General features: G+C 39.5%; 4 protein-coding genes, 1 long non-coding RNA gene and 4 pseudogenes across 7 annotated transcripts in view, besides 2 other annotated features; 3 read left to right on the forward strand and 6 right to left on the reverse strand.

Moving 5' to 3' along the window:
- Nucleotides 1–8,956, reverse strand: part of MMP10 (matrix metallopeptidase 10) — a 10,127-nt gene extending 1,171 nt beyond the window's left edge. The window contains exons 1-9 of the mRNA NM_002425.3: nucleotides 8,815–8,956; nucleotides 7,832–8,073; nucleotides 7,541–7,689; nucleotides 6,952–7,077; nucleotides 4,940–5,104; nucleotides 4,608–4,752; nucleotides 3,516–3,649; nucleotides 1,175–1,334; nucleotides 340–443 (exon numbers count right to left, since the gene is read on the reverse strand). Of these exons, the coding sequence (NP_002416.1) occupies nucleotides 340–443; nucleotides 1,175–1,334; nucleotides 3,516–3,649; nucleotides 4,608–4,752; nucleotides 4,940–5,104; nucleotides 6,952–7,077; nucleotides 7,541–7,689; nucleotides 7,832–8,073; nucleotides 8,815–8,919 (1,330 nt within the window). The 5' untranslated portion in view covers nucleotides 8,920–8,956. The remainder of the gene's footprint in view (nucleotides 1–339; nucleotides 444–1,174; nucleotides 1,335–3,515; nucleotides 3,650–4,607; nucleotides 4,753–4,939; nucleotides 5,105–6,951; nucleotides 7,078–7,540; nucleotides 7,690–7,831; nucleotides 8,074–8,814) is intronic.
- A 3,047-nt stretch (nucleotides 8,957–12,003) lies between these two features.
- On the forward strand, nucleotides 12,004–65,094 carry WTAPP1 (WTAP pseudogene 1; annotated as a pseudogene). Its single transcript, NR_038390.1, has 8 exons — nucleotides 12,004–12,392; nucleotides 21,473–21,589; nucleotides 23,476–23,552; nucleotides 26,352–26,450; nucleotides 59,060–59,138; nucleotides 59,796–61,234; nucleotides 61,780–61,892; nucleotides 64,766–65,094. The product of NR_038390.1 is annotated as a WTAP pseudogene 1 (transcript).
- MMP1 (matrix metallopeptidase 1) lies at nucleotides 18,247–26,488 on the reverse strand. Of its 2 annotated transcripts, none has more exons than NM_001145938.2 (10): nucleotides 26,427–26,488; nucleotides 25,584–25,787; nucleotides 25,342–25,490; nucleotides 24,992–25,117; nucleotides 23,780–23,935; nucleotides 23,502–23,619; nucleotides 20,933–21,066; nucleotides 19,661–19,823; nucleotides 19,031–19,134; nucleotides 18,247–18,849 (listed from the first exon to the last, which is right to left on the reverse strand). In NM_001145938.2, the coding sequence occupies exons 2-10, from the start codon at nucleotides 25,733–25,735 to the stop codon at nucleotides 18,740–18,742; spliced, it is 1,212 nt and encodes a 403-aa protein (NP_001139410.1). In that variant the 5' UTR covers nucleotides 25,736–25,787; nucleotides 26,427–26,488; the 3' UTR covers nucleotides 18,247–18,739. The 2 variants fall into 2 exon arrangements, with proteins under 2 accessions (NP_001139410.1, NP_002412.1); NM_002421.4 differs by having other exon boundaries at nucleotides 25,584–25,828; nucleotides 26,316–26,488.
- CSNK1A1P2 (casein kinase 1 alpha 1 pseudogene 2) lies at nucleotides 35,077–36,654 on the reverse strand (annotated as a pseudogene).
- Nucleotides 61,217–61,422: a silencer, noted in NCBI's record as "fragment chr11:102703620-102703825 (GRCh37/hg19 assembly coordinates)". NCBI's record gives its function as "represses an EF-1alpha promoter that drives an FKBP-Casp9 reporter gene in an ReSE screen in K562 erythroleukemia cells {active_cell/tissue: K562}" and the evidence as "EXISTENCE:reporter gene assay evidence [ECO:0000049][PMID:32094911]".
- MMP3 (matrix metallopeptidase 3) lies at nucleotides 64,129–71,937 on the reverse strand. The gene is made up of 10 exons (NM_002422.5): nucleotides 71,770–71,937; nucleotides 71,000–71,244; nucleotides 70,759–70,907; nucleotides 70,482–70,607; nucleotides 68,757–68,921; nucleotides 68,436–68,580; nucleotides 67,438–67,571; nucleotides 66,879–67,038; nucleotides 65,626–65,729; nucleotides 64,129–64,554 (listed from the first exon to the last, which is right to left on the reverse strand). Exons 1-10 carry the CDS (start codon nucleotides 71,872–71,874, stop codon nucleotides 64,454–64,456), a joined length of 1,434 nt encoding a protein of 477 aa, NP_002413.1. The 5' UTR covers nucleotides 71,875–71,937; the 3' UTR covers nucleotides 64,129–64,453.
- Nucleotides 64,798–65,299: an enhancer, noted in NCBI's record as "NANOG hESC enhancer chr11:102707201-102707702 (GRCh37/hg19 assembly coordinates)". NCBI's record gives its function as "activates a minimal SCP1, AML or CMV promoter by ChIP-STARR-seq in primed H9 embryonic stem cells {active_cell/tissue: H9 hESC(primed)}" and the evidence as "EXISTENCE:reporter gene assay evidence [ECO:0000049][PMID:30033119]".
- On the forward strand, nucleotides 80,801–94,727 carry LOC124902741 (uncharacterized). The gene is made up of 3 exons (XR_007062868.1): nucleotides 80,801–82,639; nucleotides 83,960–84,111; nucleotides 93,526–94,727. It is a non-coding gene; the product is annotated as an uncharacterized LOC124902741 (long non-coding RNA).
- MMP12 (matrix metallopeptidase 12) lies at nucleotides 91,064–103,310 on the reverse strand. Its single transcript, NM_002426.6, has 10 exons — nucleotides 103,164–103,310; nucleotides 101,193–101,440; nucleotides 100,132–100,280; nucleotides 99,922–100,047; nucleotides 96,236–96,397; nucleotides 95,598–95,721; nucleotides 94,643–94,776; nucleotides 94,104–94,263; nucleotides 92,474–92,580; nucleotides 91,064–91,528 (listed from the first exon to the last, which is right to left on the reverse strand). The coding sequence occupies exons 1-10, from the start codon at nucleotides 103,263–103,265 to the stop codon at nucleotides 91,428–91,430; spliced, it is 1,413 nt and encodes a 470-aa protein (NP_002417.2). The 5' UTR covers nucleotides 103,266–103,310; the 3' UTR covers nucleotides 91,064–91,427.
- BOLA3P1 (bolA family member 3 pseudogene 1) lies at nucleotides 108,812–109,366 on the forward strand (annotated as a pseudogene).
- Nucleotides 132,220–132,281, reverse strand: RNU7-159P (RNA, U7 small nuclear 159 pseudogene; annotated as a pseudogene).

The following is a 144,179-nucleotide window of genomic DNA, read 5'->3' on the forward strand; positions in this document are numbered from 1 at the left end:
AGCCATCAGTAAGCCTGGCTCACACAGATTGTATTTTTATACCAACATAGTGACCTGAAAGATAATGGCTTCTGTGTGAGGAAGTATCCTTTGATTTTATGTGCGGATATGAAACAGAGACTAGGAAGTTATTCAGGAAAACACACACACACACACACACACACACACACAAATTTAAACCCACTTTGCATAAATTGGAAAGTTAAGATTTTCAGGAATTTGGAGTAAAAAAGATATCAGACTGAATGATTTAAAAACTGTTTTGATTCTGCACTTTATTTTGAAATCATAAAAATGCCTGGAGATTCCTGCATGACAATGAAATAAGGGTCTTCTTACCAAATGCCTGTAATACAGCATCAACCTTAGGCTCAACTCCTGGAAAGTCATCAGCTATTAGTCTAGGGAAGCCTTGCTCCATGGACTGGCTATTTTCATCAAATCTAAACCAAATGAAAGAAATACAGTTCAATGATGTGCAGTAGTCCCATTACACACAATAGTATAATGTGATGTTAATTTTCCAGTGTGGAATCCTAGACAAACTTTTTAAGTTGTGTAAAAAAGTGTTAAACATTTTTAGAGCTACAAGAATAGGTTACTTTCCTGGGCTTACAAGTTTAACACATAAAACAATATTTTCCAGAAACAGGAACATTATGCCATTTTACAGAGGTTCCATACATATGTCTGAGGTAAATTTTCTAAGCCTGGACACACAGAAACCAAATTTCCCTGTGTCTACTATAAATACATAAAGACTGTGTAGACATAATGAATTCATAATGCAAAATTAATTAAATCACTTAGCTAAAAATAAACCTCTGGTTCTCAGTCACACTGGGACCCTGTAGATCCTGTCTCCAAAGCCTGCCACACCTGGGCTTCCTATGGCAGCCACATGGTGACTGGAAATGGAATAAGAGGTGAATGCCTTTGGACCTCAGCTGGCCTCTCCTGATGTCTTTTAGTGTCTGAGTATATGGCCCAGTGATCACCATTCTGAGAGGCCTTTGTATCCGGAAGGTAGAACAATAAGCTGTCTTCCTCATAATCATAAATTTTGAAGTTAGAGAAAGTTAGAGGGTGGGTGTAGGGTAGGGAAATATCCTTAAAGAAAGAAAATAATTTTCTTAATCAGGCTTCATAGAAAGTCATTTCTCTTGCATCTCACCTCCAGTATTTGTCCGCTGCAAAGAAGTATGTTTTCTTCTTTTCCTTGTCAGAAACAGCTGCATCAATTTTCCTTATGGTTGGAGGAAAACCCAGGGTATGGATGCCTCTTGGATAACCTGCTTGTACCTCATTTCCTCTGATGGCCCAGAACTCATTTCCTATTGAAAAAATAAATCCAAGACATTTTACTTGAAGCCATTGATTTTAAAAATAATTATAGTGCATTGTTGTGGTAAAGAGGAAGGCTTGGTTTTAATTCCAACCTAATAATGTCCAGTTCACAGCCAGTCCTTAATAAATACTCCCTGAATGAGCGAGTGAATGAATGAATGAATAAATGAGTAGATAACTCTGATTCACTGCCCTTTCTGTGTCTTATATATTTGTATCTATATGTTATAGTTTATTTATAGATCAGTTTTAGTTATTTCTTATAATTGTTGGTAAACTTTTAACCTGAATTTCTCACCTAGACCTCTCTCTCTTAAGTTTCATACCAATAGATCAGTTGCTTATTGGACACTTCCTTTGAGATATTTCACAGTCACCAATTCCAATCTGTGCTTCTTGTGAACACTATCGGAATTCATTCAAATTCTAGTGAGTTAGGACAATAAAATCCCATCAATCTCTCTGCATTTACTTTGTTACATCACTCTCCCAGACCCCAAGCCTGAATTCCTTCTTCGCACTCACTGCCAGATTCACTAATCTAAAATGTCCATCTGTTGTTTATCTCTCTTGCTTCGTCTGAACCGAATGACTTGTATCTGTCTGAGCAGTTCCAGATATGCTCTTACTTGGTAAAAACAATTTCTTCTTTCTTAAAGACCTTTCTACTTTCTGTACACCCAGCCCATCTCTGCACAACAATAGAGAACTTTAAGACCCATCCTAACATCACCTCCCCTAAGGGATCTTTGCTGAGTCCTGGGTATGAGTCAGGTGCTCCCATGGCACCCTTCCTTCTCTCAGTCCCAGCACTTGTCATATGTAGGCTGCCAAAGGCTTCATCTCTGCTGCCCCTTCTAGAATATGAGCCCTTTTCAGTCCTGACCTCCACCAATGAGAATGGCGTCTGACACAGTGCAAGTGATATGTAAATGTGAGATACATTACTTGATAACAATACGTTAGAGTTATGTAATCCTTTACAATTTCTACTGCAATTTCACATTCATTTGATCTTCACATAAGTGAGATTGCCAGAAATAAATATTTTTAAAATCTCCATAAAGCTTGACATTTAAAAATATTCCATTATCACCTATGAGTCTAGGGAAAAAATAAAAATGAGAAATTAAAGAATTAAAATTGAACAAAATGAAAATACTGCATATCGAAATTTGCTGGATGAAACAGAAGAAATGGTTATTTATAGGTATAAATGCTTGTATTAGAAAAGAAAAAAGTTACAAGTTAATAAGGTAAGTATCAAACTTAAGCTATAACAATAATAACAGGATCAATTCAAAGTAAACAAAAATTAAGGCAACAATAAAGATATGAACAGAAACTAATTAAACGGGAAATCAAAATATAATATAGAGAGTAAATAAAGCCAAAAGTCAGTCCTTTGAAAAGATCAGTAAAATTATTACATATATTATGAGATTGATGAAGAAAAAAGAGAAAGGCAAAAGGATTCAGTATTAAGAATGAAAAAGAAAACAAAACTTCAGCAATAATTCAAATTACAACAAAATAATTTTCCAAAAACTTTTTCTGATGGATTTGAAAACAGACAAAATTGGCAAATTTTTAGAAAAACATGTTAACAAAACTGACTCAAGAAGTAATAGAAACTCTAATAGCATATTACCAATAAAACAAATTGAAACAGTAGTTTAAAAGTCTGATAAAGAAGCCTCTATACCTGAATATCTCCATTAGTTAATTTATCTCTCCCTGCACTGATACTACATCTTACCGATTAAAGTTTTATAACACAGGGCTTTTCTCCTCATCTAATAAGATGGGTTCACCAGGAGCATCCTGGCTATTCTTGGCCTTTCCTCTGCCATATAAATTGTAAAACTAATTTGTCAAGTTCCATGAAAAATCTTTTGGCATTTGGTATTTGAAATGAAAATGTCTTGTATCTATAGATAAATTGACATTTTTACTATCTTGCATTTTTTATGAATATGGAATGCCACCTATTTTCTTAAGAGGTCTCTAAAATAAAGTTTATAATGTTCTTTGTACAAATTTTATTTAAGTGTTAGCACAAGGTCTTTCAGTAATCTAAACTTTAATATAATGGATAAAACTCATGTCAATAAAATTTTTGCAATAGGATTTATTCCAGCAAGTTGAAATTCTTATATAGTACTCACCTTTAAAAATAAAAACGGTGTCCCTGCTGTTAACTTCATATGCAGCATCCAAATATGATGGAAGAGAGGGCCAAAATGCAGAAATCAAATGAAATTCAGGTTCAGGGTTCCAGTGGGATCTTCGCCAAAAATATCTGTAATACATAAAATTACTTGCAATTGTCTTTCTCTTTTAGATATGTGAAAAAAAAATTCTTTTTTTTTAAATCCATGCTAATTCACCCATTCATAGAAGTCTGTATTAAACCATCCTCCTGCATGTGATTCCAGGGTAATGAAATCGATGGCAGGACTTGTGACTGGTTCCAGTAAAATTATTTAGCTTGGTTCCATTCTAAAAGTCCATAAACAGTGTGCATATTATGTCCTAATATTTTAAAAAATATTATGTGTATATTGATGCTTGTATATGAGTAGAACATTTTTGTAAAGAGTCAAAGGAAATTGGTAGCAGTGGTTGCACATATGAAGGGAGCTGGAGGACGGTAGGCCAAAGACTGGAGAGAGATTTTTTAACTCCGTATCTTTTGGTAGTGTTTAAATATTGTGCCACAAGCACATATCACTTTTTTCCAAAAGTAATTAATTTAAATAGTAGCATATATTAGTAAATGGAAAGATACCACCCTGCTTCTAAGGATCCACCAGTGCTTTCTGAAGAAGTTCCATGATATATGATATTTTAAAAAAATGAACGAAACAGATATAACTCCCTGCCTTAATCAAACTTACAGTCTAGGGACCAAGAATCATCCCTTATAAGTCTGTAAAAAATGATCTGGACAATTCTAAGAAGATGTTAAAAATTCAGCAAGAACTAGATCTGAATGATTTTAAAATGTAGAGGAAATTTTATATTTTAAAAAATCTCTGTCAAGCAGAAAAAGTAACTACTGGGTACTAGGATTAGTACTGGGGTGACAAAATTATCTGTACAACAAACCCCTGTGACACGAGTTTATCTATATAACAAACCTGCACATGTACCCCTGAACCTAAAATTAAAAAAAAAGCTCTGTCAAGTTTCTGTTTTTCTTTCTAAGCACTGTACATCAAAAGAATAGATAGGAAAATATAATTTTCTGGTCTGACCTGTCTTTAAAGAACAGATATTCTCCCCTCAGAGTGCTGATGGCATCGAAGGACAAAGCAGGATCACACTTGGCTGGCATCTCAGATCCCGAAGGAACAGATTTTGTGGGCACCAGGGGTTCCTCAGTAGAGGCAGGGGGAGGTCCTAAAGGAAACAGATTTGGGGATGCAAACATTAAAAAAAAATGTGATGCATCTGTCAATTTGTGTGCCTTTCAAACATTCTCAAAGTGCTTCAGGCCAAATCAGAAATACTTTAGGTAGCACTGGAAAGCTTTCTGGAGGACTGTCATTGTAGATCTGCAATGCCTAATTTTTCCAGCATCACTCACCGTAGAGAGACTGAATGCCATTCACATCATCTTGCGAAAGGCGGAACTGGGCGAGCTCTGTGAATGAGTTGTAGAGTGGGTACATCAAAGCTTCAGTGTTGGCTGAGTGAAAGAGCCCCAGGGAGTGGCCAAGTTCATGAGCAGCAACGAGGAATAAATTGGTGCCTGTATGAAAATCATAAATGTTCAGAATTCACCAGCTCTTTCTTCCATAAATACACATACAGAACATATGCCAGCTGTACAGGCCATCCTTGAAACCACAATGTCTTTTCAGTATTTGTGGATTGGTTCATTGATTGGCACATTCCATACTTTATAGAAATTAATGTGTTTTTCAAGGTTGACTTTAAGTCAATATATAAGACAGTTTTTCACCGTATCCCTCCCTAGATCCCTCCTTGGTCAGGAAAACTAAGACACTTTTCCTATATTGACAAATGAGAAGCATTATTTTCAAAAGATTTTTTTTTGAAAGGACAAGACTAATAGCATGTCAGTAAATATAACTCTTCGTTGTCTAAAAATAAAAAGTCATTGTTCAAATTTAGGAACACTTGCCAGTTGCAACCTTGGTTAAAATTAATCATATAACATTTACGTTCAAACTTTTAAGCCAGAAGACTGTGGTTATTTCTTGTGGGGTTTAGTCTGATTTTCTCTTCCTCCTCTTCATCATACTCAAGTAATTTTTTTTTTTGAGACAGAGTCTCATTCTGTCGCCCAGGCTGGAGTATGTGTCCAAGCGATTCTCGTGCCTCAGCCTCCTGAGTAGCTGTGATTACAGGCACGTGCTACCATGCCCGGCTAATTTTTGTATTTTTGTTGAGATAAGGTTTCACCATGTTGGCTAGGCTGGTCTCAAACTCCTGGTCTCAAGTGATTCACCCAACTTGGCCTCCCAAAATGCTGGGATTACAGGCATTAGCCACTGGTGCCTGGCCATAATCAAATAATTTTTGATTGTCAAAAATCTTCCCAGTAATAGGTGCCATTGGATGTGTACAATCTTTAGTTTAAAACAGAAACATGCCCAATAACAGTTTTCTGCAGCACAAACACAGCTAGATTCAGCTTTTTAAAAATATTATAAAAAGGGTTTTATTGAATTTAGTAGTAGATATTATTTAACCAAGGCTCCAAGAATTGTGCAGAAAAGAACAGTTGTTCAAATAAAAGGCAATCATTTCATGCAACACAAACTTCAGTCTCGTGAGACAGAGTCTCACTCTGTTGCCCAGGCTGGAGTACAGTGGTACAATCTCGGCTCACTGCAGCCTCCATCTCCTGGGTTCAGTGATTCTCGTGCCTCAGCCTCCTGAGTCTTGTACTCAGGAAAGATGTTCTTTGCATTTACATTAAAAATCCCAGGCACTGTCAGAAATAGTGATTATTTCAACAGTGTGTTTCTAAACTTCAGAAGCCATTTTAAAAATTAAATAGCATACAGTTAATTTTAGTCATTATGTTTAGATGTAAAGTGTTTCCAAGCCAATTTAGGGCGAAAAAAACCCATCTAAGCTAGAGACAGTGACATGTTTATTCGAAAAGATGACCTAACAGTTTTTTTTCAGTTCCTGGCATTTTCTCCTGATCTCTACTTTTAAGTAAAAAGGAGGCCAATGAGAAGAAAGAAAGAAAACCTGAGGGCAAATGTTAGGATTGGAACTGGTTTAATGGAATTCATTCTATCCTAATCATCTATCATTAAAGTGATGAAAAACATTATTAATTATGCTGATCCTCAAACCCCCACAAGATCCTGAGTTGTGGAGATGAGGTTGAATGGTTTTTACAATATTGTACTTGGTGGGGGCAAACATGAAAATACAGACATTTTATAAAATTCTTCAATAATGATTGAAACAAACAGTACTTCTGTTTAAAACTCAGGTAATAAAAAAATTCAGTTACTAGTATATTCGATTTATTGCTCGTTCTAGATAATCCAATTATTTTTGGGTAGGATTGGACATTATTCCTGAAATGTTCCCGAGAGGTTTACGACCCACCTGATGCATCTTCTGTCCATTTTTCATCATCATCAAAGTGAATATCTCCATAAAGCCCAGGTCCAGGTGGGTAGGCATGAGCCAAACTGTGTCCTGGGCCATCAAAAGAGTAAAAGTCTCCATGTTCTGATAGGGAACAAATTAATGGAAATATAAGTGTTCAGAATTTCTTTTTACCCTGTTCCAATTAAACAACAGTAGATTCTATAGTCTGAATGTTGGTGTCTGCTGCAAATTCATATGTTGAAACTCAATGCCCAATGAAATATAGTATTAAGAGGTTAGGTCTTTAGGAAGTGATTATGTCGTAAGTGCTCTGCCCTCATGAATGAGATTAGTGCTTTTATGAAAGAAGCTTGAGGGAACCTCCTGGCCCTTTCTATCGTGTGAGGACACAGAAGGTACCATCTATGAGGAATAGGCTCTCATCAGACACTAAATCTGCTGGCACCTTAATCTTGGACTTCCCAGCCTCCAGAATTGTGAGCAATAAATTTCTGTTGTTTATAAATTACCCAGTCTAAGGTAACTTGCTATAGCAGTCTGAACAGATGAATACACCAGATAAATGGATGCTTTATTTGATTACCTTTAACTGCAAAAGAGATCATTATATCAGCCTCTCCTTCATACAGCCTGGAGAATGTGAGTGGAGTCACCTCTTCCCAGACTTTCAGAGCTTTCTCAATGGCAGAATCAACAGCATCTCTTGGCAAATCTGGTGTATAATTCACAATCCTGGAGGAGAAAAATTGAAGAGGATGTTATTTTCTCCTGCCTTTATGAAAAATTGTTAAAGAAAACTTTATGTTACTTATCCAAATATGACGAGTAACTTATAAGGTTTCAATATTATGTGAAAACTAATCTGAACCATTACCTGTATGTAAGGTGGGTTTTCCTCCACTTCGGCATGCCAGGAAAGGAGCTGAAGTGACCAACGTCAGGAACTCCACACCTGGGCTTGCGCATCACCTCCAGAGTGTCAGTGTCTAGCTTCCCTGTCACCTCCAACCCAAGGAACTTCTGCATTCCTTGGATTTTTTTAACAATGAGATTACTGTCCTTTCTTCTAAACTGTTTCACATCCTTTTCGAGGTTGTAGTACTTTTCTAGGTATTGCTAATGGAAAATAGAATTTTTAGGGCATTTTTGTGATTTTCCATCATTTATCCAACTTTTATAATCCATCGTAATTTTCCTCTAGTTTCTTAAAACAAAAGAGGCTATCACATTTAATTTGATTTTTCATTAAGACTCCCCATTTCATACAAATTTTTAAATTTTATTGCAATGTTAGTTTGCTAGTCAAGTAAGGAATTGGGGATTGAAAATTCAAGTCTAGCATTATTTTTGTTAGTTTTTAAAGAAACCCTCTTTTAACATAGTTTTGTGAAAAGTTAGAATACTAACCTTTTCTACTTACATTGTTATTATAGACCTGGTTTAAGACTGAAGTGTGGTAAACTCTTTTGTCCAAATATGACAAGTAAAAATATGAAAACTATTACCTGATATGATTTAAAGATCAAACTTAGCATGCTCCCCTCCCCAATAATTTTAACTAAATAAATTCTAAAGCCAGAGGAGTTTCATATATTCTCCATATGTTCTTTTCACTTAGCCACAAATATACTGCTACTATTTTATTGTAACCTTGAGCAGTTATATTCCCTTTCTGAACCTTTCTTTTCTTCTCTGTTAACATAAAAATAATTTCCACCTCCAGCCTGTTAATTATTCTCTGATGCTACAGTTTTCTAACAAAGTGATCTCTAGTCTAATCATTCTGCTTTGTATTGGAAGACCAAGTAGACACAATTGAGCTGGCCAGTAGCTGCAATAGATGCCACCGTTAATTACCTGGGCAAGATCCTTGTTGGAGTCCTCCTCTTTTGCTGCCCCACTCAGAGGATAGGCAGAGCAGACTGGCAGACACAACAGCACAAGGAATGCAAGATGCATCATTCTCACTGCCCTTACCTTCTTTGTCTACTGGGCTTCTAGCTCTACCCCCTAGTGGCCTTTCTTTTATACAGAGACAATGCTGAGATCACCAACAGTATGATTCATGCATGTGTTTTTTAAGTCTGAATGTTCACAAACATTTAATGTAATGGTGATACAGCCTACATCAGTATTTTCCTTCAACTTTCTAAACTTGAAAGAATGATTAATCCCCAGGAAATGATTTCTGTGTTTGTAAAGACGAAAAAGAATTGGCTAGATAATTCACGTCTCTGTATTTACTTAAAGAGAGCTGACAAGCTTGGTAAAATGCCAAATGTTTTGACATTTTAAAATCAGTGCAATTTTCTTTTAAGAAGATTATGTTTTAAACTTAAATATAAGCAGGTAAGAATTAAGTAGGTCAACGGAAATAAATTCCAAATATAGTCGTGGTCTAAATGTGGGAGTTGTTATTTACAAAGATATTAAAACAAATATTTCACTTCTTGAGTCCTTGTTTACAATAGCTATTATTGATTTTCAGATGGATTTACTGGCCGTGGAGTAGGGGTATTGTGAGAAGGACATGGAGCATGTAGAGAAAAGAATCCAAAGAGAGAAGCTTTGGTGTTCACTCATTCTCCATTTCCCAGTGTATAATTATGTTCAAAGTAACTGCTCCATAAAACTTGTTAAATGGAAAAAATTAAATTGCATGTTAGACTGAAATGGTCCTCCTACCCTCTTCCTCTTCTTTGCTTTTAAAAATTCTTTTCCCCCTTTCTTTCTCCTCTTAAGGTACAAAGGAGGAGATGGATTGAGATCTGTAATGGGAAATGATTTCAAATCCTCCCTTTCTTTCACATGTCTAACGATCCACCCCTGCCCACAAATAGTATTTTCTTTCTTGTTTTCTCAGCCAAATAAAGTGCTTTTTACGCAGTAACACAGTAAGTCTGCAATAACTGTTTTGTCAAATTAACCTGTTAATATAAAGAACCCTGAAATTCTTATAGTAAAGAACTATATTTTTCTCTCACTAAAGATAAATTAACTCTACCATGTCTGAAGTACATAATTGCAAAGTGATGAGAGATTAAAATAATAAGTGTGTAGGAATGATCTTTTCAGTATCGCCCACCATCCCCACCCTACTTAAGGTAGCCTGGACAGGTGAGACTTCCAGGAACCAAGAGGCTCTGAGACTTCCAAGCCAGAGTTGGAGAGAAACTGGGATATACACTGAGCCAGCCAAGTCAACTTGTGACTTACTGTTGCCAAAGAGTTTGCTCTACAGTGTGGTGACATCAGCTTGAATATCAGAGGGAGAAGGACTGACAACTAGACTCAAATAAAGTCAGCTGGACATTGAGCAAGTACAGTCAGGCACTGTATAATGTTTCAGTCAACAATGGACCACATATATGATGGTGGTCCCATATGATTATAATGGAGCTTGATATGGTTTGGATCTGTGTCCCTGCCCAAATCTCATGTCGAACTGTCATTCCCAGTGTTGGAGGTGAAGCCTGGTGGGAGGTGATTGGATCACGGGGGCGGATTTCTCATGCCCATTTAGCACCATCCCATCGGTGATGTTCTTGTCATAGTGAGTGAGTGAGTTATCATGAGATCTGGATGTTTAAAAGTGTGTAGCACCTAGCCCCTCTCTTTCTTCTCCTGCTCTGGCCATGTAAAGTGCAGGCTCCTCTTTTGCCTTCCGCCATGATTGTAAGTTTCCTGAGGCCTCCCCAGAAGAAGGTGCCACCATGGTTCTCATATAGCCTGCAGAACCGTGAACCAATTAAATCTCTTTTCTTTATAAGTTACCCAGTCTCAGGTATTTTTGATAGCAATGCAAGAACAAACTAATACAGAGCTGATAAGCACCCATCAGCTATTGTCATTGTAGCCAACATAATGTCATAGTACAATACATTACCCATGTGTTTGTGATGATGCTGGTGTAAGCAAACCTACTGTGCTGCCATACGAAAGTCTAGCACATGCAATTGTGTACAGTACATAATTCTTGATAATAGTGATAAATGACTGTTTATGCATTTACTATACATTTTATCATTTATTTTAGAGTGTACCTTTTTTTTAAAAGTTAACTGTAAAACTGCTTCAGGCAGGTCCTTCAGAAGGCATTCCATGGTTACTGCCCTATGCAGGCATTATTATCATAGGAAACGACAGCTGCATCAGCGTTACTGCCCTGAAAGACCTTCTAGTGGAACTTGATGTGAAGGTAGAAAACAGTGATATTGATGATCCTGATCCTGTGTAGGCCTGGGCTAATTCGTGTTTTGTGTCTTCATTCTCAAAAAATAGTTTAAAAAATAAAAAAAATTAAAGATAGTAGAAAGCTTATAGGATAAGGATATCAAGAAAAAAATATTTTTGTACCTCTGTGAAACGTTTGTGTTTAACCTAAGTGTTATTACAAAAGAGTCAAAAAAAGTTTTAAATTAAAAAGTTTATAAAGTAAAAAAGTTACTACAGTAAGCTAAGGTTAATTTATATTGATGAAAGAAAAATGCTTTTATAAATTTAGTGTAGTCTAGGCATACAATGTTCATAAAGTCTACATAGTGTACAGATTCACTCACCACTCACTCACTGACTCACTTAGAGCAACTTCCAGTCTGGCAAGCTTCATTCCTGGTTAGTGCCCTATATAGTTGTACCATTTTTTATCTTTAATACCATCTTTTTATTGTATTTTTTAATGTTAAAATATGTGTAGATACAGTAATATTTATTATTATGTTACAATTGCCTCCAGTATTCAGTAGAATTTCATGCTGTATAGGTTTGTAGCCTAGGAGTAATAGGCTTGCTGGGCATGGTGGCTGACACCTCTACTCTCAGCTACTTGGAAGGCTGAGATGGGAGGATAACTTTCCCCAAGAAATTTTTAAAAGGCTATACCACATAGTCTAGGCATGTAGTAGGCTGTACCATAGAGGTTTGTGTAAGTTTAATCCATGGTGTTTGCACAATGGATAAATTGCCTAAGGACATGTTTCTTAGAATGTGTCCCCATTGTTAAGTCACACATGACTGTGTGTAATTAATTCAGGCCATTATTTTGTCATCTGTAAAATGGGGTGGATATAACCACACTCACAAAGTTATTTTGTATGCTTTATGCTGGGGAACAAATCTCTTCTTATTTCACTCCAACACCTTTAACAGACAAAGCTTGTTGGCCTGACAAATCTGTGACAATGCCCCTAGGCCCTGATTTGACAAGCTGTGAGATGCCCATTTTCGCTTGAGTCATAACTTTATTAGTGTTGACACATCCTGTTAATGGATTTTATTATGTGGTAATGATACAATGAAAGTTTACATTGTAGTAATAGCTACGACTATAATTGGGAGCCTATAGGGTAGCACATGCCTCACAGAAATGATGTTAGTGTTTAAACTTGTCCTGCATTAAACCATGACACCTGGTAGAAATTAATGCCCTGGAGCAGGTGAGTCCTATGTTTGTCTTTATATAATTCATTACTTGTTAAACCTACTGAAGTATGTATAGGGTCAGGCAAGGAAGCATACAGAGCTCATACTTAAAGAAAGGTGAAACGCCTGGTATTGAGCTTCCACTGTAGTCAGTTCTTAAATGTGAGTTATTTTTAAACTTCAGAACAACCCAACAAAGTTGAGATTAGAAAAATTGAATAATAAGCTCACGATCAAAAGCTAACAAGTGGGAAGAGATTATTCAGAACTGCCAGAAGAAACCTTCATGACTACAACTTGGATGTTTATCAAAAACTTCTTGGCTTCATTCCATATCTTTGCTATTGTGAATAGTGCTGCGATTAACATACAAGTACAGGTATCTTTTTGACATAATGATTTCTTTTCCTTTGGGTGGATATCCAGTAGTGGGATTGCTGGGTTGAATGGTAGTTCTATTTTTTTGGTCTTTGAGAAATCCTCATACTGTTTGGAATACTATGCAGCCATAAAAAGAATGACGTAATGTCTTTAGCAGTAACATGGATGGAAGTGGAGGTCATTACGTTATGTGAAATAACTTAGAAACAGAAAGTCAAATACTGCATGTTCTGATTTACAAGTGGGAGCTAAATAATGTGTACACATGGATATACTGTGTGGAATAATAGACACTGGGCACTCAAGAGGGTGGGAGGGAAAAGAGGGATGAGAAATTATCTAATGGGGGCACAATGTCTTCTGTTCCAGTGAGAGTTACACTAAAAGCTCAGACTTCAACACTATGCAATATATCCATGTGACAAAACTGCACTTGTACCCCCCAAATATATTTAAAATAATAGTAATAACAAAAGTTTTAAAACAACCTCTTGGCTTGGACCTTGGTTCTTCCCCAGCTTTTTTTCTTTTATGTCTTGACACTGTTCTTTATCTCTCATTCTTTTTTTTTTTTTTTTTTTGAGACAGAGTCTCACTCTGTCTCCCAGGCTGGAGCGCAGTGGCGCAATTTCAGCTCACTGCCAGCTCTGCCTCCTGGGTTCACACCATTCTCCTGCCTCAGCCTCCCGAGTAGCTGGGACTACAGGCGCCCGCCACCACGCCCAGCTAATTTTCTGTATTTTTAGTAGAGACAGGGTTTCACCGTGTTAGCCAGGATGGTCTCGATCTCCTGATCTCATGATCCGCCCGCCTCGGCCTCCCAAAGTGCTGGGATTACAGGCATGAGCCACCGCGCCTGGCCTATCTCTCATTCTTGAACTCACCCCTGAACATGCCTTCAATTTATCTCCTTAGCTTTTGTTCTTTTCTCCCAACTCTCTGATCATCCTGCTAACACAGCTACTTCATTTGATCTATGTTTATCTGTTCTGTCACTTGAAGTTCCTCTTGGCCTGTGCTGCACTGATGTGATCCAGACAGAATGCAGGTCTACAATCCATTGCAATTTCAGTAACTAAGACTGAGAAATGCCTAACGGTTTCTCACTTCCAGTTTATTCAATTCTTGGGAAAACTGGTTAGCTATTAATTTTCAATACCCAAAGACCTCTGATTTTAAGGTTGTACACTTATACATATAATCCTGCGTCAACCATGGCATGACATTGACTTCAGTATTTTGCAACTTCTTCTTTTGTTGGAAATTACTGGTTTTTACACAGACTCATAACAAGTGAAAAGTTGATCTCTTTCCCATGCTTTTAGTTCCAATTTGACTGCTTCACAATGGGAACACAGTTTATTGTTAGATTTATATTCATTCTTTTCTCTATTCTGATAGTTTAGTCAAATATTGCAGGCCACTTGTGCTTGCTATAGAAAATACTATCAATGGAAGGAGGCAAAGTATCAAAGTAGGGGTTAGACGGACCTCAGAATCATGACTTCAGTGTTGTGAATATTAGAAAGCATAATTTTATGTTGTGTCCTATAATGGCCATTATTATTTTAACAATACCTAAACACATAAAATAATGCTCTATGAATGCAGTTACTGTATTTCCAATGTGTAGGAGATACAGTAACAATGTGTTAGGTTAGTTGCTCTGTTGATTCCTTGGTGCAGTGGGCTTTTCTGGTGGGAAGACCCTCAGTGAGGAGGAAAGAAGCACTGAAGAAAAATTCTGGCTGTAGGGGAATATGCGAAAGAAAAGGGCAATTATCATTTGTTGAATATTTTCAACATGACAGGCACTGTGCTAGGTGATCTAACCTCTTCTATCTTTACGACAATCCTGGAAGTTAGTATTATTTTCCCTTTACCATAGAAAGGAAACGAAGATTCAGAATGGTCAAGATCACAAAGAGTTGAGTGGCAGAGCAGATCTTGCAGCTTTGCACTGCAATTCATTGGCCAGAACACTGCCCCTTTAAGACATATGGGCTAGGTCTGGAAAAAAGCTACTACTTCCCCTTAGAGTGGTGTTTGGGGTTAAATTCTCTAAAAGGATTCAAACTGGAAGGCTAGAGCCTCGTTTAAAACCCAAACAAAACCCAAACAAGCAAAACCCCTACTTTCTAGTGCATTTGTGGGCTCAAAGACAGCAGGGGAAATCTCTAAACACTCCTCTTGAATCACTCTGTATCATGTTTCTGAGGCTGTGTTAATTTGCTCTAGTAAAGAAATCATGTCTGAAATAGTAGCTGTGATGATAATTACCCACTAGGTAAGTTACCTGCTAGGTAGTTACCCACTAGGTAAGGCCACCGTCATGATGTATTGGGTTTATGCAAGGGCTCCAAGGATTCATTGAGTGAGGCTGTGAGAGGATTACCCTCCTTGTTGCTTTTAAAACTCTGATAGTGTAACCAGTCTGTGCAATCCTCCCAGGATGTGACATTGGTTTTTTGCTGCTTTTGGTTTACTATTTTGGCCAGAGTTTAGGAGGAGCAGTTTCAGGGGCTACTAGTTGGCCCTTCCTACCATAAAGATCTTATTCCAGAAGTCAGGGAACAACCACAAGATGGTCTGTGGGCCCGCTGGGCCCACTGTGAGATGACCTTGAGTCAGAACCCTATTTATCACTTTCCCTCATATACCTCCTTTCTAAACTGGAAGGCCTTAATACCATGTTGGGACCTCTGATACCAGCTCAGTTCAGATCTGGTATCCAACTGTCCTTGCCAAATCTGAGTACTCTTCTTCCCCAGTGCACGGTTACCCTGGTGGATGGCCATAGGTACCTTTATGAGGATAATTTAAAAGACATATGTAATCCTTGGTATGTAGTGGCATCACAGTTACTAAGATGTGTGTGTGTGTGTGTGTGTGTGAGAGAGAGAGAGAGAGATAGAGAGAGGGAGAGAGAGAGAGACTAGGTCCCCTTGAAGGAGGATTTCTGTCTCCATATATACACATACATATATATATACACACACACATACATATATGTATGTTTTTTATGATTTTTGTATACATATTATAACATATACATATTATGCATGTTTTATATTATTTGTACATACATATGATAAGTATGATTTGTATATACATATGTATATGTATATATAGTATATGTGTGTATATAAATGGAGAGATATATGTATGCATGTGTACATACATATGTATATATATGTATATGGATATGGATGTGTATGTATATACATGTATATACATATACATCTGTATGTATGCACTTTTACCATTCTGCTATCCCATCATCTTTAATGATACTAGAGAGGCCAATTCCCCAGAAACACCTCATATTCTTAACCCACCTCACAGAGAACAACCACCACCAGGTATCTCTGAGACACCAGTGTGCACCCTCACCAGTGTGGTCCTTATGGCTTCAATGAAAGCCAATGAAAAGAGTGCCCTCTGGGCCTTCCCAGGCAACAGAGTATGATGGTGGGTTCTTCAATTTCATGTAATAGATTCATTTTAAGGTTCAAATCTCTCTGTGTCTTCTGACTTCTTCCTCAAAATCATGCCACAGAAATTCTGGCATCTCCACCTCATATGCCACAGGACATCATTGTGTCCAAGATTTGAGAATCCATGTCAGCAGAGTATTAGACAAGCTCCTGGTTTCCTTTCTAGGAAATTGATTCCCAAGTCAAGAATGTGTGTATCGATGTCAATAAATTCTTCTCTCTTCAGCCTTACATCCCCCAACTTAATCTGATGCCTTTCAGATTTACTCCCATATGTGTTTCCTTGATTTCTGATGATACTTAATGCCCAGGTCCTATAATTCTTTTGGTTAGTAACCTATATTTCCTACCATAGCTAGGATCTGAACTATGCTGAGACCTGATCTTAGTCATTTGCCTGAAAATAATGAGCAGAGGGAAGATCAATCTGGGATGAGGGCAAGCACTATCTTGTGAGGTTTTTGTCTCAAATGAGGTCTTTATCAATTCTCCATGCAAGCATAGTTTGTGCTCCTCTGGCAAGAGGGAGGTACTACTTCTGCCTGTGTAGAGCTTGCTTCTGCCTGTGTAAAGCTACTTGCAAGACTCCTGCCTACATAAACTTTCCTCCCAAATTAGTCATGATAAACTAGTGATTATCTTGACAAACTATATTATGCAGCATTAATCAAATAGAAAATCTTAGTGGCTTAGGAAATAAAAGTTGTATATATGTTTAGAGACAAGAATCTCATTCTGTAACCCAGGCTGGAGCGCAGCGGTGATATGGTTTGGCTCTGTGTCCCGAGGCAAATCTTGTGTGGAATTGTAATTCCTCAGCGTTGGAGGAGGGATCTGGTGGGAGGTAACTGAATCATGTGAGTGGATTTCCCCTTTGCTGTTCTTGTGATAGTGAGTGAGTTCTCACAAGATCTGGTTGTTTGAAAGTGTGTAGCACTTCCACCTGCTCTCTCTCTTCCTCTTGCTCCAGCCACGTAGGACATGCCGGCTTCTCTTTCACCTTCTGTCATGATTATAAGTTTCCTGAGGTCTTTCCAGCCATGCTCCCTGTACAGCCGGTGAAACCGTGAGCCAATTAAACCTCTTTTCTTTATAAATTATCCAGTCAGAGGTAATTCTTTATAGCAATGTGAGAACGAACTAATAAAGTGGTGCGATTATGACTCACTGAAGCCTCCAACTCCTGGGCTCAAGTGATCCTCCCATCTCAGCCCTCAGAGTAGCTGGGAATACAGGTGTGTACCACTATACTCAGCTATTTTTAAATTTTTTTTTGTAGACGTAGAGCCTTACTATGTTGCCCAGGCTGGTCTCAAACTCCTAGTCTCAAGCAATCCTCCTGTCTCAGCCACCCAAAATGCTAGGATTATAGGTGTGAGCCACCATGGCCAGCCTAAAATTTGATTTCCTGCTTAAGCAAAGTCTACTGAGGTTTGTGTAACTATTTGGAGCATTTACCTCCAGCAATTCAGCTTGTTCTGTCTTGTGGCAACTCTCTCATGATGTACTTCTACCACAGGACAGAAGGAGTAGACTACTAGAGAAATTTCCACCAGCAATTAAATGTTCCAGTCTGAAAATGATATTTGTCACTTCTTCACTCAACCCTCTGGCTAGAAGTAGTCAGATGCCCCACTGCCCACCACCCAACTCTGCAAGGAGTTGGACTGTGGGAAAATGGAACCCTCCCATATGTTCAGAAGAGACAAAATGACATACACCTAGAACGCTCTACCATGATGTCACTGATTTTACCTAAAACCACTTTTGGAATCCATAAATGGGGCAAGGGAAATGGATTCCCCTCCCCCACCCCAGTTTATATGGTATAAATTCCATGTGAATAGAGAATAGTTGAGTTTTTTGTATATCCTCATTTCCCACATGAACATTTTTTATATTGTCTACTTCCCATTTCAAATTTGAAAAGCAGTCTCTGTAAGGGTGGCGTTGTCATCAGAAAGTAACAATAATAAATATAGAAAGTGTATAAAACAGTAGAAACAAGGTTGACTTTATTCCAAACATAAAACACTTATTTTGTGTTAGAAGAGTTATCCCTTGCCTATCCAGGGTGACACCAGTGACTGCACATGTGTTCTTGAGCTGCTTTTCCTCCGGCAAAGACTCATGTCTCCTGTCTCTTTCTGTCTTGAAAGGATATGTTTGTCACTGAAGCTGCTCTCTGGGATCAACGTCAGAGTTGCATACTCTGGAAAAGATCTTTGCAACTCTGGCCTATATGAATCCATAAGCCACAAACTTGACTTTTTGTACCCACCATTTGTGGAACTAAATTATATCAGTACAAAAAGGGCTACATTCTAAATAGTAAAAAAATATGCAAACTGAGGTATAAATAAGATTATATTCTGTGTATCAGTGACTCTAGAGGTTAAAAATGACTGAGAAAATAGACAGTTCTTCAGGAAAACACCTTCTTTGGACTCACACCATGTGTTTTCCATTCAAATTAGTAATGTTCAATTTTTCCTGCAGTTGAACCAGCTATTAGCTTTCTGGAGAGTCAAAATTCTCTTCGTTTTAGGATCAAATTTGTATTGTCTTGTTCCATGAAAGAAATAGAAAAATCCTAGAAACAAAACAAAAGAGACTTACTACATTATACAAGTAGTTTCTAGGTTTAACTTGAATTCTTGAGAAACCAATTCATCTGTGAGCACAGATATTTTTGGCATTTGCTGTTCCAACTAACAATAATGATGTTATTGCTACGGCAATGAAATGGAGGAAATACATGTATATTCACTTACCATCTTTCATGAAAACTGCATCAACTTTGTGGCCAATTCCAGGAAAGTCATGTGCTATCATTTTGGGATAACCTGGATCCATAGATCGTTTATATTCATCATACCTGGTCAGAAAAGAGTTAAGAGTGTCAGACCTTTTGCTAAACATGTGCACTCTGAAAATCATTACAGAAAATACACAATGAGGAATTTAACCAGAATATTTCATTTTATAGATCATTTGTGAAATGGGGAGTGGATGGGATAAGGTGGAATGTTGGGTGAACTAAAAGGCCTTTAAGGCCCCTCTGAAATCCAGCATCGAATTCTCCAGTAGGTTCTACGCTATGTCCTATCGAGGTAACATACTATGGAAGATAAGTAACTTTTGGCCAAAGTAGCTCCGTTAAGATGAATGTCCTCAATTCTACATCCTTTTAAAATTCATCCCCCTACATTCTCTGGATTCCCAGTGCAGGCATTGTGTGATGATTATTGGTCAATAGACTAAATAGATGATAGATTGGCACCAGCCATCTGAAGGAAAGGATGCCGGCCAAGGCAGTTTGAGACTCACTTTGAAATGGGCTATTCTAGAACTTTTTATGTAGAAAGAACTGAGGCCCTAACATTCTCTGCACTTAAACTTACCTCCAGTATTTGTTAGCAACAAAGAAGTAGGTTTTTCCAGTGTTTTCCTCAGAAAGAGCAGCATCGATATGCTTCACAGTTCTAGGGAAGCCAAAGGAGCTGTAGATGTCCTTGGGGTATCCGTGTAGCACATTCTGTCCCTGAACAGCCCAGTACTTATTCCCTGCCAATCAAGAAAGAGTGATAAAACACTTGCCTAAGACTTCAATAGGCAGTAAGTGAATTTTCAGCTAAGTTCTTAGTTTCACATGCTAGTGCAGTACCCTGGCTGCAGATTAGAATCATCTAGGGAGATTTTTGAAAATACTGATGCCAGGACCCTATCCCAGACCAATTAAATGTGTCTATCTTTGGAAGCTTCTTAGTTGATTCTAATCTGCAGCAAGCTTTGAGAATGACTTGTTTATGGAGTTGGGGGCTTCTTTCCACAGTCAGATGTTCAAATGACTAAAGAGTTAGTTATGCCACCTTGGTGATATAAACTTCGGTTCTCCAGGTTTGCTCATGGACTGTGGAAGTTCAAACCATTTGTATCATAAAGGGTGAAGTGCTGTAGTGACTCATAACCTGTAAGGGTTTGCAATCCTGGATTCAAATCACTGCATTTGACTAGAAGATAGTTCCAAATACTTGAATTAATGCTGTGTCCAGATTCCGTGTTTATACTCAGTAAGCCCCTCATCACATAAAGCTGGTCTCATATACTAAAGCCAAGATTTCTGTTACTGTACACACGTGCTATTTACCCCTCATGAAAAAGGAATTTGAAACTTTCTGTCTCTAACATCCATTTAATTTCATAATTTAAAGGCTAAAAATCCTGTTTCAAAGCGTTTGGCCCATCTGACCTGCATTTAATTCTTTGCCTTGAGTGTATGGCTGAGTCAAATGTCTTACTCATTGTACTACGTTAAACACACGTTTGCAAAAATATTGGTGCGTGGCATAGTGTCTCGAGTTTTACTTTGAGTACTCCCAGGAATATGGAGGGGGTTTTAAATACATAGTTTGTGCAGAAAATATTTTTGTAAATCTAGATTCATTAAAAAGGCCAGAACGTTCTATCTCCAGTCATTTGCCTTTTGTTTAAAATGACTCCAAAATGCGCTACGCACCGTTTAGTTAAGTTGATGGACTTTCATTGATTTGGTTGGTGAGACTGAGATTTTCAAAAGTCCCTGGAGAGAATGTAGCTAGTAACCTTATATCTCAGCCCCAAAGGGAATGAAAAATTGATTTATTAAAGCAGTGAAAAATAATTAGAAAGATTACCTTTGAAAAACCGGACTTCATCTCTGTCGGCAAATTCGTAAGCAGCTTCAAGCCCATTTGGCAGTTGTGGCCAGAAAACAGAAATGAAATTGAGCTCAACTTCCGGGTAGAAGGGATTTGTGCGCATGTAGAATCTGATTAGAAAAAAAGCAAGAAAAGTTTCCATCTAATTTCTGGTAATCTCTGGCAGATATCCAGCTCCAGCTCCTTCTTGTTGCTGGCACTAGTGGTGTGCTGGTAAATGTATAACATTCAGCTCTCCAAAGAAGGGTTGGTTTATAGCATTTGCTGATTTCACTAGCTTGAAATACTCCCATTATGATGAATTTCAAGAGTCTCAGTGGAGCACCATTGTATAGCATACAAATAAAATAGGCATAAGTAACTTTAAGAACATAAATAAGTAGAAAAATGCAGTAAAAATTATGACAAACTGATGAATTTTTATTATTTTTATTACCTTTTATTTTAATGTAATTTAATTTTGTTTATATAATTTAAGTTTTATCTCTTTTTTATTTATTTACTTTTTTGAGACAGAGTCTCACTCTCTCACCCAGGCTGGAGTGTAGTGGTACAATCTTGGCTCAGAGCAACCTCTGCCTCCCAGATTCAAGGATTCTCCTGCCTCAGCCTCCTGAGTAGCTGGGATTACAGGTACAGGCCAACACGCCCAGCTAATTTTTGTACTTTTAGTAGAGACAGGGTTTCACCATATTGGCCAGGCTGGTCTTGAACTCCTGATCTCAAATGATTCCCCCGCCTCCGCCTCCCAAAGTGCTGCGATTACAAGTGTGAGCCACTGCACCTGGCCTATAATTTAATTTTTAATAATGGCTATGGTTCACAGCTAGCTTGCAAAATTCTTCAAAATTTAACAGTCAGCTTTGGTGAGCCATTAGGGATCGGCTGTGCACATTACCAACTGGACCATGACTCTAATATCCTATTATTTAGTGATTACTTACAACACACCAGGCCCATTCCTTACATCAGACCTTATCACAAGGACACTACAAGAGAGTATTTGAGGATGAGAAATTGAGGTTGGGGAGACTAAGGGAGGTGTCTAAGGCCACCCAGCTGGTAAGAGGCTAAGGTTGATTTTTAAACTCCGCTCTGGCAGCCAATCCCTTTGTTGTCCCTTGGTTAGTAGTATTTACACAAAGTGGATTATAGAGCTTAATAGGGACTAGGGTAACAGCACAGCATAGACTGTTATGTGGGCTGACACAGAAGAGCTCCAGATTCCAGGCCACAGGGAAGCCTACGGCCTTGGCTGTCGGAAACCTGACTTCTAGGTCCAGTCCTTCCTCTGCCTGGCTGTGATGCCTTAGGCAAATCAGTTACTATCTCTATCTCTAGCCTTTCATGTCTCCTCGACATGGCGACATTTAAATGATCTCTGTGTCCTTTCAATTCTGGCAAATCCTCAAATTGGTCCTGTTCCATCTAGTAATATTTGGTTTGATAGGTGTGTCCTGTTGTACTGAGAGGTTTCCTTTAAAACCATGTGTTTTCTTAACTTGTCCCAGCATTGAACCACACCCTGTATAGTTTACCTCCAGCCTTATCTTTTACACTTAAAAAGTAAAGAGAGGGCAGAAAGAATTATGAGCCAGTGCCCTGAATTCTAGGAGAGATGCGACTACAGAGTAGTAAAACAGTGCCACAGCACTTGAGAGGCTGCAGAGAATGAGCCTTTCAGGCCACCCTGAATTTCTATGTGTTGATCTTTCTGTGGACTGCATCATTCACCAAATGCGGTGTGCAATAACACACCAAAAGAGTGTGTTATTATTTTGCCTGATCCTTTAGGAATCACTATGGTACAGAGAGCAGGCCTCCTCCTTGCATGTGAGATGACCCCAACTTTTTGAGTCCACATGCTGCAGAGGGAGTTCTAGGATTCTTCTTTGAAGAGGGAAGCACCATGTTGTGGCTGCCCCTATCTGTCCCAGGAGGGATTTCATCAGTTCTTGGGGACTTTCCCAGCATTGGTGCCCTCTCTTCTCTTCTTCTCTGGGCCTCCAGGGGGCAACAGAGACCCTTCAAGTTAATAGGCTTTGGGAGGGCCATTTTTCCAGGATGGCAGGGGAGATAATTAAAGGATGGCTATGCAACCCTCATCAGTGAGATGTTGCTATGGAAAGGACCACTTTCTCCTAAGAAAGTCCAATGATACTTATCACCATAAAGAGTGGCATAATGAAAAGAGACCTGAAATAGGGAACAGAAGACCAATAACTGCTCTGCTACCAATGAGCTCTATGCCCCCAAAAGATCTCTTTCCTTCTCTCTGACTTACTTTGCTAATCTGTAAAAAAAGATCATACATACTGATTTTCAAAATCAACTATATTTTCTGAGAATCAGTTGACCTAATACATGTAGAAAAACAAAGTTGTTACAAGTACATTATGTTGCACAAATGCATGTGGTTGCTACCATGTGATTATAGATGTAAATCAGCATGAAATAAGTAACATGTGAAGCATAATAGTTAATCATAGTGGTGAATGTTGTTATTATTACAAATGCAGATCACAAAGAAGAACTGACATCTTACCTGTCTTTAAAGAACATCACTTCTCCCCGAATCGTAGTTATAGCATCAAAGGTTAGCTTACTGTCACACGCTTTTGGGGTTTGTGGGCCGATGGGCTGGACAGGATTTTGGGAACGTCCTAAGGAAAATAAAATACCTAGAGTTAGTTTTGCCTAGTATTAGAAAACTACATAAACAATGAAGACAGCTTCTTCAAGGATATCGCTAATGGCTGTTTTATTTGAAATACATATAAAGACCACCAGGCCCTTGTCCGTAATGTTTTTCCCCATACTCACCATATATGGCTTGGATGCCATCAATGTCATCCTGAGCTAGCTGAACATCACCACTGAAGGTGTAGCTAGGGTACATCAAAGCCCCGATATCAGTAGAATGGGAGAGTCCAAGAGAATGGCCGAGTTCATGAGCTGCAACACGATGTAAGTTGTACTCTAAAAAGGCCAATAAATCAATTTGTAATTATTTGAAAGGTATTCAGTTTTGAGGCATTTAACTAATAAATAATTTACAACTACAAGGACTCATGTTACTATTTTATCAGTGACTTTTGAAATATATGCATGTATATCTTTTTTCCGAAGGCAGAAGGCATGCATTTATTAATAACGAAGAGACATGTTGAAACCTAAACTCTATGATTACATTGATACAATTAAAAGACAAACTCAGCTGACTGAAAGCGCACCACAGATTAATCAATATTATCAATGATTAAATGACACGTACTATTTCACACAGAAGCAAAATGTTCTATTAACATTTAATATTTTTCTTTTTCTTTTTTTCTTTCTTGAGACGGAGTCTTGCTCTGTCACCCAGGCTGGAGGGCAGTGGCATGATCTTGGCTCACTGCAACCTCTGCCTCCTGGGTTCAGGCGGTTCTCCTGCCTCAGCCTCCTGAGTAGCTGAGATTACAGACGTGTGCCACCATGCCTGTCTAATTTTTATATTTTTAGAAGAGACAGGGTTTCACCATATTGGTCAGGCTGGTGTCAAACTCCTGACGTTGTGATCTGCCTGCCTTGGCCTCCCAAAGTGCTGGGATTACAGGCATGAGCCACTGCGCCCAGCCTAATATTTAATATTTTTCTTATTTACAAAACTGATAAATGTTGACTGCTGGAAATTTTGGAAAACACAAAAAGCCTTCCTTTTCTTTAATTTCCACATAAGTTTATGACCGCTGTTAAATTTCACTGTTTTCTTCTAATGAAAAAGTTTCAATGTTGATGCCCACAATTAAAACATCAAAGTTTTCAACAATTTTCTTAATAAAAATTTTAGAGTGGCCTAGTTGTCACTGCTAAGATGTTGTTAGCTAGCAGAAAAGACCGCTCTTTCACTTTTCTAAGTGTATCACTAATTTTCTGAGTGGTAATAGAAAAATATATACTTCTATGAATGCATTCTTTCAACTAAATCAACCAATATTACAATGAAACATGAAGGGGTGGGAGAATTGAGAGAGGCAAATTTGATTGGCTTACCTCTGAAATTGTTGGTCCACCTTTCATCTTCATCAAAATGAGCATCCCCTCCAATACCTGGGCCTGGTTGAAAAGCATGAGCAAGATTTCCTCCAGGTCCATCAAAAGGAGAGTTGTCCCGATGATCTGAAAGAAACAATTCAACAAAGATTCCTTGTGGTTCTTATGTAAGCTAAGCCAGAAGGGCAAGCATTAGCTTTGTTAAGAGGCCAACAGACTTCCATCAACTGTGATGCAGTTTCCCTCTTCGAGCCCATAAAATCAACATTCATCTTAAACAATCAATTCCAGTTGCAAAGCTACGAGATCTAGGGGCAAGGTGAGGTTAAGGTGCTATAAGAAGAACTTACCTCCCCTGACAAAAGATATCATGATGTCTGCTTGACCCTCAGAGACCTTGGTGAATGTCAGAGGTGTGACATTACTCCAGAGTTGGAAGGCTTTCTCAATGGCATGGTCCACATCTGCTCTTGGCAAATCTGGCGTGTAATTTTCAATCCTTAGAATGAAACAAAATAGAGACACATTGGACATGACTTCTTACCACTGTCATGGGAAATAGCTCTCTCACTCTGGCCCTCAGTCTGCCTACCTGTAGGTCAGATGTGTTTGCTCCCAGCGAGGGTTCCCCTCAGTGAGGACAAACTGAGCCACATCAGGCACTCCACATCTGGGCTGCTTCATCACCTTCAGGGTTTCAGCATCTGGTTTCCCAGTCACTTTCAGCCCAAAGAATTCCTGCATTTGCTTCAATTTTTCAACCACTGGGCCACTATTTCTCCGCTTTTCAACTTGCCTCCCATCATTCTTCAGGTTGTAGTATTTTTCCAGGTATTTCTGACAAAAGAAAATTATCGAAACACTGCATGGGAAATCTTTCTCATTATTCTAAAAATTGATGGCATTAAGTTTTAGCCAAAACAGAGAACTGCTTTTAAACCTTGTGTTTAGATTTCGCAGTTGCTTTTATCCTTATTTTTGGTGAGAAATGAAATTTCAGAGTAGAAATGTCCCTACTATTAGTTATTGTGAAGTAAGAACTTCATAGTAGAGCAATTTTTGTAGAGCAAGATTTGCATACTGTTACAAGTCTACAATTTGTGGAGACAAGTTTGGATGTTGTTCCTTTAGTTCACTCTCACCTCCAACTGGAAAAAGAGAGCGTATGCATGGCTAGATACATTTTGGGTGGAGGGTGCTGTTTCTAGCAAAAAAAAAAAAAATCTCTTTATAAGAAACCTATCCTTAAAAAACTCTATTACATTACTGCAGAAAAATACAAACTAAAAATTTACATTATTGTCACATGCAATGCAGCATTTACCTGGACTAAGTCCACATCTTGCTCTTGTGTTTCTAGAGTCGCTGGGAAGCTGTGAGACACCACACCCCAGAACAGCAGCAGCAGCAGTGGAGGAAAGCTGTGCATACTGGCCTTTGTCTTCTTTCTCAGTGCAAGGTAAGTGATGGCTTCCCAGCCTCTTGCTGCTCCAATATCCCAGCTAGGAAGCTCCCTCTGTATATATAGAGTCCTTGCCCTTCCAGAAAGCCAGAGGCTGTCTGACTCATGCTTTATAACATCCTCTTGATTAGCTATGAATAGACTAGGCAATCATTAGAAATGGTGACTCCTAGCAGATTATTTGGAATCACTTGGTGTTGCAATGTCATGATTAACTTCAAACAAGATGTGTGCGAAGGAGACACACTCTGCCATGTAAACAGTGGTTTTCTCCAATTCATTTCTTTCCTATTTGAGAAAGGTTCTTGTTATATACACAGGTCAAAGAGTACTCCATGGTCTTTTTGAAAAAGACTGGTTCTGATGGTCATAAAGTGCTACAGGTTTCTCCACACACCTTGCTCCCAGGGCAGAGGGTGGAATTACTAACACTGCGCACCTGATGGCTGTTCGGCACCTGTACTGACTGAAGTTCAGCTCCCCCAGCACTCACTTTACGGTGGCTCTTCGGGGTTCTCTGAGGTTCCCTTCTGCCTTTGTTAAGCTGCCTGGTACCCTATTGCGATAGCACCATGGCTTCCCTTAATCTTTACTCAGAGCCAGGCATGGTGGCTCAAGCCTATAATCCCAGAATTTCAGGAGGCCGAGGCAGGGGAATCACTTGAGCCCAGGAGTTCAAGATCAGCCTGGGCAACATGGTGAGACCCCATCTCTGTAAAAAACAAACAAACAAACAAACATTTTTTAAAGTTAGCCAAGCATGGAGTCATGCACCTGTAGTCCTAGTCACTGAAGAGGCTGAGGTGGGAGGATCACTTGGGCCTGGGAGGTTGAGGCTGCATTGAGCTGTGATTGTGCCGCTGCACTCCAGCCTAGGCAACAGAGAGGGACCCTGTCTAAAATAAAATTTGAAAAAATTTACTCAGGCCTAGGATTTAAGAGCCTTACCTGAGAAGACCCCTCATCCACAGGCGGAGTATGAGATAACTCCCCACCCCTTGCCCATCATTATCATGGGACAAATAGGATCCTTCCCTGAAACTTGTCTGAATGTACCGGATGATGAAAAGGCTGGAAAGAGACTGAGCGTGACTCTGGGGTCTTATTTTTAATCATACTTGTTTCCCTTGATATGAGTCTATCTTCGCTCCTTGGTGCTAGGCAGCATTTATTTATTCTTTCATGTATGCATTCATTCATATATTTATGCATTCCTCCATTCAAAAGATCTTATTTAGCATCTCCTGCCCATTAAAATAAATACATGGCTCTGTAATGAAAGATGTGTATTCCTGTACTTATGTTCCACATTAAATTGTCTTGGGTACTGGTGACCGGTGTCACCAGTGCTATCTGTAGCATTCCTGGTAAGAAAAGTTGGTTTATCTCTGTAGCTCCCCTACTCATGCCCCACTCTCCTTCCTTGGAAGCATTTATTGAAAACATACAGTGGAGAAACACTGGCCTGTTTTATCACTTCAGCACCTTATGGTGTCTCCCACCTTTCCCACTGTATCAGGTTTGCTTTTCAACACTTTCCTCCCCTTATGGATTCCTGTTTTCTTTCTGCGTCAAGACTGATATCTTACTCATAAACAATACTTCAGTATATCTTGGATTGATTTGAGATAAGTCATATCCTTTCTAATTATTTAACTACAATTTCCTCATCTAAGTGGCATAACATGTGAGTTCAAGAGGGTAAGAAGAATGGGAAGACATTCTCACGAAAAGGAAATCCTCTTCTCAGAGGCATCAGAGGGAGGGTGCGGCAGAGACCAAAGAACACTTGCCACTGAAGTGACTCCAGCACAGACAAAGAAAATAGTGAAAGGGGCTCTTCATATTAGAGGGTGAACATAGACTATGTTTTAAAAGTCAAGGAGTGGCAGATATACTCGACTGTGAGGGAATCTAGTCACTGTGAAGACGTGACAAGCCTAGCTCCACTGAGGCCTGGGAAACAAGGGTGAGTTAATAGGTTAACTCAGGAAAGCAGCATGTGACCATCTGTGATTGGACAGGAAATTGCCTAAGACGTCACCCTGGAAGAGTCTCATACACTGTCCCATCTGGCAAGAGCCTGCACATCCTGCAATGTAGAAGTTTTCAAACTTTTATAAACCTCTGTATCCTTTACTTAAACAAAATCCCTTTTGGAAAGCAAATTTGAAAACCAGGTGAAAACAGAAGTTCTCTGATGGAAGTTGGAAATAGAGCCTTGGAGTCCCCCACAACCCGCCACATCATGCCTGCTTTTTCCTCCCTTCTCTAGCAAAGCTCCCTGCATCTGAGTCCAGAGCTCTCATGCTAAATGCTCATAGTGTTTCATTAAATGTCATAGTTGCTGACGTGGATTGGAAACTGGTTGCTTGAAACATCTTTTCGTTAATTTTTTTTCCTAAAATAAACGAAAAAAATTAAATTAAGTTTTGGTTAAGCAGCCAGCCTAGATTCACATGGCCCTGAATCTTGGAATTTCCAGTTAGGTATTCATGGAAGATCGTCTAATACAACATATGTAACTTTGCAGCTGGTGCTAGCATATGATTTATTTGAGAGTAAAAAAGAAAACAAAAATTTAGAACAGAAAGCTGGGGATTAAATCATACCAAATCCTAGCAATGCCTAAACTTAGCATAGTTTCCAAGAAGTTCAGAACATGTTAAAGTTGTATTTGCTCTTCACATCCATACTATTTGTTTCCTCTGGGAGCATCTTCTTCCCCCATAATTCTCTTTTAAATGTAATTTTCTGAAATTATTCCTTTACCCCTTATGACAAGCATAAGAGGGCTCTCGTGTGGCTGTGTCAGCTGACTCCGGACTATTTCCAGGCAGCCAGATTATTTCCGTGGTTTTCTTGGTTGCTTCATGCTGGCTGCTCTGTGAAAGGCCTCAAACATATTTGTATTTTTCCATATTAAACTTAGTCTTGAAATTTCAATCTTGCTTCATATTTTTTTATGCTGGGGAATTCAGCCGTTTTAATTTTGTAACTCCATTTGAGTGTCAGATATTTTTTCTATTTTTTTGTCCTGCAAGTCTTGAAATGGTCTTTAGCCAGAAACATTAAGTATTTAATGCTATTTTGTTGTGAGAGTTACACGTGGGAAAAATTTGCCCCACGGTCTGTATTCTTCCTACATATGGCCATGCAGTAGCTTTATGGATAACCATTGACCAGACACTTAACAGACACTTGGTACACACTGGTTCCGTCAGTCCTCATGGTTACCTTCTGGGTAGAAATGATTGATCAATTAACCCCAAGTCCCAGGGCACACAGCAGAGCGGTAGTCACTCGTTGAACACAGTTCTGTGCCACTGCAGTCCAGACATAACACATACATACTCTGGGGATAGAAATCTTGCTTCCCTAACAGAGAGAAAGTGTCTGGAGACACGAGGACTGTCACATTAACTCCCTCAAGTCCACAATAATGTCTCCATGCCACCACCCGGTCCCACAGGCCTGAAAGAATCCTCCCCTTCAAGCTGTCACTCAATCTCTCTTATTTCCCTTATCAAACTTGTTGAATTTATAGTTTATACTACCTCAACATAGTAGGTGTCTGCAAATGATTGTTACATGAGTTAATAAATGAATAGATCAATGAAGAAATAGATACTTAAATGACACTTAAATAAAGGGTCTATTTCTCATTAGGCTGAGTTGTTTATAAGAAGTCTTATGCCCATGACTTTTACTCTCCTAAGACTAAAGTTTTTAAAATTACCATGGGAAGAATTTGGATATATCAACTGACTGGACATTCAATTAACTAATTTATTTATTTAGAGACAAGGTCTCCCTCTGTCGCTTAGGCTGGAGTGTAGGGACCTCAAACTCTTGGGCTTAAGCAATCTTCCTGCCTCAGACTCCCAAGTAGCTAGAACTACAGATGTGCACCACCATGTCCCACTGATTTTTAAGATTTTTTGTAGAGATGAGGTCTCACTATGTTGGCCAGGCTAGTCTCAAACTCCTGGCCTCAAGCAGTTCTCTCACCTCGGCCTCCCAGAGTGTTGGGATTATAGGTGTGAGCCACCACACTCAGCCTTACTGGAGATTTTATATGAAGCATAGCACATTTATTTTTGGTGATTTGCATGCCATGCTACAAGCATTTAGTATCAGATTATTTTGAGCATTTTATTAATTTGTTTGTCAATAATATTTTCTTATCTGCATGGTTTATTAAACACTGTGGAAAATGCTTATAGTTAGCACATTTGTGAAACAGATTTTTGCAGCTATAGCTCCTTTTAAAGGAAATTCAAACCAAGAGACTTTCTGGGGATGAGTGCTACTCATACCATAGCTCAGTTCAGCCCTGTCAAAACCGTCCTTTCCCAGCTCTTACATCTGTGAATGTGAATTTGAGATGGATTTGAAATATGTGAGGAAGCTTCCTGTGAGATTTTGATCATGTGCCCAGACTATGACTTGCTTGTTTGGAGTCTGTGACATACACACGTGTGTGGCCTGCAGAGCTTTTAGTCCATGATTCAGAATTCAAACTATATTCCATTGTTTCAGAATTTTTCTGTTTTTCACAAAGTGAAATGTTCTCTAAGCCTGCTACCCAGTTCTTTTTAATTACTCTTAACTACTTATGCCTCAGCCATAATTCTTTCTTTATTTTTTTATTATTATACTTTTTGAGGCAGAGTCTTGCTCTGTTGCCCAGGCTGGAATGCAGTGGCATAACCATGGCTCATTGCAGCCTCCGCCTCCTGGGCTCAAGTGATCCTCCCACATCAGCCTCTCAAGTAGCTGGGACTACAGCTCTCGTACGGCAACTGGGGAACTACAGGTGTATGCCACCACACCCAGCTAATTGTTATTATTATTATTTTTGTAGAGACAGGGTCTTGCTATGCTGTTCCGGCTGGTCTCAAACTCCTAGCCTCAAGTGATCCTCCCTCATCAGCCTCCTAAAGTTATAATCATTTATGATGACCATTGGGCTGGTCAGCTGGTTTTCCTTGAACCAGTCAATTCTTTTTCTTTTTTTTTTTCTATTGAGACAGAGTGTCACTCTGTCACCCAGGCTAGAGTGCAGTGGCATGATCTTGGCTCATTGCAACCTCCACTTCCCGGGCTCAAGCAATTCTCCTGCCTCAGCTTCTCAAGTGGCTGGGATTACAGGCATGTGCCACCATGCCTGGCTAAGAATCAGTCAATTCTTATGAATTCTCACTGAAAGAAATAACATTTAACCTTTACTGGGCTCTCTATACCTTTAACATACAAAACTATTTTATCCTCACAATAATCCTGTGGAATAGTTAGGGTGGATACTATTATTTCCATTTCATAGGTGAAGAAACTGGGACAACTTTCCATGACTAAATCTTTTGTCCAAGACAGTTCCTCTAGCAAGTAGTAGAGACAGAAACTTGAAAAAGGTCTTTGGCTGCTAAACCAGGTAATTCAGCTCTTAAGACAAAAGATTAATCCCTGCAGACATCTTTTTATACTTGTCACTGAGATGCATTTTTAGTTCTAATAGAAAATTATTGATGAAACCACCAATAAGACTGCACAGTCCCTTTTTGCTTAAACTGACATCTTCTCCCGTGAATTATACCCTTCTCTCTCAAGGGTGTTTCTTGCCCTTGGCACAGATTCTTTCCCTCATCCTGTGAACATGGCTGCTCTGTGAAATACATGAAGGAGCACAACCCTAACAATTGTTGCAACCCATAACTCCTTGAGCATCACTTTTCTCTTTGTCATCAGCCTTATTACTTAACTTGGATCTTGACCTTGACCTCACCCCCTTGTAGTACATTTTCAAACATTACTATTAACATCCACCATTTTAAAAAAGTCAAATGGCTTTTCTTCAGTTCACATTTTCATCAGTCCTTTTTAGTATTCAATGCTCAGTCTTGGAAACCCTCAGCTTGGAGTTTCTGCACTTTATTTTTCTCCCTGTACCTTTCTGATTATTTCCCCTCCTTTGCTGGTGTCTCCTTCCTTCCCTTCCTCTTGAATTTTGCCATTCACCAATGTCCTGTTTTGAGTCTTCACTTTTAATCTCTGGCCACTATTTCTCCAGGACAGTCTCATCTATTCCCACAACTTCACCCAACATCCCCACAAAAATGTCTTCCTAAACTCGAGCCCTACTGTTTTCCTGAACTCCTGTCTCATAGTTTCCACTGCCACCAGGACACTTCCATCTGGATAGATCTGGTTTCATTTTCTTTTAAACCAAGACTCCTATTCCTCCTTATATACTTCTTACCTAGCACAGCTTGCTAAATCACAGACGTGGGTTCAAATGCCAACTCTGCCAATTACTAGCTAAATGACCAATTATTCAACCTTTTTATTTTCTCATCTAAAAAATGGAAATAATAACAGCACCTGCCTTAGATGGTTGTTTGGAGACTAAAATAATACATATAAAATATATTAGTACAATGACTGGCACACAGTGAACACACACAAAATATTTGTAATTATTTTTATGAATAAAATGCTTCAGTGGTATCCATTGTCTAGCACGGCAAAAGGAACAACCAGCAGAGTAAACAGACAACCCACAGAGTGGGAGAAAATCCTCACAATTGATATATCTGACAAAGGACTAATATCCAGAATCTGCAACAAACTCAAATAAATTAGCCAGAATAAAACAAACAATGTCATCAAAAAGTGGGCTAAGGACATGAACAGACAATTCTCAAAAGAAGATATACAAATGGCCAACAAACATATGAAAATATGCTCAACATCACTTATGATCAGGGAAATGCAAATCAAAACCACAATGCGATACCACCTTAATCCTGCAAGAATGCCCATAATCAAAAAATCAAAAAACAGTAGATGTTGGCATGGATGCAGTGAACAGGGAACACTTCTACACTGCTGGTGGGAATGTAAACTAGCACAGCCGCTATGGAAAACAGTGTGGAGGTTCCTTAAATAACTAAAAGTAGAACTACCATTTGATCCAGCAATTCCGCTACTGAGTATCTACCCAGAGGAAAAGAACTAAATTATACAAAAAAGATACTTGCATATGCATGTTTATACCAGCACAATTCGCAGTTGCAAAAATGTGGAACCAACCCAAATGCCCATGAATCAACAAGTGGATAAAGAAACTGTGATATATATTTATCATATATATATTTTATCATATATCATATATATACATTATATATATAAAAAATATAACAGAATACTATATATGATATATATAATACTCTGTATATTATAATATATATACTATATATAGAGTATATATATTATATATGATGGAATACTATTATATGTGGTAGAATACTACTCAGCCATAAAAAGGAATGAATTAATGGCATTTGCAGCAACCTGGATGAGATTAGAGACTGTTCTTCTAAGTGAAGTAAATCAGGAATGGAAAGTCAAACATCTTATGTTCTCACTCATAAGTGGGAGCTAAGCTGTGAAGATGCAAAGGCATAAAAATGACACAATGGACTCTGGGGACTCAGGAGGAAAGGGTGGGAAGGGGGTCAGGTTTAGATAAAAGACTACAAATTGAGTATATACTGCTCAGGTAATGGGTGCACTAAAATCTCACAAATCATCACTAAAGAACTTACACATGTAACCAAACACCACCTGTTCCCCAGTAACCTATAGAAATAAAAAATTAATTTTTAAAAAAAGCAAAACAGATATAAACTAACTTTAGCACTTAAGACCTTCCATGCTCAGGTCTAAAAATAACTTACCGGTCCCACTTCCCTCTCATCCTACCCCCTTACAAACAAAGTGAATTATATTTTTTCCCAAATGTGCCTTGTACCTGTCCTGCTTTTTTATATTTTTTATTCTCCTCTATTTCTACTTAATACAAGTCTACCCATTCTGCAAGACTTAGTATAAGGGTTACTTCGCTGATAATTTCCTCCATTACCTTTCTCCCTTTGTGAGATAGGTTTTTTTTACAGAAAGTTTTTAGTTTTCAATGAACTTGTAAACAAAAAAAGTTCCCATTTCAAAATAAAAACAAAATCCCAGATCATGCAGATGTTTACAGTGATTATGTTTATCTAAGCAACATGGATACATGTTTAGTTGTAAGATGTTAACTAAATTTCTGTGACAAATATGCTTTTTTAAATAACAAGAATATTATAAAATTAATGCAGAGTCCTAAGAATAACCTAGTAGTTACTAAGTTTTTCTTACATCTTCATTTTGGACGCTGTTATTTCTAGCACGAATGAGCAGGCAGAGCCTTTCATATGCTCAAACAATGGAATATTTGGTTGCTATCATATCAATTGGCTTTCAAGCAACAAGACAACCATTTTAAGAATGTTTTAAGTGAAGAACTTGCAAAGCCCAGGGATGGAAAAATGCTAAGAATGCACAATTGCGAGCACTTACAACCATCACAACTGTGGCTGAAGACTTTATCTCCTTCTTCTTAAATGACATCTCAAAGTAGTATAGTTCAAAACAAAAGGTTTTAACAAAAAAATTGGCATTTGCCCAATTTCTCCACTAATTTGTGTGAGTCAAACATTTAATTTTTTCACTTGAAAAAAAATGCAATAGAAAACCGGACATCATGTTTCACTATCTCAGTTAATATTCACGATTACAGCAGCTGCAATTCAGGATGCAGCATTACCAGTGCTGCCCAGAGTCAGTTCATACTGAAATTAAGTTCCTAACACCAAGTAGTTGGTTGCAACTACCATTGGCTAGTGTACATATGAAATAAAATTTCTAGCAGCAACAAATGCGAGATCAAAAGCAACAGATCATCTGCTCTGCTTCTTCTGTTACTCAGCTCGTGCTTAGAAACCAGTGGGGGTTTGGGCCTGCTGACCCTGCCCACTGGAAGAGGCTGTCTGCTGCGCTACTTTCAACTTTCACATTGTCCAATAAAATGTTTAGTCGTATTGGTGGTTCAGGGTCCTCGAAAGAATGCGGAATAGCTGTCTGAGATACACCTCATCCGGGACTTCCTCAAAGTGTAGCCCGCGATTATAGTTTAAGCACATGGCAAATTCTGCAGGAAACCCCTTACATAAAACTTCAACAGGAGTGGGCATCTTCTTTTCACTAATCTTTTCATATTTTTGTTTCTTTGTTGCGGACCTAAGTCCTTGCCATGGCAAGCTGGTTCTGTTAAAACACATCAAAACAGCCTAAGGATTCCATATCATCTCTGTGACTCTGCTCGATACCAAGATGTGCATTGATGCTGGCACGTCGGGCAGTGCTAGTGAGATTTTTATATTACCTGCACAGTATGCGTTGCCTTGTCCTGCTGTTGCTGTATTTTTTGACCAAACCAGAATCAATACGGAATAACTTACTACAGTGGTGTCCAATACCTTTAGGGAGTTATCTGGTTTAACGTCTCTATGTATAAAATTGTTTGTATGCACATACTCAATTTTATTGATTGTCTGGTCAGCTAACATAAGCACAGTTTTCATTGTGAACCTTCTTGAAGAGAAATTGAAGAGGTCTTCGAGGCTAGGTCCCGGAAGGTCTATGACTGGTACATTGCAGTCTTTTTCCTGATCATACCACGGTATGTGGGGGATGCCAAGCCTGCCTTGAAGAATCTCACAGAGTTTGCTTTCCTACAGCAACTGGGGATGCCTGGCCTTTTGAGATTCTAGCTTCACTGCCACTTGCTCGCCATTGGTGATATCGATGGCCAGATAAAGGTCCCAGAAGGAGCCAGACCTGATCTTCCTTACTAGTTTATATTTCCCTCAAACAATAAATTCGGCCTTGGATCCGCTGCTGCTCGCCATCCTAAGAGATGAAGACAGAGGCTGAGGCCAAGTCCAGACGCCTCTGAGAGGAGGACGGAGGCCTCTGGGGCTCCTCCACGGCGGAAGGTGGCAGGAAACGGGACATGGAACACGGAGGCCTCCCTCATATTCGCGGCCCGGAATCAGCTGACGGGGAACCTGATCACCGCTGCTCAGTCAGGTTTCTTGTTGCCAGGCTGCGGTTTGTGAAAGGGTTCTTGCAGTTACAAGGCTGGGCCACTTGTTTCTGGGCGGCGCCACTGCCTTGCTGTCTCAGCTATGTGCAGGCTGGAAAAAGGGGTGCGGTGAGCTAGAGCAGGGATACCATTGCCACCACTGCCAGCAGCTCCAGCCCGGAAGGACCCCTGTCCCTCTGCCGACGCTGCCGTCTTGTTACTCCAGCTCCAGCCCAATAGTTTCACTCTGAATTTTCTTAGCGCATTACACTTTCTTAAAGCCCTTTTCATATTTTCCTTATCTTCACCTCATTCTCTTAATGGAAGGTGATTTGTTGAAAAAAGGCTGATGTTTTCATTGTGTCCCTGCCCATTCTCCAAGGTTTACCAGTTGCTTTGTAGAAACTTGCTCAACAGGGGAAATGTTAGGTTACATGCAATAGAATAGAAAAAGTGGCACTTAGTACTTTTGAGGGTAAGTGTCCCTTTAAGGGTAAGTGTCCCTTCTTTCAGTAAGAGTTCTTTCGCTTTGCAAGTCTGAGGGAAATCCTAGTGACTATGTATGCTGAAGTGGTTTGATACGGTTTTGCAGTGTCCCCACCCAAATCTCATCTTGAATTGTAGGTCCCATAATTCTCACATGTCTTGGGAGTGGTCCCGTGGGAAGTAATTAAATCATGGGGACGGGTCTTTTCCCGTGCTATTCTTGTGATAGTGAATAAGTCTCACAAGATGTGATGGTTTTCAAAAGGGGGAGTTCCCCTGCACATGCTCTCTTACCTAGTACCATGTAAGACCCTGACTTTGCTCCTCATTCGCCTTCTGCCAGGATTGTGAGGCCTCCCCAGCCATGTGGAACTATGAATCAATTAAATCTCTTTCCTTTTTAAATTACCTGGTCTCAGGTATGTCTTTATTAGCAGCGTGAGAACAGACTAATACATGGTTAAACCCAAGAAACCACAGTGAACTCTCAAAGAAAATATATTTATCAGACTGTCTCAGTATATGTGGACCACATGTTAGTTAAGTATCCCCTAGACTTTTGTATGAACAAATTGAAAGCAAGTAGACTGAACTCACTCCCACTTAGTAAGCACGTCTGATCTACAAGGCTAGAAATTGCAAAAATAATCAGACACGAATTTAGCTCTTAGAAGTTAATTTGCTCATGAAATGGATGCAGCCTAATTATTGCATAAATTATTATTTCTTCAAGTAGCTGTTAAAATCTTAGGTGTAATTCCTATTATGCCAATGAATATTTATGTGGTATATATCTCCAAAAATATTATGAAAGACAGGGAAAATAAGATTCAAAATGCAAGTGTGTGCTTTCTAGGCAATTTATCCAGAAATACAAATTTAATCAAAGTCCTTTTTTACTATTCTTTAAGTTCTGGCACTTCTTACTACTGATAATAGATCTTGTCACATTGGCATAACTAATATCTGTTGGGCATTCTTGGAGAGGTAAGTGGAGAGGGACTTAAAGGATTTGTGTGGTTAGACAGCTGTCTGGACTATTTCAATAAGCCCTGCCTGCGAGGGTCCTTTGTTGGGTCTTGGGGAGCTGATAAAAGTGAATGATTCTTAAGCCATTTTATACACCAAAACATGAGTAGGTATTTGTTGGGATTTGGCTTAAGACTGAGGACATGCAACTATTCAGTTTCAGAATCACATACTGCATTGTGGAGAATTTTGGAGATTCGTTCTATTTCAGAAAGGAGACCAAATTACCTACTCTCCAAATCGTCTCATAAAAAAATTTAATCCTAGAGATCAATTGAAAAGGAAATCAACTTCTGCTTCCCTGTTTCATATTAGTGGTCCTTGAAGTTAGGGTAATATAAATGTATTATTTCCCATTTAAATCACATGCAATGAAAAGAGTTTCTGACACAGAATAGCAGAATACATGCTAAATAAGAGTTAGATTTATTATTTTTATTTTTGTGTGTGCTTTCTCAACTAAATTCAATTTCAGGTAAAATGCAGAGATAGCCTCAGCCTATCACCCTGCAACTAGACTCTGTGCGTTCTGCAGTGAAGCTGATAAAAGACAGTGCCCTATCTTTAGGCACAGCCTAGTTCTCCTCTGCGGTCTTGGGAAAGAAAACTAAGTTTCCAGGCCACACAGCTTTCAAAAGTAGAATGCCTGTGGTGGTGTAGAAGAATGTATATAGATAGAATGCATGGGACAAAATAGTTTTTATAGAAATCTTCTCTGAGGATTATAGCCAGAACCCCTCAGAAAACTCTATCTTAAAAGCTACACAACTAGAGCTTCTGTTTGTTTTCTTCCATGGCTTTAAGGCTCAGCTTGAGGTCATAAGCCCCCATCAGGTCCCCCAGTGTCTTCTGTTACTGAGCTCTTCTAGCGCCCTGCTGTCTACGTTGTAAGAGCAAATCTACATACTATTTACATGGAAGGTTAGCGCAGTCTTTCTATAAAAAGGTACCAGTGCATGTTACATATTTTACCTACACACACTTGGATCTTTATGACTCAATATCTGTAAATATACCCGTCTATGTAACTATACATACATAGGTGTATTTAACACAGTCCCAGCAAAATAATATATACATATAATTCTATAGACAGAGTATGTCATAGGATAATATATTGAGATATAAAATTATATTTTCCTCTATATTTTTCCCTGACTTTGCCAAGAACTGTGTATCTCCTAGTCTCAGAGGTGTCTTCAGGACTTCAGTTGAAACCTACATGAAGGCAATATCTCTTTCCAACTTTTGGAAAAGCCTGAGCTCATAGGAAGAGGTTGTCAGATGTCTTCAACTAAGAGGGGAAAGGAAAAAGGTTTCAGGGAGGCATGAGAGAGGGAGAGGTTTCCTTAAACTGGAAAGAGACATCTGGGCTGTTTCCACCAGGCATAAAGACCCATGCTCTACTTCTAGGTCCCTGGAAACTCCTGGGGTAGTTGTGAGGTGGGCCTAGGGAGGCAGGATCCCTCAGATCTGGATCCTTAAGAGTGTGTGAGTGAGGAAAAATGGAAACTCATACGTTGTCTTCTCCAAAACTCCAGTAGGTGGCAGAATGGAAATTTAAACCCAGGGCTCATTCCAAAGTCAATGCACGTTCCAATCTCAGTGCTTTTTAGATGTAGTAAGTGAAGATAGTTATCTCGTATGTGGAAGGGGGATGTGTAGGGGATGTATATTTCAAGTATTCTCCAAAGGATGTGATAGACAAAGTGCAGAATTTGGAATTAAATGATACAGGTTTGAATCACAGCAGAGCAATCTTGGGTGTTATCTGCAAAAAGGAAATAATAATGCTTACACCATTTATTTATGATGTAATTGAACTGATAAGTACTTTGCAAATTGAATGACTACATATGTTGTTTTTACTACCTTCTGACCTTTAAGACTGTTTCCCATGATCAGGTACTACACAGCAATAAAAGGTAAACAGGAATTCACAGACATGTAACTCATTTCCTTAGTCTATGGCATTTTCTTGAACTAAAAAAAGAAATTTGTCTCTAGAATATTAATCAAAATACTACCTGTATACATGTATTACAAATTCTATATACTCCCATTCACTAGTACTCCAAGCAGCTTGATTACAAATGTTGAATTACCAGATGTACACAGAAACAGAATATAGAACTGGAAACAGCATTCTTGTGTGAAAAAAAAAACTGATTTTTGTATAAGGCAGATTTGGATTCAAAAACTGAGTTTGCAACTTTTGAGACTTACATTCTTGGGTATGTTAACCTCTCTAATACTGTTTTCTCACCTATACAGTGGAAATAATAACATTAATATCCAGCATGACAGTTTTGAGGATAATTAAATCCCCACATGCAACGTACATCATGCTTGTCACATAATAGCAGCTCAATAAATATTAATTTCTCTTAGAGTGGAAAGACACCTAAAATCACCTACTTTATTACTCTTACATTGCAGATGAGGAAATTGAGCCCCTAAATTTTCATTTGTTTTTATTTCATTGGGAGCAAAACTTTTGGAACTATGGCTCAAGTGTCTTGATTAGAATATTTCAACACACTAAATATTTATACTAAATGATTTTCTAGGATGCAAATTAAGTATGATTCTTGAGGAAATTGTTATAATGCAATGAGGTAAAACAAGTCCATTGGAATATAATTTTCCGTTAAATGTACATCATGAAGCAACACAATGAGTTACCTTCCTTAATAATTTTGGAATCTTGCCTGAGAGGCAGCCATATGATAAAGTGTCATATTATCATCATCACTTTCATTGGCATGAGCTAAATGTGATTCTAAGAATAAATGCAAAGGCAGCAGATTCCTTAGTTGCATAAATCATGGCCAGGAAGTCATGCATCATAATTCCCACCTTTAGTTTTATCTTAGGAAAGTGAAAATGTTCCCTTAATCATGAGGATTCTTGATGAATATAGTTATATTAAGAATCAGCTTCCTGTTACGCTGTGATCTGTCACTTACGAGGACCATACCCCAGGGTGGAATCTTCCCCAGAGCAGCTCTTTTTTCTACTGACCTACAGGGATTATGTGACTTATGTGGATCCTCACGTACCTCTCTTTGGTAAATTCTTGAAAGGCCAGGGTGTTTATAGCCATATATTTTTTGCCCCTTTATGAAGCACCTTTAATCTATTTCAGAAATGCTTCAGATATTTACTTTTTGTGCAAGGTAAATTAGCCAAGTATGTTAACAGTTTAATTTTTTGTTGATAGCCTGGCTACTTTCAAAATAGATTTGCTGCTGCAGCTGAATAATTATTCACTGACTGAATTAATTGATTAATGGGCTTTGAGGATAATTTTCACAATTGTTACATTTATTTAAAGAAATTTAATGTTCATAATTAGAAAATTACTTCATATTCTTCCCTCTACACTATAACTCAGAAAAGACCATCTTTCCTACTGTAGTCAAACCCTGTAATTTCCTAGATATGACATGTTCTCTCATATCTTAATGCCATTGCCTATGCTCTTCCTTTCCTCTTCACACTTGGCCTGATAGACTCCTACTACTTCTTCACACCCAGGATCAAGCATTGCTGCCTTGCCAAACTTATTCATTCATTCAACAAAAGTTTAATGAGCATCGACTAAGTCAGGGGCTTGATGCTGGGCATCGTCCAATGTGCCCATGTGGGATGCATTCAAGTGGACAGCTGCAGTGGGCTGTGTGTGAATGGACGCACATAAGAGGAGGAATGAACACAGCCAGTAGGCAGAGTTGGCAAGGTCTCAGAATGTCCCCAAAGATGGTAACCCCTGAGCTGGGTCTTCAAGTGCAAGACAAATAGGAGAACAGTGTGATCATTTTCATCAGGAACCATTTGATTGGAAGGCAATCCTTCCATTCGGTTGGAATGCCAAACTGAATTAAAGGGAGGATTATTTTAAAGAACCAGAGGAATCTGATGGAATCCATTAATGAGAAGCACTTTGAAGGGAGGCACTGGGCAAGTGGAGTTAGATTTCTTAGAACCCTCCACCAGCTTTCCTCACTGGTCTTTAACTCATTTCTCACCACTCAGAACACTATCATTCCTGTTACCATCTGGGTGGGGCAGAGCATTCAACTGTTGCAATTCAGCCAGGTACATGACTAATTTCTAGACACATCTTGGGTAGTCTGAACGTGAATAACAGATTGTAGGCCTTCTTTTCTTTTCTCTTTTCTTTTCCCTCCCTCCCTCTCTCTTTCTCTCTTTCTTTCTTTCTCTCTTTCTTCTTTCCTTCTTTCTTTCCTCCCTTCCTTCCTTCCTTCTTTCTACCTTTCTAATTATACTTTAAGTTCTAAGATACATGTGCAGAACATGCAGGTTTGTTACATAGGTATACATGTGCCATGGTGGTTTGCTGTACCCATCAACCCGTCATCTACATTAGATATTTCTCCTAATGTTATCCCTTCCCTTGCCCCCAACTCCCCGACAGGCCCTGGTGTGTGATGTCCCCCTCCCTGTGCCGATATGTTCTCATTGTTCAATTCCCACTTATGAATGAGAGCATGAGGTGTTTGGTTTTCTGTTCCTGTGTTAGTCTATGGAAAATGGTGGTTTCCAGCTTCATTCATATGCCTGCAAAGGACATGAACTCATTCTTTTTTATGACTGCATAGTATTCCGTGGTGTATATGTGTCACATTTTCTTTATCTAGTCTATCATTGATGGGCATTTGGGTTGGTTCCAAGTCTTTGCTATTGTGAATGTGCTGCAATATACATACGTGTACATGTGTCTTTATAGCAGAATGATTTATAATCCTTTGGGTATATACCCAGCAATGGGATTGCTGGGTCAAATGGTATTTCTGGTTCTGGAACCCTGAGGAATCGCCACACTGTCTTCCACAATGGTTGAACTAATTTACACTCCCACCAACCGTGTAAAAGTGTTCCTATTTCTCCACATCCTCTTCAGCATCTGTTGTTTCCTGACTTTGTAATGATTGCCATTCTAACTGGTGTGAAATGGTATCTCATTGTGGTTTTGATTTGCATTTCTGTAATGACCAATGATGACGAGCTTTTTTTCGTATGTTTATTGGCCCCATAAATGTCTTCTTTTGAGAAATGTCTATTCATATCCTTTGCCCACTTTTTGATGGTTTTTTTTTTCTTGTAAATTTAAGTTCCTTGTAGATGCTGGATATTAGCCCTTTGTCAGATGGATAGACTGCAAAAACTTTCTCCCATTCTGTAGGTTGCCTGTTCACTCTAATGATAGTTTCTTTAGCTGTGCAGAAGCGCTTTAGTTTAATTAGATCCTGTTTGTCAATTTTGGCTTCTGTTGCCATTGCTTTTGGTGTTTTAGTCATGAAGTCTTTGTCCATGCCTGTGTCCTGAATGGTATTGCCTAGATTTTCTTCTAGGGTTTTTTATGGTTTTAGGTCTTTTATTTAAGGCTTTAATCCATCTTGAGTTAATTTTTGTATAAGGTGAAGGAAGGGGTCTAGTTTCAGTTTTCTGCATATGGCTAGCCAGTTTTCCCACAATAGGGAATTCTTTCCCCATTGCTTGTTTTTGTCAGGTTTGTCAAAGATCAGATGGTTGTAGATGTGTGATATTACTTCTGAGGCCTCTGTTCTGTTCCATTGGTCTATATATCTGTTTTGGTATCAGTACCAAGCTGTTTTGGTTACTGTAACCTTGTAGTATAGTTTGAAGTCAGGTAACGTGATTCCTCTAGCTTTGTTCTTTTTGCTTAGGATTGTCTTGGCTATTTTTGGTTCCATATGAAATTTAAAGTAGTTTTTTTCTAATTCTGTTAAGAAAGTCAATGGTAGCTTGATGGGGATGGCATTGAATCTATATATTACTTTGGTCAGTATGGCCATTTTCGTGATATTGATTCTTCTTATCCATGAGCATGGAATGTTTTTTCATTTGTTTGTGTCCTCTCATTTCCTTGAGCAGTGGTTTGTAGTTCTCCTTGAAGAGGTCCTTCATATCCCTTGTAAGTTGGATTCCTAGGTATTTTATTCTCTTTGTAGCAATTGTGAACGGGTGTTCACTCATGATTTGGCTCTCTGTTTGTCTATTATTGGTGTATAGGAATGCTCCTGATTTTTGCACATTGATTTTGTATCCTGAAACTTTGCTGAAGTTTCTTATCAGCTTAAGGAGTTTTTGGGCTGAGATGATGGGTTTTCTAAATACACAATCACGTCATCTGCAAACAGACAATTTGACTTCCTCTCTTCCTATTTGAATATGCTTTATTTCTTTCTCTTGCATGATTGCCCTGCTATCTTTCAATATTGCCCTGCAATAACTTTCAACACTATGTTGAATAGGAGTGGTGAGAGAGTGTATCCTTTGTCTTGTGCTGGTTTTCAAAGGGAATGCTTCCAGCTTTTGCCCATTCAGTATTATATTGGCTGTGGGTTTGTCATAAATAGCTCTCATTATTTTGAGATACGTTCCATCAATACCTACTTTATTTAGTGTTTTTAGCATGAAAGAGTGTTGAATTTTATCAAAAGTCTTCTCTGCATCTATTGAAATAATCATGTGGTTTTTGCCATTGGTTCTGTTTATGTGATGGATTACATTTATTGATTTGCGTATGTTGAACCAGCCTTGCATCCCAGGGATGAAGCTGACTTGATCATTGTGGATAAGGTTTTTAATGTGCTGCTGGATTTGGTTTGCCAGTATTTTATTGAGGATTTTCGCATCGATGTTCATCATGGATATTAGCCTAAAATTTTCTTTTTTTGTTGTGTCTCTGCCAGGTTTTGGTATCAGAGTGATGCTGGTCTCACAAAATGAGTTAGGGAGGAGTCCCTCCTTTTCTATTGGAATAGTTTCAGAAGGAATGGTACCAGCTCCTTTTTGTACCTCTGGTAGAATCCGGCTGTGAATTTGTCTGATCCTGGGCTTTTTATGGTTGGTAGGCTATTAATTACTGCCTCAATTTCAGAGCTTGTTATTGGTCTATTCAGGGATTCGACTTCTTCCTGGTTAATCTTGGGCGGGTGTATATGTCCAGGAATGTATCCATTTCTTCTAGATTTTCTAGTTTATTTGCATAGAGGTATTTATACTATTCTCTGATGGTAGTTTGCATTTCTGTGGGATCAGTGGTATTCTCCCTTTATCATTTTTTATTGTGCCTATTTGATTCTTCTCTTTTCTTCTTTATTAGTCTTGCTAGTCGTCGATCTCTTTTGTTAATCTTTTCAAAAAACCAGCTCCTGGATTCTTTGATTTTTTGAAGGGTTTTTTTGTGTCTCTATCTCCTGCAGGTCTGCTCTAATCTTAGTTATTTACTGTCTTCTGCTAACTTTTGAATTTTTTGCTCTTGCTTCTCTAGCTCTTTTAATTGAGATGTTAGGGTGTCGATTTTAGATATTCCTGGTTTTCTCGTGTGGGCACTTAGTGCTATAAATTTCCCTCTTAACACTGCTTTAGCTGTGCCCCAGAGATTCTGGTACATTGTGTCTTTTTTTCTCATTCGTTTCAAAGAACTTATTTATTCCTACCTTAATTTCGTTATTTACCCAGTAGTCATTTAGGAACAGGTTGTTCAGTTTCCATGTAGTTGTTTGGCTTTGAGTGAGTTTCTTAATCCTGAATCCTAATTTGATTGCACTGTGGTCTGAGAGACTGTTTTTTATTATTTCCATTATTTTGCATTTGCTGAGGAGGGTTTTACTTTGAATTATGTGGTCAATTTTAGAAAAAGTGCTATGTGGTGCTGAGAAGAATGTATATTCTGTTGATTTGGGGTGGAAAGTTCTGTATATGTCTATTAGTTCCACTTGGTCCAGAGCTGAGTTCAAGTCCTGAATATCCTTGTTAATTTTCTGTCTCCTTGATCTAATGTTGACAGTGGGCTGTTAAATTTTCCTGCTATTATTGTGTGGGAGTCTAAGTCTCTTTGTAGGTCTCTAAGAAGTTGCTTTATGAATCTGGGTGCTCCTGTTTTGGCTGCATATATATTTAGGATAGTTAGTTCTTCATGTTGTATTGATACCTTTACCATTATGTAATGCCCTTGTTTGTCTTTTTTGATCTTTGTTAGTATAAAGTCTGTTTTATCAGAGACTAGGATTGCAACCCCTGCTTTTTTTTTTTTTTTTTTTTTTTTTTTTTTTTTTTTTTTTTGCTTTCCATTTACTTGGTAAATATTTCTCTATCCCTTTATTTTGAGCCTATGTGTGTATTTGCATGTGAGATGGGTCTTCTGAATACAGCGCACCAATGGGCCTTGACTCTTTATCTAATTTGCCAGTCTGTGTCTTTTAATTGGGGCATTTAGCTCATTTACATTTAAGGTTAATATTGTTTTGTGTGAATTTGATCCTGTCATTATGATGCTAGCTGGTTATTTTGCCCGTTAGTTGATGCAGTTTCTTCATAGTGTAGGTGGTCTTTACAATTTGGTATGCTTTTGCAGTGGCTAGTACCGGTTTTTCCTTTCCATATTTAGTACTTCCTTCTGGAGCTCTTGTAAGGCAGGCCTGATGGTGACAAAATCCCTCAGCATTTGCTTGTCTGTAAAGGATTTTATTTCTCCTTCACTTATGAAGCTTAGTTTGGCTGGATATGAAATTCTGGGTTGAAAATTCTTTTCTTTAAGAATGTTGAATATTGGCCCCCATTCTCTTCTGGCTTGTAGGGTTTCTGCAGAGAGATCCACTGTTAGTGTAATGAGCTTCCCTTTGTGGGTAACCCGACCTTTCTCTCTGGCTGCTCTTAACATTTTTTCCTCCATTTCATCTTGGTGAATCTGATGATTATGTGTCTTGGGGTTGCTCTTCTCAGGGAGTATCTTTGTAGTGTTCTCTGTATTTCCCGAATTTGAATGTTGGCCTGTCTTACTAGGTTGAGGAAGTTCTCTTGGATAATATCATGAAGTGTGTTTTCCAACTTGATTCCATTCCCCCGTCACTTTCAGGTACACCAATCAAACGTAGGTTTGGTCTTTTCACATAGTCCCATATTTCTTGGAGGCTTTGTTCATTCCTTTTTATTATTTCTTCTCTAATCTTATCTTCATGTTTTATTTCATTAAGTTGATCTTCAATCTCTGATATCCTTTCTTCCACTTGATTGATTTAGCTATTGATACTTGTGTATGCTTCACGAAGTTCTTGTGTTGTGTTTTTCAACTCTATCAGGTCATTTATGTTCTTCTCTAAACTGGTTATTCTAGTTAGCAGTTTCTGTAACCTTTTATCAAGGTTCTTAGCTTCCTTGCATTGGGTTGGAACATGTTCTTTTAGCTTGGTGGAGTCTGTTATTACCCACCATCTGAAGACTACTTCTGTCAATTCATGAAACTCGTTCTCCGTCCAGTTTTGTTCCCTTGCTGGCGAGGAGTTGTGATCCTTTGGAGGAGAAGAGGCATTCTGGTTTTTGGAATTTTCAGCCTTTTTGTGCTGTTTTTTCCTCATCTTCGTGGATTTATCTACCTTTGGTCTTTGACGTTGGTGACCTTTGGATGGGGTTTTTATGTGGGTGTCCTTTTTGTTGATGTTGATGCTATTGCTTTCTGTTTGTTAGTTTTTATTCTGACATTGAGGGCTCTCTTCTGCAGGTCTGCTGGAGTTTGCTGGAGGTCCACTCCAGACCCTGTTTGCCTAGCTATCACCAGCAGAGGCTGCAGAACAGCAAAGATTGCTGTCTGCTCCTTCCTCTGGAAGCTTCGTCACAGAGGGGCACCTGCCAGATGCCAGCAGGAGCTCTCCTGTATGAGGTGTCTGTTGACCCCTGCTAGGAGATGTTTCCCAGTCAGGAGGCATGAGGGTCAGGGACCCACTTGAGGAGGCAGTTTGTTCCTTAGCGGAGCTCAAGCACTGTGCCGGGAGATCTGCTGCTCTCTTCAGAGCTGACAGGCAGGAATGTTTAAGTTTGCTGAAGCTGTGCCCACAGCTGCTCCTTCCCCCAGGGGCTCTGTCCCAGGGAGATGAGAGTTTTAATCTATAAGCCCCTGACTGGGGCTTCTGCCTTTCTTTCAGAGATGCCCTGCCCAGAGAGGAGGAATCTAGAGAGGCAATCTGGCTGCAGTGGCTTCACCACACTGGTTTCACACCCAGTTCACTTCCTGGTGGCTTTGTTTACACTATGAGGGGAAAACAGCCTACTGGAGCCTCACTAATGGTGGATGCCCCTCCCTGCACCAAGCTTGGGCGTCCCAGGTCGACTTCGGACTACTGTGCTGGCAGTGAGAATTTCAAACCAGTGGGTCTTAGCTTGTTGGGCTCCGTGAGGGTGGGATCCGCTGAGAAGACCACTCGGCTCTCTGGCTTCAGCCCCCTTTTCAGGGGAGTGCATGGTTCTGTCCCGCTGGTGTTCCAGGCACCACTGGGGTACAAAAAAAAAAAAAAAAAAAAAAAACTCCTGCAGCTAGCTTTGTGTCTGCTCAAATGGCCACCTAGTTTTGTGCTTGAAACCTAGGGCCCTGGTGGTGTAGGCACCTGAGGAATTTCCTGGTCTGCGGTTTACAAAGACCATGGAAAAGTGTAGTGTCTGCTCTGGAGTGCACTGTTGCTCATGGTACAGTCCCTGACGGCACAGTCCCTTATGGCTTCCCTTGGCTAGGGGAAGGAGTTCCCCAACCGCTTGTACTTCCCAGGTGAGGTGACGCCCCACCCTGCTCCTGCTTACCCTCCGTGGGCTGCATCCATTGTCTAACCAGTCCCAATGAGATGAACCACGTACCTCAGTTGCAAATGCAGAAATCACCCAGCTTCTGCATTGGTCTCACTAGGAGCTGCAGACCAGAGCTGTTCTTACTCGGCCATCTTGCCTCTCAGTCTCAGGCCTTCTTTATTTTTTGACTTATTTTACTTACTTACTCATTTTCTGTAAGGAAATCTGGATTATAACATGTTCCTTTCATTAGAGACTTTAGATTATGAGGAATAATCAACACCTTCAAATACATTTACTTTTTATCCAAAGACCTTAAAACTTCACCCTCAGGAAGCCCATGGCTTGGGTTCCAGGACACAGTTTAATACAGATGGCAGGTAATCAGCTGATTTTTCCCCCTCCTCAAGTACTGGCTTCACTTTGACATGGTATTTTACGCTGCCCTCCTGGGACCCCCACCACCAATTCCACATATCCTCTGAGGGTCTGTGGCTTGCCAACCCACTTTTAACTTATGTCTAAGCCTAAAATCTTTTTGTTGGGAGATCATTTACAGGGGATTTATAGTAAGGAACTTGAGGATTCTCATGGGATCTAATCTCAGGACAGCCTTCTTGAGAAATGGAAAGATTACAAGCTCTGTCTCTGTCTCTCATTCTCTCCCCCATCCCTCTGCCTTCTCTGTGTTTCTCTCTTTTTCTTACATAGACTTAACCTGAATGTTTGCTATTTTTTCTTTCTGTAGGCTCCTTCAAACTGATGCTCCCCCTCCGTAACATCAGCCTGTGTGTGACTAGGACTTGCTATGGTTCTAATTCTGGTTCCAATCCTAGTTCATCTTATGAATTTGATCATGGACATGTGTTCTGGGTCTATCATTTCTAATTCTGGGAAAGAGCACATGACAGGCTCTGCTTTATTCTTGTGTTCATCTCTAATCCAATCAACTAGAGCCATACTGGTGAGGTTGCTGGTACAAACATTATTGTCTAGGTCTGCCATATCCATGGGGACTTTGGAGGACATGTCAGAGAAGGAAAAACAAATAGGCATGCATAACAAACATATCATTCACAATATTCTAGGCAGTGGGTACAGCGACCTTGAGGGCTGGAGAAAGAAGAGAGCTTGGTACATATAGGGAAATTCAAGTGGTTCAGAATGGCTGGAGTGTAGCATTTGGGGTAGGAGATAATAAGAGATGAGATGGATCAGTAACCAGGGCTGGAATTATGAAGGGCTTTGATACCCTGCTAAGGAGTCGAAGTAGATAAAAAGTCAGGTTTTCTCTCCTTTCTTGGCTTTTACATCCTATACCATCTATTTGGAAGAGATACCACCCCTCCTTTCCTTGACTTACTAAGCATTTGCCCTTTGGGTCTCAGCTTAAATGTACCTTTTCGAAAATCCTTCCCTGATCTCTGAAGCCTGGTTAGTTGCTATGTGTTTCCCCAGCTCTGTGTGCCTGCACTAAATAGTACTCATATCCTGTAACCTGCTTGCCTGTTCACTTTTCTCTCTCTCCTGCTAGAGTATAAGCAGGAATCCTGTCTGAATATATCTTTTATCCATAGCGCAGTGCCTGGCAATCACAGACATTCTGTAAATGTCCTGTTTAAGGAATGAATACATCAATGAATGAATGAGATGGACACAAATCAAGCAACCTCAAGTATCCCTTTCCTTGCTTGAGGTTAAGCCTGGCCTTGCTTCTTAGTTAGACTGACTGAAGCCCTCTCAGCCTCTAATCCTTGAGGAATGAAGACCCTCCTGCAGATTCTCTGGTCCCAACCTGGGGACTCTGAATATTCTCCCCAGACACCACTCTCTTCCCTGCTCCTTCCTCTGGAAGCTTCATCCCAGAGGGGTGAGAAGGGTTTTAAAAAGGGGTTTCCCTGCACAGGCTCTCTTTGCCTGCTCCCATCCATGTAAGACATGACTGCTCCTCCTTGCCTTCTGCCATGATTGTGCCAGATGCCAGCCGGAGCTCTCCTGTATGAGGTGTCCTTTACACCTGCCCACTTCCTACATGATCAATCTAGATTAGTTTCCTAATGTCATTCTGTATTTTGCCATCTTAATCCTTTCTCTTTTCCAATCACTTCTCCCTCATTTCCTTCCTTGAGAAAGGAAATAAACTTAAATAGTCCTCCACTCATTGGCTGCGCATCCTAGGAGCATCTATGAAGAGTTCACACTTTTCTGTCCCAAACTGTCCATCTTACCAGCACATCACATGTATATAAACATTGAATATATGTATATAAATGTATATATCTATATATAAATATTATAATTCCTACTGTTGACTCTCACAAATATCAACAAGCAGCAACCTATAATTATAGATTATACACATACAATCTATATATAGGTTATATAGATTATATATAATATATGCTATCCTGCTTTATTCCATTAATGATTGTGGTGTTGCATTCTATTACAAAGGAAGAGTGGCAAAATATGAACTTATATTGTAGATGTTTTCTAATTCAATATTGAAATGCCTCAAGACTCAGTCCTTGGATCTCTTCACTTCTTTTTTCTTACTACATTGTTAAACTCATCCATTCTCAAGCCTTAAAATCATCTATGTGCTGATAACTCCCAAATTTATGTCTCCAATCCAGGCCTTTTCCCTAAACTGCATACTCCTATATCCAACATCTCTACTTGGATGTCAAATAGACCTCTCAAACACACAATGTGTCCAAAATGGAACCTCTAATCTTGCCCCAACTCCCTGCTCCACCCACAGCCTTCCACGTTTCAGGTGATGGCAACTTGGCAGCTTCATCCTTTCAGTTGCTCAGTCCAAAAGACTTGAAGTCATCCTAAACTCCTCTCTCTTTCTCACACTTCCCAGCCAGTCTGTCATTAAATCCTGCTGGTTCCACCCTCTAATATATCCTTCTCTCCATTTCCACTGTTCCCGTCCTGATTGGAGTCACCATCCTCTCTTGGCCGGAATACTGCAGTAGCTTCCTCATAGGTCTCTGTGAATCTACCCTTTCTCCCATACAATCTAACCTAGCAGAGCACCAGAGGCTCTTCTGCTCCACACCTTCCAATGCCCACCCCCATTTCACTCACAGTGAAAGCCCGTGTTTATATTGGCCCAATACCCCCACTCACTTTGCCTTCCACCTCAACCCTTATCCCTGGGACTTTATCTTCTAGCACTTCCACTCCCCTCCCACCTTTTGATTGTTGTAAGTAGTCCTCTTGCTGTCCTTTGACCATCATGATCACACTCCATCTTAGGATCCTCCACTCTAGCTGTTATTCAGGCTGGAGTGCTTTTTTCCTAGATTCACTTGGCAAGCTCTCTCGCCTTCTCCCAGTCTTTGTTCAGATATCATCTTCTCCACGAGGCTTACTTTGAGCACCCTACTGCAACTGTCACCACCCCAAGCCCTCTTTGCTTGCAATCCCAACCTCACTCTACTTTTTCTATTTTCCATTGTACTTATCTCCTTCTAATATATGACATAAGTTATTTATTTGCTATTATCCGTCTCTCTTGTTTGAATGCAAGTTCTAAGAAGACAAAGATCTTTGTTTTTTTCACTGATTGATATGGTTTGGCTGTGTTCCCCTGACAAATCTCATCTTGAATTCCCACATGTTATGGGAGGGACCCAGTGGGAGGTAATTGAATCATGGGGGCAGGTCTTTCTTGTGCTGTTCTCATGCTAGTGAATAAGTCTCACAAGATCTGATGGTTTTAAAAAGGGGAGTTTCCCTGCACAAGCTCTCTTTGCCTGCTGCCATCCATATAAGACATGACTGCTCCTCCTAAGCTTCTGCCATGATTGTGAGTTCTCCTCAGCCATGTGCAACTGTAAGTCCATTAAACCTCTTTCTTTTGTAAATTGCCCAGTCTTGGGTATGTCTTTATCAGCAGCATGAATATGAACTAATACACTGATTTATCAAAGCTCTTAGAAGTGCTTGGCATATAATGAGTGCTTAGTGAATATTGTCGAAAGAATGAATGAATGAAAAAGCAAATTAATATCTCCTACCCTGTCTGCTCTTTATGTATCTCCATATCAGTGGTATAATTCTCAATTGTGAGCTCCCGAAAGGTAGAAAGCATTTTTGTCCTTTCTTAGCAGAGCAGGATTTTGACCTAAATTTCTGCAAACTATAGTCTTATGGTTATGACTCTTTTTGTAAGTTGATCACTCATTCACAAGGATGTAATTTGCATCTGATTAATCACAAGACTGATGTGGTCTCAGAACATTGAGAAAAAGACTACTTCATCTACCTGACAGTCAAAGGGTAACACATTAGGACTTGAGAGATAATAAATTCAAAGGAAGTTCACACACAGAAAAATTTAAGATTAAATTGTCATTTTCAGATAAATTTGTTAGGGATATTGGTTCAGTATTCTGCAGCAGATGCATAAAATATTTCCATGCCTTTAAGAATCCATTTGTAGTCTCAGATACCACATGTGTTCCAGGAGTGTAGATGTCCTGCACAGTACTCTTTTATGAGTCACTCAAGCTTCTCCTGTGGCATCAGATTTTGCAGTGATTTTGTAATGGACATTTCCTAATTGAGAAATTATCAGCTATTTTTGAATTATGAAATGGCTACATTACTTAGAAATAGGCCCTTGGGTGCACATGAGATATTTCATTACCAGGCGTAAGATTTATTTTATTAATAGAAAAATAATATAAAATGTCACTTAAAGGATCTTATCAAAATTATGAACCTTCCACTTCTGAATGTCTGTATTATACATCCATTCCTAGGTCACCTAAACTTACCCCTTTGACTCAACCTGCTACAAAGAGCCAACCACTTCCTCTACTCCAGCTGTTTCTTTATTCCAACTCTTGCCCTATTATGTCACTCAGTCTGTTCTTTGCTCTATCTCTTTTGCTCTTAATCACATTTATAGGCTGTATTAGTTCATTCTTATGCTGCTAATAAAGACATACCCAAGACTGGGAAATTTATAAAGGAAAGAGTTTTAATGGACGCATAATTCCATATGGCTGAGGAGGATTTACAATCATGGCAGAGGGCAAAGGAGGGGCAAAGGCTTGTCTTACATGGTGGCAAGCAAGAGGGCATGTGTAAGGGAAGTACTCTTTATAAAACCATCAGATCTCATGAGACTTATGCACTGTCGTGAGAATAGCATGGGAAAAACTCACCTCCATGATTCAGTTACCTCCCAGTGAGTCCCTCTCACAACACATGTGGATTATGGGAGCTACAATTCAAGTTGAGATTTGGGTGGGGACACAGCCATACCATATCATTCCACCCCTGGCCCCTCCCAAATCTCATGTCCTCACATTTCAAAACTAATCATGCCTTCCCAACAGTCCCCCAAAGTCTGAACTCATTTCAGCATTAACTCAAAAGTCCACAGTCCAAAGTCTCATCTAAGACAGGCAAGTCCCTTCTGCCAAAAGCAAGTTAGTTACTTCCTAGATACAATGTGGGTACCAGGCATTGGGTAAATATACCTGCTCCAAATGGGAAAAATTGGCCAAAACAAAGGGGCTACAGTCCCCTGGAAAGTCTAAAATCCAACAGGGCAGTCATTAAACCTTAAAGTTACAAAATGATCTCCTTTAACTCCATGTCTCACATCCAGGTCATGCTGATGCAAGAGGTGGGCTCCCACAGCCTTGGGCAGCTCTGCCTCTGTGGCTTTGCAGGGTATGGCCCCCATTTTTGCTGCTTTCACTGGCTGACATTGAGTGTGGCTTTTCCAGGTGCACAGTGCAAACTGTCATTGGATCTACCATTCTGGGGTCTGCAGGACAGTGGGCCTCTTCTCACAGCTCCACTAAGCAGTGTCCCAGTGGGGACTCTTTGTGGGTGCTCCAACCCCACATTTCACTTCCACACTGCCCTAGAGAGTTTCTCCATGAGGGCTCCACCCCTGCAGCAAACTTCTTGCCTGGACATCCAGGCATTTCCATGCATCTTCTGAAATCTAGGCAGAGATTCCCAAATCTCAATTCTTGACTTCTCTGTACCCACAGGCCCAACACTACTTGGAAGTTTCCAAGGCTTGGGGCTTGCACCCTCTGAAGCAATTGCCTGAGCTGTATGTTGGCCCTTTTTAGCTACAGCTGGAGTGGCTGGGACGCACGGCACCAAGTCCCAAGGCTGTGCACAGCAAAGGGGGGGTCCTGGCCCTGGCCCGCAGAACCATTTTTCCCTCCCAGGCCTCTGGGCCTGTGATGGGAAGGGCTGCCATGAAGGTCTCTGACATGCCCTGGAGACATTTTCCCCATTGTCTTGGTGATTAACATTTGGCTCCTTGTTTTATATAAGTTTCTGCAACAGGTATGAATTTCTCCTCAGAAAAAAAGTTTTTCTCTCCTATCTCATTGTCAGGCTGCAAATTTTCAAAACTTTTATATCCCATCACCTCTTGAATGCTTAGCCACTTAGAAATTTGTTCCCCTAGATACCCTAAATCATCTCTCCTAAGTTCAAAATTCCACACACCTGTAGGGCAAGGGCAAAATGCCACCAGTCTCTTTGCATAGCAAGAGTGACCTGGCCAGGTGCAGTGGCTCATGCCTGTAATCCCAGCACTTTGGGAGGCCAAGGCGGGCAGATCATGAGGTCAGATTGAGACCATCTTGGCTAACAAGGTGAAACCCTGTCTCTACTAAAAATACAAAAAATTAGCTAGGCACGGTGGCAGGTGCCTGTAGTCCCAGCTACTTGGGAGGCTGAGGCAGGAGAATGGCGTGAACCCAGGAGGTGGAGCTTGCAGTGAGCCGAGATTGCGCCACTGCAGTCCAGCCTGGGTGACAGAGCTAGACTCCTTCTCAGAAAAATAAATAAAAGAGTGGCCTCCAGTTCCCAACAGGATCCTCATCTCTATCTGAGACAACCTCAGCATCGACCTTTTTGTCCAAATCACTGCCAGCATTTTGGTCAAAGCCATTCAACAAGTCTCTAGGAAGTTCCAAATTTCCCACACCTTCCTGTCTTCTAAGCCCTCTGAGTCTCTAGGAAGTTTCAAACTTTTCCACATTTTCATATCTTCTGAGCCCTCCAAACTGTTCCAACCTAGCCTGTTACCCAGTTCCAAAGTCACTTCCACATTTTCGGGTATCTTTACAGTAGCACCCCACTCTACTGATACCAACTTACTGTATTAGTCTGTTCTCACACTGCTAATAAAGACATACCCAAGACTGGGTAATTTATAAAGGAAAGAAGTTTGATAGACTGACAGTTCCACATGACTGAGGAGGCCTCACAATCATGGCAGAAGGCAAAGGAGGAGCAAAGGCACATGTTACATGGTGGCAGGCAAGAGAGCGTGCATAAGGGAATTGCTCTTTATAAAACCATCAGATCTTGTGAGCCTTACTCACTCTCATGTGAACAACACAGGAAAAACTCACCCCCTTGATTCAGTTACCTCCCAACAGGTCCTTTCCATGATACATGTGGATTATGGGAGCAACAACTCAAGATAAGATTTGGGTGGGGATACAGCCACACCATATCATAGGTTAATTCATGTTAACTTAAAGAATAGAGAGGCAGCAAAGTGGATGTAACATAAGCTTGGTGTCAGACTAGATGCATTAGATATCTGGCTCTGCCATTTACTATCTGTATGACCTTGAGGATGTTGTGCAATCTCTCTATACATCCCTATATTTGTAAAAAAGTTTAATAATATCTTCTTCATAGGTGAGAATTAAATGAGATAGTATATACAAAGTATTTGTTTCCCTTCTGTGTTAAGATAGCAATAGTAATATACGTTAGCCTTTCAATTGGATTTGCTAATGTCTAAGGGGGCCTTTTTTGCATGCCTATTAATACTTAGAGTTTTACTTTTATTATAATAATACTCCATCTATTAAAGAGTTAAATCCTAAGTTTTCTTAATATTTTAAGTTCAGCTTTCTAATCTTGTTTATTAATCTAGTATATTTATATAAAAATAAGTACAATCATTTTCACTAGCTTTGATTAATATTTATTGATTTGTACAGTAAAAATAATAAATTAACCTTAATCATTTAATGCTATTTGAATTCATAAGTAATATTTTCATCAACACTTCAAATCATAATTACAATTTCAATGTAGGTAATTTTTTCAGATAATGCAAGTCTATTATGCAGACTTAAAACCCAACAAGCCAGATATTTCTAAACACTTAAGTAATGCTTAGTAATCTAATAAATCAATCAATTGACTCACTTAACTCAAATTCTCATACACTTTGCAAACAACTTAAAAACAGAAAATATTCAAAATAGCAGTGACTGCAAAACATAACACAGCATAATAACATTCCTTAAACAAAAGTCTCACTTGTATTCATTCTCTATTAAATATATATTATACATAACATACATTATATATGATCTACATTGTATAAATATGTAATACACATAAATGTTATATAGTATATATACATTATATACAATATACATTGTGTATAATAAACATGTACATTATGCATAATATACATTATGTACATTATGCATAATATACATTTATACAAGTATATATACATTTATACACGTATATATGTATATATACATTTTTATACACATATATATGTATATATACATTTTTATACACATATATATGTATATATACACGTTTTTATACACGTATATATGTATATATACACGTTTTTATACACGTATATATGTATATACACGTTTTTATACACGTATATATGTATATACACGTTTTTATACACGTATATATGTATATACACGTATATATGTATATACACGTTTTTATACACGTATATATACATGTATATATAATATACATACATAATATAATGTATATTATGCATAATGTAATAGAGTTTCATATATTATATTAGATTACATTGTAGAATATAATATATTATGTATAATATACATTACATACATTATGTATAATATACATTACATACATTATGTATAATATACATTATATATAATGTACATACATATATTCCTTCCAGAAGTAGCTAATTTGCTCCCAACCAAAGAAAAGATAATTACTATTTTAGGTCCGCTACAGCCACTAAAGTTTTACACACAGATTATTATCAGTGATTATAAACCAAGGCAAAGGGTGTTTGTGCTGCTTCCAGAATGATTCTACCCAAATCCCAGGTGGTTAGCAAGCTGGACTTTTTCTCATAATTAAACCCTGCCAACTTCTTCAATTTTACAGAAAATTGCTTTCACAAGTTATTCCTGCCAGATCTGAGTAGCTTCAATGCACTCTTCCCACAGTGCTCCTTCACAATAGGATCACGGCTAATCTCCATATTGCTTGATTTGTGATAATAGGCTTCTTAAATGCTTCTGTCATTATAACCCATCTGCTCACTAACTGGTGAGATTCTGTACTTTATCGTTTATGAACGTTCTTATTTGTGTCAAACCCATATTTCTGTTGGTTTATTGCTGAGTCCAAACCAGATTCCCAGCTTCTGCTTTCCTCCCCTGCCCCCCAGTCTAGTGTCCCTCCCCCAGTCTAGTGTCCCTCCCCCAGTCTAGTGTCACTGCATGATTTCCTGTAAATGCAAACGTACTCCAATAAGCCTGCCTGAAGCAAGAGGAATTGAGCCAGCTATCAAACATCATTCTGGGATTCAGCATCAGTCACCATTAGAGCTGGTCTTGTCCCGACATGGGCTACATGTCTGGTCCCTGGGGCTTAGCCTCTGGTCGGTGTCAAATTCAGGTGAAAGCCTTGTCAGCACAAAAATACATACCTGGAACAAACAAACATTTCTGGAACAAGATTGCTTGGGGAAATTTACAGACGAGTAGCTGGTGTGAGGTTCTCCATTGTTCATTACAATTTAGGACAGCACAAAGAAATTTAGCAGGGCTAGATATCAGACTCAAAAGAACCCCGGCCCTTGGGCTGTGGGGATTTTAAACTGCAGAATTGAGGAAGAACCAGCCCCAATGTGGTCATGCCATATGACACTGCAGAACCCCTAGTTCGGAATGGAGTCAAAACTGAAAAGATAAGGCAACCAGGCTGATTTATTGTCTGGGTCCCTAGACAAAATAAGAACATGATCTTTGAATCTAGAAGGATATGAAATTGGATCCTGGCTATGTACTTGCTATGTGATTATGGCAATGCTACTGAATTACTCTAAACTTATATTTCTGCATTATTGAAATCAACTACCAGCCTAACAGTTAAGACATGCATAAGAACTATGAATCAGGTCTGATAGCACAGAGAAAGTATTTTCCACTTCCTTCTCAGCACAACATTTCCTAAGAATTATTTGCATCTGTTATTTCGACTTTCTCACATTCCAGTTTCTCTTTGTAGTAGATGGACAGAGATTGGTGACTCAATGTCTTTCCTTCACCTCACTGTGTAACAAAAACATGACTGCAGTGAAATTGATTGATCCTCCCTGCCATGGTGATTGGTCTAGGATGACCATATGGTAAGGGATGGTCCAAACAGGAGGACACTCAGAACTGTCCTTTCGTGTTTGAAGGTGGTGATTTAAGAAGGTGCGTTGCCTGGACACTAAACAACATAGCTGTGTTGCTGCCGTGAGGAAAGCCAGCCTCAAGGTAAAACTGACACAAGGACAGAACCAAGATAACCGCAAAGTGATGGAGCCAGAACTCTGATCGCACCGAAACTAAAACCTGTCTTAGTGCTGTACTTTTATGTAATATGAACCAGAAAATTCCTTATTTTTAAATCAGTTGAGATTTTCTGCTACCTATAGCCAAAAACACCCTAACTTGCCAACTTTTCTACCAGCTTCAATCAGAATTCAGCTCCATCACTTCACCAACGCTGCTGTTGTAAAGAGCATCAGTGGCCCTCATGTTGGAGAATCCAACAAATAGTTTTCCTGCTCCTGTATCTCTGCTCAGCCTTTGAAGATTAGATTTTCCATCCAATATGCAAGTGTGCTTAAGGATATTCACTGTAGCGTTGGATATCACAGCAAAATATTAAAAAATAGGCTACTGATACACTGAATACTGAAAATAATCTACTGATGCACACAATTTTATTTCATTTATGTTTTATTATTTTTATCTTAAATATATTTTAATTTTAAATATTATATAAATATATTCAAATGTTATAAAATTATTTTCTTTTAATATTTACACTTATTTCAAACTAATTTTATTTTTTGTTACTTTAACATTTTATTTAGTTGGTTTTTGCATTTATTTAATGTATAAATGTATTTATTGAATCACCAATAGGGGACTGAATAAGCTGCGTATTTCTTCCTTTGAGCGCAGCTGGTGCAATAAACAGGAGCTCGCAGAGTCCCGTGGCCGCGGAGGGGCGCCAGACTCCGGGGAAGAGCCAGAGCGAGGTCCGACGAATCGGGCTCTGCTGGCGACCAGCCCCCTTCCTTTCCTCCCTGGTGGGGCTGGCGGTGGGTGACCACGGCCGCATCTGGGAGGCGACTCTTCGGATTCAAGATGACCAACAAAAAACCCTCTTCCCCAAAGGGTTAGACTGAGCGAAACTTCAAACGGATGGCAGGAGATGAATGAATTCTAAAATGGAAACAATATGAAACACATGCGCAAGCTTTGGAGGCAAGAACGCTGACCTCAACCTCAGTGAAAACTAAAGCAAAAGCAGCAAGAGTCTGCGCGGGGCAAACGTCCTTGCGATGCGACTAGCAGACAAGAGGCAGGAGATGCGAGGCGTCCTACCCGAATTTAGTACCTCCAGCAAATCTGTGGCCCAGCGTGGCCCGATCAACAATGGTAGACCGAGCCATCAACCTGTTTTCCTAAAAATGAAAGGTGATCTGGCCCTGACTGAAGACAAACGGGAACAAGCCCAAAATGAACAGAGTGCCTGGAAGTTTACGCCTGGTAGGTAAACTCTCCAGTCATATTCTCAGTCAAGGCTTCCCTGACAGTCCCACTACTAGAAAGTCACTGGGGGGACAGCCAAGGACTCGTTTCTACACCAACACTCAGACTTTTTGAGAGGAAAGGAAAAAAGCCGCATTTTTATACTCCCCAGCTCCTAATGGTTAATGTGAAACTTACCAATGAACCTTGCACTTCAGTTCTTTCCCTCCCCATCCGCTTTGCTTCAGAAGCCTGGTAGACTTGCACTATCCCAAAGAAGCGGCCACCTCTGAAGAATTCCTCTTTGGGAACATGTGGATACTTGAGAAATGTTTCTGTTTGAAGAAAATAGAGGGAGAAACAAGGTCCTAAGGCACACAATGTCTTTGGACAGTTCGGAGAAATGAAAACCTGGAGACTTTAAATCATGAATTGAACATAAATTCCAGTAAAATGGAAAATGGACTATGCATTGCTCTTACCCTTGAGCATAGTGACTTAGAAACTCTAAAGAGCAGGTCTTCAAATAACATGGATTAGTTATGACGTCGAAGAGAAAAAAAATCCATTTCCGGTCAGGGCCATGGTCTGTGTGGAGTTTTCAGGTTCTCCCTGTGTCTTTGTGGATTTTCTCTGGGTACTTGGTTTCCTCCCACATCCCACAGCTGTGCACATGAGGCTCACTGGCTTGTCTACATGGTCGCAGACTGGTGAGTGTGAGTGAGTATGAGTGCGCCCTGCGATGATGGAATGGAGTCCTATCCAGGGCTGGCCTGAGCTGCCAGGATGGGCTCCAGCCACTCAACACTCTGAACTGAAACAAGAAGGTAAATAATTATCTTACTTGTTTTTTATTAATTTTTCTTAAATGTATGCATAACTCGCATTTATTTCAATGTTTACTTTTCCTTTTCTTTTTTTTTTTTTTTTTTGAGGCAGAGTCTCACTTTGTCGCCCAGGCTGGAGTTCAGTGGCGCGATCTCGGCTCACAGCAGCCTCTGCCTCCCTGGTTCAAACGATTTTCCTGCCTCAGCCTCCTGAGTAGCTGGGATTATAGGCATATGCCACCACGTCTTGCTGATTTTTGTATTTTTAGTAGAGACAGGGTTTCACCATGTTGGCCAGGCTTGTCTTGAACTCCTGACCTCAAGTGATCTGCCCGTCTTGACCTCCCAAAGTGCTGAGATTCCAGGTGTCAGCCACTGTGCTGGGCCTACAGTGTTTACTATTTAGAAGTGTTTTGGTCTTTAGTTAGAAGTTCGGTGATGTTTTTGTGACTTAGAAATATGCCATAGAAATTTAACTCTTGTTTGTATCAATTAGCCTATGGTAAAAATGGTTTCCTTATGCATCCCTTTGCTTAAAATCAGAGTTTCCAAGAACTTATCCAGATGTTAAATGAGGACTTTTCAACATATTGGTTTTGCCAGTAAGACTGTGAACTTCATCATTGTTGTTGAACTGCTGGGTCAAAACTCAAATGAGGTGAATTTTGCCTTTAAAGGGATTATTTGCTAAGAACCAACCTTAAATAGTCACAGAAAATCAAATATTAGTTGTCAGTATAAGTCGTTCATATATTTAACCATTTAGTTTGAGGCTCTATATTACTTGATTCTTTTTTATTGATACATAATAATTGTACATATTTATGGGAATTATTGAGTCTTAAATGAATGTGGTTTTAATCAATGGTTTACCTTTGAATGGTTGTAAATATTGTAGATAATCTTATTGAGAACTGTGCAAACATGAAGGTGTGGTATCAAACTTCAGGTTTAAGCTGTTTGAAGCATTATAAACATTCATTTCACAACCAGATTGCTTAAGGATGTTGGCTGTGGTGAGACTCACTGGGTTATTTTTTTCAGGAGTGAGCTTTATTAAATCCGCATTCCATTCGGCAGGCATGTGCTGAAAGAGCATTATCATTGGTGTTAATGGACAAATGTGTTTTTTCATTGTATTTGGGCCTTTTGTATTGTGGTCTTGATATTAAATTAAGTGCACCTAAAGAAAAAAAAATTGAATAAAGCAATTCTACATGTACTAATGTGGAATAGCTGCCAAGATACATTAAGTGAAAAAAATCAAAGAGCAAGACAGTGTAATTTTGCATAGTACCATTTTTATTTTGAAAGATTATATTAATGCTTGGTATGCGTAAAATAGCTCTGGAAGGATTCAAGAAAGATCTGCTTGGTTACCTCTGAGAAAAGGAGTTAGATGTTGGAAACAGGGGTGGGAGGAAAATTGTTTATATTGCATAATGTCTTTTAACGTTTGGATTTTGTGTTGTGGCTAAGGTAGTACCTATTAGAAATAAATAAAATTAGGTAATTTTAAAAATAAAGAAATGCTGTAAATTTTGACCAAATGTTGCTATTCATTAGTTTTATCTTAAACTCTCCCCATATGATCTCTCCCATACTTCTGGCTTTAAGAATAATCTCAATGTTGAAACCTTCCATATACATATATGTTTTATATATATGTGTGTGTCTCTTTTGCATTTCAGATTCCTTTAGCTCTTGGGTGCTTGAATTTCTCCAACACATTTCAAAAATGGGCAAACATAAAAAATTCATCCTAACTCTTGCCCTTCCTTCACAAACCTTCTTCTCTCCAAGTCTTTCCCCATCTCAGTAAATGCCGTCACCATCAGCTCTTATGCTCAAGCAAGCTACCTAGGATTTACTCGGAACATTTCCTTTTCTCTCAAATTGCATATCTAATCCATCACTAAGTTCTGTTATCTATCTCATATCTATAGAGTCTACTCTCATTCCTAACTCTCCCGTGTGCCCATGTGGTCCAAGCCATCATCTCCCCTCTTAGTCTCCACACCTCCTTTCAAAACCTCCTTCAATGCCATTCCCTCAAAAGTTCTTCTAAAACCATCTGGTTCAAAATAGATCCTCCTATTATTTTTTTCCCTTTATAACTCTTATGAAATTTACAATTGCGTATTTATATTTGTGGTTATCTACACGTGTTCTTTTCGCTGGATTATAATCTCGATGAGGGCAGGGGCCTGTGTCTATTATTTTCATATTCTTATGCCTGCAACCTAGCATAATGCCTGGCATATGGAATATGATTTGTAAATTACTCTCAGATGAATGGATAAGTTAAAAACGGCTCTTACCATGTACGAGGCATTGTGCTAGAGACATTAGTTATGGATGATAAACCAATGTTAGAATCGTCATTTGCCAATGGGCATTTACATCCAGGCACAGGCAGATACAAAATGAGTACAAGAGTATATTTTACCATGTGAATAGGGTAGATATGAGGAAGTTTGCTTGCTAGGTCAGGGGAGGGACCTGCACTGAGGGAATTTATAAGTAAAAGGAAAAGATGAAAAACAAGTCTGATTTCCTCACCCTGTAAAATGAGATGTGCAAACAAGGCAATTTGCTATGATTATAGGATTCCCTTCACAGTTTTTCCTAGAGCCTGCTCTACAATGTCACAACCCCTCTAGATTTTTTGCCTTAGGTATGTCAGGACACATAAAATGTCTAGGTGGTAGAAATAAGCATCCTGTTTGCAGGGCTCATGAGGAGGGCAAGTGGTAGATTCTCTGCAGTTCTGGAACCCATTGTGAACCCCAAGCCATGGAGACTCTAGTCTACTGGCTGAGCATGCTCAGCCCATAAAGTGCCCAAATTATGAGAACAACTTGCCCTTGAAACAAACAAACACAACAATAAGATAAAATAACTGACAAATCGTCTTTATTAAATAAGCAAATAGTCTACACAGATACAGTCACTTGTCTGTTGCACACGAGTGCTTCCCCTTCTCTTGGGAAAGATCACTCTATGTGACAAGGTGCAAGCTAAGCAGCAGCCCATTTGAATGCCCTGTAATAACATAAAAATGACCGGCAAGATACAGATTCACGCTCAAGTTCCCTTGAGTGTGACTCGAGTCACAGCACAGGCAGGAGAAAACGAACATTTCAATTCACAGAGACTTAGGTGAAGAATTATTAGCTTCATTTAAAGTGCCCATATTGTGCCTTCTACATATCTCTTTCAACAATTAAGCCAGCTGTTACTCTTCAAAGTGTGTGTCACTTTCTTTGCATTTGGGTCAAACTCCAACTGTGAAGATCCAGTAAAGAAATAAAAGAACCCTGCAAATACAGACAAGGGAAATAGTAAGATATTTTTCCAAATAAAGACATTTGACAATATACAAAACTCAGAATCATAGAGAACTAAAAATAGAAAGTGTTTATAGAGCTTTACTTTATGTCAGGGACTATGCCAAGCTTGTTACATGAATTTATTTTCATTTATTTCTGCAACAACCCTATGAGGTTGTATGTCTAACTCCATTTACAGATTGAGCAAGTTGAGGTTGAGACAGATTTCGATGCTTCCTCAAGGTTACTCAGCAAGGAAGAATGGAGACAGCACTCGGTGCCAGCTCTGTCTGAAAACACAGCCAGATTCCAGGTTACAGGGTTATTCTGCTTCCGATCAGATAAATTCTCCACTTGCTTGGAAACTCTCATCACCTATTTCTTTCTTCCCCAAAAATCCTCCTCCCTTTTCCCTGCATTGCAGCCTAGGAAGCACAGCAACTATTTCAAAACACCAGGGGACCCTTTAGTGCTCTGCAAACATGGTGATCAGGTTACCTTTCAATAAAGATCATCAGCCTCCACTTCCTTACCTTGAGTAGAAAACAAAATCTTTTTTTTTTTTTAAACTTTGGGCACATGGAAAGGTAAGTATTTGCAAATGACTGGCATGGGCAATGACTGACAACTCAGGAAAGACAGACAAAAAATCTCCCTGGGAATTAGTAGCAGCAATAAGATAGGGTGGAGGAGAAGGCCAGCTAACCAACATTAAACCTGGCCACACCACTTGATGGGATTTTTATGCTAACATGGTAATCTGAAAGTCGAGCTTGACTCCACATGTTAGCTCGAGATGTAAGTGACACTGGAGCACTTTGATTTTATATGCATGTATAAGATAAAGTAGCGAGATTTGTGTAATTATCTTTATGGTTCCAAACAAGTTATTTTGTGAAGTAGTTCTATAATGAGTACAAATGTAGGCGAATCAAAATTTTGAGAAGGGAACTGGCCCTAAGAAACACTTGTTATTAAAAAGTTTCAATGCTCCTCTTCCCTCTGATATCATAAAATGTTTCAAGTGCTCTATGGCCAACACAGTAAGTATCCTCTTACCAAATTCTTCAAAAACAGCATCAATCTTTGAGTCAATCCCTGGAAAGTCTTCAGCTATTTGCTTGGGAAAGCCTGGCTCCATGGAATTTCTCTTCTCATCAAATCTGTACCAAGTAAAAGAAACAGCTCAGCATTGCATAGAGGCCATGTTACCGAACATCTTAGATCATGTTAGGTTTAATGTGGAATTTTACTAAACTTTATAAATACTGCAAATAAATGCCAAGCATATTTGGGACTATAGAAATATGTGACTTTAATGGTACTGTAAAGAGTTCTGAAAGCCATATCTCCATCCGGAACAGGGGCCGCATCCTGCTGTATGTAGCACATGCTGTTTGTCATCATATTTCTTAAGCCTGGACAGAAAGAACCTTAATCATCTTTCTGTCACAAAGACATGAAAGTGTGAACATATATATAAAGTGAATTGAATCAACATCTAAAATGCAATTTTAATTCCCTACCACAATTGGCCCATATATGCCTGCTGTCCCCTCCCCTGCACATCTAAATCTTCTCTGGTGGCCTCCTGGGAAAAGGGATTAGGATAAGAAGCAAAGCACAGTAAGTGTGTTTTTAGCCCATTGGCTGGATATCAGATGGTCGGCCTCGATGTCTCAAAGTCTGGCCAAATGACCCAGGAATCAACCTGTCTGTGAGTGTTGGGTTGTATCCATAAACTGGACTGCTATTGATCATCATCTCTTAAATGAGCCATCATTATCAGGTAGAGGTGACAAGTGGGTGAGGTTAGAGGTAGCCCTTGAAAATCATATAGTAGTGTTAGGAAGACAAAACAAACACACAATGAGACAGTGACAAACACACAGTGAGACAGTGAGCCAAACTAAAAGACAATGGGAAGGGAACGCTAAATTGCGGTCTGGGTTCTCAGAACATTTTCCCAATGGGTCTAAAGTCCACGAGGGAAAGCTGCATGGAGGTGATGAGACTTGAGCCAGGACTTGAAGGATGGGCAAGATTTGAATAGGTTGAGGAGAGAAGAGGGGGCTCCAGGCAGGTGGGGTGACAGCACCAAGGGAAGCACCAGCCAACTGCACTTGGGACTGAAAGCAGGAGAGCCTAAGGTGCTGCTGTTTTAAAGTAAGAACTTTCCCACAGTTGTCTGAAGTCCCATCCTTCCTACTAAGAGAGAAGCAGGCCTAAGGTTGGGGTGGGGGATTTCCTTAGTAAAAGAAACTAATTTCCCTAATTAGGCTCCATACAAAGTCATTTCTCTTGCATCTCACCTCCAGTATTTGTCCTCTACAAAGAAATATGTTTTGTTCTTTTCCTTATCAGAAATGGCTGCATCGATTTTCCTCACGGTTGGAGGGAAACCTAGGGTGTGGATGCCTCTTGGGTATCCAGCTCGTACCTCATTTCCTCTGATAGCCCAGAATTGATTTCCTGTTAAATATAAATAATTCAGAGTCATATTGAATTATAACAGTTAAGCCCTTTCGCTTTAGAAATACACTTTAGCATCTTTGATTTTCATGGTAAAGTAGTAGCCCAAATTTTAGATTTAGTCACCAGCTTACAGTGGGCTTTTCACAAAAATTTGCAGACTGAATGAATGAACTAAGGTCAAATGAGAGAATTTACAACTCTGGGTAATTTATCTTCTTGTCTTTATTTTTATCATCTATGAAATATAAATACAATGATATCAGCCCTGGTTATTTCTTCATTACCGTTGACTACTGTATTAGCCAGAACTTGTAGTAGGGAAAATTAAAGTGTTGTTCAATTTCTTATGAGAGGGTTTACTTTGGCAAGTTAAACAAATGATGATATAGTAATTACCTTTAAAAATGAAAACGAGGTCCTTGCTAGTAACTTCATATGCGGCATCCACGCCTGAAGGAAGAGATGGCCAAAATGAAGAGATCAAATGCAATTCAGGTTCAAGCTTCCTGAGGGATTTGCGCCAAAAGTGCCTAAAATATATGTAAAAAGAAATGTAAATTGAAAAACAATCTTTCACCTTTAGAATATTTTCCTCACCGTCTTGCCTCACCCAGCTTCCCCCATTCTCTCATCTTCTAGGCTGGATGACAGATAGAAATCAGGTATATTGCCATTAGAAAATTTCTTTCCTTTTTCTTCAGAAGACTGTAGTGAGTCTCCCGTCATAGGTTTCCAGAGTAATGTCTTCTATGAAAGAAAAATTATTCTATCGTGCAAATGAATTAGCCCAGCATAAGCTTTAATTACCTGCAATGTATGCAAAACAGTGCGTGTGCTATACCCTCTTCCAAAAGCTAGGCCGTGTTTGTATACGTGTATGTGCTGTGTAAATATATTCTTGTATGTGTGTAGAAAGATTCTGGAAGGATGCACAAAAAGTCTTGACTCTGGATGAGTACAGGGAGAACTGGGAACTAAAATTTTTAATTTGCTTCTCATTTGTGCTCTTTGAATGTTTGTCATGTGCATATTGATCCATCAGTAAGTAAATTACTTGATTAAATGTAATGTTGATCCTGATGTCATTTTTAAAGGAAGTAAAAATAAAATTATTATTCGAAAGATCTACTCATGCCTTTTGAAAAGTAACTGTGACTTAAGACATTTGGAAACAGCAATTAGAAGCTAAGAACCAGATCAGCCTGTGCCTTCAAAAATGAACCTGACAATTTTAGGAAAATGTGGGAAAAGGCAGCACCAGATCTAAATGATTCCAAGCTCAGAAGAAACGTTTTTGTTTTAAATGTCTAAGAATCTCTATCAAGTTTCTGCGTGTTTTCCTTTCTAAACATTGTAGATTAAAATGGTAGGAAAATATAATTTTTCAGCCTGACCTGTCTTTAAAGATCAGGATTTCTCCCCTCAGAGTGCTGACAGCATCAAAGGACAAAGCAGGATCACAGTTGGCTGGCGTCCCAGGTTCTGGAGGGACAGGTTCCGTGGGTACCAGGGGGGTCTCAGGGGAGTCAGGGGGAGGTCCTAAAGGGAACATTAGGGGAAATGTGATACGTTTCAATATATGCCCATTTGTATGCTTTCCAAACATTCTCACGGTGCTTTGAACTAAATCATAAATACTTTATGTAGCATTTGAAAGCTCTTCTGAAGACCATCATTGCAAAACTACAATGGCTGATTTTCCCAGTGTCACTCACCATAGAGGGACTGAATGCCATTTATATCATCTTGAGACAGGCGGAACCGAGTCAGGTCTGTGAGTGAGTGATAGAGTGGGTACATCAAAGCTTCAGTGTTGGCTGAGTGAAAGAGACCCAGGGAGTGGCCAATTTCATGAGCAGCAACGAGAAATAAATTGGTCCCTATTTAAGAAATTGAGAACAATAGTTACTTATTTTTTAAATACATGTGCATTACACAGGTCTGCTGTGCATTGTATTGGTTTTTACTTCTTGGAACCACACAGGGCTTTTTACACCTTGTTTGTTGGTTAATTGAACAATTGACTAATTACACACTTAATGGAAAGCTAAGTGTATTTTAAAACTCATACCTGTAATCAATCTTTGAGATTGATTTCCCAGTTACATCCACTTGCCCCCCATGGCCCCAAACCCACCCCCAGCCTCACAAGCATATTAACTCCAGAAGAACCAGATCCCTTTTCTTGTACTCAGGAATGGAATGAACCCACTTGCTTAGCATATCAGATATTTACCTTCATTTGTCAATGCAAAGCTAAACACTGTTTTAATATATTTACATTTGCCATTTGCAGTCTCAGTTAAAGGAAACTATATTCATGTTAATTGATAATGTCTCAGCCTCATCATCATGAAGTACATATTGAGACTAAAAACATGAATAATGATAGATGTCATAGGATTTGCAAAATTGGTTTAAAACACAGTATGCCCAATCATGTCTAGCATTTGTCACACAACAGATTTAGAATACATAAACACTGGCTTTATTCAAAATTTTTTCCTTCATATTTTTAAAAACACCCATAATGCTAAAATTGGGAGGCATTGGGTAATTATGATCAATATAGTAAGTAAATCTACCTTACTTTTGCTAGTATTACTTGTGTAACTTGTGATGCTAGGAACAATCTCATTTGAGAGTTTGCAGGAAGGTTTCTTTACAAGAATTCGTTAACTCAACCAATCAAGAATTCTATCCAGGACTAAACTCACATTTGTACGTCCTACAGAGGTTTACATTTTCATTATAAATCCCAGTTAAACCTCAGACATAGTATTAATTGTTTTCCTATTTTTTTAGAAGTAGTGTTAATTGTTTTAGCTGATTTTTTTGAAAACTTTGGATGTCATTCCCCAAAACATACAGTTATGAACTGAGAAACATTCTTCTACCTAAACAGTTTGAACGTTGTATTTGGGAGTTAGTCTTTTCCTTCAGAACAAGCCCATAAAAATTCTTTTAACCTAAAAGTACTAAAATAATGCCTCAGCCAGAAAAAAAAAAAAAAGAGAATCTCAGTTTCTGAAATTTAATTCTTATTTCTGGTTTGAAGAGTAAAGAAGTAAATGGAGGAAATTACATAAGTAACATCCAGAGCACATTTTAATGTAGATTCAGTGCAATATACTATCCCTTGAATGTTTGTATTTTGATATGAGAAATTTTTCTTAATAATGGTTACCCCTAGATCACAAAGATCCAGTCATTAAAGAAATACTTAATGATATTTCCTATATTGTGCTTACCAATATAGGAAAACTGTTAAAGCATCTGAAAATATTTTCAATAATAATTAAAACAAAAATATATTCTGCTGATCTCTGATCCACTGGAAAATCCAGAACATCTCATTTCTTGAGCATTCTTGGTTATTAACAGATTTCTACATATAAAAAAATTAATGCCAAAATCATTCTGAGAGATGTGTAACTAACCTGTTGTATCCTTTGTCCATTGTTCATCATCATCAAAGTGGGCATCTCCATTAATCCCTGGCCCAGGGGCATAGGCATGGGCCAAAACATTTCCAGGTCCATCAAAAGGGTAAAAGTCTCCATGTTCTAGTAGGAAAAAAATTTATTGGAAAGATATGTAACAAGGATCCCTTTTGAGCCTTTTCCAGTACAACAACACCAGATAGATGAATGGATACATTTCATGTGTTTTTTGTTTTGTTTTGTTTTGCTTTTTTTTTTTTTTTTTTTTTTTTACCTCTAACTGCAAAAGAGATCATTATATCAGCCTCTCCTTCATACAGCCTGGAGAATGTGAGTGGAGTCACCTCTTCCCAGACTTTCAGAGCTTTCTCAACAGCAGAATCAACAGCATCTTTTGGCAAATCTGGTGTATAATTCACAATCCTGTAGGAGAAAAATTGAAGCAGATGCTATTTTCTCCTATGATATAGTTTATAAAATTCCAATCTTATGTGAAAACCCCTCTGAACCATTACCTGTATGTAAGGTGGGTTTTCCTCCACTTCGGGATGCCAGGAAAGGTTCTGAAGTGACCAACATCAGGAACTCCACACCTGGGCTTGCGCATCACCTCCAGAGTGTCGGAGTCCAGCTTCCCCGTCACCTCCAATCCAAGGAACTTCTGCATTTCTCGGATTTTTTTAACAACAGGACCACTGTCCTTTCTCCTAACAAACTGTTTCACATCTTTTTTGAGGTCGTAGTAGTTTTCTAGATATTTCTAACAGAATAAGTATAGTTTTTAGGTCACTCTTACAATTTTTACTATAGCTATCTATTTATAGTAAGTTTTTGCAGTTGCTCACTTCTTAATCTATTTGGAGTATTTCTCTAGCTTGCTGAAATAATGGCAAATTTTATAATATGATACTAGCAACACAAATATTTAGCTAAAATTACGTTGCATTAAAAAAAAAACTGAAGCTGTTCCAAAGCAAGATATGGTTCATCCACTCTCCACTTGTTACTCATGTGCCTTAAGCCCCAGTGCTGCTACTGCTATGGTGTTGTGTGATCTTAAGAAAACACCTAATATTTCTGGCCTTTGTTTCTTCCTACATAAGAGGAGAAGCCCAAATGGTGTGATAATGAGACCTTTTCCACTTCCAACACTCTATAACTCTCTATTCTTGAACTGTTCCTACACAGTAAGCTCAAGCATTCTATGTGGGTTTTAAGACACACAGAATGGTTTCAGCTTACTCTGGAAGCTCCCCACCTGGCCAGGTCAGTTAGTGTTAATTACCTGAACAAGGTTCATGCTGGTGTCCTCACCCCTTGCAGCTCCATCCAATGGATAGGCTGAGCAAACTGCCACGCACAGCAACAGTAGGATTGGAAGACTCTTCATTTCCACTGGCTTTACTTAGCTCTATGTTGTCTCTATGCCTTGCTGTCTTGCCTGCCTCCTTGTAGGTCCAACCTCGGGAGCGCAGCTTTTAAAGAGTGACAGTGTTTGTTTGGATCACCCGCAGCTTGACTCATCCTTGCTTTCATCCAAATGGCAGCAGGACCATTTCCAAACATTCCAAATTCAAAGTAGGATGATACAACCTACTTTACTAATTTCTCTCAACCTTCCCAATTTTGCAAGGCAACACAGTGATTAATCTCCAGGAAGTGCTTCCTGTCTTGGTAGAGGAGAAAACTGGAGCATTTTTTTTCTTCTGGAAAAATTGACTGGAATTCACTAGACAATTTATGTTTGTCCTTTTGAGAGAAGAAGTAGGTTGACTTGGTAAAAATCAGAATTGTGCAGAACTTCTAAAAGCAGTTTTATTTTAAGAAACACATTATAAAAGCAAATAAAAGATGTAAGTGGAAAGTGTACATACATAGCTATAGTCTATACTATATACAATTATACTCAAAACATAAAAGATAATATCTAGAAGAAATTTAGAAGGGGTGATTTATTTTTCTGAATCTGATTTGTAATGCCTGCTATTGACTGTCGTTGGATTTGCTGGTTCTTGAGGAGGAAAACCTCATGGGCAGAATAGAACAAAGAGGGTCTGTGAAAAAGAAGGAAGTATATTCCCTTTGGGTTGGTTTTAATTCTGTAACCAATTTATTAATGGGTGATGGGCCCACGTAGCTGCTCCATAAATAGTTGTAGAATTGAAATGAATTACATTGCTTACCGGACTGAAATTCTCTCTGTCCTTGTCTTCTACACATGTCTTATTCTCTTTCAACCTTTTCCCCTCCTCCCTAAATTCAAATTAGCAGATGCTTTGAAGTTGAAGAACAGAATCCATCCTAAATTTTCTCTTCATGCTCTTCTGTTTTCTTCCTTTCCTTTCTTTTCTGTTTCTTTGTCAAGTAAAGTGTTGCTCACATTATTGGTGTATAATAAATGCTTGAATGCAAGACTCTAAACATATTCAGAGGAAGACATTTTGTAAAACTTTTATAGTCCTCTTGCCACCTGCCACCATCCATCTCCTCAATGCTTCCCTGATCACCACATTTTGTTTGTTCTTTCTTTCTTTGCTGACTTGCTTATTTGTTTGCTAAAGGGAAGAACATCTTGGGAGTAAGAACTCAGTAGAATGATGGATACAAATGTGCATTTATTAGACCTTTAATAAGTGCCCATTTTGCTTCCTCTCATTTATAACTCTTTTGCATTTTCTTCTTTGCTTTATTTTTTGTGTGTTTCTTAATAAACATTGGAGAGATTTTACCCAATAAGTTTAAAGGGATTTCTCTGTGGCAATAAGATCCCTATGACTGAAGATGCCCACACAGTTGATAGCCACTTGGCAGGGGGCTATACATCACATTTAAGCCTTCATTTTTAGACTAGATTATGTCTAAAGACTTTTTCAAATTTTATTTAAAAAATAGAGACAGAGGTTTCACTATGTTGCCCAGGCTGGTTTCGAGCTCTGGGCTCAAGTGATTCTCCTGCCTCAACCTCTCAAAGTGCTAGGATTACAGACATGGGTCACGGCACCTGGCCTAAAGACATTTTAAAACTAGTATTCTATGGTTCTCCATTCCTTTGATGGGGGGAAAAACCATGTCTTGTCCTGATTGAAATACAGGGAAAATATTTGGCCACATTGATATGAGGACAAGGAGAACAGAGTGGTGGCAGTGATGTGAATTCCAGGAAGAAACAGTGGAGCCCAACAGATAAAATATTGAGAGGTTAAAAGTGTAGAAGCTGTGGCAGCTCTAATTCCTTCTATATTAAGGTTTATCCTTTGTAAATTTTCTCTGGAGTTATAACTTATAAAACATATTTAAAGTTTAGAGGAAAGCCTGATAGATAATATGTTTGCTTTTCCAACTGTTAAGATGTGATTGGCAAAATGGGCCATGCTGTTCCTGAACTAAATACAAAAGTTTGCTATATTTTAAAACAGCTTCGACGACTTCCCTGAAAGATGTTTCCCAAGTCCCAGGAAGAGTCATTAATCATTGTTCAATGGTACCTTGTACCTGCCTCTGCTACTCTATTTTCCACACTGAACTGTAGTGAAATGGTTTATCTGTCTCTCTCATTCTAATGTAAGCTACTTGAGGGTATGGACCATGCCTCATTTGATTCTGTATTCCTAGTACTTAGCATGGTATCTGATATATAGTAGGTAACCAAAAATTACTTAGAGAACTAAATAATATATTAGTTATGAGTGAAAGGCTCATAGCAAATGTCAAACAGGTAAATTAAAAGTCAAAAAATCCAAAAATCATGCAGACATTTCTAGATTTGCAGATTCTACATGTCATATATACTAAATACTCTAAAAACTAAATTTTTTAGAAGTTGTATTTCCACAAGAAAAGATCAAGCTATCATCTAAAATCTCTCTAATATATAATTGAAGTCCTCATTCATATGTCTGCAGAACACTCAAACTAATCTTGTAGAACCAGAAGTTTTCTAACCGTGCATGAGACAGTCAAATTGCATTTTGTAGAGTATGTTTTAAAAATCAATGCAGTAATGAGAAGGAATAGGTAAAATTAAAGAGCAACTGAGTGTAAGAAGGAACGGAGGGAGAAGGAGGGAGAAGAGAAAGGGGGAGGAAGATGAGGAGAGGGGAGGAGGAGAGCAAACACTCCAGGTGTAGAGGGAGGAACTGAATACTAGCGGAAAAAAAGTGGGCATTTCCAGCAAGAAATCAAAATGACTGTTCCACAGAACAATCATTTGTTATATGGTTAAATAAATACAAGGGTCAGATAATGGCTAGTTTTATAAATCTGACCTCCCAGGGATCAGCGGCTTAGAATTAAATTTACATTCAATCTAATCCTTGGATTTAAAAACTGGCAGTGATCCCAGGTAACATTCTATCTCGTAACTTTTCACATTTGTCTTCCTATTTGTCACACTTCTCCATGACTAATCAGACATGATTGTGCAGGATCCTTGCTACCTCTAGCTGATAACTGATATAATCATTATTTCAGCTATACATTCATTTATCAAGTATCTGAGTCTCAAGGGCTTCAGAATACCCAAACTAAGAGTATAGATTTGGAGATAAAGTTTAGAAAATTTTAGTAAAAAAAAAAAAGTGAACAAACTAGCTGTTTAAAAGCAGGAAAGAAAGAAGAAAGGAAGGAAGGGAAGGAGGTATAGGAAGGAAGGAAGGGAAGAAGGTAGAGGAAGGAAGAAAGGAAGGAAGGAAGAAAGGAAGGAAGGAAGGAAAAGAGGGAGGGAGGGAGGGAAGGAGGGAGGGAGGGAGGGAAGGAGGGAAGGAGAGAATATAACCTAGCCAAGGAAAGAATCCCCTATATAATTAATTCTATAAGAAATAAGCCTGGTATGGTGGCTCCTGCCTATAACCTCAGCACTTTGGGAGACTGAGATAGGAGGACTGCTTGAGCCCAGAAGTTGAAGACCCACCTAGGCAACATAGGGAGACCTCAGCTCCACGAAAAAATAAAAATAATTAGCCACTTGTGGCAGTGCACACCTGTAGTCCCAGCTATTTGGGAAGCTGAGGCAGGAGGATCACTTGAGCCCTGGAAGTGAGCTGTGATGGTGCCACTGCACTCCAGCCTGGGCAAGAGAGCAAGACCCTGTCTCAAAAAAAAAAAAAAGTAAAAAGTTGTACACGAATTAAGCAGAAGGTGCTTGCTTACTTTAGGTGTTTCCTTTAGAAAAAACTCATAGATAAAGTAGCAGATAAAGTGAGCCTGGAATGATCTGGAAATGGAGGAAAATTGCTTCTTGGCCTTTTGGCTAAGAACAAGGGTGGAAATGGAGGAAAATTCAGTAACAGAGTATACAAGTATGCAGAGTCAAGAAAGACTCTATATGGAAAACGTCAAAGAGTTACTTTTTATTGAAATAAAAGGTATGTGAAGGGTAATAATGGAAAATAAAAAATAAAGTTGTGAAAAGATAGGTTGGAGTCCAGTCATAGAAGACCATTAGTCTGTAGCTAAGGTGCTTAGAGCTTATTCCATTGTTGGTGGAAAGCCATGTGATATGGTCTGGCTGTGTCCCCAACCAAATCTCATCTTGAATTGTAACTCCAACAATTCCCACATGTCGTGGGAAGAACCCAGTGGGAGGTGATTGAATTATGGGGGTGGGTCTTCCCTGCGCTGTTCTCATGATAGTGAATGAGTCTCATGAGATCTGATGGTTTTAAAAATGGTAGTTTCCCTGCACAAGCACTTTTTTTGCCTGCTGCCTTCCACGTAAGACATGACTTGCTCCTCCTTACCTTCTGCCATGATTGTGAGGCTTTCCCAGCCACGTGAAACTGTAAGTCCATATTAAACCTCTTTTTCTTTCCAGTCTCTGGTATGTCTTTATCAGCAGTGTGAAAACAAACTAATACACTAGTTTCTACAAAACATTTTAAATAAATTTTACATACTTAAATAAAACGTTAAATGTTTATTATAGAAAATTTAGAATATATAAAAAAGTACAAAGAAGAAAATAAATCTTTTATAGTCATGACCCAAAAAGAAAAACACTACTAACAGTATTAACTATGTATTTCCTCTAATTTCTTTATACCTGTGTATTCTTTTTCACATCATGCTGATCATGGGAGTTTATAAAATTTCATCTATATTTTCCACAATTTTGAATATCACTAGCTGGACAGAAGTACTAACAAGGCAACATATTCCATCTGAATTATAGGGCCATGTTGCTCAGACTGGTTTCAAATTCCTAGGCCTGAGTGATTTGCCCACCTTGGCCCCGCAAAGTGCTAAGATTACAGACATGAGCCACTATGCCTAACAATAAAATATTTTGATACTGGTATGCAATATGTAGCAATCACATTGGGGTAAATGGGGGTATTCATCACCTCAAGCATTGATCACTTCCTTGTGTTACAAACATTCCAACTTATTGTTTAGTTATTTTAAAATGTACAATAAATTGTTGACTGTAGTCACCCTGTTGTGCTATCAAATACTATATAATATTCATTCTAACTATATTTTTGTACCCATTAACCATACCCACTCCCACTACCCCCCACTACACTTCTCAGCTACTGGTAACCCTCATTCTACTCTCTATCTCCATGAATTTAATTGTTTTAATTTTTAGATCCCACAAATAAGTGAAAACATGTGAAGTTTGTCTTTCTGTGCCTTGCTTATTTCACTTAATGTAATGTCCTCCAGTTCCGTCAATGTTGTTGCAAATGACAGGTCTCGTTCTTTTTCATGGTTGAATGGGACTCCACTGTGTATATGTACTATGTTTTCTTTATCAATTCATCTGTTGACGGACACAGGTTGCTTCCAAATCTTGGCTATTGTGAATAGTGCTGCAGTTAACATGGAAGTGTAAATATCTCTTTGACATGTTGATTTCATTTCCTTTAGATAAATATTCAGTAGTGGAATTGCTGGATCATATGGTAGGTCTATTTTTAGTTTTTTGAGAAACTTCCGTACTGTTGTCCATGGTGGTTGTACTAATTTACATCCTCACCAAGGATGTATGAGGGTTCCCGTTTCTCCACATCCTTGCCAGAATTTGTTATTGCCTGTTTTTTGGGAAAAAAGCCATTTTTACTGGGATAAGATGATATCTCATTGTAGTTTTGATTTGCATTTCTCTGATAATCAGTGATGTTGAGCACTTTTTCATATCACATAGGTTTTCATAGTTGAAATCAGACTATATATTCTGATTTTTATGCCTATTTGCCATAGAAACTTTCAAACATTCTAGTTGGAAGGGGAATTAGAATAGAAAAGGGATGAGGCACAGGTAATTTCTGCACGTGATGGCTCAGTCTTTTTTCATTTATAAAAGCATAATGACTCAGATCACTCCACATGAGTGGTAAAAATGTTGAAATCTATCACTTAAATACTTTGAGAATGACAATAGCTTTTATGTGGCTCCAGGCAACTCTGTTTTTATGGAGGGAAAGAGCATTTTGTAATATTCTTGGCACAAATATTCCAGTTATGTAAAACAGAGTAACATAAAGTTTTCAGTGGTTCTCCAACAGGCAGTATATTTCATCTGGTTGTAGGGTAAAATAATGATGCTTGATAAACAATTTTTCTCATATGAGGATTAGAGTGGAAGCAGGAGAACAGGTATGAAAAACATTACGGATAAAGCTTAACTCCAGGCTGTCAAATCCTGAAAAGACACTTTTCAATCAGAAAACTGACTTTTTCAAACAAGTTCAGTAAACGTAGCTCCATTAAGCTTTTCATAGCCTGACCTATGCATTCTGGAAATGTTCGCTTTTAGCCAGTTGGCAATTGTGTGTCTTTATGTAAACGTTTTCCAAAGGTGGTTCAGGAGTGAAATTTACTGATTCCAGCATGTCTGAGAATGTCTTTTGTTAAAATATCCTATGGGAAATATCTTAGGTGAATATGACACTCAGTTCACAATCGTTTTTCTCTCTTCCAATATCAAAACCTGTTCAGTAGAGATACAGCTTCAGTGTTTTCTATTATAGTTGATAGAAAAATATATGTCCTGGACCCTGAGAACAAATATCTTTCTAGATCTTTCAGATGACAAGAGGTTCTTCAGGTTTCGTGAGACAAACATAGACAGGCTTCTGAATATTTTTTCTAATATAACTTCACTGTTTTTATAAAAACTGGAAAAATCATTCTTAAAAAAAGCTTTTCATTTTATGTGCTCTAGTGCAAGTTTGGGAAAGGCTGCTTCAGTGGCTACTAAGGAATTGTCCTCTTAGACTGAAAATTTTCTATGTGTTGCTCTTGATCAGATAAATGACATCAGAACTGTGTTTCTGTGAGATTTATCTGGTGGCAGTGATTGAGATGGATTAGAATGTGAAGCAAATGAAGTTGACTATTTCAGGGGCTGTTATAATCTTCCAAGTGAGGCACAAGGGCAACCCGAAGGACTGCAGATATAAGTAAAAAGAATTAAGAAAGGAAAGTGATATTACAGACAGAAAAAGGACAGGCAAGAGTAGAAAGGCATGGCTTGGCATTGAGGCTTGTGAATTGGGAAGAATTGGAATGAGCTAGTCTGTAGTTAAGGTTGGGGTCCTTTCTTTATGACTTGGCAGATCTTTGTCTGGTGTGGAAATAAACAAAGACCAACTAAATAGGAAGAAGCAAAGGCTGTTTATTCAGAGCTTGCCATAGCAAGGGTGTCAGCTACTGTTGCTTGTGTTTTGGCAGAGACTCAAAGACAGGTGAAGGAGAAGGAAAGCTTTATAGTGGAAAAAAATGGGGATAAACTGGAGGCTTTGGAATGGGGATGCTATAGGGAGGCTAACTAGCTGTAGGCATCCTGTGTGATTGGTTAGGAGGGCATATCTTTCTCTAAGTTGGAAGCAGGGACAAAAATTAGGGATGCTGTCAGTTATTAATCAACTCTTGGTCATTTGGGGCCAATTGTGATAGAAGTTATTGTTTAGCTTCCTGGATTGTCACTAGAGGTAACAATCTGGCAGTGTGCAAATCTGACTTGCAGCAGGCTGGCCTGTTTATTGTAGACAATAAATTCGCCTATTTATTGTAGACAAGAGGATTGGTTTCCTGGGCAGTTTGCCGCAGGTTGTGGGTCAAAGTTATATATATATGATCTGGCAGTTGTCCATTTGTACATTCAGTTTCTCACTGTAAAATTGTCTCTTAATTCCATGGCTTAAGCATCTCTGTAAAGGATGAGTCCTGGGTATTTCCTTGGCTCAATGACCTCTTCTTTTGCTACTCACATAATTTTTGCTTAAACTCCGGAATTCATAAGTGCTTCATTCCAGAGGTTAGATTTCTTCAAATAGTTTTAACCAGTAATGCTCGTTGCCCTGACAAATCTGTGGTAATGGTCCTAGGCGCCGCTTCACCTCAGCTCTGACACAGCTCATCGTCTTCTGAGTCATGACTTCATGAATGCTGACACATCCTTTGAATGGGTCACATTATGTAAGAATGACAGAATGAAAGTTTGTGTTGTAGTAACAGCTAAAATTAAGATTGGATGTACACCAAGGCAGAGCTCACTCATACAACTCCATAGAGCTGCTGTTGGTGAGCCAGCTTATTCCACATTAACCCATGTGGTGGAAAGAATGGAACCAGGGTTCTAAACTTTCATTATATTTTATAGTTTTTGGTAATTAATGACTTTGAATCTTCTCAGAGTGTGTAATGTGGTCAAACAGACATATATACGTTTATATACACACATATATGTGTGTATATGTCTACATATGTGTATGCATACATGTACACATATATATACATGATAGTTTTCTCCTTTCTTAAAGAACACAATATATATATATCTATGCATTGTCATTACTTTTAAAATTCAAGTTTCTCAAAGTTTTGTTTTTTACTTAATACAAAAGTGAACTGGTTCACACTATTATATATATGTACACACTATATATATTATATATATATACACACACACACACAAGTTATATATATATAACTTGTCCTTTAAGAACATAAATATATATATAACTTATTTTTTATTTCATTTTATTTTATTTTTTTTGAAACAGAGTCTCGCTCTGTTGTCCAGGCAGGAGTGCAGTGGCATGATCTCGGCTCACTGCAACCTCCACCTCCTGGGTTCAAGCGATTCTCATGCCTCAGCCTCCTGAGTAGCTGAGGTTACAGGCATGTGCCACTACGCCAGGCTAATTTTTTGTATTTTTAGTAGAGACAGGGTTTCACTATGTTGTCCAGGCTGGTCTTGAACTCCTGGCCTCAAGCAATCCACCCGCTTCAGCTTCCCAAAGTGCTGAGATCACAGGCATGAGCCACCATGCCCAACATATATATATATATATATATATGAAAACACACACACACACACACATATATATAAGTTATATGTATATACAACTGTCCTTTAAGAAAGAGGAAAACCACCATATATTGATCATCAGTTATGTACCCAACACGTTACATATATTATGTCTAATCTTTACACCCACATTGCAAGGTAAAGATTATATCTCCATTTCACAGATAAATAAATTGATCAGAAAAAGTCAAAAGGTTTATTCAAGTTCACGTAGACGGTAAGTAGCAGAGATGTACAAACATTGTCCAATCAAAACCAGAACAAACAGAAATAAGAGTTTGCAGTCTTTAGACTTATCTCAACTCCTGCTTCTTATCTGTTTATAACACTTTCTTGGCCTGGACTTAACCCTTTCTATAAATTTTATCTTTCAAATTTTCATATTCTTGAAAACAGAAACCTGGAAATGTCTCTTAACTCAGTGTCTAATGGATAATTAGCATCAATTTTCGGGGTACCTCTCATCATTTTTCTAACTTCCTTCCCCTCTCTTTAAGCTTGGTCTTCTCTGCCCATCATCTTCCACTGGTGCTGCCCGAATGTGACCCAGTTAGGACCCAAGTCTATGTGCAGTCATTATGTGTCACTATGATTCAAAAATACAAAGCCTCCTCATTCACGAAGATTAGTAAATATTCCAAATCCTGGGAAAAGAACAAAATCTTTCTGACTGTGAATTTGTAAGCACTCATCAACGTCAACAAAATCCAACTCTAAGGTTCTGAGCATACACATCCAATCCAGTACCTTTGTGGTTTGATACACATTTCACAATCCTTTTTTGTTTTGAAAGTCATATTTTATTCAATTATAAGATGGGAACATGCTGTTCAAGATCATGAATTTAGAGAATAAGTGGAAAAACCTCTCCTCAAACCTCACTTACGTTCACATCTCTCTTAGTATTCTCATGGTAACTTGACTGCTCCAAAAATTACAGAGGATGTTGATAATTTACCAACTTTTACATTTTGTACCTAATAATTGGGCCAAATAGTATCAAAACATATTCCTTGTTAACTACAAGATTATCAGCCAAAAGAATCTAAGTGCTATAGTAGAAAAAGCATGGGTTTTGGGGTTAAACAGCCCCCAGTTAGAATCCTAGTTTCTGTACTCAGTAGCTCTGACACCAAACAAATTGCTTATCTTCTCTGTGCCCCTTTTTCTTCACTCTTAAAAATGGCCATTTAAATGTCTATTTTATGGGCTTGATATAGGTAACAGAAATTATGTAAGAACTTCTCAGAAAATAATAAACATGATTATTCATAGCCATCAGATAGCTAGAATGAGGGCCAAAAAAAAATGAGTTATGTCTAACTTTGGATGGGCTTAAGCAGTTGGGAATGAGGGCAATATGGGGAAAACGAAGAGTGACCACATGAGTTCTCTTCCTTCTCGACAAGTCAGAGTGGTTATTAGGGGATGAATGTACTTAGTGAGGAGGAGAGCAGCAAAACTGGGAAATTCTGGGTCCAGAAGAAGTTGAGATGTGAAGAAATAAGTTTCTTTCTTTATTTATTTCAGCCTACTAAGTGTCAGAGGCTTTACCTACTTAATTCTCAGAACAAATCTAAAAGGCAGGTATTGTTTTCCCTGAGAGTCAAAGAGGTCAATAACTTGTCTAAGATCACACAGTGAGTCACAGAGCAGATTTTCTAACTTATCAAAATTGTGGACTTTGTATAACCAGTCACTGCCCGGAACTCTGCCTTTCAAGATATTTGCAACAGGTTGAGACAAGCCACACCTTCACTTCCTGCAATATAGCAGACGATATATTCTGAAGGACTGTTTCACCATGAAACAACTACAATCTTTTTTTTTTAATTAGGTAAGCACTCAAATTACTTTTATCTAATAAAATAAGCAGGAATTTTAAGCGTTTGCTGTTTCATCTTATACGTTATTTTTCCTGGGCCTTCATTTATAGGGTATAAAACTTTAAGGAAACATTCTCAACTAACATTCTTATTAGATGTAAATGATTCATATTACAAATAATACTAACGTAAGCATTGTCATTACTTTTAAAATTCAAGTTTCTCAAAGTTTTATTTTTACTTAATACAAAAATGACCTGGTTCACACTATCAGCTGCCCAACAAACTGTTTAAAAAAAATTCTTTGTTAAAGAGCAGATTACAAGAAATGCTTTCCATCTCTTATTTAAAAAAAAGAAGATTCTGATACACATAATGAATCTAAATCAAAATTCATAAGTGGTGGCTGAAATCCTGTCAACTTTCAGTCCAATACTATAGAAATCCACAGTTATAATGCATAAACAATTCAAAATTAAAGTTTATAGTGGAAATGTCAACAAGTCATAACTAGTACACATTATTACTGATGAGTTGCACTATACTTCAAGCACAGTAGATGTGCATATCTGATAGACAGACTGCTTAGAAAATTAAAGCTATCAGAGCTATAAAAAAGGAATACACAAATATGAACATAGCAATGCCAAAGGATTTGAGCCGTTAAAAAAAAGTGAATAATGAGGTCAAGAGATCGAGAGCATACTGGCCAACATGGTGAAACCCCATCTCTACTAAAAATACAAAAATTAGCCAGGTGTGGTGGCTGGCACCTGTAATCCCAGCTACTCAGGAGGCTGAGGCAGGAGAATCACTTGACCTGAGAGGTGAAGGTTGCAGTGAGCTGAGATCGTGCCACTGCACTCCAGCCTGGTGACAGAGTGAGACTCTGTCTCAAAAAAAAAAAAAAAAAAAGTGGATAAGATGTGATGTAAACACATCTGATAGATCTCTCTGTAAGCCACTGTCCACTGATTTATAAAGCTATGGTTTTATAATTCTTTTAAAAAGGAATTTTTTTCTACACTGATGCATACAGTAATTTCATTGTACATTCTTGACTACAACACAATCTTCAAATCCTCTTGCAGAGCTTGTATGTATCATCAGAATTTCTCCAGAAAGTCAGCTTGCCATATTTTCAGCAGCCTGTGACAGAAAAGAACTTCTTAAACATGGCACTGTAGAATAATAGGCTGATTAATTTAAGTACATCAAAATTAATTTCAAATGATGTCAGCTGGGATGGTAGAGTAAGGACCTTTAAAATGTCCTTTTCCATAAAAACAAGAACATTGGCAGAAACAAAAAGTCAAAATCAACTTTTTCAGAATCCTGAAAATGAATCAACTGCATACAACAATCTTGGCAGCAAAAAAAGTGGCTCAATGTTCAGAGAGCTGCTCAACGGTGGTCTTGTAAATGAACAACCCACAATTACAATGAAAACAAGCAACCTAGCAGCTGCTGGCATCCAAATAAGGTAAGAGCTCTTTCAAAGCCCTATCCGAAGAATTGTCATTATTTGACCTGTCTGCCGGTTTCCTGGAAAACACCACTCACAAGGCTTGTTTTTATTTAACCTGATTCAGAACACACCCAGTGCAATCAACATTTTCCCAGGTCATTTGTCAAAAACAATCAGCAGTAGTTGTTTAACATCATAGCTGCCCGAGCAGTTAAACATTTGATAATTCCAAAATGTAGTCATTCCACATTTAGGAATATACCATACAGAAACTCTTGCATTTATGTTTTGTAAGTTGGATGGAAATCTACTGCCTCATCTGTAATAGCAAAAGACCAGAAATAACCCAGATGGTCATTGGACAGTAGAGTGGATAAATTGTAGTATATTCATATAATGTTTTATAACTTTATTAAGCATTCAAACATATAAAATGCTACAACTATACTTAGTATTATCAAATATTACAAAAATAAAGTATATATGAATTTTTTAAAGGGAGGAACTATTATCTACTTAAGAACCAAAATATGAGATATAAAAAGTACATCTGGGGAGATGAAGACCAGTGAAGTCTGGACTTGCTTGTTACTAGAAAGGTAGTTAGGATTTGTATATAAGACCAAGAGTGCGGCAGTTAAGGAAAAAAGACATGAGGAGCGAATGTGCAGAGGGGGCCACTGGTATGACAGGAGAGATTCAATATGAACGTATCAAATCATTGCACAACTCTAACAGTACATTTATCAGTCACTGTTTTATGTATGTGTCAGTGGTATAGATACATACATATATTATATGAAATCTCTAGCATTTAATAGCCACACTTCACAGATGAGTAAACCAAGATTCAGCAGATTAAGTGACCTTCACAAAGTGATGTGGTCAGATGAGTAGCAGCACTGGTATCCAAATTCATCTTGGATACTTTGGTCTTTTTAAATAATTGATACATTTATAATTATGAAATGCTCCTCTGTATACAGTGAGTCTCAAACTGTAGCATGAATCAAAGTCACTCGGAGGGCTTGCTTGATGAAACAGACTTCTGGACTTCAATTTTAAATTGATTCAGTAAGTCTAAAATGGGACCTGAAATTTGCATTTCTAATAAGTTCCTGATTTATTGATGCTCCTGGATAAGGAACCACATTAGGAAAACCAGTTTCATATCTAATTTAGCTGTTATTAATGTACCCATTCCATCTTTCTTATGATTAGTGTTTGCATGGTATATTATTTTCATCCTTTTACTTTTAAAATAAATGTCATTATATTTAAAGTGGTTTTCTTAGAGACAGGAAATAGTTTCAGTCTGACAATCTCATTTCATTAGAGTGTTTGGACAATTTATAATTAATGTAATTATAGATATGATTGGACTGAGATCTATTCGCTTGCTATTTGTTCCTATTTGTCCCATCTGTTCTTTCTTCCTTTTTCCTCTTTTCAGATCTTCTTTTGGATTAATAGAATAATTTTCAGTATTCCATTATATCAACATTATTGGCTTATTAGTTATACCTCTTTGTCTATTTTTAGTGGATTTTTTTAGAATTAAAATTTTTATCTCTATCTTTTCAGAGTTTACCTTCATATAGAATTATACCACTTCAATTATACCTATAAGAATCTCACATCTATATTTTTTCTCACATCTATATTTTTCCTCACATCCTTTGTGCTATTGTTGTCATACATTTATTTTACTTGTATATATCCTGTCAACTCCATAACACATTTTTATTTCTTTGCTTCACATAGTTATTTTTAATAATTAAACATAGAAAACTGCCTTTTATATTTACCTATATATTTACTCATTATGATGCTCTTCGTTTCTTTGTATTGATACGTTACCAGTCATTACCATTTTCCTTCTACTTGAAGAACTTCCCTTAACATTTCTTAAGGGAATAACTTCCCTTAACAATTCTTAACAGAATTGTCTTCTGACAGTCAATTCTCTCAATTATTGCTTGTCTGAAAAAGTCTGCACCATTTTTTATTTTTGGAAGTTGTTTTCACTAGATATTGAATTCTAAATCGATAATGCCTTTTTTCTTTCAACATATTAAATGTGTCACTCCATTGTCTTCTCTCGATATGTAAGTATATATATATTTAGAGAGATTTATTTATGTAAATATAAATGTTTATATAAATTTTATAATGTTTAATAATATAAGATTATGTTTATATAAGATTACATTTTATAAATATAAATAAATATAAGTACACATTATTTCTCTACATATATAGAAAAAAGTCAATAAATGTTTCTAAAATATATATATTTTAGAAATATATTTTTATATATATATATATATTTATATATATGTAAGACAGGGTCTTGCTCCGTCACCCAGGCTGGAGTGCAGTGGTATGATCATGGCTCACCTTGACCTCCCAGGCTCAAGCAATCCTCCCAACTCAGCCTCCCAAGTAGCTGGGACCACAGGTGTGTGCCACTGCTATTGGCTAATTTTTTGTAGAGACAAGGTCTCCCTGTGTTGCTCAGGCTGGTGTCAAACTCCTGGGCTCAAGCCATCCTCCAACCTCAGCCTCCCAAAGTGTTGGGATTAGTCAAGTGATTTACAGATCAGTTTGATCTTTTCAAAGTTTGATTTTAAGTTTTGTTTAGGGTGGGTCTAGTGTACCCTTATCTGTAGGAATAACTGAGTCCTACTATTAAAGTGGCTTCACTGATTTCCCCAGGTGTTAAAAGACATCTTGCCATTCAGGCTGGATGAAATTCAAACCTCTCCTAGCCCTATGTAATCTCTGAGAATTGTTCAGTCTACAGTTCCTTGGTGGTGCATATGCAGTTCAGTATTCATCAGCAGACTCAAGGGGTCTTCTCTCCCAATTTCTGGAGTGCATTCTCTATGTAACTTCCTCCTCTTCCTTACTTTTCCCTGAAAATTATAGCCACCTCTAACTCCCTGAACTTTAATCTCTATCTCTCAACTCAGTGAGACCACTGCATTCTACTTGGTTCCTTTCCCCTGTGCTGTGTCCTGGAAATTACCTAAAGGGAGAAAGCAGGCAAGACTTGGGGGCTTGCACCATCCGTTTTCTTCCTTCCTGGACTATTTCCTACACTACCTAGTGCTCAATGAATGAAACCATCTTTTTCATACATTTTGTTCAGTTTTATAGTTGATCACAGCAAGAAGCAAAATCCAGTACTAGTTACTGCAATATGACCAGAAACAAAAGTGATCCTCGGATATTATATTTATATACTAACACAAGAAGAGACAAGAGCTTACATTTTAATCCTCATGGATTGGGAGCTGTCTTGCATAAATCAGCAAATCCTTTTTCTATGGTATATTACGACCTCCTTAAAATATTTTGATGTTCTTATACCATAATGCTATAATCTAGAAAATCACCCCAGAGATGATACATATTGGAAAGACTATTACTTATGGTCCTCCTAAGATATCCCATTAACTTCCAAGTTGCGACCTTCTACCTACACACTAACCACTTCAACATTTTAATTTCTGGTTCAGACACCTTTATTGGGCCTTGACCCCATCCCGTTACCTACTAGACATCTCCCCCTGGCTCCCCAGTTTCAACAGACCTAGTTATTTCCTTTCCATCAATCACACCACCATCTCTTCTGCAACCAGATTTTCCTTCTCTATTCAAAGTCACTTCTTAAACCAGATGCTTAAAAAAATCACCCTATACTATTCCTTTTCAGCCATACTCCATATGCAAAGCAGTCACCAAACCTTATGATTTCTCCCTTCTAGCTGTTGCTCGCATGTCTTCCCCACGTCTATAATTTAGGTTTCTAGTATTTTTTGCATGGACTAGTACAGTACTATGGTAGCTGTTCTTCTCTGCACATTGCCTTAATTACTTCTGACCTATCTTCTATATTTCCATTCAAAAGATATTCTAAGATGCAATTTGGTCTTTATCCCTATTAAAATCCCTTCAATAAAGCCATATCATTTATGAGATAAACATAAAGTTTCATGACAATAAATTTTGTTAATGACCTGGTATCTCCTTCTCATCTTTTCCCTTTTTGTTTTATGCTCCAATTTTACAAAAATATTATTTTAGTGAGTCTTTGAGGAGGCTCCATTTCCACCTGAAATCCCTTTAGCTACATCTCCACCTAACAAATCCCTCTCATATTTTAAAAACACATCTCAAATGTTGTTTCCCATAGGAAATGTTCTGTGGCCCCCAAATCTTTTTGCAGAGATATAATTACCCCTCTATTTTGTAAATGCTTCTATTGATCTACTTATTACATTGCATTATAATTTGTTTATATGTCTTGTTTGTCTTTACCATATTTTGTGCCTTTGAAGACATAGATTCCTAGTCATCTTTGAATCCCTCATGCCTATCACAGGGACTCAAATCTAGTATTAACATCAAAAATGTGAATCTGGGAAACTTTATGCAGCCCAAACATGGTACATCCTTTCCTTTCTCCTGTAAAGGCACAGGATTCCTCACTATCCTATTACAGTATAAGGGGAGAAGCAGAATCAGAAAGACGAAACTACAGTTCTGGCAGGCTTGAGAAATTGTCTACTAATTTAAGGTTTTTTCTACTTGTAGTCCACAAGGTAGACAGTCCTGTTCTCTTCCTTGTTGACTAATTTGTGCTAAAGTATAATTTTTAAAGGCTAAAAATATGATTTTATGCAAATATGAAATGAACTTGTTAAAGATATTCTTTAACTCACTAGCTAATGAGGGAATCAGTTCAAAGAAGGGCCTGAAGAACAGACATATATACAGTAAGGAATGTGAAAGAAATTTCCTAATGATATAAATAGGTAATATCTTTATAGGACAGCAAAATGTAATGTTTGAGAGTATCTCTTCTATCTGGCACAAATGAATTTTATCCCTAAGAAGTAAGATTTATTTGCATTGATATAGAAAAAAACCTTTCGTGTAACTGTCAGTTCTCTACTATTTCTACCCTTACAGATTTATAAACTAGTCTACCCAATAAAAAGTCAAAGATGCATACCCTCATAAAATCAGTTACTCCAGAATATTAGCTACACAATGTGCAGCCCTTAGTTGTAAAGACACCTGTAATTTCCAAGTCTTGAACATTTTCTTTCCTTACATCAATGAAATAATACTCCTCCATTTCCCAGAGAAAAAGTGATATTCCCCAGACGGGACATACATGCAACTCTTAAGACATTTTGAAGACTTTTAATTGAAAAGTAAAAATGCAAAACTTTATAGAGTGAAATGCCAGAAGTTTTAGCTTTAACTTTTTCCACTTTATAAATCTAAAAGGCACAATCTTGTGGTAGTTAATAGCATAGATTCTGGTGTCAGGCTGCCTGACCGTGCATCAAGCTCCAAGGCTACCTGACCTACAGCAAGGTAAAAACTCTTGATGCTTTAGTTATCTCATCTGAAAAATGAGAATGACGGTACTTACCTCATGTTTGTAATCAGGATTAAATGAGTTATTTTCATTTTATATTTTGTGTATATACAGCCTTGGAACAGTGCCTGGCACATGGTTAACATTATAAGGATTTGTTTAACAAAATTTGAAAGTACACCACGGATAGAAGAAAAGGAAGAAAGGTTCACATTTAAGTCTTTGAGGCATCTTTATGAACACTCATGATAGCGACTCTGGACTTTTATTCCTATTCAGTTGTCATTTAAGAGAAACGCCTCCCTCCTGAGTTACCTAAGGCCAAAGACAATTCATGCAGATACCATTCAATTTTTTTTGATGCTGATTCTGGAGGGAATTTTCTTCTTTTGAGGGAAATCCAGCATTTAGTAACCTGTGGGGAATAACATTTCTTATAGTGGTGAATCGATTCTACTCTTTGCAAAGACAACTCTAATAATACTGAAGGAGCACATACTTGAGTTAAGAATGGATCTGAGCACAGCAGCTCATGCCTGTAATCCCAGCACTTTGGGAGGCCTAGGTTGGGGGTATCACTTGAGGTCAGAAGTTCAAGACCAGCATGGCCAACATGGTAAGACCCCCGTCTCTACTAAAAATACAAAAATTAGCTGGGCGTGGTGGCTGGCACGTGTAATCCCAGCTAATCTGGAGGCTGAGTTGGGAGAATCTCTTGAACCCAGGAGGCGGTGGTTGCAGTGAGCCGAGATTGTGCCACTGCACTCCAGCCTGGGCGGCAGAGTGAGACTCCGTTTCAAAAAAAAAAGAAAAAAGATCTGAGACATGAAGGACAAAGAGCTCTATCTCCCTCTAGGTACTTTCTGAGCCTCATATTTCCCCTGAGTTCAGTTCATTTCACTAGCCAGAAATGATCATCCAGCTTGAAATGGACTTGGCCATTTCTGCAAACTTAAGTACATCAATCAGCAATGATTTACTAATAAATTGAAAACTAAAAGCATTCCACAAACCCGTAAGCTATAAGTGAGAGCTCTACAATGTATGCAACCCAGAAGATAGGGGAACTATGTGTCAGGGTAGTGGAGAAAATGGACACAGGACAGGCCACACTGCCAGAATGATGTGCTTACCATGCATTGTGTGGTTTTTCACAATAAACCTATGAGGTGGGTACCTCCTAAGTTTATTTCCTCCTAAATTTAAGGAAGCTTAGATTTAATTGCTTGTTAAGGTCACACAGCAATTACACTGTGAGACTTGACTGTGGATTTTACCAGAACGGGAAATTCCCATTTCATCCCTTCTCTCCAGTCTTGTGGCTGTACTCTGTAAGCACTCCTTGGGGTTGTGTGTAGCCTAGAGGATGTTTTCTTGCCTTGAGACCAAGGACACAAGTGGTGTTACCCAAGTGACCAAAAGAAATCTAAGCTTTTATTTCTACTTGCCATATTTCTATTCATCTCTTGATATAGTCAGAGAGACTTGTTTTTATTTAGGAGTAGGTTCAGAGTTATTTTCAAAATACACATTCTGTTTCTCAAGAAAAATATATTAAAAACCAAATGATTTTTTTTTCAATTTTATTTGAGCCAAAATATATATACTTAATTTTAGTTATGCCAGAAGTAAGTATAATTTCTCAGTCCAAGGATGTTAGGAAGCAACTTACAGAGCATGCTTCAAATAGAATTCTCTTGGCCTTTGAAGGTAACTATTTTCAAACTTAATAGTAGAGTCAAGCAAGAATGGACAATTAGAGTTTTCAAAATTGAAAAATATTATGTATTTTATATAATCATTACCTATGGTTTACAGATTTTATTTTTATGATACATATCTCTAAGTAGTGGTACACTGAGGACATAGCAAATATGCAATAAATACTTATTAAGCTGAAGTGAACTAACAAAAACCATTAATTACACCATTTCTAACAACCAAACCAGCTATTGCTTTTCAGTGTTTTGGTGATACGTTGGAGTAGGAAGTCATATTCAAATTGGTTAGATCCTTGGAAGAAATAGTAGTATTCTGAAAATGAAAACAAATTAAATAGTTTAATTCCCTCCCTGTATTTCTTTACAACAACAACAACAACACAAATCTCTTCTCATAGATTATCTAGAATAGATGACCTATGGGCTGTGGTTCATGCCCTTAACTACACACTTTGAGAGGCTGAGATGGGAAGACTGCTTGAGGCCAGGAGTTTGAGATCAGCCTGGCCATCATCACAAGACCTCATCTCTATTTTTTCATCAAAAAATAACAAATAAAAAATAAGATGAGATGTGATTTGAGGACATAAAAGTTGAGGGCCCTTGGTATCATACCCCCAAAACGTCTACCAACAGCCAGTCATACTCCAAGTGGAGGACTCATGAAACAGGATATTGGACCCAGCTAGGGCACACAGGGGCTTTGATGGAGGAAACAACACTGGGGAGGGGAGGGAATACAAACAAAAAATCTTGACCCCATGAACAGTTGCTTAGGCTGGTCTTGTTTGAAGACATACGATACAAACTCAAGCTTTTCTTAACCCACCCGCAGTCCCCAGTCCATGAGGGCCTATCAGGGCAGAAGGGACTATAGGAAAGGTCAAGAGTGCAAGGTGTAGGAAAGGGTGAGACTCCAGACTGCCTGAGTCTTGGCTGCCATGTGCTCGCTTGCACATACTGTGTGGCTGATGTGGTAAAAGGAAATTCCAGAGACTCAGGTACATGAGAAATAGGAACAATCACATTCCCTCTGCCTGCTAGACAACCCTGGGAATATACCACTTGTGCCACCAGCCCCTGCTCATTCTAACTCTCCTATTCAGAGCCACGTACAGTGTGAGTTTTTCCTTGCGGCCCTATGGGGAACTGCAGAAACCTGTCCCTTTCCAATTTGGAGCCCTATTCTCTAATCTTAGAGGATTTATAGCTTTGAAATGTTATTTCCAGTATCTTCATGGTTTCCTCATCTACTTACTGTTTTTAGAGTAGAAGACTGCATCAATTTTAGGCCCGATTCCTTGGAAGTTCTTGGTAATCAGTTTGGGATAACCAGGGTCCATCATCTGTCTCCTTTCATCATACCTGAGCAAAGAAGTAACCAGCAGGAACTCAATCAGAAAGTGGCTTTCCTGACATGCACCACAAACCCACCTTCTCTACTGAAGAGCTCTTCCCCAAAGGACTTAAGTTGCTCTGATGAAAAAAACCAAGGACCTAAACAGTTCACTGATTTCCTCTGAGTCCCTATAGGACTCAAACCTATGCTTCCTGACTCTGGTTAAGTCTTTTTCCCACTATCCCATAATACTTCCTCTAGTGCTTGGTCCTGCTTTATAGAGTCTGGCATAGAAGGTGATTTGGCAACAGCATAGGCCCCAGTGACCGATTCTTCAGTTGCCTGTCATTGCCTTCTTTTCAAAGCTATTCACTGAGACAAAAATACCCATTTCCCCCAAGAAGATAATAAACAGGTCAAGGGGCTAAGAGCCAGGGAACCAAAGGGTTTTATACACACGTTTGAGAGAAATTGAAAATAAACACTTTTGTTTCCAGGCTGTATGGTCATATCCTGGTTTCTCTCTTAAATTCTCTTTTACCAGCAAGTGAAAAGAGCTTTGTGTCTCTCTAGACTTCCAAGTGGCAACTGAATCTAACTGTTATCTTGTGTTTATCAATTTGGTTCTCTAAGTATTTATGGCTTGCTTAGCACTCTCTCAATGGCCTTTCAGGGAAAAATCCTGGGCCAAGTAGGAGTGGAAAACTAAACAGAAACACTGTTCAGAGTTGAAATGCCAATGTTCATAATAACAGGCTACAGCAAACTACACCCATTTGTGAGCTCTTTGGAAAGTGTTATTTGCTAAAATCAAGTTTTGTTTCTCAAACAGAGCTAAGGGCTGGTGGACAAATTCAAGTCATAAGCATCCGGTATTCAATTGGAATTAGATATTGTGTTTTAAATGCTTAAGAATAAATAACAGTTGTAAATGTAAGCTTAACATATATGTTATGTCTCATGTCAACCAGGCAAGCAATCTAGGAAATGACTGGCTTACTCAGAAGAAGGAATACAGAATCCTCTCCTCCTTCAAAATGTAGACAATTGAGACAACAGAGACAGACACTCAAATGAGCTCCTATCCTCACTTGACCATATGACTTTCTTTTAAGGAAGATCTTGCAGGACCTCCTGACCTCCTGTCATTTAGAGGATGGTTGTCTCATTTTGTCTTTTGAATCCAGTGATTACAGAAAGGAATCTGGAAATCCATAACCCTCGAAACTGACTGTAGATTAAATACTTGGTCTTGTACATCTATGACACTATTTTCCAATGTGTTTCCACTATGATTAATAAGATGACATTTTATTTAGAGTGTTTTTTTAAAAAAAAACACACATTATCTACTATTTCATATATCAGAAACCAAAAACACAAAGAACTAAGTTGACAATAACTATTTCAGTCCTATATTCTCTTAATCTCTCTCCCTGGAAGGTCAAGGAGCTTTGGGAATTTGCGCAGAAAATGTGCCTTCTAGAAAGCCTCATTCCATATCTGTTTCACAATCTGAGGGGTCGAATGACCAACCATTAAAACTCACCTCCAATACTGGTTATCTACAAAGAAGTAGGTCCTATAAAAACGTGGGTTAAAAACAGCTGCATCAATTTTTTTCACAAAGTTAGGAAAACCAAAAGAATGTATGCTCTTGGGATAATTTGGCTCTGGTCTTAAATTGCTAATTAACCAGTATTTGTCATCTGTGAAGACAAAGAAATAGGGTAAATTTGAATTATACAGGAAGAGTAATAAGAAAATATTGATTTACTATAAACAACATAATTCCTTTCCAACAGTTATAATATTTATTGCTTATTGATCTTAAACATAGTCTCTTTTCTATGGTTCCCATGGTTTTTTTTCACAAGTATTACTATTTTGTAGTTTACAAACTTTTCCCAGAAGTTGTATATATTACTTAGGTATTTAGGCTATTTTAGTTTACACTTCAGAGCGAGCCACTATTAATAAAATCAAGAGTGCTTTCTTGGTCTATATCTATTAAAAAGTAGTAGTCTCTTCTCAATTTATTCTCTTCCTTGAAGTAAACTCAATGGCAAAACTAAAGATTAGAATTACCTTTAAAAAGAAAAACTTGATTTCTGGCTTCAATTTCATAAGCAGCTTCAATGCCAGATGGCAAGGTTGGCCATAAGGAAGAAATTAAATTAACACTGGTCTTTGGTCTCTCAGAAACCTTCAGCCAGAAGAACCTGACATGAAAGACATTTGACACATGTTAAAAGACAATGTAGACTCAAGAACCATGGCATGTGAATGGGAGGGAACTGTGAAAAGACCCAATATTTCTTTCCATTGTCTTCACATTCTGTTCCATGGATGTCTGATGTTCATGGATCCACAAGAAAAGGATATCAATCAACTCTTTGATAATAACAATGACTTTAACAAGCAATCTGGTATACAGAAATACCCTGGAGCTTGGAATCCAGGGATCTAAGCTTCTGGTTCGACCCTACAATTCACTCACCAGTTTTGTAACCTCAAGGAAGTCACTATCCTCAAGTGTATCAGTCTTATAATCTCAAAAATGGGAAATATTTGTCCTACTTGACAAATGTTAGTCTTCCCAACTGCCCCTCCTTACCACCAACATCTGCTTCAGTCTGTGTTCTAAGAAAGAAACCATAAGTTATCCTGGAATTCTCTCCTCCATAACCAGGAAATCAAGTCTCTTGCATAGGTACTGTTTTACAGTCTTGGTTTCAGACTTCACCATTTTTATCTATGATTAAAATAGTCTGGCTTCTGTTTCTTATCTTCTAAATCCCCATCCCAGATTCCTACTGCAAATCGTTTTTTACACACCAGTTTTCTAGTTAAAACACAAATGTAATTACACCTGTCTCCTGCTTCAAAACCTTTAAGATCTCCTCACTGCCTACAGAATCGAGTCCAAGTTCCTGCTTACAAGTTTCATCTACTTCATTTTCAATTATTTTCCACTGTTTTCTGACAAAAAAAATTTAAAGGCAGAAACTTTAATATTGGTTAGATATGAAAATGATCCTACCTGTCTTTGAAGAAAAAGATCTTATTTCCCACGGTAGTGACAGCATCAAAACTCAAATTGGGGTCACAGAGAGCTGGTTCTGAATTGTCAGGATTTGGCAAGCGTTGGTTCTCTTTTGGGTCTCCTGAAAATACATTTCGAGAAGCATTAGTAAACAAAATCTGCATTGTAGTTCAGAGGAGGAACAGTTATGTTTTAAATACTCAATTTTCTTAATGAACATTGCATCAAAATCATTTTAAGCTTTCTATAACATTCACAGGAAGTATAAAGTAAGGTTTTTTTTCCACATGGTTGCAATATCATGGAGGAAGAAAATCTGATTATCTTTACTTTCCTTTTCCAGTTATAATAGATTGTTTAATGTGTGGGCCTTCATCAGTAAGGCAATGGTATCTTGGATAGAAAGAACACCAGACTTGAGGCCTCTGGTTCTGCCTCTGGCTCTGACGTTAACATACTAGGTCTCTTGTCCTCATCTGTATAATGAAGATAATACCTGTGTCACCTGCCACACAGGGTTCTTATGCGGCTTAAAAAAAGACAGATATTAACGTTTTATCCAAATATAGATATTGTTAGACTATTCATAAAAGCGAGTATCTTTATATGGCAAAATGATAAAGAATTCAACTCACCATACAGGGACTGAATGCCACGTATGTCATCAGCAGAGAGGCGAAATGTGTTGATGTCAACATATTTGTAGGTGGGGAACATTACGGCCTTTGGATCACTAGAATGGCCAAGACCTAAGGAATGGCCAATCTCGTGAACAGCAGTGAGGAACAAGTTTGTGCCTAAGAAGAAACCAACCAAAAGACAGCTGTGAAATGCATTATCATCTTGGACAAGAACACAATATCTGACACAGTGAAAAAGAAAGATTTGAGAATCTTTTACTTATTTCTTTACCCTTTTGAGTTGGGTTTCTCAATCTCAGCACTTCTGACATTACAGTTCAGTAGTCTGGGCTGTTCTGTGCATTATAGTTGTTTAGAAATCTCAGGTTTTACCCCTAAATGCAAGTAGCAAATCCTTTTTAGTTTTGACAACCAAAAAATGTCTCCAGACATTGTCAGATATCTCCTTGGGGACAAAATTGCCTAGGGTTAGGGACCTCTGTACTAGTAGACAAATGAAATATATTCTGTTGTAAAAATTCCTAGAATAACTCACAGCTGCGTTCAACAGTTTTCATTGCTTCTAAATAATTCTCAACTCTCATGACTCAATTCTATTTTTAGTCTTCATGAAGCTTTACTAGATATAGAAAAAAATGTCTTTAGCAATCGTCTTTTCGTAAGCCCAAATATAAGGCTATCATTAAGTTTCAGGTACTGTGAGTCACTGAGAAATGTAACACATTATGTCTAATTCTCATACAAATGAAAGGAAGCCACTGTGCTCTCCATTACAGATGAGGAAACAGTATTTATAAGATTAAATCAAATTAAGTGCTTGAGCCAAGATTAATGTTTCTGCTTTTACTACACATGATTCTAAATAAAATTAAAGAGTCTATATGACTCAAGGAAAGAATATAAAAAACAAAAAAGAGAAAAAATAAATAATTCTTAAAAGAGTCTATACTTATAATTTAGACATATTTGGACTACCAAGTTACAGTGTTTTCTGTCTTTTTTTTGAGCCCCATTCAGACTTCACCATTTTTATCTATGATTAAAATAGTCTGGCTTTATATCTGGCTTTTCTTTTGAGTCCCATAAGAAATCCTTGTTCATTTTTGTGTTATGTCCTAGAGAATGCACCTTTGTAGGTAAGAGAAGAGAGAGGGGTATGTCCCTTCTCTCAAATTGCTCAATTTGCAGAATATTTGAAAATTCCTGACTAACATTCTTGTCCCCTAGTCCAATGCCTTCATTTTTGTCTTTTTCTATGACAAAATTGTAGTTCAGAAGAACTGACTTGCCCAGAGTCACACGTCACTTAGCTGCAGAGCCTGGCCTTGGAATACTCTCCCATACCCAAGTGCAAAGAGTCTACACCTCTCTCGGGGAGTGTCTAGACACAAATCAAGAATTTTCTGTATCATGGGTCCAGTAACCTTCCCAGCAAGACTGGGAAGAGTAAGCAAAGTTTTTACAATTTATCCTAAACCTGAACTATTCTCAATTCCTATAATATGCCTATGAGCCACCACCACTGATCCTCATCTGGAAATAATGGGTTTATGTTTGTATTCTGTTTCTCACTAGATTGCGTGCTCAGGGGTTGAATTGTGTACTTTTCATCTCTGTACTCAAGTAACCTCATCACCCAATACCATAATAGAATAGGTCAGCAAACATTGACCTATTTGTTTATTTGATTTACTGGGTAAAAGAAAACAGGCTGAGGCTGGATGCGGTGACTCACACCTATAATCCCAGCACTTTGGGAGACCAAGGCAGGCGGATCACCTGAGGTCAGGAGTTCGAGAGCAGCCTGGCCAACATGGTGAAACCCCGTCTCTGCCAAAAAAAAAAAAAAAATTAGCAGGGCGTGGTGGCCAGCACCTGTAATATAATCCCAGTTAGTCAGGAGGCTGAAGTAGGAGAATTGCTTGAACCCTGGAGGCGAAGGTTGCAGTGAGCTGAGATTGCACCACTGCACTCCAGCCTGGGCAACAGAGCAAGACTCCATCTCAAAAAAAGCAAATAACAGCAACAACAACAACAACAAAAACGGCTGAAAATAAGCATTTTAAGTTATAATTGTCATAAATAACTTCACTTTTTGAAAGCATTGAATCAATCCAATTAAAAAATAAGGCAATATGGACAGATAGAAAATACTGGGTTGAGAGGTAGGAATGCATATTCTGGCCCAGCTTTTCCACAAACTAGCCACTAACCTTCTCTTTGTCTTAATTTCCTCTACCTACAGAAAGCTGTATTAAATTACTCTTCTAAGGTCTATTAGAATTCCAAAACATTTTTTTGAGGCTAACTAGCACACATATCCCATTTTAGATGAAGGAATTACAATCCCCCAAATAACCTTGGATAAAATTTAGGCACATATAACATGTCTGGCTGAGGATTTGCAGTTTAGCAACTACCTAATCCTACATGATCTGTCTTTTGACAATACAAAAGTCCTCTTCTCTTCAAAAACTTTATAAGCCTTAGGCTATGTGTTAGACTAAAACAAATAGTCTTTCTGGTGGACATAGTATTTATAAAAGTATTGCCATCCAACTTGTGCAATATCAGCTAGAGAGGAGGATGCTGAGTAGAGAATATTATTGATGACTTTCTCCTCATTTACTTTCCACATGAGGGAGTCATAGAATCTAAAATTTCCAATAGAAAAATTAAGAAGGCTTCTGTCATGATGGTTAGGGTTTTCCCATGCTAGTGATTCCTCTAAATAACAGGGGAGTTTAATTAACCCCATGTCAACTATCTGAGGAGGATGGTAAGTTACAGTCCTTATGTAAATGCCCCCAAGGTATTAAATGTTCAGTTGGGCATTCTGAAATTTTTATCCCAAGACCACATGAAAGTACATGGCTGTATAATCTTGTGTTTCTCTATAGGGATGCTTAGATTCTCTGTAACTTTTTCTTTCTTGCTCACTATGAATCTAAGAAATTGTCAGCATATTATGAATCATACAGATGACCATCTTATCCTCTAATTGTTGGCACACACAGAATTAGTATGTGTTTGCTTTTGAGCTTATGGATTTCACTAGGTCAAAAACTTATCACCTAGGCTGCCTGCAATCTTAACACTTTGGGAGGCTGGGACAGGAGGATCTCGAGGCAACATAGCAAGATCCTGTCCCTATAAAAAATTAAAAAATTAGCCGGGTGGGTAGCGCACACCTGTGGTCCTAGCTACTAGGGAGGTTGAAGTGGGAGGTTTGCTTGAGCACAGGAGTTCCGGGCTGTAGTAAGTTAGCATCATGATACGTGATGCCAGCCTAAGTGACAGAGCAAGACCTTGTCTCAAAAAAAAAAACTTACCACCTAATTAACAGCTTTTACCTTTTCATATTATGCTTCTTAAGGTTCCTCTGAGCTTATGCTAATGAACTAGCTCATAGTTCATAGCATCCTCATAGATTGTTAGAGCTGATCTTCAAGATGATCTAGTTTAATATCCTCAATTTACAGAGAGTAAAATTGAGACCCATACGAAGTGTTAAATTTGATTTAGAGGCAAAATTATAATCAGAACAAGATTTTCCATCATATAATCATTTGTCAGAATGTAGTCTCTCGAAACCAGAATTTTGAATTTGTTAGGGTTTTTGTTGTTTTCCTTTCCTGTTTGCTTAGTTTTTTGTTTGTTTGTTTGTTTGTTTTGCCCACCTCCTGAATGTGTAGTCCAGAATTCGTCCTCATCGAAATGTGCATCCCCTCCAATGCCAGATCCAGGTCCAAAAGCATGGGCTAGGATTCCACCTTTGCCATCAAAAGCATGGAAGTCTCCATGAGCTTTTGGAAAAGGAAAGAAAATTAGTCCTTCTATACATCCTATAGATCATGCCAAATGACAAAGATGAAATACAAGTTCCCTACCTCCACGGGCAAAAACCACCAAAATGTCAGCCATGCCTGTGTTAATCTTGCTGAATTTCAAGGGGGTAACATTACTCCATACTTGGAAAGCTTTCCGGATTGCGTAGTCAACATCCTCACGGTTCATGTCAGGTGTGTAATTATTGATTCTTTATCAGCAAAAAGAGAGAGAAAAATGTATGGAAGGCAGTGTTATTTTGTCTTACCACAATACTTCATTTTTGCTAGCACAATTGGAAAATGGATCATTTCATAAATCAAGAGTCCAGATTTTAAAACTTGCTTCATTAACTACAGAAACATTTTTTCTTGGACAGCCTCCTCCTTAACCAAAATCTAACTTAATTTCTTCCTATTTAAAACTCACAGATCATCACTGTGAAGGATTTGCTTTCATAGAAGGTTATGCTTTTTGCTCCTGCTCCCAGGTTCTGCATTTATCCATCTTGACTACTCTATAAACTTCCCTGTCTCTTCTTTATAGTAAATTATCTTATTTATAGTAAATTTAGCTTCATTCTCCTTTTATTTGCAGATTTTTTTTTCTTTTTTTTTGAGATGGAGTCTCACTTTGTTACTTAGGCTGGAGTGCAGTGGCACGATCTCGGCTCACTGCAAGCTCCGCCTCCTGGGTTCACGCCATTCTCCTGCCTCAGCCTCCTGAGTAGCTGGGACTACAGGTGCGCGCCACCACGCCCAGCTAATTTTTTTGTGTGTTTAGTAAAGACGAGGTTTCACCATGTTGGCCAGGATGGTCTCCATCTCCTGACCTCGTGATCCACCCACCTTGGCCTCCCAAAGTGCTGGGATTACAGGCGTGAGCCACCGTGCCTGGCCTATTTGCAGCTTTTAAAATCTGCTTTGGACTGGCAAGCCAAACAATTCTCCCCTGAGTGAACAATTCTTCCTTCTAGAGAAAATGAATTTTAGCAGAGATAGCATTAACAATGGAGGGAGGTTACTTTATCTACTTCCAGATTTAGGGCTGTCTAACTGGTTCAGGTTAGAAGTCAGACCTATGGGAAAGTAGAAAAATACAGGGCGACATACACCAACGTTACCTGTAGGTGATATAATGTTTCCTCCATACGGGCCCCCCTGGCATTTCCCTGAAATGATGGACATCGGGGACTCCACATCGAGGTGCGTGCATCATCTCCAGGGTAGATGTGTCCAGTTGCCCGGTCACTTTCAGACCCAAGAAGTGCTGCATTTCTTGGATTTTTTCCTTCATTAAGTTTCCACTATATTTCATTTTTGTCACTGGAAGTTTGTTTATCTCAAGGCCATAAAATTTTTCTAAGTATCTCTGGAAAAAAAAATACATTCAGCAATGTGTAAGTACACACAGAAAATTTCTGTTGGGAGCTCCACATATATGACTCAATTGCACACTGATGCTTTTGGACCAGGAATTTTGCACATCTTACTCACAGGTTAGATTATTGTTTTTTGGACAATTAATTATAATCAGGAAAAAAAACCTTAATTTTTTGTGCTATCAAAGACATGTCAGCCAGGAGCAGTAGCTCAGGCCTGTAATCCCAGCATTTCGGGAGGCTGAGGCAGGAGGATTTCTTGAGCCCAGGAGTTCAAGACTAGCCTGGACAACATGGCGAAACCTCCTCTGTACAAAAAACACAAAAATTATCCCAGAGCGTTGGTGCATGCCTGTAGTCCCAGCTACTCAGGAGGCTGAGGTGAGAGGATCACTTGAGCTTGGGAGGTAGAAGCTGCAGTGAGCCGTGATTGTACCACTGCACTCCAGCCTGGATGACAGACACAGACCCTGTCTCAAAAAAAAGAAAAACAAAAACAAACAAAAAAACAAAGACATGTCATAAACTATTAGCTAGATTTATTCCCGGAATCCCAGTGGAAGTATCTTTTTTAAAACGTCATTTATTCATTTTTAAGACAGAGGAGTTTCTCTTGGTCACCCAGGCTGGCCACAGTGGTGCATACCGGTAATCCCAGCACTTTGAGAGGCCAGGGTGGAAGGATTGCTTGAGCCCCAGAGTTTGAGACCAGCCTGGGCAACAGGGTGAAACCCTGTCTCTACTAAAAATACAAAAATTAGCCAGGAGTGGTGGCACATGCCTGTAGTCCCAGCTACTTGGGAAGATGAGTCAGTAGGATCACCTGAACCCAGGAGACGGAGGTTGCAGTGAGCTAAGATGGTGCCACTGCACTGTAGCCTGGGTGTCAGAGTAAAACCCTGTCTCAAAAAAAAAAAAAAAAAGAAAAAGAAAAGAAAACAAAAGGATACATGAATTATTAATGTTATTAATATAAGTTGGGACACAAATTTCTTGCTTAAAAACTCAAAGCTAAACAAAATGGATAACTATGATAAATTCAATGTTAAAATCATCTTAGAAAATAGGGAGACCAAACTCTTTTAATTAAGGAAAAGAATTTAAGAATTGAAAAAAATCCATAAAGAATGCTATAAAGATGGGGCCTGGCATGGTGGCTCCCGCCTGTAATCCTATCACTTTGGGAGGCTGAGGCGGGGGATTGCTTGAGCCCAGAAGTTACAGACGAGCCTGGGCAACATAGTGGAACCCCATCTCCATAAAAAAGAAAAAGAAAAGCTGTAAAGATATAACTGAGATGACTGAGGGTAAAGGGAATATGCTTAAATTATCATGGCAGCCTGAAGTGGTTATATTAATCCTGCCATTGTTCAGATCTCAGATTATTAACTGGCATTTAATGATTAGTGTAAAATACCATAACAGAAGTGAACTCCAATTATATTGAATGGAAATTTCTTGGCCAAAGGTTTTTAGAAGAAGAAACAAGTTCACTTGCCAATTTCATAACAGTCCTTCAAAACCAATACCTCTTTTTTATATTCCTCTTTGACAAAGTAAAACTTAATACTGAAAGCAGACAGCCTCCTAGACCAATTTTCAGCTGATACGTAAAAGCAAACAAACAAACAAACAAACAAACAAACTGGTTAATGCAATTAAATCTTAAAGACAAACATCAAGCTCGATAAATACTGTAGTGTCCATACTTACTTCACCAAATAGCACATTATTTTTTTCCAGGCTTGTAGAGCTGTTCAGGGGAAGAGCTCCAGAAGCAGTGGCCTGCAGGAGCAGTATTAGAAGAAACTTCATTGTAAACTTCTAAACGGATCAATTCAGTTTACTGTGTTCCTTTCTAGCCTAAGTTCCTGAACTGTTCCTCTTTATATAGCCCTTAGTCCGGGTTCTGTGAATATGAATCCTATGAGTGACTCATAGTTGATATCATCCCTTGATCTATCTCAAAAACATGCAAACAAAAGCATGACTTTATTCAGACGACAATGGATCAATTAGCATCTAGTCCATCACTCAAGCAATTCAGAGTATGTACCTTCAAAATGATAAATAAGCCTCTACGTCCACCTATCCTACAAAATAAGCCCTTGTAAAAGAAATATCAAGCAACTAAAAGAGAAGGAGAACTTAAAATATATTTTCTTAAAGCCTGATATTCTTGATTTTCATTATAATACTTTCCTTATATTCATTATAGATAAAAAAAAGTTTTTAAAGTAAATGTTGAAAGATTAAATAAAATCCTTTTCCTGGAGTAAATGAGTGCTTTCTAAACGGAATCCAGCTCCCTAGAGAAATGTGATACAGAGATTTTACATGTAGCAAAAAAAAATTTGTAACATCGACTTCATTGTTTATTCCACGTGTTGTACCGGCTCAGATCCTGATTCTATAACTTAACATCTTCAGACATCTAAGCTGAAGCTCAGTCCCAACTGGGTACCTGGATAGATTCCAGAGACAAACTTTCCCTACATCCTAGATTGTCTAGCGTTGGTAGGATGTGGGTTAACTCTTTTCAACTTTAGCAGATGGGAAAAGTTTGCCTCTGGAATCTATCTGCCTATCACCTCAGCTTCTTTCCCTCTTGACCTAATTGTCCCATTGCACAGAATCTGTCTCTTACTCAATAGAGAATATTTAAGCACTAAAAACTTTTACAAGTCAGGGAATAAAATTCCAAAGGTAGAATTGCAAGCAGTGGTGCTGCGGTGTGAGGATAGATTCTACTCAACACCCCTTCAAATCACACCATAAGTTCGCTGCCTCCTGATTGTATGGGGACGGTCTGGATGGTGCGGTAGGGTGCACGTAAGAGTGTGTTAAGATTTAGCCATTGCTCTTACCCACCTCAGTGGCCTGGGAAACAGTCTGCTGGCTGCTTGAGTGAGGCTTAAAGAAAAGGAGAAAAATATAGAAAAAAATAATTTTCCAATTTAAAAATTATCTTGCCTCACTCTTGCAGAGAACTATGCAGATTCTTGCTGATCTGTTCTCCTCTCTCTAGCCATTGATTTGTTTTCTCTGTGTCTATCTAACCTACAAATACAGCTGGTTATTCTGCTGTGAGAATGTCACTTTTTAATGACACAAAGTTTAACAGACTTGCCTTCTGTGATCTAAATAGTATCTCTAAATCCAGATCACTTGGCTTTATAAATGTTTTCCAGAAAATTGTTATCAATCCTCTGGTGAGATGCCACATCAGACCAGGTGACACTGGTGTCATGGGTCACTTACTGATCTTGTGGTGTAGATTACAGGCTACTCCATTAAGATGTCCTTTCTCAATGGGGGCGATATCACCCCCAACTGGGTGAAAAATTGGTCATCAAAGGCAAAAATATATATTTTTGTGTATAAAAGACAGATATGCATACAGCACATGAGCAGATATACAATTTATGTCTGCTATTAAATTTGTATGGGGGGAAATCTTTAAAGTGTCTACAAAGCCTCTTTATCAGGAATAGTAATAAATGTTGAGAAACCCTGATCTATGTATTATAAAGGAAACAGAACTAAAATTTATGGAGAGGCTTTAACAGCTGCCAGCAGTTTCATGCACCATCTTATTTAATCCTCACAGTAGTCATTTATGGATGAGGAAACTGAACTTAACTTATCCAAAGCCACACAACTAGTAGGTGGCATAGCTGAGGTTTGAGGCCAAGTCTGTTTCCAAAGCCTTTCTGCTTCCATTAAACCAGGCTGCAAAGTCAAAGTCAGTTCAAAGATGCTTGAGTCATTCTCTCTGTCCCCAGATATTTACCTTGTTGTTGGAGAGTAAGAACAGGAAAATAATCAAATCACTAACAGCACATATGTATATGTCATCACATTGTCTCTACCTTATGATGTACACGTAGGACTAGATAATTTTTCTATGTGAACACAACTGCCTAAGATGGCTCCAAACATTATGCTCCTCAGAGGTGCTCTGGGCCAATTCCTGGGGAGCCCTAGCAGCTGAAGTCACCTTAGCAGCGGGGCACTGCTCAGGCCATGGCAGGGGAGGAGATGGCAGAAGTTTATCCTCCAGAGAACAGACCTTGAACTGCTACCACCCTTGGGAACCCAGATCCACCTACAATATTGCTAGGACTGTCTGCTTATTCCTGGCACCTGCAAGAGCAAAGGGGATAGCATGGCTTTAACTAAAAAGCAGGAAAGTATGTATCACAGTATTATTTTTGTAGTGTTTGCAGTAATAAGATACTCATAGAACTTGGAAGGGTGGCTTACAACTGTAGTCCCAGCTACTCAGGAGGCTGAGGTGGGAGGATCTCTTGGGCCTGGAGTTCGAGGCCAGCCTGGGCAACACAGCAAGACCCTGTCTTTAAAAAAAAAGATATTCATAAGAAGACCCAAATTTGAAAAAACATCAAAATGACAAAATGAAATGTGTTATAGCAACAAGTCAGGACAGGGTCAGGAGATCTCCCAGATGTCTCCTTAAGCAATTCACTTCCCTTTTCTGAATTTCCATTTCTTCATCCATAAAAGGAAAGGTGAACTAGCTGAAGTTTTCTTCCTCCATGGACAGACTCTTGGCGTGTGAAAGAGATTTCTTTGTATATCTTGGAAGAATTCTTCCCTTCTTGTCCTTGCTGATGACGTACTTAGATTTGCCTCTGGATTCCTGGGGATGATACCACAAATGACTTCAGGTGATTGTATCAGGGATATACCCTGGAATGTCCTGGTGTCTGGCTAAAGAAGGAAAAACATAATAGATGCTTTTGGAAGGTTGGTGCTACAAAATCTGCCTTATGATAAGGAAACTGCTCTCAGCACTTTCTCACGAGCAACTCTGAAGTCAGCTACTTTCTACACTTTCGTAAACGTGCTCTTCTTCACACAGAGCATTGACAATGATCCCTTGATTCTTGCTTTCCTCAGTGTGGCCCCTGGAAGCCATGTCTTTGCTGGGACCCCCAGCTTCCAGTCTGGGCCTATGTCAGAATCATCTCATAGCTCCTTTCTACCACAGGAGAGAGATCTGGGCAGATAGTTGATCTCCCTTCTCATTCCCTTTACCAACCTCTTTTAGAGGCTTACCTAAGAGTGCAGTAAAGGAAGATAGCAATCATTGACCCCTCAGTGTGTCAGGCCGTAGACTAAATACTTTTCCCTATTATTTAATGGAATTATTGTAACAACTCTTTTCCAGTAGCTACCATTATTATTCCAGTTTTACGAATGAAGAAATTAAGTGAGAAAGAGCTTGAAGTGATTGCCCAAGGTCATAAAATGTCAGAGCTAAGATTCCAAGGCAAGTCATCTTGAGCATAGCTTTATTAAGCAAGTCACTTGAGCATAGCTTTATCAAATCGAAGTGGAATTCTTTTTTGCCCAAAGTGGTCATCTTGACTCCACGACCTTAGTTTGTAACGACGTCAGTGTTCCATGGCTGCCCAAGGGGTCTTGATCGCCTCATACTTGACCTATCTGGGACACTTGGTGAGTCAAGGCCTAGAGAGAATCAAAATCTGAGTGCAATATCCTATTTTTATTTCCAGTGAGGACATGCTTTCACTTCTTTGTATCTTTAGCAGCTTTTTTTTCTGTATCTTACATCCTACAACTCTCTCAAGAGACTTCCCGCCAATCTTCCAAGAACAGGTTCCTTCCTGCTGTGGTTAAGGCCAGTTCTTGCTTTCAGTGAGTCTTGGGAACACATCCTCCCTGTAATGACTATTCCACAAGGGAAGTTCACTCCTGATGTCCTTTGGGCCCTATTGTCTTGCTAGATTCATTCATGCATGTTTACCGAGCACCTACTAACTTCAAGGTAGTTCTAGGCACCAGGAATACAGTGGTGGAGAACCAGAATCTCATCTGGCTGCAGACTTAGATGCACGATGTTTTCCTCTCGGGCTAAGGGGAAGAGAATAAATATTAGTGAGCAGCGATAGTATGTCCCAGTATTTATAATACATTGCCTCATTTAATCATCACTAAAGCATAAAGAGGCAAACGTTACTTATTTATTTTTTTAGAGATGAGGTCTCACTCTATTGCTGAGGCTGGAGTACAGTGGCACGATCATAGCTCACTACAACTCCTAGGCTCAAGTGATCCCCCCAACTCGGCCTCCAAGTAGCTGGAACTACAGGTGTGCATCAGCACAGGCAAAAGTTATTATCCTCATTTTTTAAAAAGATGGAGTTTCCCTCTGTTGCCCAGGCTGGAGTGCAGTGACGTGATCTCGGCTCACTGCAACCTCTGCCTCCCAGGTTCAAGCGATACTCCTGTCTCAGCCTCCTGAGTAGCCGGGATTACAGGTGCACACCACCACGCCCAGCTAACTTTTGTATTTTTAGTAGAGACGGGGTTTTACCATGTTGGCCAGGCTGGTCTTGAACTTCTGAGCTCAGGTAATCCACTCGCCTTGGCCTCCCAATGCTGGGATTACAGGTGTGAGCCACCGCACCCAGCCATTATCCTCATTTTCAAAGGAAACACCAGAGGGTCCTAGAGGTCAGATCACAGAACTTAAAAAAGGTAGGGTTTGCAGGTGGATGCCAGGGACTATGCAGAGGGCCTCTTTTTCTTCTACCTGAGAAGAGAATTATTCTCCTGGAGTCCCAGCCTCAGAGAAATGCTGGGGAGAAGCCACATTGCTTGCCTCGGCATTTATGACCCTGAGCACATTATTCACATTCTTACTTCTTTCCAAGAGCCTAAATCCACTAAAGTGAATACAGTTTAAGAAGAGAGTAATTTCTCCTGAAGTGAGTTAATACTGAGAGTGGTGGGAGAGTCCGTGGGTTCTGGGTGCCAGAAAGAACTGAGCCCCACTCTATGGCAGCGCTGCAAGGATGTGGTGAGACCACAGAAGGAATCATCACGGGATGCTGCAGGGAAGTGAGATGCAGGGCCTGGTGCCTCTAACTTCCCTGAAGCAAGCATGCCACAAAAGCAGCAGTGAGCAGAACTGAGAAGATATGCAGGCTGGGTGGACCAATAGGGAGGAGATGGAACTCCAGATGATTACGGCTGAATTTCCTTCCAGCCGAAAGGGATGGAGGCTCAGAATAGAAGTTAAATTTTTGGGAAGTGGCTGGGCATGGTGGCTTACTCTTGTAATCCGAACACTTTGGGAGGGAGAGGTGGGATGATTGCTTGAGGCCAGAAGTTCAAGACCAGCCTGGGCAACAAAGTGAGACCCTATCTTTATTTTTAAAAATGAAAATAAAATTTGGCCAGGTTTGGTGGCTAATGCCTATAATCCCAGCACTTTGGGAGGCCAAGGAGGGAGGATTGCTTGAGCCCAGGGGTTTGACACCAGCCTGAGCAACATAATGAGACTTTGTCTCTATTTAAAAGTGTAGATATCAGCCAGACATGGTGGCATGAAGCCCAGCCGCGGCAGCACCTCTGCTCTGCGGGATCCGCTATGTCCATAGGATATTTGCCTCCCAGAATGAAAGGGAGCTCAAAGTGACCCAAATTCTCAAAGAAAAGTTTCCTTGAGCTACAGTGATCAAAGTCACTGACATTTCAGGAGGTTGAAATTAAATAGAAATTTAATTGAATTAATTAATTTAAATTGAATTTAAAATGAAATTAAAATTGAATCAGAAGAATTTAAGCAGAAGAGAACTGTTCAGCAGTACCACATGGTTAATCAGGCACTAAAAGAAGAAATCAAAGGGATGCATGGATTACAGATATTTACCTCTGTCCCCAAACGCTGACCATGCCCTTGCTGCATGGATGCTGCTGCTTTAAACCTTGGATGAACTTCACTGACACCATTCTTCCCTAGACATTCACCAAAAAATGTGTATATTTTGTTCATATACATTTCCATGTTATAATTATGGAAGATGTGTAATCCACTTGCATGTTAATTAAAGGAAACAAACAACTGAAGTTTTGAAGGGTCAAAAAAATAAAAAAATAAAAAAATGTAAAAAAAATGAAAATAAAACTATAAAAAAATAATGTTAGGGAAGAAAATGCAATATATTTGGCACAGCTGGACTGAGATTCACACATACTACATACACAGGAGAGATACTTAACATGGTACTTTCTACATAGTAGGTGTGCTGTATTATCATTAATATTAGTCTTACTATTGTTACTATTAGTATATTTTAAGCATAGTATGTTTTGCCTCATTTTTCAAGAAAGTATATAAACTTCATGGATTGTAGACCCTTTTTTAGCCTTCAAAGACCACAAAAAAAAATTGTACCACTAGACAGTTAATATAGAGCAATAGACTTTAAATAAACTGAAACAAAAGCCTGGAGATGTTATCACTGGCTAGTACAGGCAACCTGCTCACTTTTCTCCAGCAGGTAGTCCACTTTCCAAATAAATCAGGGTTCTCAGAAGCCTCTTTTGCTCTCAGCTGACTTTTTTTTTTTTTTTTTTGAAACAGAGTCTTGCTCTGTTGCCCAGGCTGGAATGCAGTGGTGCGATCTCGGCTCACTGCAACTTCCACCTCTGGGATTCAAGTGATTCTCCTGCCTCAGCCTCCCAAGTACCTGGGACTACAGGCACCCGCAGCTGCCACCACACCCAGCTAATTTTTTGTATTTTTAGTAGAGACAGGATTTCACCATGTTGGCCAAGGTGGTCTTGAACTCCTAACCTCAAGTAATCCGCCTGCCTTGGCCTCCCAAAGTGGTGGGATTATAGGCGGGAGCCACCATGCCCTGTCTCAGGTACCTTTCAGTCAATCCTTACACAAGGTATTGTTCGATGGCTCCTTAAAGAGCTACCCATATTGTGGGCATCTTCATTGTCATAGACAACTCTGAAAGGCATAACTTCAAAATATTGAAGTAAGACCCTCTACTGGAAAAATGTGGAGAGCCATGCATGGACTCTCTGCTGGAGGTCTTGGGGGCATCATGGCTAGTTTGCAAGGGAGATAGTTCTTGAGGCCAGGCGCAGTGGCTCACACCTGTAATCCCAGCACTTTGGGAGGCCAAGATTGGTGGATTGCCTGTGCTCTGGAGTTCAAGACCAGCCTGGGCAACATGGCGAAACTCCATCTCTACAGAAAATACCAAAAAATTAGCTGGGCATGGTGGCACTCACTTGTAGTCCCAAGTATGCGGGAGGATCACTTGAGCCTGGGAGGTGGAGATTGCAGTGAGCCACTGCACTCCAGCCTGGGTGACAGAGCTGGAACCCATCTCAAAAAAAAAAAAAAAAAAGAAGTAACCACTAACTTAAAAAAAAAAAAGAAAAAAGAAAGAAAAGAATGGAATGGAGATTTTAAAAAAGATTTTTGAGCGAGGACTCTCGCACTGGAAGCCCTGTTATTATCCCAGGTTGCCTACTTTTGCTAGTGTCTTGACCAAAAATAAACCATGCATGTTCTGCTGACGAATCAGATGAGTCCATACAGAGGAAGAAAAGGAGGGTGATTCAGGGAAGGGAAAGAGAAAAGTAAAAGAAACACACACACACACACACACACACACACAGAGAGAGAGAGAGAGAGAGGAACAGAATGAAGTCACTTGAGCATAGCTTTATCAAATCGAAGTGGAATTCTTTTTTGCCCAAAGTGGTCATCTAACATATCTTAGACAAATACAGATGAAAAAGAGAGGTCCTTCCTTAGCACCAGGGCATTTCATGAGCTCAAGTTCCACATCATAGTTTCATTATGAACAACAAACCTCTTGGGATTTTCCAACCCAAGTCAGCTCTGAGAACATCCACACTGTGGAGAGAGCAAGGAACTTCCTTGTTTCTAATACCAAGTCCATCAGATGATTAGTAAGCCCTGCAAAGAAGAGTGAATCATTCTTAGAATTCATTTTGTAAATGCAAAATATCTCATGGTGAGTGACAAATATGTCTAAACAACTGTGTTTTTGGCATAGTTCAAGAAGTTCAAGAAAGTCTTTCATGTCTTTAGCCATGTTCATGTCTGTTTCTGGAAGGACTTTGATCCTGTTTCTCATTAATCAAAGTGTAGTCTGTCTTCCCAGGCCCAGATCTGGTATGGTAACTCCCATGAAGCCTTATCTCATGGCCCACTCCTTCACTTGAAGCCCCATTCAAGTTGCTAGCAGGCTCTGTGCTTCTTGCCTCAGCATTTGTGACCCTAAACAGATATTCACATTCTGACCTTTTTCCCAGAGCCTAAATCCACTGAACTGAATTTAGTGGGTCTGTTTCCTCCCAACTACTAGGCTACTCCATTGGTGCGACTCACATTGGCACCTACCCACATGCCACATCCTTGCCAAATCTGCTCAACTAGGGTGCATGATACAGAAATCACGACTTATGTACTTTCCATGTCTCATTTCTGAAAATAATGAACGTCAACAGAGAATGAAAAATGCCACCTGAAATAAAAATAATTTTTATCACCATCAAATTTTAAGTTTTCTCTAATTATATAAATAATACATATCAGTCATATAATACTTGAATTACAAAAAAAGAAGAAAAAGAGTAAAGAATCAACCTCAGGGGACAGGCATGGTGGCTCATGTCTGTAATTCCAGCACTTTGGGAGGCTGAGGTAGGAGGATCACTTGAGGCCAGGAGTCCAGACCAACCTGGCCAACATAGTGAGACCCTCATCTCTATTTATTTTTTAAAAATTTATAAAAAATAAACGAATCATCTTCAGAAAATATGAGAAATAGAATAAAATATCAATTGCTATTCTCTTTCTGAGATAACCACCATTTGAATCATCATTCTTCCATGCCTCTCCTTATGCATATATGTACATATATTTAATTTTATATAACTGTGTTCATATGATGTCTGCAGCTCTTATTATAGGCCTTCCTTTTTCAATATAGTGGGTCTTTTTGCTGTTATTTATTTGTTCACTTGTTTGTTCATTTGTTTTATACACATCCCGCTTCTCCTTTACTCCCTTAACTGAATAACCCACCCTCACCTGCTCTTGGTTTCTCTTCATTAACAATCTGATATCTGGTCTTCTAGATTTTTTCTCCTTGTTCATATTGTATGTACACACACACATACACACACACACATACATATACACATATGTAAGGGGAAAGGAAGCTTGTCATGATTTATTCTATAAAAATGGAATTACATTACAAAGACTTCTCTGATTCTTGCTCGTCTCACTTTTTGATCACAGCATGGAAAATCCTGCAAATCAACTGGTATAGAATAAATGTCTTCATCCTCATAAAATATCTTTATTATTAATCTCATAGTTTTAATATACCATAAAATTTAAGGCTTTTTGCATTGATGAGCATATACTGTTTCCAGTTTTTTACCTCCACAATAGAAAGGAAATCTTAAGTCCACTCTACTGTAGCAATTTTCTTATCTCACTTTTGAAGATTTGCCAAGGTAATTTTCTGTTTCTTCTCTGTCCCACTGTCAAGTGACTTGACTGGAGCCATGGTTCAAAATCTTTTGGAGATCATGAGTCCCTTTGAAAATTTCATGAAAGTGATCAAACCTCTCCCCAAAAATGTACTGACATTTTTAAGAACTGCATGTAATTTTAGTGGCCTTGAACCTAGGTGACAACTTCCTGAATTTGAGAAAAATTTTGCACAACAAAGAAGATTCTTTTATGGTTGTAATCATCCCCCAAATTTCCAAAACTCTTCCTCCTGATGATGACCCATAACAGATTATGGACTCAGCATGGTAAAGGCAGGCAGCTGAGAAGGTGAAACCAGGCCACACTTGTCCACACCCTTCTCTGTAGAAAGGACAAGACACTTCACAGGCCACTGAACACATTCCTTCTTTACCTCCTCACTTGGGTGAGTTTGAGGGCCAATATGGAAGTGATTGTCAACCTACATGTCACGTAATTATCAAGTGCTTATCATTCATATATCACTTGACTTATAAACTTGCCATTTGCCGTTGTTAATGTTGCAGTGGTTCTCTTTTTTTTTTTTTTGAGACAAAGTCTTGCTGTGTTGTCCAGGCTGGAGTGCAGTGGCACACGATCTCAGCACACTGCAACTTCTCCCTCCCGGGTTTAAGTTATTCTCCTGCGTCAGCCTCCCAAGAAGCCAGTATTACAGGTGCGCACCATCATGCCTGGCTAAGTTTTGTATTTTTAGTAGAGAAGGGGTTTCACCATGTTGGCCAGGCTGGTCTCAGACTCCTGACCTCAGGTAATCCACCTGCCTCGGCCTCCCAAAGTGCTGAGATTACAGGCATGAGCCACTGTGCCTGGCCGGCCAGTTCTCATTCTTATAGAGATAATGGGTGTAATCATTCCTTGGATGATGCATGCTGTCTTAACTCCCTACACCCCTTATGCTTGCCTGTGAGCCTATGTTTCAAGGGCAGAAATCAGTCCCAAACTCTAGCCAAGAGCAGTCTTCACCTGTCTGTTCCCACCTTCATAGGGTAGGAAGAGCAGTTATGTCATATGCTCAGACTGAGGGGCGAGAGACCAGAAACCTTTTTAAGTGCCACACCTGTTTCTGTAGTAATAATAAAGAAATGGGCTGGAGATGCTGAGGTTAGGGACTCAAACTCCGTATATCACTGCTCCTACATCTGTGTCTCATTTGTCACTGTCCCCTGAAAGTCAGAGGGAAGCCCAAGACCATAAGACATCAGGACCAGACAAGATCAGATGTTCTGCTGAACCAAGGCTGGAACCTTGTCACCCAACCACACATATGCTATCACATTTGGAGCAAGTAGCTTTTTGTTTAATATGTAGTTTTAAACAATAAATATCCTCTTATTTAAGTGACAGGTGGATGGAATTGTTACTTTACATTTAAGAAACCTCACAAAGAACAACTGGGCGCTGGTGGCTCACACCTGAAATCCCAGCACTTTGAGAGACTGAGGCAGGGGGATTGCTTGAGCCTGGGAGACCAATCTGGGCAACATAGAAAGATCTTATCTCTACGAAATATACCAAAATTCTTTGGGAGGCTGAGGTGGGCAGATCACTTGAGGTTGAGAGTTCGAGAACAGCCTGGCCAACATGGTGAAACCCCATCTCTACTAAAAATACAAAAATTGGCTGGGCATGGTCGTGGGTGCCTGTATTCCCAGCTACTCAGGAGGCTGAGGCAGGAGAGTCATTTGAACCCGAGAGGCGGAGGTTGCAATGAGCCAGGATTGTGCCACAGCACTCCAGCCTGAGCAACAGAGCAAGACTCTGTCTTAAAAAAAAAAAAAAAAAAAAAAATTAGCCAGTCATGGTGGTGTGCACCTGAGGTCCCAGCTACTAAGGAGACTAAGGTGGGAGGATAACTTGAGCCCAGGAGGTTGAGGCTTCAGTGAGCCGTGATTGAAACACTGCACTGCAGCCTGGGGGACAGAATAAGACCCTGTGTCAAAAAGAAGAAAAGAAAACAAAAGAAAAGGAAAAGAAAAGAAAAATAGAAATCTGCAAAGAACAAAATACAACCCACATGTGTCTAAGGTGGCATGGTATGCATGGAAACCAGAACCTCCTACCCCAAGGAGATGGGATGTTAATGGGGCAACACTGAATCAATGATGTGTGATGTGGAGGGAATCCTTACGGTGACCATGCTAGCACCACACAGTGCCACCTCAGGCACCCAAGGGCAGAGGTGAATGAACAGGTGGGTTCCTGAGCCGCAGAGGGAGTAACCCAGGGGAAGTTTTAGAGCATAGAGATTCTCTTGCTAGGTGAGCATTGATAGACCAGGTTACCTTCGGTGGCACCAAACTAGGGAGAATAGAAAACTCAGAATAGAAACTTTGTTAAGAAAAGCAAGTTAACACCACATGCTGCTGACAGCAGAATATGTCCATTTCCCCAAATCCTGTGTCAGAAGATGGCACACATGAAAATAGCCATTGATTGGATTTTAATGAGTCAACCAAACATTCCTGTAAGACTGGTACCAAAAAGTAAACCCAAATTCCCTGCTATAATCATCCCTGGGAAAACCCACTGTTTTGATATTTCATATTGCCGTCTGTTTGACTTACCCCTCTATGTTTCTGTGGGGAAAATCTGCACAGTGAGCAAATCCTGTAATTTCAGCTGCCCATCGTTGTATTATCATTGGCACCTCAGCAGCAGTGTTTGGCTGCGTTTCAATTATGACAGGGATACTTTCGCATTTTCCCTATTACTCAGGAGTCCCAGGGCCTGGCTGGCACTGGCTCCTCCTGAAGGCACAGATGTTCTGTCTTCTGCTCTTCAGCCTTTGGTGCATCGGGTCCAGCAGTATATCCCTTTGACTTTATTAGGAACTCAGACCTAGAAAGCTAGTGAAAGGCCAGGCGCAGTGGCTCATACCTGTAGTTCTAGCACTTTGGGAGGCCGAGGTGGGCAGATTGTTGGAGCCCAAGAGTTCGAGACCAGCCTGGGCAATGGGCAAAACCCCATCTCTACAAAAAATACAAAAATTAGCCAGGTGTGGTGGTTCATGCCTGTAGTCCCAGCTACTCGGAAGCTGAGCCCAGGAGGTCAAGGCTGAGGCTGCCATGAGCTGTGATCATGCCACTGCACCCCAGCCTGGACAACAGAGTGAGACCTAGTCTCAAAAAAAAAAAATCTGGTGAAGTGTAAAATAAGGAAATTGGAGAAAATGAGGACCTCACATGAATGAGGGCATTTTGTATGGCAAGAAGTAGGCCAGACACTTTATACACATTATTTCTTCAAGCTCATAATGACCCTGAGGTGTTGGTATTAGGGAACACAAAGTTCAAAGCACCCTAATAACTGCCTGTGGCCAACCAGCTAGTTAAGGAACTGGAATGCTTTTAGGTAAAATTTTTATTGATGTATTTTTTATATATATATATATATATATATATATATATATATATATATATATATATATATACAAACATAGAAAAATGTACAAATAGGCCAGGCATGGTGGCCTATGCCTATAATCCCAGCACTTTGGGAGGCCAAGATGGGCGGATCATGAGGTCAGGAGTTCGAGACCAGCCTGACCAACATGATGAAACTCCATCTCTACTAAAAATACAAAAATTAACCAGGCGTGGTGGCTCACGCCTGTAATCCCAGCTACTCAGGAGGCTGAGGCAGGAGAATCGCTTGAACCGGGAGGCGGAGGTTGCAGTGAGCCAAGATTGTGCCACTGCACTCCAGCCTGGGCAACAGAGCGAAACTCCATCTCAAAAAAAAAAAAAGAAAAGAAAAGAAAAATGTACAAATAATAAATGCTGATCTCAATGAATTTTCACAAAATGAATATGGCCATAAAATAATAATCAGGCCATTTTGTTTATTTAGTGTTTAGTTTTTCTTTTTCTTTTTGAAACAAGGTATTAGTCGTTCTCACACTGCTAATAAAGACGTACCTGAGACTAGGTAATTTCTAAAGGAAAGAGGTCTAATTGATTCACAGTTCCACATGGCTGGGGAGGCCTCACAATTACGGCAGAAGGCAAAGGAGGAGCAAAGTCACGTCTTGCACAGAGGCAGGCAAGGAGAGCTTGTGCAGTGCACCTCTCATTTATAAAACCATCAGATCTCATGAGACATTCACTACCTCAAGTATGGTGTCAGAAAACTGCACCTTTGATTCAATTACCTCCCACTGGGTCCCTCCCACAACATGGGGATTATGGGAGCTACAATTCAAAGTGAGATTTGGGTGGGAACACAGCCAAACTATATCACAAGGTCTCACTCAGTTGCCCAGGCTGGAGTGCAGTGGCATGGTCATGGCTCACTGCAGCCTCTACCTCCCAGGCTCAAGTGATCCTCCCACCTCAGCCTCTCAAGTAGCTGGGACTACTGGTGTGTGCCATCACACCTGGCTGATTTTTTAAATTTCTGTAGACATAGGATCTCACTGTGTTGCCCAGGATGGTCTCAAATTCCTGGGCTCGAGCAATCCTCTCACCTTGTTCTCCCAAAGTGCTGGGATTATGGGGGTGAGCCACTGTGCCTGGCCTTATTTAGTGTTTTTCTTCAGGAGTTTCTAAAATTTTTTGTGGCTTTTCCAACTATTGACTGTTAACAAAATTTTTTATTAGGGGATTTCTTTTCAGAGATACACTAATTTCAGTTTTTGTCAAGAAGGAATTCCACCCATATCCACATCTGGCACAGACCTAACAACAGCCATTGCATAATTAGGGGTTTCTACTCCCCTCTCTCCCGCAACCTGTCTTCTCTCTTTGCTGGACAGAAAGATCCCATCTCGTTACGGTGTGGCAGCTCTGAATATGCTTTACCCATTTCAGTCTACACATACGTTCAGGGAATTAAAGGAAGACACGGCCTCTTTCAAAACGCTTTAAAGAACTGTTTAAATTTATCTCCCAGTCTAAATCTGCCTATTTCTCTAACTGGTACCATAATTTTCACCACCATAACTGAAACTCCAGAAGGGTTATGGGTTGTGCTGTTTTGTTCATTGACGTATCCCAGTACCTAGACCAGTGCCTAGATGCAGTATGTGCCCAGTAGATATTTGATAGAGAGAGTGAAGAATACTTCCACTCATCCAATCTCCAACTCTTTCATGTACTTAACAAACATTTTGTTAACTTTTAGGGTCACCTGATACTCTTCCTTTACTCTATTCCCCTCCCACCACCACTTTTAATCAATTTTGAAGTCTTGTTATTTCATGTACTACTTATCACACTCATCTTCATTCTTTTTCTAATCCCATCTAGTCCATAAGTTTAACATCTCATACCTTGAGTCTTAAATGTCCTAATTAGTCTTTTAATTCCATTCTCTGTGAGACACACAGTTGTCAGAATTTTTTTCCTATGTTCCATTTTTTACATAGTGTTCCTTTTCTCAAAAATTCTCAAATATTCTCAAAATAAACTGAAAGGGGTTATCTCAGAGCAGAGCAATTACAAGGGATTTTTACTTGCTCCTTTGTATTTTTCTGTATTTTCTGAATTTATAGATTAATTTTTATTTCAAAATTCCAATACATTTTTTTAAAAAATAATATCATTGTTTCAAAGTTAATTCCACAAATATTTCCCGCCTGTGTGTCAGGCATTGTTTTAGGTGCTAGGGATGCAATTCTTGTTTTCAGGGCGCTCACAGTGTAAGAGGGGAGACAGAGAATGAAACAGATAATGACAATCAACTGATAAAGATGTATCCTCTGTTTGCTGCACAAGGGGCTTTACATGAATGACCATGCAGAGTTATGGATCCCAGAAGGGACACAGGTGGGGAACACACCCTTTTCTTTTTTTTTTCTTTTTGGAGACAGGGCTCACTGTGTTGCCTAGGCTGGAGTGCAGTGGTGTGACCATAGCTCATGCAGCCTCAACCTTCTGGGCTCATGTAATCCTCCCACCTCAGCCTCTTGAGTAGCTGGGACCACAGACGAGCCCCACCACACCCGGCTACACCCTTCTTCTGAATCCTAGAATAAATCAAAGAGAATCTTAAATCAGGTGAGAGTGTGAGGGAAGGCAGAGGGTGAGGAAGTTGAAGCCCACAGAAGTGAGAGAGTGTGCAACGCCCAGGAGGATTAGGGTGACACAACTGAAGCGCAGAGGTGTTTGTGTGTGTGTGAGAGAGAGAGAGATATGGGTCAAGGATGTTTCTGGAGTGGGAACTGCAGAGGAATGCAGGAGCCCAGATTCTGCTAAGGAGTTCCAATTCAGTCTTGACAGCACTGGGAACCACTGAAGAATTTAAGTAGAGGCAAGGCATGGTCATATTTGCGTTTAGAAACGTCATTCTGGTCACCTTGCGGAGACTGTGTAAGATACAGTCAGAACCCAATTTATCAAGGTCAAATTTCTTCACTTGTCAAAGTCCTTACCATCTGCCCCCTTCCTCCTTTTCTTGCCTCTTCTCCCACAGTTCCCTGCAACCAACACTGCCAGCCTTCTATTCCTATCCCTCTGACTTTGCTGCTGTAGTTACTTCTTCCTGACAAAGAATTTTTCTTCCTCTGTACCCCTTGATCTCTCCAGATCTTAACCTCCCTCCACCTCTCAGATACTCCCAGCCACAGTCCCATCTCCCAGCCACAGTCCCATCTCCCTGCTTTTCATGCTCCTAGGAATTGTGACTTTGCTTTATATCTGCCTGTGGTCCCAGCTATCACCACACACCTACAAAAAGCAAAACTCAAGATGTGCTGTTTCAAATGATAGTGACTTAAAATTATGATCCAGGCAGGGTTTTAATACCTTAATACCTGCCCTGAGATGGATGTATCCCCAAGTGGTGGATGTGGGTTGGATTGTGTAATTTCCTGTGGGCAAAGCTTCTTTTTCACCTAGATAAACTCTGAAGCTCTCTTCCTGGAGTTCCATTTTATTAGCTTACACAAGTGTACTCCCTGTTTTTAAAAAAATTATAGTTTTACATTTTATTTTTTATAGAAGTGGAGTCTCACTATATTGCCCAGGCTGATCTCAAACTTCTGGGCTCAAGCGATCCTCCAGTCTTAGGCTCCCAAAGGGATTTGGGATTACAGGTGCAAGTTACTATGCCTGGCCTGTACTCCCTTTTAAAGGTTGATTTTTTGATGTAAAAGAAAGCTTTACCATTTATTTTTACTTCAATATGAAACCTTCTCATGTGCTTTTTCTTTTTGGTGTTTGAAAGCAACCTAGCTAGAGAACAATGATAATGTGGGGCTGAGAGGAAACATCAGAAATCTGAGGTTGGAGAGGAAATGTACATGATAGGAATGGAAGCCACCAAGTCAGAAGACAAGCTTCCCAAACTTCTTCATGGTATAGGGCAGTAGTAGAGCTCAGGTTCTAGAGCACTGTTTCTCAAAGTGTGGTCCCAGACCAGCAGCATCAGCCTTTCCTAGGAATTTGTTAGGAATGCAAAATGTTGGTTTCTTTCCCAGACTTCTTGAATCAGAAACTCTAGAGGTGGAGTCCAGCAATGGCAGTTTGGGGACCACTGCTCTAGCATTTAAAGGAAGGATCTACAGAGGATTTGCGCTACAGCCTGCCTTTAGTTTTTTTTCCCTTTTTCCCTCTTTCCCTGCTCCTAGGCAACAAAGATAAAAATATAGTAAAAACTAGGTGCTTCTCTGAATGGCTGGATTTGAAGAAGTTCTATTTTAAAACTGCATTTAAAAAAAAGGGCCAGGTGGTTCACACCTGTAATCCTAACACTTTGGGAGGCCGAGGCTGGTGGATCACTTGAGCCCAGGAGTTTGAGACCACCCTTAACAACATAGTGAAACCCCATCTCTACAAAAAGCTGAGTGTGGTGGCATGTTCCTGTAGTCCCAGCTACTCAGGAGGCTGAGGTGGGGGAATCACTTGAGCCCAGGAGGTGGAGGTTGTAGTGAGCTGAGATTATGCCACTGCACTCCAGCCTGGGTAATAGAGTGAGACACCACCTCAAAAAAAAAAAAAAAAAAAAAAAACACCAACAAAAAAAACTCATTGATTACCTGCAGGGCACCAGCCACTGTCTGAGGCACAGTAAACAGAAAGAGAGTAACTATCCCTGCACTAGAGGAGGCCTGCTCAAGGCAGTATGTGTGTGTGTGTGTTTGTATCCGTGTTGGGATGGGGATGAAGTGGAAAGTGGGAAAGGCTTTTTGGAAATGATGAATCCCAAATTGCGTTTTGAAAAGTCGATTGGAGCACGAGGTCAAAGGTAGGAAGATGCACTTTAGCCAAAGGACCAGTTGTAGAAATGCTCAGTAATTCCCTTGTGAATATTTTGATCCAGAAAGATATACTAGAGCATTGCAGAAACGCAGCTGCCCAGGAGTTTGGTTTTTACTGCCTGACTTCACTTTGATTTCATGGCTTGGATGAAAAAGAGACATCTACTTCCTAGTTTCTCTCTATCTTAAAGTTCAATATTGAATCCAACTCTATTTTCTGGCTGTCTTTCAAGGATTTTCCTGAGTCTTCTGTTCCCACTGTTTCTGCCTAGATCTTCCACATACTAGAAGCACCAATCTCCTCCAACCATCTACAGCTCCCTGTGACCAAGATCATCGTGGGCAAAACTGATTCTTCTAATCAACATTTATCACACTTGCTTTTCACCAATGAACTTGGTCTTTAGAGCATTTACAAACAAGTATGAGGTGCCTTCCCTCAGAAAACTCACAACCCAATTAAAGACACAAGACCTAGATATAAAAAATAACAATTTAGACTGCAAATGACTTAGTAAAGAATTATATGAACTGTAAACCCCATAGAAGGACATGGCTTGACAAGTTATGGGCCACAGACCAAATCCAGCCTGCAAGCTAAAAATGGCCCTTCCTTCCACTTTTATTTTATTTTATTGTTGTTGGTTTTTTTTTTTTTAAGACAAGGTCTCACCATATTGCCTAAGCTGGTCTCAAACTATTGGGCTCAAGTGATCTTCATGCCTCAGTTTCTTGAGTACTGGGATGACAGCACATGTCACTGACCCAGGTTCCATTTTTAAATGGTTGAAAAATGAAATAAAAGTAATACACAGAGACACATGAAAACTATATGAAATTCAAATATCAGTATCTACAAATAAAATTTTATTGAAACACAGTCATATGCATTCAATTATATATCATCTATGGCTGCTTTCTTTCTCCAAAGGCAGAGTTGATTTTTTTTCTTTTTTTGAGACAGAGTCTCACTGTGTGATATGGTTTAGCTGTGTCCCCACCCAAATCTCATCTTGAATTGTAACTCTAACAATTCCTATGTGTCATGGGAGGAACCCGGTGGGAGGTGATTGAATTATGGGGGTGAGTCTTTCCTGCACTGGTCTCCTGATAGTGAATGTGTCTCACAAGATCTGATGGTTTTAAAAAGGGGAGTTTCCCTGCACAAGTTCTTCTTCTTTTGTCTGCTGCCATATGAGACGTGCCTTTCACCTTCCACCATATTTATGAGGTCTCCCCAGCCAAGTGGAACTATAAGTCCACGTCTTTATCAGCAGTGGGAAAATTGACTAATATACTCTGTTGCCTCAGCTGGAGTGCAGTGGCATGATCTTGGTCACTGCAGCCTCCACCTCCAAGTTCAAGAGATTCTCCTGCCTCAGCCTCCTGAGTAGCTGGGACTACAGGTGCACGCCACCACACCTGGCTAATCTGTGTATTTTTTTTTAGTAGAGTGGGGGTTTCACTATGTTGGCGAGGCTGGTCTTGAACTCCTGATCTCAAGTGATCCTCTCGCCTCGGCCTCCCAAAGCACTGGGATTACAGGTGTGAGCCATCACACCCAGCCCCCAGTGGCAGAGTTGAGTAGTTGCAACAAAGACCATATAGCCTATTTTCCAAACTGTGATGCTCTGCTTCCCTTTTAAACATAAGTTCCAATTACAAATCTATCTTTGTAAATACATAAAACTGAATGCTTTTAACAGCACCCATCCCCTCTTGAATGCTTGCCTGCTTAGAAATTTCTTCTACCAGATGCCCTAAATCATCTCCTTCAAGTTCAAAGTTCCACAAATCTCCAGAGCTGGGACAAAATGTTCCCATTCTCTTGGCTAAAACATAGCAAGAGTCACCTTTATTCCAGTTCCCACATGTTCCTCACCTCCGTCTGAGACCACCTCAACCTGGACTTCATTATCCATATCACTATCAGCATTTTGGTCAAAGCCATTGAACAAGTCTCTGGAAAATTCCAAACTTTCCCACATCTTTCTGTCCTCTTCTGAGCCCTCCAAACTATTCCAATCTCTGCCTGTTACCCAATTCCAAAGTTGCTTCCAGATTTTCAGGTATCTTTACAGCAGCACCTTACTCTACCAGTACCAATTTACTATATTAGTCTGTTCTCATTCTGCTAATAAAGACATACCTGAGCCAGGTGCGATGGCTCATGCCCATAATCCCAGCACTTTGGGAGGCTGAGGCATGTGGATCACTTGAGGTCAGGAGTTTGAGACCAGCCTGGCCAACATGGTGAAACCCTGTCTCTACTAAAAATACAGAAAAATTAGCTGGGCATGGTGGTAAGCGCTTTAATCACAGCTACTTGGGTGGTGAGGCAGGAGAATCACTTGAGCCCAGGAGGTGGAGGGTGCAGTGAGCCAAGATTGTGCCACTGCACTCCAGCCTGGGTGACAGAGCAAGACTCAATCTCAATAATAATAATAATAATAATAATAATAATAATAATAATAATAACACATACCAGAGACTGGGTAATTTATAAACAAAAGAGGTTTAATTGACTCACAGTTCCACATGGCTGGGGAGTCCTCACAATCATGGTGGAAGGCAAATGAGGAGCAAAGTCACATCTTACATGGTGGCAGGTAAGAGAGTTTGTGCAAAGGAACTCCCATTTATAAAATCATCAGATCTTGTGAGATTTATTCACTGCTACAAGAACAGTATGTGGGAAACCGCCCCAAAGATTCAATTTTCTCCAGCTGGCCCCACCCTTGACATGTGGGGATTATTACAATTCCGTGTGAGATTTGGGTGGGGACACAGCTAAGCCATATCAGTATTCCATAATGTATATATATCACATTTTCTTTATCCAGTCTACTATTGATGGGCATTTAGGTTGATTCCATGTCTTTGCTAGAGATCTACTTTCTAAGGTCCCATATGTGAGTGAGAACATGCAATACTTCAGTTAATGTAATGACCTCCAGTTCCATCCATTTTTCTGCAAATGGCAGGATTTCATTCTTTTTTTTTTTTTAACATAATCAAACATGGTCAAAGGATTTAATTTTTTGGGCTGAATAATATTCCATTCTGTATACATACCATATTTTCTTTATCTATTCATCTATTGATGGACACTTAAGTAGATTCCACATTGTCACTATTGTGAATAGTGCCACAGTAAACATGGGTGATACGGTTTGGCTCTGTGTCCCTACCCAAATCTCATCATGTAGCTCCCATAATTCCCATGTGTTGTGTGAGGGATCTGGTGGGAGATGACTGAATTACGGGGGTGGGTCTTTCCCATGCTGTTCTCATGATAGTGAATGGGTCTCATGAGATCTGATGGTTTTAAAAAATGGGAGTTGCACTACATAAGCTCTCTCTTTGCCTGCTGCCATCCACGTAAGATGTGATTTGCTCCTCCTTGCCTTCAGCCATGATTGTGAGGCCTACCCAGCCATCTGGAACTGTAAGTCCAATGAACCTCTTTCTTTTGTAAATTGCCCAGTCTTGGGTATGTCTTTATCAGCAGTGTAAAAATGGACTAATAGAATGAGAGTGTAGATGTCTTTTTGATATGTTGATTTTCTTTCTTTTGAATATAGACCCAGTGGTGGAATTGCTGCATCATATGCTACCTCTGTTTTTAGTTTTTTGAGGAATCTCTATACTGTTCTTCCTAGTGTCTGTACTCTATACTGTTCTTCCTAGCAGTGTACAAGAGTTTCCCTCTTCCCACATCCTCTCCAGCATTCGTTATTGCCTGTGTTTTTGATAAGAGTTATTTTAACTGGGATGAGGTGATATCTCATTGTAGTTTGATTTGCATTTCTCTGATGATTGAGCATTTTTTTAATGTAACTGTTGGTCATTTGTATATCTTCTTTTGAGAAATGTCTATTTGGATCTTTTGCCCATTTTTAAATTGAATTGTTTGTGTTTTTTTGCAATTGAGTTGTTTGAGCTCCTTACGTATTTTAGCATTATTCTCTTGTCAAATGGGTAGTTAGCAAATATTTTTGCCAATCCTTTACAGATACAGTTTTCTGACTCCTGCTATAGGACAGGGGTTTCCAAATTATTTTACAAGAAAAGCAATATATATATTAAAAAAATGGGCTGGGCATGGTGGCTCACGCCTGTAATCCCAGCACTTTGGGAGGACGAGGTTGGTGGATCTTGAGGTCAGGAGATCGAGACCATCCTGGCTAACACGGTGAAACCCCATCTCTACTAAAAATACAAAAAAAATTAGCTGGGTGTGGTTGCGCGTGCCTGTAGTCCCAGGTACTCGGGAGGCTGAGGCAGGAGAATGGCATGAACCTGGAAGGTGGAGCTTGCAGTGAGCCGAGACCGCACCACTGCACTCCAGCCTGGGCGACAGAGTGAGACTCCACCTAAAAAAAAAAAAAAAAAGAGTTTAAGACCAGCCTGGCCAACATGGTGAAACCTTGTCTCTACTAAAAATACAAAAATTAGCCAGGCGTGGTGGCAGGCATCTATAATCCCAGCTACTCAGGAGGCTGAGGCAGGAGAATTGCTTGAACCTGGGTGGTGGAGGTTGCAGTGAGCCCAGATCGTGCCATTGCACTCCAGCCTGGGTGACAAGAGCAAAACTCCATCTCAAAAAGCAAAACAAAACCAAAAAACAAACAAACAAAAAGAAACCTAGGTCCCATTTGGTCAACCATCACTACCTCTTTTCCCTCACTTTTCATGTTTCTTCCTTCCCTAACTTCCCTGACACCTTCAAGAAACCCTAGGATGCCTAGTTGAAAAAACTACTATAGGAGTTCAGTGCAGGAAGAGATCATCTGGAGGAGTTAAGCAAGTTTTCTTTGGGAAAATGAGTATTGACAAAAATTACCACTAAAGAACTTATCCATGTAACCAAACACCACCTGTTCCCCAAAAACCTTCCGAAATTAAAAAAATATATATGCATTGGGAAAAAAATGAGCATTGTTATAGTTTGGCTATGTCCCCACCCAAATCTAATCTTGAATTGTAGCTCCCATAATTCCCATGTGTTGTGGGAAGGACCCGGTGGGAGATAATTGAATCATGGGGGCAGTTTCCCCCATACTGTTCTCATGGCAGTAAGTCTCATGAGATCTGATGGTTTGATAAGGGGTTTCCCCTTTTGCTTGGCTCTCATTCTCTCTTGTCTGCTGCCATGTAAGATGTACCTTTCACCTTCCACCATGATTGTGAGGCCTCCCCAGCCATGTGGAACTGTGGGTCCATTAAACCTCTTTTTCTTTATAAACTACCCAGTTTCAGGTGTGTCTTTATCAACAGTGTGAAAATGGACTAATACAAGCATTGAGCTGGGCTTTGAAGATTGGGTAAAATTTTCAAAAGAGAGTGCCAAAATACATTTTCTTTTTTTAATTTTTAATTTTTTTTTTTTTGAGACAAGATCTGGCTCTGTCGTTCAGGCTAGACTGCAGTGGCACAATCTTGGCTCATTGCAACCTCTGTCTCCCGTACTCAAACCATCCTCCTACCTCAGCCTCCCAACTAGCTGGAACTACAGGTGCATGTTAACACACCTGGCTAATTTTTGTATTTTTGGTAGAGACAGGGTTTCACCATGTTGGCCAGGCTGGTCTCGAACTCTGGGCTCAAGGGATCCTCCTGCCTCAGCTTCTCAAAGTGCTGGGATTACAGGCATGAGCCACCATGCCTAGCCAAAGGAAATTTTCAAAAAATTCAAAACATGGCTTATATGAGGATTTGTTCAATTTATTAATGAGAGAATTAGCATGATGATAAAGCTGGTCCAAAGAATATTTGAGAAACTCAGTATATATAGGAATTTGAAAAAGAATGTTAGAATAAGTTTAGGTTAGGTTTAAACATTGGTTAATATCCTACAGGACAATAAAACCATAATCATTAGGGTTATCTTTTCTATTGAACACAAATCATTTTGCTAACAGGCAAAAACTTATAAATTAATATGTAACTTCACAAAGTTTAGATCTTTAATAAATAGTGAATAGCAAGTCAAATAATAATACTTTCCCCTAAATGATCAATCCTTGGGTGGACCAGTTACACAATCAAAAGGACATGCTGGCCGAGTGCAGGGGTTCACACCTCAATCCCAGCATTTGGGGAGACTGAGGCAGGCAGATTACTTGAGGCCAGGGGCTCGAGATAAGCCTGGCCAACATGGTGAAACCCTGTCTCCACTAAAAATACAAAAATTAGCCGGGCATGGTGGTGGGCTCCTGTAATACCAGCTACTTGGGAAGGTGAGGAGGGAGGGAGCATAGCTTCACTGCAGGAGGCGGAGGTTGCAGTGAGTGGAGATTGTGCCACTGCACCCCAGCCTGGGCTGTGACAAAGCGAGACCCTGTCTCAAATAAATAATAAAAATAAAAACATAAACGTTAAAAAGAGAACATTCTATCTTCTCTTTGCCTTAGTTACAAGCTTTGTCTACTTTTACTTAATAAGTGGTAAATAAAAACATTCCTTTAAGATTTTGTTCCCAGCAAATATTGGGAGGCAAGAATGTATGGAGGTTGTGGAGGCAGGGCATTTAAAAGCAGAATCTCAAAGTGGGTTTCATCCGGTAAGCTAGCAGTAGGAGAGAGACTGAGGCATTGCATTTATATTTTTAAGCAGCTGCCTTTCTTTTTTGTCATGTTTCTAACCTGCGCTACTTATTTGAAGTTTTCAACCATTAGTCCTCCAATTCTCAGAGGAAATATTAAATTCCAGTTTACTCCTCCAAAGACATTTATTATTATTATTATTATATTTTTTATTATTTGAGATGGAGTTCCACTCTGTTGCCCAGGCTGGAGTGCAGTGGCACAATCTTGGCTCATTGCAGCCTCCACCTCCTAGGTTCAAGCGATCCTCCCATCTTAGCCTCCTGAGTAGCTGGGACCACAGGTGGGCACCACCACGCCCGGCTAATTTTTGTATTTTTAGTAGAGATGGGGTTTCACCATGTTGGCCAAGCTGGTATCGAACTCCTGACTTCAACTAATCAGCCTGCCTTGGCCTCCCAAATTGCTGGGATTACTGGTGTGAGCCACCATGCCTGGCCTCTTCCAAAGGCATTTGGAAGAGGCATTTGGACATACTCATGAATGAGTATGTCCAAAAAGCCCTATAGAACCAAGAAAATAAAAAAACAAATTGTTGTTGCCAATTATTGATAAAATAATGGCATCTTATTGTTTTAATTTGTATTTTTATGACTGCTAGGGAGATTTAATATTTTTACTTACACGCTTTTCTTTGAATTTTCTGTTCATATATTTAGCACATTTTTCTCTTAGGTTATTTTCTTTCTTTCTTATCAATCTTTAAAAGCTTTTATATTTACAAGGAAAATTGACTCTTTGTTATATTCACTCCATACCTGTTCATCTTTTCTCTTCTGGCTTTTAGATTTCATATAATGCTTAAAGCATGTGTCTCCCATACTCTTAAATATATAAGTATGTTCTCCTGAATATTTTTTAAATATTTTCTTTCTTACATTTGGATATTTAATCTATCCAGAATTTAATTTTATACAAGGCACGAATAAGAGGCTAACTTATTTTCGGCATAACCAATTATCCCAGTATTATTTTTCAAACTAACCAGCAAGTTCCCAACAGAATTTAAAATACCACTTTTGTCTTATATCAACTTTTTGTATATATTTCACTCTTCCTCTTCACTCTCTTTCTTTTTATAGATTAACTGCTGAACTCTTGTTAAAATCCTTGTTTTGATTAAAGCCAAAGTTCCTGCATACAGGAACATATACATATTCCTGTAACTATGCATATGATTCAACTGCTCAGCTGTCTAGACATGTTCACTGAAAATGTGCTGTGGTGTTCCCTGAAGCCCTGGGAACTGCACATCACCACGCAGCTCCTCTCAGAATAATGCCAGTGTGGTTTTCCGTCTCACCTCTATGTGGGCTCTTTCTACAGACTAATCCTTTCTAAATGTGATTTAATTAACCAGGAAGATGTTTGAAGGAAAGCAGATAAAACAGAAAAGTCTGGTTGTGCCTAACAGTGGGTGCTATTTCAATAAGGACACTGAGCAGGCACACATGCATTAACATGTCAATTCATTCAATACTGAGCACCTACTATATAACAGGTGCTACCCTAGACATTGGGTATACAATCATAGTCAGAAGTCCTGGCCCTCATGAGGCAAGAAGGAGGAGACAGAAAATAAACACATTATTTTCTTTTTTGAGACAGAGTCTCACTTTTTCGCCCAGGCTGGAGTACAGTGGTGTGATCACAGCTCACTGCAGCCTTGACCTCCCAGGCTCAAGTGATTCTCAGGACCTCAGTCCCAGGCCTGGGTAGCTGGGACTACAATCTTGCACTACCATGCCCAGATAATTTTTGTATTTTTTGTAGAGATGGGATTTCACCATGTTGGCCAGGCTGGTCTTGAACTCTTGGGCTCAAGCAATCCACCTACCTCGGCAGATTGGTGATCTCTAAGTGGTGGGATTATAGGCGTGAGCCACAGTACCTGACATATATATATATATAAACATTCCTTAAAAACTTTATTTTTAACTGGGATATAACCAATACAAACTTAAGAACAGTTTAATTAACTTTTACATATTTGTAACCGATACCCATATCAAGATAGAGAAAGGATATTTTCAGCCTTTAAGAAGGTTTCCTTGTTTCCCTTCTAAAAGTAATAAGCCTCCAAAGATAACTATTATTCTGATTTGTATCAGTATATATTAGTTTTGTGAGTGAAAGAGCCAGACACAAAACACTACATTCCATATAATTAATGAAATTATATATAAGAAAACCAGTAATGGTATTATATGGGAGGTACTGTTTTGTGTTGGCTTCTTTCACTCAAAATTTTACCTGCGATTCGCCATGTAGTTGCACGTAACTGAAATTTATTTTTCGTTGTATTATATTCTGTATTATAAATATGCCATAATTTTTTTATTGTTCTCCTGGACATTTTATTGCTTCCAGTTTGGGGATATTGGGAATAAAGTTGCTATGAACGTTCTTATACATATATATAACTGATCACATTACTAATTTCTCTGAACTCAGGAGTGAATTGGCTGAGTCAATTATATATTTTTTATATAGAAATTTACATTTTTTATTAGAAATTAAGAGTGAATTGGCTGAGTCAATTTTAAATATACATATACATTCTTGTGTATAGAAAGAATTCATATAGAAAATATATAAAGAACTTCCATAGATCAATAAGAAAATGATAGACAACACAACTTTTAAAAAATGTAGGCAAAACGCTTGAACACAATAATGTCTTCACAATACAGGCTATACAAATGGCCACAAAGCACATGAAAAGGTGCTAATTGAAATGTGCACATTAAAACCACAGTTGAATACCACTACCCCAGATCACCAGAATGGCTAGAATTAAAAATGACTTGTCAATTTCAAGGGTTGGCAATGATTTGGAGCAGTTTGGAATCTCATACATTGCTGGTAGGATTGTAAATTGGCACAACCATTTTGGAAAATTGACCTATCTATTAAAGCCAAAATAAGCATGTCTTACAGCCACGTAGTAAGAAAACTTTTTAAATTAAAAAACAAATAGTATATTAGAGGTCTAAGTACTGTGAAAAATAAAGGAAAGAAGGAAAATAAAGAGTGTGGAGAAAGGGTAGTGATATATCTTCAGTTAATTGGCATTTGCTACTTGCCAGGTCTAGTATAAGCAGTGGAGGATATAAAAGAGGAATAAGATAAGATGTCTCCCCTTAAAGAGTCCCCCCAAAAAGATGGGCATGTAACCAACTAAATGTGTATCATAAGATGAGTGCTCTTGTCTCTACTAGGGGCATGCTATGAGAAGACACTAGGAAGGACTGGAAAATTATGACTGGGTCAGTCCATCTCAACTCTGAAACTGAGCGGTGGAGCACATGAGGAAGATAGGAAGATGACAGAGCTTCAAGAAGGGAAATTGGGGCCAGGCACAGTGGCACACACCTGAAGTCCCAGCACTTTGGGAGGCCGAGTCAGGCAGATTAGTTGAGGTCAGAAGTTCGAAACCAGCCTGGGCAACATGGTTAACCCTGTTTCTACTAAAAATACAAAAAGTAGCTGGATGTGGTGGTAGGCGCCTGTAATCCCAACTACTCAGGAGGCTGAGGCAGGGGAATCACTTGAACCCAGGAGGCAGAGGTTGCAGTGAGCCAAGATCACGCCACTGCCACTCCAGCCTGGGTGACAGAGCAAGACTCCTGGGGTTGGGAGTGGTGGCTCTCACCTGTACTTTAGGAGGTGAGGCAGAGACAGGAGGATCACTTAAGCCCAGGAGTTAGAGACTAGCCTGGGCAACATGGCGAGACCATGTCTCTAAAAAAAAGTTAAAAAAAAAAGCCCTGCGTGGTGGCACGCCTGTAGTCCCAGCTACTCAGAAAGCTAAGTGGGAAGATGGTTTGAGCCTAGGAGGTTGAGGCTGCAGTGAGCCATGATTGCACCACTGCACTCCAGCGTGGGTGACAGAACAAGACTCTGTATCAAAAATAAAATAAAATAAAATTTAAAAAAGGGAAATTGAAGGCATGAAGCCAGAGATAAAGTAGCTGAGTCTATGGGACCATGAGGGCTCATATATCTTAGTGGTTAAGAGCTCAGACAGGATGCAGACTACTTGAGCTAACATCCTGGCTGTGCCACTTACTGTGTGACCTTCAGTACATACCTCAACCTCTCTGTGCCTGTTTCCTCCTTTATAAATGTAGTACCCCCTTCACAGGGTTGTTCTGAGGAGTACACGAATTAACACCTGTAAAACAAATGGCAACTGGCACATAGGAAAGGCATTATTACTACATTGAAGATGAATGTGCTTCCTGGGTTACACAGCATGCTTCTTATACAAATTCAACTTTATAGCAATTGATCCATACTCACATGCAATACTTTTTTTAAAAGGCCGGAATTCTGTATTAATAATGAGAACACAAAAGCAGCAAGTATGCAGCAAGACCAGGGTGCTGTCGACAGGAAGCCATTTTATTTTCAGTCTTCAGTTGTCTCAGTTACCACTTGAATCTGGATCAGTCAGCACATGGGATATCAGTTTAATTTGTGCTTTTCCATTCTTTGTTGCCATCTAATAATGTCTAGAAAGGGACTCAAGCAAAGGTCAGTGATAAAAGGTAGCCCACACTTTTTGGGGGCAGTCTAGTTTTCACCAGAAAACCCACTAGGCAAATTCTAAAAGAGCCTTGACTGTGGAAGCTGAGGCTTTGATGGCTTAATTTGGATGCCAAGAGTTTTGTTTCATTCATGTCCGTGTGAAGAGACCACCAAACAGGCTTTGTGTGAGCAATAAAGCTTTTAATCACCTGGGTGCAGGCGGACTGAGTCCGAAAAGAGAGTCAGCGAAAGGAGATAGGGGTGGGGCCGTTTTAGGGGCTTTTGAGCCAGGATGAGCCAGGAGAAGGAATTTCACAAGAGAATGTCATCAGTTAAGGCAGGAACAGGCCATTTTCACTTCTTTTGTGGTGGAATGTCATCAGTTAAGGCAGGAACCAGCCATCTGGATGTGTACCTGCAAGTCACAGGGGATATGATGGCTTAGCTTGGGCTCAGAGGCCTGACATTCCTGTATTCTTATATTAATAAGAAAAATAAAACAAAATAGTAAAGTGTTGGGGCGGCGAAAATTTTTAGAGGTAGTATGGAGAGATAATGGGTGATGTTTCTCAGGGCTGCTTCGAGCGGGATTACGGGCGGCGTGGGAACCTAGAGTGGGAGAGATTAAGCTGAAGGAAGATTTTGTGGTAAGGGGTGATATTGTGGGGTTGTTAGAAGAAACATTTGTCGTGTAGAATTATTAGTGATGGCCTGGATACGGTTTTGTATGAATTGAAAAAACTAAACAGAATAAGAGAAGGAGAAAAACAGGTATTAAAGGACTAAGAATTGGGAGGACCTAGGACATCTAATTAGAGAGTGCCTAAGGAGGTTCAGCATAGCCTTGCCAGCAAAGATTATTTATTTACTTTAAGAGCGGCGGTTTGGGTATAGCACCAGGAGATATCAGCTGTGATTGGAGAAACAGTGTAAACTGGCAGTGTAAACAAGAGCAGGGCATTTATGAGTAGTTGAGAACGGTGAATAGGAGTATTACTAGACAGAAAATAGTAGGGATGACAAGTTTTTTGGGGGCACAGTCTAAGTTGGTCTGGTGTCTGGGATGAGACTGGGGCCTAATAAAAAGGAGCATCTATACAGGAGCTCAAATGGGCTGTACCTTGTAGCATTCTGAGGACAGGCCTGAATTCTGAGAAGGGAAAGTGGTAAAAGTATTGTCCATTCCTTTTTAAATTGGTGGCTGAGCTTGGTGAGGTGTGTTTTTAAAAGACCTTTAGTCCGTTCTACTTTTCCTGAAGACTGAGGACTGTAAGGGATATAAAGGTTTCACTGAATACCAAGAGCCTGAAAAACTGCTTGGCTGATTTGACTAATAAAGGCTGGTCTGTTATCAGACTGTATAGAGGTGGGAAGGCTAAATTGAGGAATTACGTCTGATAGAAAGGAAGAAATGACTGTGGTGGCCTTCTCAGACCCTGTAGGAAAGGCCTCTACTTATCCAGTGAAAGTGTCTACTTAGACTAACAGGTATTTTTGTTTTCTGACTCAGGGCATGTTGAGTAAAGCCAATTTGCCAGTCCTGGGCGGGGGCAAATCTTCGAGCTTGATGTGTAGGGAAGGGAGGGTGCCTGAATAATCCCTGAGGAGTAGTAGAATAGCAGATGGAACACTGAGAAGTTGTTTCCTTGAGGATAGATTTCCACGATGGAAAGGAAATGAGAGGTTCTAAGAGGCGGGCTAGTGGCTTGTACTATAGCATAGCCTGCTTTTGCTGGTGTGTGGCCATTAGGCCTGGTGGAACTGCCATCAATAAACTAAGTGTGATCAGGGTAAGGAACAGGAAAGAAGGAAATATGGGGAAATGGGGTGAATGTCAGGTGGATCAGAGAGATAGAGTCATGGGGGTCAGGTGTGGTATCAGGAATAACGTGGGAGGCTGGATTGAAGTCTGGGCCAGGAACAATGGTAATTGTGGGAGACTCAACAAAGAGTGAGTACAGCTGAAGGAGCCGGGAAGCAGAAAGTATATGCATCAGGTGTGAGGAAGAAAATAGATTTTGGAAGTTATGAGAACTGTAGAGAGTGAGTTGAGCACAGTTTGTGATTTTAAGGGCCTCTAAAAGTACTAGGGCAGCGGTGGCTGCCACACACAGACTTGAGGGCTAGGCAAAACAGTAAGGTCAAGTTGTTTGGATAAAAAGGCTACAGGGCGCGGTCCCAGTTCTTGTGTAAGAATTCCAACTGCACAGCCCTGCACTTCGGCTGTGGGTAATGAAAAGGGTTGGGGTGAGTCAGAGCTAGGGTGGGGGCAGTCTCTAAAGCTGTCTTCAAGGAATGGAAAGAGGAGTGGGGAAAGGATTTAGGATCTATGGGGTCAGCTAGGTTTCTTTTTTCGAGATTATATAATGGTTTTGTTAGGATGGCAAAACCAGGTATCTAAAGTCGAAAGTATCTAACCATGCCTAGGAAGGAAAGGAGTTATTGTTTTGTAGAAGGTGTTGGGGTTTGAGAGATCAGCTGGACATGATCGGCAGGGAGAGCATGTGTGTTTTTATGAGAATTACGCTGAGATAGGTAACAGATGAGGAAGAAATTTGGGCTTGACTGAAGTAATGGGGGCTGTCTGTGAAGACTTGCGGCAGTACAGCCCAGGTAATTTGCTGAGCCTGATGGGTGTCAGGGTCAGTCCAAGTGAAAGCAAAGAGAGGCTGGGATGAAGGGTGCAAAGGAATAGTAAAGAAAGCATATTTGAGATCTAGAACAGAATAATGGGTTGTCGAGGGAAGTATTGAGGATAGGAGAGTATATGGGTTTGGCACCACGGGGTGGAGAGGCAAAACAATTTTGTTGATAAGGCGCAGATCCTGAACTAACCTGTAAGCCTCTAGGACAGGTAAAATGGGGGAATTGTAAGGAGAGTTTATAGGCTTTAAAAGGCCATGCTGTAGCAGGCGAGTGATAACAGGCTGCTACTTTAAATCCTTTTAAAGTGTGCTGTGGGATGCCATATTGGCATTGAGCGAGGTAAGGGTGATTAGGTTTTAATGAGATGGTAAGGGGTGCATGATCGGTCGCCAAGGAGGGAGTAGAGGTATCTTATACTTGTGGGTTAAGGTGGGGGGATACAAGAGGAGGATGCAAAGGAGGCTTTGGATTGGGAAGAAGGGTGGCAATGAGATGTAGCTGTAGTCCAGGAATAGTCAGGGAAGCAGATCACTTAAAGTGTCTCGGCCTAATAAGGGAACTGGGCAGGTGGGGATAACTAAAAAGGAGTGCTTAAAAGAGTATTGTCTAAGTTGGCACCAGAGTTGGGGAGTTTTAAGAGGTTTAGAAGCCTGGCCGTCAATACCCACAACAGTTATGGAGGCAAGGGAAACAGGCCCTTGAAAAGAAGGTAATGTGGAGTGCATAGCCTCCGTATTGATTAAGAAGGGGACGGACTTACCCTCCACTGTGAGAGTTACCTGAAGCTCGGCGTCCGTGATGGTCTACGGGGCTTCTGAGGTGATCGGGCAGCGTCAGTCTTCAGCCGCTAAGCCGAGAAGATCTGGGAAGGAGTCAGTCAGAGAGCCCTGGGCCAGAGTTCCAGGGGCTCTGGGAGTGGCTGCCAGGTGAGTTGAACAGTGCGATTTTCAGTGGGGTCCCACACAGATGGGACGCGGCTTAGGAGGAATCCCGGGCTGCGGGCATTCCTTGGCCTAGTGGCCAGATTTCTGGCACTTGTAGCAAGCTCCTGGGGGAGGCGGGCCTGGAGGAACGTCTGGCCACTGCGGTTTAGGTGTTTGGAAGTTCTTGTGTGCTCGAGATGTGGCTGGGGTTTGTCTCACAGTGGAGGCAAGGAATTGCAACTCAGAAATGTGTTGCTACTTGGCTGCCTCTACTCTGTTATTGTACACCTAGTAGGCGAGGTTAATTAAGTCCTGTTGTTGGGTTTGAGAGCCGGAATTTAATTTTTGGAGTTTTATTTAATGTTGGGAGCAGATTGGGTAATAAAATGTATATTGAGAATAAGACGGCCTTTTGACCTGTTAGGGTCTAGGGCTGTAAAGCATCTCAGGGTTGCTGCCAAACGAGCCATGAACTGGGCTGGGTTTTTATATCTGATGAAAAAGAGCCTAAACGCTTCTGATTTGGGATAAAGAAAAAGGAGCATTAACTTTGACTATGCCTTTAGCTGCAGCCACCTTTTTAAGAGTAAATTGCTGGGCAGGTGGGGGAGGGCTAGTCACGGAACGAAACTGTAAGCCGGACCAGGTGTGAGGAAGGGAGGAGATAAAAGGATTATAGGGTGGAGGAGTGGAGGCTGAGGAAGAATTGGGACCTAGCTCAGCCTGGCAAGGAGGGGAGAGGTCAGATGGGTCTGTAGAAAAGGAAGATTAGAAAGACTTAGCAACGCTTGGGGTTGGGACTGGGGACAGGCGGGAGGGAAAGAAGGAAGATTTGGGATGAGTTGCTTCAGGAACAGAGACTAGGGAGGGACCGATGTGTAAAAGAATGCCTGGACATCAGGCACTTCAGACCATTTGCCCATTTTATGATAAGAAGTATTTAGATCTTGTAGGATGGAAAAATTGAAAGTGCCATTTTCTGGCTATTTGGAACTACTGTCTAGTTTGTATTGGGGTCAAGTGGCATTTCAGAAGAAAACAAGATGCTTAGACTTTAGGTCAGGCAAGAGTTGAAGAGGTTTTAAGTTCTTAGGAACACAGGCTAAGGGAGAAGAAGGAGGAATGGAAGGTGGAAGTTTGCCTATAGTGAAGGAGGCAAGTTTAAAGAGAAGCGTAGAGACATGGAGGGAAGGGGCTCGGGGGTTCTTACCCTTCAGAAAAGCGGGAAAGGGGTCAGGGCATGGAAATAAGGGGTTGGGGTGCAGAGATAAGAGGTCAGAATGTGGAAATAAGGGATTGGGGCACAGAGATAAGAGGTCGGGGTGTGGAAATAAGGGATCAGGGCACAGAGATAAGAGGTTGGGTCATGGAAATAAGGGATTGGGGTGCAGAGATTAGAGGTCAGGGCATAGAAATAAGGTATTGGGGCACAGAGATAAGAGGTTGGGGCATGGAAATAAGGGATTGGGGATTCTTGCCCCCTAGAAAAGTGGGACTTGCCACTAAGGGTGAAGGAGAAGGTGTTGAGGGGTTCTTGCCCATCCAGAAAAGCAGAGAAGGGGTAGAGACATGGAGAGAAGGGGTTGGGGTACTTGCCCCTCTCCCAGAAAAGTGGGACTTGCCACTAAAGGTGAAGGACAAAGGCAGGCGTCCCTGCATGGTCTGACACCTCTGAAACATGGATGAATAATCAGAGAGGCGTCCCTGCAATGATTAAACACCAAGGGAAGGCTGCCTTCCCAGTCCATGACCGGCGCTGGAGTTTTGGGTCCATGGATAAAACGTGTCTCCTTTGTCTCTACCAGAAAATGAAAGGAATTGAAATTAAGAGAAGGGAGAGATTGAAGTGTGGCGCCAAGATTGAAAGGAGAAAGAGGGTGAGGGATAGTGAGGGAGGTTGCAGAAGAGAGTAAAAAGAGGCCGCTTACTGGATTTGACATTGGTGAGATGTTTCTTGGGCTGGTTGGTCTGAGGACCTGAGGTCATAGGTGGATCTTTCTCACAGAGCAAAGAGCAGGAGGACAGGGGATTGATCTCCCAAGGGAGGTCCCCCAATCTGAGTCATGGCACCAAATTTCACGCACGTTTGTGTGAAGAGACCACCAAACAGGCTTTGTGTGAGCAATAAAGCTTTTAATCACCTGGGTGCAGGTGGGCTGAGTCTGAAAAGAGAGTCAGTGAAAGGAGATAGAGGTGGGGCCGTTTTATAGGATTTGGGTAGGTAAAGGAAAATTACAGTCAAAGGGGTTGTTCTCTGGCGGGTAGGAGTGGGGGTCACAAGGTGCTCAGTAGGGGAGTTTTTGAGCCAGGATGAGCCAGGAGAAGGAATTTCACAAGAGAATGTCATCAGTTAAGGCAGGAACAGATGATTTTCACTTCTTTTGTGGTGGAATGTCATCAGTTAAGGCAGGAACCGGCCATCTGGTTGTGTACGTGCAGGTCACAGGGGATATGATGGCTTAGCTTGGGCTTAGAGGCCTGACATTTTGTTTTTGAGCACAGGTTAAAATATTTTAAGGGAATCATAATGATCCCACTGCAATGTGTTACCCATAGTTATGACAATAATATCCGGAAGCTTACAGAGGTTCAGTTTGTTACACAAAAGAGAATCTTATGTTATGCATTTATGCATAGACCTGGGTATTGGGATTGGTATAAAATAGTGGTTCTCATAATGTGGTCCCCAGACCAGCAACACCAGTGTCCCCTGGAAATTTGTTAGAAATTTTAATTCTCCAGTGGCCCTAGGCCTAAGGCTTCAGAATCTCTGGTGATGGGACTCAACAATCTATATTTTCTGATATGGATTAAAGCTTGAGAGCCGTTGCTTTAAAATAGTCCTTCCACAGTGTGGCGATTCCTCAAGGATCTAGAACTAGAAATACCCTTTGACCCAGCCATCCCATTACTGGTTATATGCCCAAAGGATTATAAATCATGCTGCTTTAAAGACACATGCACACGTATGTTTATTGCATCACTATTCACAATAGCAAAGACTTGGAACCAACCCAAATGTCCAACAATGATAGACTGGATTAAGAAAATGTGGCACATGTACACCATGGAATACTATGCAGCCATAAAAAGGATGAGTTCATGTCCTTTGTAGGGACACAGATGAAGCTGGAAACCATCATTCTTAGCAAACTATCACAAGGACAGAAAACCAAACACCGCATGTTCTCACTCATAGGTGGGAATTGAACAATGAGAACACTTGGACACAGGAAGGGGAACATCACACACCGAGGCCTATTATGGGGTGGCGGGAGCGGGGAGGGATAGCATTAGGAGATATACCTAATGTAAATGACGAGTTAATGGGTGCAGCACACCAACATGGCACATGTATACATATGTAACAAACCTGCACGTTGTGCACATGTACCCTAGAACTTAAAGTACAATAAAAAAAAATGGTCCTTCCATTTTCCTATCACCTTTCTGTCTGGAATGGAATGTGCTTCAGAAGGGATAGCCTCAGACCCCTTCCATTTCTTAGGGTCTTTTTTCCATCCCTTCCTGCCTGCATCAATTCCTGCTCAGCCCTAACTCTACTGGAAATGAAGTGTCAGGTCTCTCCAGCATTAGCTTCCTATTCAGATGGAGGGTCTACAAGATCAAGAAAACTTTCTGTTGCTAATTTTGACTTCATCTCAAGGCAAAACTAATGTAATATTTTGCTATAAAACAAACAAATAAAAATATGCTTTTCCTAAAAGGGGAAGAATGAAAAAGAAGGAAATTGGTTCTGTCACAAAAGTTTATGGTTCAATAAAGCTAAATCATCTGCCTGCTTTTATTGTATAGAAGTGAGTGTCAGTCTCCAGGTCTTGTTGAAGAGCAGCAGAAATGCATTCTGAAGCTTTGTTGATTTATGCAAATTTTGAGTTGCGTTAAGTGAGGATAATTAGAGTAGGAGTAAAACTGTAAGTAATTCTCATAGTGTGGCCCCCTACCAGAAGCTTCTGGTAGGCATGCTTCAAAAAAAGAGAGAAGAGAAGGACTCCTAAGCTGATCTCATCACCACACTCTTTAGGAGCTACTTAAATTTTACCAAGTAATTTTCAGTCACACATGCATCACTCTAAAACAATGAGCAAAGTTTTAGTTCAAAAAGAAAACTTTTAGATTCATAGGGAAGGGGGAGCTTCAACACTATCTGTAATATTGTCTTTCTGTGATAAGTATATTAAATATTTGCCAAAGAAATAAATTATTATAGAAATATTAAATATTATAAATTACTATATATAAAGGAGACAGCCAAGTATAAAGGGGCCACCAGAGCATCTCCAACCAGCCTGCGCACTGGGAGAACGGGGTGGAGCCACGGAAGTTTACGCCATTTGTAGTCGGAAGGAGCCTGGCCCCTCCTGTTCCTGTGCGGAAACCTGGGATTCAATTGGTGAGGTGGAGAGCCTGTTAGCAGGGCTTCATCGCATTTTGCTGTGTTGTTTTTCCCTTTCAGCCAATACATTCTGTTCCTCTTCACCCTTTAAAGTGTCTGCAAGCCTAATCTTTGTCAGGCCTCTGAGCCCGAGTTAAGCCATCATATCCCCTGTGACCTGCACGAACACATCCAAATGGCCTGAAGCAATTGAAAAACCACAAAAGAAGTGAAAACAGCCAGTTCCTGCCTTAACTGATGACATTCCACCATAGAGATTTGTTGCTGCCCCACCCTAATGATCAATTGTCCTTGTGACATTCCTTCTCCTGGACAATGAATCTCAGGAGCTCCCCACTGAGCACCTTGTGACCCCTGCCCCTGCCCACAAGAGAACAATCCCCTTTAACTGTAATTTTCCACTACCTACCCAAATCCTGTAAAGCTGCCCCACACCTGTCTCCCTTTGCTGACTCCTTTTTCGGACTCAGTCCGCCCGTACCCAGGTGATTAAAAAGCTTTATTGCTCACACAAAGCCTGTTTGGCAGTCTCTTCACACGGACACGCATAACAATCTTTCTTGGTCGTGTGACAAGAACCCAGTTTTTCCTACAACATAAATATATTTAATAATATACTGTACATACATATATAATAAGTTATTGTTAATAGAAATAAAACAACAGCTTGAAGCAAATATAACAAACACTGTCAACGTCTGGGCCTGCAGGATATCAACTGTTGCTTTTCTTTCATGACAGTGGATGGTGGATGAGGCATGGAGGAGAAAGATATCCTATGATTCATCAGTAATAGTGGTTGTAAGGAGAGCTAAGGTGAGGAGCCCAAGAGAACAGAGCCAGAAGCTAAAGCCTCCTGGAAACTAGAACTGGAGAAACAAGAGGAAATCAGACCAGAAGCCCGCTAGGGTCAGGCTTGTGAACAGGAAAGCAAGTGGAATGAGATAGGAATAGATGAGATGAGGTGGCTCCACTCTAATATAGTTCTTGTACCAAGTGAAGAACTTTGAGAAAATTAAACACAGTGGGTATAAATATGTGAATAAGGAACATGACATTTATTGAAGGCATAGTTTATGTTGGTCATTTGCTAGGTTCTATCAACTGCTAAAAGTGGAAATGAGTAATGTAATTATATTTGAGAGTAAAAGTGAAATGCTGTAAAGAAACAGTTTTGTTGGCATTTCAAGTCTCCTCAAAATTGATTGGAATGAACACAGATTGCTAGTAATCAGCCAATTAAGAAAATGTGTAGGAAAGAATTGATGAGAAATTATTATTTGAATAACAACACTTAGACAAGGGAAGTGTGTCATTTGTTAAGCTCTCATTAAGCCAAGCACTTTTCATGTGACATAAGCATTATTATTATCCCCTTTTGCAAACAGAGGTAATGAGCCTCAGACTACCCAAGGCCACACAGCTTCTAACTGGCAAAGTCAAGATTCAAAAACAGGAGCTAACTCTGAAGCCTAATTTTCTTAACCACTTTGACAGTGAATTGTCAAAGGACATTCTATTCATTTATATATTTTTTAAAATTACTGAACGTTATTATGTACCAGACATTTTTCAGGCACTGAGAATGCAGTGATGAATGTAGAATGAAATTTACTTTTTATTTAGAAATGATGAACCCTGTATGATATCTTCTCCATGGTATTGAAAATTTTAGAATTTGGTTAAAATCATACTTGAGAATAGAAAGAAAAAAAATTTAAACCAGAGGTAAGCACAGACCATACATTCGAAAATTTTGGCCTATTTTAGTGGCTCACGCCTGTAATCTCAACACTTTGGGAAGCCGAGGTGAACAGATTGCTTGAGTCCAGGAGTACAAGACCAGCCTGGCTAATATGGCGAAGATCCTATCTCTACCAAAAAAATATAAAGAAAAGAAAATTTTATCGATACAAAGCCGTATTCTAAATGGAACTTAATGATACATAAATTGCTGGGTATCAAGGGAGAATATCCAGGAGAGTTTAGGTTATATCGTTGTTTGGATTTTTTTAAACTTTTTGTTACATTAATTTTTTTATTAGTTTATTTTAAGTCATATTCATTGAAGTATAATTTACATACATAATTATGTATAATTTTCATACAGTAAAATATGTATAATTTTCATACAGTAAAATTTATACTTTGCTGAGTGTTGGCAAATTAAGATGCAAACCACAAAATATAAACCATCTAAGGGGTTATGTCAGCAAGATAGCAGAATAGGAAGGGCCAGACTCTACTTCCCTGCGGGGAGACACTGAATCAACAAGAATACATAAATCAATTCCCTTTATAAGAAAACCAGAAACAAGTTAGGAGGTTCCTGCACTTCAAGGGAAGGCAAAACCAGCCTCACTAAAGCCAGTAGAAAAACTCATGGCACTCACTCACCATAGTCCTTTCTCCCATTTCAGTGTGAATTATCAAAAGAAAACTTCTAGCTACTGTCTTCTGCTTGCGGAGGGAAAGAGAAGGCTAGACAGTACATCCAACATTCAGACTCTTTAGGGGGCTGGTCAAGGGACTGGTTTCTGTCTTGCCTGAATCTAAGTGCAGACAGGAAAGAGTGTCAGGTTGAAGGCTGCTAAGAACAAAGGTGAAGATTTGCAGCACTCACTTGATGTACTTGCTCCTCCTGGCTCATTGTAAAATAAGTAGGAGAAAACCACCAACTCCTGGCTTTTCCCTGGGGAGGAAAATTACTGGAGCATGTGTTCAATGTTCTAGTTTTTCAGGGAGCTGCCAAGGGATTGGTTTCTGTCTCACCTGTCTCAGAGCACTGACAGGACCTGACAATATAGAGATGTAGGGACCACTGACAACAAAAGAATTGGGCAGCTTGATACTGCTTAGGAGGACCTGTGGTATAGCAGATAGAGGCCAACACAGCTCCATAGCCTCCTCGTTGGGGTAGAAAGAGAAGAATTCCATGTATGTCCATGTTCCAACTATTCTGGGAGCTGCCCAAGACACTGGTTTCTGTATCCCTAGTCTCACAGCACTGACAGGACCTGGAATATGCTAGAAGCCTGGAGGTTGCTAAAGCCAAAACAGAATGGGGCAGCTTGAAGCAGCTCCAGAAAATCTTCAGTGTTGCAGACAGACACCAGAGGGAGCAAGAGATCGTGAGCTCCTCCAAAAATAAACTGGCAAATCCCTCTAATTCAGAATTTATGTGCTCAAAGACAGAGATAATGCACCCACAGAAAAAGTTTGAGAGACCCCCAGAATCTCTAGCTGGGATAATTGGTGAGGGTATTTTCCTGTTCAAAGTCAGCCCATAAAGACTGGGAGAGGTGGCTGTTTTTTCAAATGTGTAGATCCCAACACAGTTACAAGGCATACAAAGAAACAGAAAGCCTGGCCCAATCAAAGGAACAAAATAAACCTCCAAAAAATGATCCTAAAGAAACAGAGGTATATGAGTTGCCTGAAAAAAGTCAAGATGTTATAAAGATGCTTAAAGAGCTCAAGAAAGTGATACATGAACAAAATGAGAATGTCAACAAAGAGAAAATATAAAAAAGATCCAAACAAAAATTCTGGAGCTGCAGAATACAATGTGAAGTTACAGTGGAAAGATCTTCCTCTATGAAGAAAGTGGGCCCTCACCAGGCACCAAATCTGCTGGCACCTTGATGTTGGACTTCTCGATTTCCAGAACTTTGAGAAACAAATTTCTGTTGTTTATGAGCAACACAGTCTAAGGTGTTTTGTTATAGTAGCCCAACAAATTAAGATAAGGGGTTCGACAGCAGACTTAGTCAAGCAGAAGAAAGAATCAGTGAACTCAAAGACAGATAAAATAGACTTTAAGTCAAAAATCATGACAAAAGACAAAGAAGGACATTATTTATTGATAAAAAGGTGAATTCACCAGCAAGATAAACAGCTATAAACATACATGCAACCAACATCCAAGGACCCAATTATATGTAGCAAACATTGATAGAAGTGAATAGGGAAATAGCAGTACAATAACAGTGGGAGATTTCAATACTCAA

Source organism: Homo sapiens, chromosome 11, assembly GCF_000001405.40.
Source record: "Homo sapiens chromosome 11, GRCh38.p14 Primary Assembly".
NCBI lineage: Eukaryota > Metazoa > Chordata > Mammalia > Primates > Hominidae > Homo > Homo sapiens.

Excerpts from the sequence above, each read along its gene's own strand:
- MMP1 (NM_002421.4), bottom strand. The coding sequence starts at position 26,420 with ATGCACAGCTTTCCTCCACTGCTGCTGCTGCTGTTCTGGGGTGTGGTG. Across the intron at positions 25,491-25,583 it reads CAAACACATCTGACCTACAG|GATTGAAAATTACACGCCAG; the intron begins GTAGGCAGACTG and ends TTTCATTCTAAG. Across the intron at positions 19,135-19,660 it reads GTTGCTAACAAATACTGGAG|GTATGATGAATATAAACGAT; the intron begins GTAAGTTTAAGT and ends TTTTCTGACCAG.
- MMP3 (NM_002422.5), bottom strand. The coding sequence starts at position 71,874 with ATGAAGAGTCTTCCAATCCTACTGTTGCTGTGCGTGGCAGTTTGCTCA. Across the intron at positions 67,039-67,437 it reads CCTCGTTTTCATTTTTAAAG|GAAATCAATTCTGGGCTATC; the intron begins GTAATTACTATA and ends TATATTTAACAG. Across the intron at positions 65,730-66,878 it reads GTAGAGGACAAATACTGGAG|ATTTGATGAGAAGAGAAATT; the intron begins GTGAGATGCAAG and ends TACTTGGTACAG.
- MMP12 (NM_002426.6), bottom strand. The coding sequence starts at position 103,265 with ATGAAGTTTCTTCTAATACTGCTCCTGCAGGCCACTGCTTCTGGAGCT. Across the intron at positions 100,281-101,192 it reads AAACATTATATCACCTACAG|AATCAATAATTACACACCTG; the intron begins GTAACGTTGGTG and ends TTGCTGATAAAG. Across the intron at positions 91,529-92,473 it reads AGTCTTCTACTCTAAAAACA|AATACTACTATTTCTTCCAA; the intron begins GTAAGTAGATGA and ends TTTCATTTTCAG.